General features: G+C 44.0%; 1 protein-coding gene across 1 annotated transcript; it reads left to right on the top strand.

The window, feature by feature from the left end:
• Positions 1–23980: 23980 nt before the first annotated feature.
• On the top strand, positions 23981–122378 carry CDH26 (cadherin 26). Its single transcript, XM_040435905.1, has 20 exons — positions 23981–24125; positions 75773–75828; positions 76550–76670; positions 83299–83457; positions 88122–88269; positions 88717–88883; positions 90069–90197; positions 91391–91576; positions 92202–92473; positions 93535–93677; positions 94583–94819; positions 95106–95327; positions 95979–96109; positions 99461–99511; positions 102092–102160; positions 102245–102289; positions 105344–105409; positions 106774–106815; positions 110161–110244; positions 120828–122378. The coding sequence occupies exons 1-20, from the start codon at positions 24084–24086 to the stop codon at positions 121014–121016; spliced, it is 2559 nt and encodes an 852-aa protein (XP_040291839.1). The 5' UTR covers positions 23981–24083; the 3' UTR covers positions 121017–122378.
• The last annotated feature ends 21801 nt before the right edge of the window (positions 122379–144179 follow it).

Below are 144179 nucleotides of genomic sequence, written 5' to 3'. Positions count from 1 at the left end.
GGCTGTACTCTTATACGTAGAGTGGTAATGTACCATTGTATGGCAGGCCAAATAAACTCATCCTGCGCATACCGAACAGGGGGAGTGCCAGCATTTTGTCTAGTGGTGCGTCTGAGAACCACTGGTATACTCTGGGGTGCTGTAGCCATAGGCTGAGAAGGACCAGCAGACTCAGCACCAGAGGGGGCACAGGCTGAGGGCACAGTAGTCACAGGTGGAACATCCTCAGGAGTAGGGATTGGCCAACAATCATCTTCATCATCGTAAGCCCATTCCACACCACCAGTCTCTGACTGTGGGAGCTTGTTGACATTATCAGTTCCATCACAATTTGCTTCTTCAGATTTACACAGGCGCAACATATTTCTGTGAAGTATGAAAATCAAAGATGGTGGCTCACTCCAAACGGAATATAGGAACAGGTGCTGCTAGCCTAGTTAGAGGGACACCCACCCTCTCAGAATAAAGAAATGCAAACTATAGTAGTAGGCGAGCACACTTCATTTGGCATATGAATAAAATTTAATTAAATCACTCAATAGTTATACACGTGTATATACAGGGAAGATAAAATAATGATAAAATATAATAAAATCGATAGAAGACCATATATAGGGTAAATATTTCAAAACTATAAAGTCCAGCAGAGTCCACAAAATATTGCAATGGCTAAGGATAGTTCACAATGTACACAGTGTTGAACTCCAATTATTGGTAGTGTATAATCCCTTAGGGATAAGTTCATAGATGTATATGTATGGGTTTGTATCCCAGATGATTTCTATGCTGTTATTTGAGGACTCAAGTATTCCCGAAGTGGTTTGGGAAGTCCGCTTTATGATTAGAATGTTCCAATAAAGAATCAAGGCTTCATATATCTGTAGCTTGTAATATCAGCTTAGACGTTCTTACCTTCCTCTGTGTATCTAGCGATGGTCCGGGACGCAGGTGTTTGCTGGCGTCTTACTTCCTGCCTCTCTAGCCGACTTACCCGAAATCTCACGGGAGTTTGGGCGAGACTTGCAGCTTGGTCCGTGCTTGTAGCTTTTCCGGCGTCGTACAGAGGAAGGGATCTTTTGTGTCCTTGGCTCTTTAGTGCCGATGTAAGTTCGACTGTCCTGGCAATTAGCGTGGCCACGCTTATGACTGCTGATCCGGCCGGATCAGACACTTGGGAACAGCACCTCCGCAGTCATAAGCGTGGCCACGCTAATTGCCAGGACAGTCGAACTTACATCGGCACTAAAGAGCCAAGGACACAAAAGATCCCTTCCTCTGTACGACGCCGGAAAAGCTACAAGCACGGACCAAGCTGCAAGTCTCGCCCAAACTCCCGTGAGATTTCGGGTAAGTCGGCTAGAGAGGCAGGAAGTAAGACGCCAGCAAACACCTGCGTCCCGGACCATCGCTAGATACACAGAGGAAGGTAAGAACGTCTAAGCTGATATTACAAGCTACAGATATATGAAGCCTTGATTCTTTATTGGAACATTCTAATCATAAAGCGGACTTCCCAAACCACTTCGGGAATACTTGAGTCCTCAAATAACAGCATAGAAATCATCTGGGATACAAACCCATACATATACATCTATGAACTTATCCCTAAGGGATTATACACTACCAATAATTGGAGTTCAACACTGTGTGCATTGTGAACTATCCTTAGCCATTGCAATATTTTGTGGACTCTGCTGGACTTTATAGTTTTGAAATATTTACCCTATATATGGTCTTCTATCGATTTTATTATATTTTAAATAGTTTATCATTATTTTATCTTCCCTGTATATACACGTGTATAACTATTGAGTGATTTAATTAAATTTTATTCATATGCCAAATGAAGTGTGCTCGCCTACTACTATAGTTTGTATTTCTGTGAAGTACTCGGACACAATCAGTTCCTTCCTTCTGGACTTCGTACACTGGCCCATTTGCATACTTGCAACTACACGATACGGCACAGCCTCCCACCTGCTTTCCAATTTTCCTTGAGGCTTGACACGTACCAGCACCAGGTCACCTGGCTGCAATGGTGACCTTTGCACCGGGGTCTTATCAGGATGAGAATTTTCTTGCAGATGCTGCCGCACCAATCAATGAACTGTCTCAAGTCTCTGCCGGTGTGCCTGCACCCAGGAGGCTGGATCTCTTGGAGGGAACCCATCCACATCATTTAACTGTAACTCTCCGACACTTCGCCCAGACCGTCCAAAGAGGAGAGTTCAAGGAGAATACCCTGTTGTAGAATCGACCTGATTGTTATAGGCCCACACCATCTCAGACAAGAACTGAGGCCACTGTAATTTCTTGTCCGCACCATCTGTAGCAGAGTTCTATTGAATCATTCGCAGGCTCCGTTTCCTTGGGGATGGTATGGAGTCATGTGCGACTTCTTTATCCCATAGATACTTTGAACCTCTTTCATTACATGTCCCTCAAAGCAAGCCCCTTGGTCAGAGTGGATGCGTTGTGGACACCCGTACACTCGGATGAAATCTTGGCATAGGGCTTGAGCTGCCGACTCAGCGGTCTGGTCCTTGGTGGCGGTCACCACCGCAAATTTGGTGAAGTGGTCCACCATTACGAGGCAGTACTGGTGCCCACTGTTGGATGGGCCCACCATTAGGTAGTCTATCATGACGATCTCGAAAGGTTCCTGGGTCACTATGGTTTACAGGGGAGCTCTTTGTTCTATCGCCTTATGGATCTCACAAGTTCGACATCTATGACATACTTCTTCGACCATTTGACGGAGGCCTGGGCAGTAAATCAGTCGCTGTAGCCAACGAAGGGTCTTCTCATGAGCCTCAAGAGCCAATGATTGAGCCAGTTCACTAGGCACTACGATTTGGTAACGAATGTCCATTTCAGAAGGTAGATATACCTTTCGGCATAACACTCCATTTTTCATCTCTAACTTTTCCAACTGGCTCAGGACTGATAGCATTTCACATGTCAGTCGTTCTCTTTCCTCTTTACAGGGCTTCTTGCCTTTCTCAACACACTTGATCATTTTCGCCAGCCCCTCATGGGCCTGCTGTATTTGCACCCATTCCTGTCGTGAGGGGACAAAGAAAGGAGCCGTTTCAGTCCCTTCCACCGCACACTGCATAGCAATGACCAAGGCTTGTGAAAATTTGCTGAAGTTAGGCACCTCCACATGCTCTAACTCATGATCCACGTCTCCGCTGGAGGTCTGGGTAGTTACCCTAGAAAGTCCATCGGCATTTTGGTTCTCTGTCTTGGACCGATACTTAATGCGGTAATTGAACTTAGACATTCGGCTATCCACCTCTGCTCCAAAGCCCCGAGCTTGGCATTTTCCAGATGAGCTAATGGGTTGTTGTCAGTCAGTACTAAGACTTCAGCTCCGGTCAAATACTCCGAGAATTTCTCAGTCATGGCCCATACCAGTGCCCATACCAGTGCCAACAGTTCTAAGTTAAATGAACTATAATTGTCAGGGTTTCTTTCAGAATCTCGCAAAGATCGGCTGGCATACGCTATGACACTCTCTTGGCCATCCTGGAACTGAGAGAGCACCGCTCTGAGACCATACAGGCTTGCATCCGTATATAGCTGGAAGGGCAAGTGGTAATCAGCATACGCCAGGATTGGGGTCGTTGTAAGAGCATCCTTCAATGCCTGGAAGGCATGTTCCTGTTCAGGGCCCCATTTCACGGACCGGTTCTTTGGACCCCCGGAGGTGCCTCGTAGGAGAGCATTAAGTGGTGCTGATACCCTAGCAAAGTCCTTAATAAGCCGTCGATAGTAGCCGGCTACTCCCAGGAACGCTCTCACCTCTCGCAGGGTAGTCGGTGTCAGACAATCTTGAACAGCCGCTATGTTGTCCCTCAACGGCCTTACCCCTTCTCCTGATACACAATGACCCAAGTAATCAATTTCAGATTGGAACAACCAACATTTACTGGGTTTCAGTTTGAGCCCATGTTCCTACAATCGTTGAAACACTTGTCCCAACTGGTGGAGATGGTCCTCAAAGGTTGCAGAGTACACTATAATGTCTGACTGGCACTCCCTCGCATGGAAATAGAGCAATAGTAATAGTGTTGTTACACAATATTTAATTGGCAAAATATATTAAAATACAACATTACAATACAATATTAAAATAACAATCGCTGCAGCGGAGACAATATCAGTCCCTAAAATTACCTAAAATCTAAAACATCAATAAAAACTCAAAAAAAGTCCAAAAAGAAGGGGACCATAAATCCTTAATGTGCAAAAATATCGCAAGCCAAAAGTGGGGTGTAATATCGCGAGAGGTGAACTTATACTTGTACTGACCAGTTTGAATGGCTGAAATTCCGGGTCTTTATCTTTGGAGCGCTCCAATTTCTTTGTGTATCTCCGGATATTAGTAGACGAACTTCCAGTGGGGGTCACTTGTTGGGGATGTCTTTGAAAAGGACCAAACGCGTTTCGGGGATCTCCTTTCCCCTTCCTCAGTGGTGACATCCCAACTTACTGTGATTCCTTTTATATCCCTTTTTAGATGCATGTAAGAACAGATCTGGAGTAAGGGATTTGCTCTGAAACACCAAAATCTGGTCTGGAACCAAAAAACGCATATGCGGTTTCCATGCGTTTTTTTGGGGGACGATGCGTTTTTTGCAGTATATTGTGCCCCATGGTCTAATTAGTCTAGTCTATAAAGGAAATAGTCCAGAAAGGTTGCTAAATGGTCAATTCATAACAAAATATATCAATATGCGGATATCCTGTAACGACAATCAATTCTAAGTGCTATACTGTGGATATTAATTTCTTAAATAACATGTCTGGCTGTCTTTCAGCACTGCAACCCCTCCTCTGTGATGGGCCTACCCACCATTTAACACTTGAACAGATGCACCGTCACTTTATCTATCAGGATAATATATGTAATATTATATTTATTTCACTTGTATGTTTCATATTTATGTAAAGTTATTTATGAAGTTAATATCCACAATATAGCACTTAGAATTGATTTTTGTTACAGGATATCTGCACATTGATATATTTTGTTATGGGGGGAATTGGGTCAGCACAACCTGTATGTGGTGCACATCACTATGGCAAAATACATATACAAACGAAAAATACAAATGTGATAGCACTCTACATCCAGCAATTTGCCTCCATGCTGGATGAGGCATTGGTGTACATTTTGGCCAAAGCGTAGTAAGCCACTCACCACGTCAAGGTCGCCTCTATTTGAGTGGTCCCTAACACTAGTTCCTACCTGTTTATGGGCCATGACAGCCACACAAAATCCAGGGAATGCAGGTCAGCGTGCACGCCAAGCACACTCTGCTTTTAACCCCGTCCGGTGCCATTACAGCTTTCATCGGATCCAGGGATGCAAGTACCAACATGCACGCTGAGCCCACCATATACTTCTTCTGGAGCCAAATGGCTACTGGTAGGTTCTATATAAGCAGACTCAGTTTTATACTGACTTTAAAACCAGCCTCCAGGACAGATTGACTGGTCAGGTGTGCAATGACTCCAAGGAGATCGCCACGCCTCCAATATATACTACAAAGAAAAAATGTGGGGAATTGGGTCAGCACAACCTGTATGTGGTGCACATCACTATGGCGAAATACATATACAAACGAAAAATCAATAATATATTTTGTTATGGATTGACCATTTAGCAACCTTTCTGGACTATTTCTTTCATAGACTAGATTAATTAGACCATGGGACACATTATACCATAAAAAACGCATTGTCCCCCAAAAAAACGCATGGAAACCGCATATGCGTTTTTTGGTTCCAGACCAGATTTTGGTGTTCTAGAGCAGATCCCTCACTCCAGATCTGGTATTACATGCATCTTATCCACCATTCAACACTTGAACAGATGCACGGTCACCTTATTTATTAGTATACTATATGTAATATTATATTTATTTCACTTGTATGCTTCACACCTATGTAATGTTATTTAAGAAATTAATATCCACAGTAGAGCACTTAGAATTGATTGTCGTTACAGGATATCCGCATATTGATATATTTTGTTATGAATTGACCATTTAGCAACCTTTCTGGACTATTTCCTTTATAGACTAGACTAATTAGACCATGGGGCACAATATACTGCAAAAAACGCATCGTCCCCCAAAAAAACGCATGGAAACCGCATATGCGTTTTTTGGTTCCAGACCAGATTTTGGTGTTCCAGAGCAAATCCCTTACTCCAGATCTGATCTTACATGCATCTTAAAAGGGATATAAAAGGAATCACAGTAAGTTGGGATGTCACCACTGAGGAAGGGGAAAGGAGATCCCTGAAACGCGTTTGGTGCTTTTCAAAGACATCCCCAACAAGTGACCCCCACTGGAAGTTCGTCTACTAATATCCGGAGATACACAAAGAAATTGGAGCGCTCCAAAGATAAAGACCCGGAATTTCAGCCATTCAAACTGGTCAGTACAAGTATAAGTTCACCTCTCGCGATATTACACCCTGATCGTATAACCAGATCTGAGATTTGTGGATAACGATCGAGAGAGACCAGAGACGAACGAACCAGGTGGTACGCTAATCACTGAGAACCACGTGAAGAAATACCGTGAGTAAAAATCAAAAGGATTGAATATTGGGACTGCAGGATAATCGACATTCACCTGTGAGTAACAACTTGGTGTCCGATTGGATACTTTATCGAATATTTATATCGGACAATTCCGAATATTTGAAAAGGTGCCTTGCATGGATTTTGCATGTTATATTGCATATAAGAAAGGAATGCCAATACTATTATAAGGAATAGACTGACACTTTTGGCTTGCGATATTTTTGCACATTCAGGACGTATGGTCCCCTTCTTTTTGGACTTTTTTTTAGTTTTTATTAAAGTTTTAGATTTTAGGTATTTTTAGGGACTGATATTGTCTCCGCTGCAGCGATTGTTATTTTAATATTGTATTGTAATGTTGTATTCTAATATATTTTGCCAATTAAATATTGTGTAACAACACTATTACTATTGCTCTATTTCCATGCGAGGGAGTTCCAGTCTCATATTACATAATTTATACTTTATTATGCCTTTGTTGATTTGAGTAAATCAATTTGAGACTAGAGCACCCAATCCAGAATTGTAAGGGGAGTGAGCGGCTTGTCTATACTATTTCTTACACTATAATGTCGTCCAAGTAGATGAGAGTGAACTCAAAGTTGAAGTCACCAAGACATTTCTCCATCAATCGTTGAAACGTTCCAGGTGCATTTTTCAACCCAAAGGGCATCCGGTTAAATTCGTATAGTCCCATGGGCAAGATAAAGGCTGTCTTTTCCTTATCTTTCTCGGCCATTGGCACCTGCCAATACCCACTGGCCAGATCTAGCGAGGAGAAGTACCGGGCTCTTCCTAGTGCCGAAAGGGACTCCTCAATCCGAGGTAAGGGGTAGGAATCTCGTACGGTGCAGGTGTTCAACTTTCGATAGTCTACGCAAAACCGAATGGACCCATCTTTCTTCCTTACTAGTACCACTGGAGCTGCCCATGGACTTTGGCTTTCTTGAATGATCCCACTCTGCAGCATCTGGGTCAACAGTTCTTTCACCTCCTGATACATCTGTGGAGAAATTTGTCGGTAGCGCTCTCTGATTGGAGGGGTGTCTCCTGTGGGAATCTCATGGTAGATCCCTGTTTTACATCCAAAATCTTCAGCATGACGTGCAAAGGTTGTGCGGTTTTCCCATAACAGTTCATCTACCTTCCGGATCTGTCTCTATCTTCATCTGTTCTCGAATTGCACCGCCATTCCATTTAGGGGTGGGGTTCTCGCCTTCCCCCATAGACACGGTTACGGTCTATTCACCTCGTTCAGCCGGCCTCAACTGTATCGGGGTCGCTTTCCTCACTTCCTCCGGAGTCACATAGAGGTTAGCCAGCAGCCTTCCTGGGGCTAGGTCTACACTCTGTTCCTGGGTGTTCACAGATGGGAGGGGTACTCTCCCATTGCGGACTACTGCCAAGGAACGGGTTACTAGCGGATCAACACTTCTTCCGGCTGTCGGCAGTGGTTCTATCAACACAGCTATGCCCTCTAGTTTCCTACAGGTGCCTACAGGCATGGACACTATCATCTCCCGTCTGGGTGGCAACGTAACTTTTGTATGCAGAGGGACCGAAATTCGAGCAAGAGGACACTGTGCATCTGAACTTTATTGTAAGCCACATGTTCAGACCAGCCACTGGAAGGCCGTTTGAGTATGCCGATGGCTAGTGATTTCTCTCCAATAACCATGACCTTTCTTTTCAAAGAGAATCTGATCCAATTCTTTTAACACATTCATCCCCAAGATGACAGGGACCTTTACTTCATGTGACTCCTGTACCACCACAATGCCTTTCTTGCCTAGATCTTGGCCACATAATCTGACATTCATCCAGGCCACTCCCACCACCGATACTGGTAACTGATTAGCTGCAACCACTCGTATGAATGTATGGGGATCATATTTCACATGTTGCTGAAAGTACCGTTCGTAACAGTCTCTACTCAGGGTCGTTACTTGGGAACCCGTGTCAATCATCCCGGTAACCGGAATACCTTCCAATTCCATCTGTATGATGGGACTTACAGCGATCAGGTCCTGTAACGGGGTTCCGAAGGTGCACTCGGTCCCCCATTAGCCGCAGACCTACTGCTTAGCTTCGGGAGCGAGGATCTGTGTTTGACCTCGTTCCCAGGGCGGCTTTACTAGCTGGGTGGCTCCCTGCTCCTAAGTCTGCCTTGAGCGCCGAGCTGATCACTCGGTGCTCGACTGGTTGGTCTGTCGGTCATGTGACGCCGGCCACGTCACATGACCCTCACTCCCCACTATAATACAGGCAGCCTGCTGGCCACAGGTTGCCTGTTAATTTAGGTTCCACCTAGGGTTGCCACCTTTTCTTCAAGCCAAACCCGAACAGAAGGGAGGGAGGGCCCCCTTCCAGGCCCCGCCTCCAGCCACGCCTATGTCCCGCCTCCAACCATGTCCGGTATCCACCCCTGGTCGCTGTCGCACCGCGATCGTTACGCCCCTGATCCCACGCCTGCGCTGTCCCTTTTAGTATTCGGCGCAGGCGCGGGATTTACGGGACGAAGAGGAGAACTCGGACGTCAATCAACTGGACATGGGCGTGCCACTGCCAAAGGGTGAATAGACGGAGCCTCTAGGTGCTGCAGGAACGCCCTCATAGCACCTCGAGGCTCATTAGCATATTATGTCTTTATTTTAAGAGAACGGCGGCAGCGGCAGGCAGGGAGTTATAAAACACACTGTTATGTACTCCTGACAGTAGCACATCGCTAGTGTCAGTCAGCTACATAACGTAAAGTTTTTTCTGATGATTGACAGATTCAGAAACCTGTTTAAAGGGCTTCTGTCCCCCCACTAAACTATACATAATGTTATTAGTCATTTTGGTTCAGTAGATAATGAATAAAACAGACTTTTATAATATGTAAATTACCTGTCTACCAGCAGGCAGGGCGGTTACTTGCTGGTAGCAGCCGCATCCTCCTATCATAATGACGCCCCCTCCTCATGTTGATTGACAGGGCCAGCGAACGCGATCGTTCTCTGGCTGGCCCTGTCTACTATCAAGATCTCGCGCCTGCGCCGTAACGGTCTTCAGTCGGCGCAGGTGCACTGAGAGGAGGACACTCGCTCGGCGCTCCTTCCTCAGTGCGCCTGCGCCGGGTGTAGATGTGACGTCATCGGTGTAGGCGCACTGAGGAAGGAGCGGCCGAGCGAGCGTCCTCCTCTCAGTGCACCTGCGCCGACTGAAGACCGTTACGGCGCAGGCGCGAGATCTTGATAGCAGACAGGGCCAGCCAGAGAACGATCGCGTTCGCTGGCCCTGTCAATCAACATGAGGAGGGGGCGTCATTATGATAGGAGGATGCGGCTGCTACCAGCAAGTAACCGCCCTGCCTGCTGGTAGAGAGGTAATTTACATATTATAAAAATCTGTTTTATTCATTATCTACTGAACCAAAATGACTAATAACATTATGTATTCATATATCACAGTATAGGGATTATAAGAAGGCAATATATAAGAGTTTAGTGGGGTGACAGAAGCCCACACTGTTACATACAATTACTAAATTCAAATGTTTTATATTTATACCTTTTTAGAAGTGAGTGACTATCTAGGACAGAGTCAGGTTGTCTGCGGGCAGGGCACAGTGGGCACTGGGCTGGGCACTACATGGGCAGGCTGCTGGAGCTGGACTGGAGAGGAGAAGAAGAATGATTTCTCCCACGGAGCTCCCTCTGCCGCTCTCTCTCTGATGTCATCACTTCCTTATCAGAGAGAGGGAGGGACTGGAGGCAGGGGAGGAGACTGAACAGTGAGTGAACACAGCGCTGCCTGGCATCACTGTACTGTAGTGTGTAGACTGGAGAAGGGAGGAGGGGGGAGGCTCGGGAGCGCTGCGCTCAGCTGATCACCCGGAGTGACAGCTTAAATATGCGATCGGAGTCTCGGTCGGACCACACTGCAGTTTGAATAAATAATCCTGTGCCCGGGTCTAAGAAAGGCTTGTACCCGGGCACAGGATTACAAACCCGGACTGTCCGGGTGAATCCCGGACGGGTGGCAACCCTAGTTCCACATGTGGTTTTGTCTTTCCTGGCGTACTTACTGTACCTCCTGCTGAATTCCTGACGATCCTCTGCCTGCTCCTTGTGTACTTTGCTGCTCTCCTGGTATTCTGGCCCCGGCCTCCTCCTGACGATCCTCTGCTGACTCCTTTGTTACTTCACGACTCTCCTGGTATTTATGACCCCGGCTTCTCCTGACAATTCTCTGCTTGCTCCATTTGTACTTTGTAGCTTTCCTGGTATTGACTCGGTCCGTTCACATTCTGTTGTTTGTCTGTCTGTCATCCCTGCACTTAGTCTAGTGCTTCTCAAATAGTGGGGCGCGCCCCCCAGGGGGGGCGCCAGGCTCCGTAAAGGGGGGCTCGTTCAGGGAGCCGGCCTTTGGGGTGTGCAAATTTCTTCTGTATAATGCCGGCAGGCAGCGCGTCCCTCAGTGATGTCACGTGCCTGCGCCGCCTGCTTTATGAATGAAGCAGGCGGCGCAGACAAGTGACGTCACTGAGGGACGCGCCGGCCGCCCGGCCCGCCTGCCGGCATTATACAGAAGAAATTCGGATATACGGTACTATTAGGAGTGAGGGGGGCATGTTTAATAACTTTAAACGGCGGCGGGCACACGGAATCTGTGGATGGCACAGTTAAGGGGTGGGGGTCTGTGGATGGCACTGTTATGGGCTGGGGGGGCACTGTGGATGGCACTGTTATGGGGTGGGGGGTCTGTGGATGGCACATATATAACAGTGCCAGCCACAGATCCCCCTGTAACAGTGCCAGCCACAGATCCCCCCCATAAGTGTCCGTCATCCACAGATCCCCCCATAAGTGTCCGTCATCCACAGATACCCCCATAAGTGTCCGTCATCCACAGATCCCCCCATAAGTGTCCGTCATCCACAGATACCCCCATAAGTGTCCGTCATCCACAGATCCCCCCATAAGTGTCCGTCATCCACAGATACCCCCATAAGTGTCCGTCATCCACAGATCCCCCCATAAGTGTCCGTCATCCACAGATACCCCCATAAGTGTCCGTCATCCACAGATCCCCCCATAAGTGTCCGTCATCCACAGATACCCCCATAAGTGTCCGTCATCCACAGATACCCCCATAAGTGTCCGTCATCCACAGATCCCCCCCATAAGTGTCCGTCATCCACAGATCCCCCATAAGTGTCCGTCATCCACAGATCCCCCCATAAGTGTCCGTCATCCACAGATCCCCCCATAAGTGTCCGTCATCCACAGATCCCCCCATAAGTGTCCGTCATCCACAGATCCCCCCATAAGTGTGTGTCCGATCCACATTTTCTTTCTTTTTTTATTCTCTTATACGTTAATAAGGATACAGTGTTATGCAGAGGGTACTTATAACAATTTTATAGACAAATGATACTATTTACAGTCGCGCGGGGGGCGCAAAATGTTTTCTTCTTCCTAGGGGGGGGGCATGACAGAAAATAATTGAGAAGCACTGACTTAGTCCAAGCTAGGGATTGCCGTCCAGTTGTCCCCTGTCATTAGGACTCGCGAGGCAAGTAGGCAAGGCCAGGGGTAAGGGTGGAGTGCAGTGGTCACTTCCCTCCCCCCTGTGTGTGTGTGTACGCGACCGTTACAGGTCCTCTTCAGGGCATTCTCCCCTCATAGTCTCCTTCTCAGTTTCACCTACTGCCCGCCCTACTGCAGCAGGGGATTTCAGTTTAACGGCGGTCTCTCATAAGCTTGTCGCTGCTCTGGACATCTAGCAGCAATGTGGCCCACGCGTCCACACTCCCAGCAGCGTATTTCCCGTCGCTCTGGCCATCGGTTTGGGGCCCCTTCGGTAAGCCCCATCGGTCTCTCCTGAGAGTTGAACTACATTATTGGGACCCCTTCGGTAGGTCCTATCCTCATCCCTCCATCGGGTTGTGGGTGATTCTAACCTTCTTGGTGTGAACGGCCCACCCCTTCGTCTCTAGTTTTCTGGAGGCCTGCAATTCTTATAGAATTCTCATTAAAACTGGTTTGTAGGTCTTCCATTTGCTCTTGCAATTTCTGCATTGCTGTAAGTATCTCTTTAACTGTCCCATTTTCCACTGTTTCTGGGCCAGAGCTAGCCCCCTGCGACAATGTAACTCCAACTAAGGCTTCTGAACCATACTATTGGCACGTGAGATGGCCTCTACCTGTACGTCATGAAATTTATCATCAGTCTCCCGTCGTATAAAGTCCTGCATAGCAACAGTCAAACTGCCATCACGGATCCCCAGAACAAACTGGTCACGTAGTGTCCGATCAGGGTTACAGAAGGCTGGTGAGCCCCCTCTTTCCTTCCCTTGAATATCTCGGAGCAGTTCTTGTAGGGCATTTGCATACTGAGGGAGACTTTCATTCTCCTTTTGTACCCTCTGGAAGAACCGTGCCTGCAGGCACCCCAGCAATGCGGTTTCTCCATAAATAGTTTCTAGAATCTGGACAACTTGCTCAAATGTCTGTCTTTGTTCAATTGGCCGCAATACCACTGTAGTCTTAGCATCTCCTTGTAACGTCAATATGGCTAGCTCTACTAGTACTTCTGGTGCGGTCTGGTACATGCGCTGTGCCATTCGTATCTGCTCTGCCCACACACTCACAGACCACAGACTCACCATCAAACTTTGCTAACTGACTCATTACAGCCCCTGCTGGCATTCTTCCTCCAGCACCATCCCTCCTAACGGGTGAATCGCCGTCCATTCTGGTAGGCGGATCCTGCCGACTACGCCAATTTGTGAACCGAGAGCAAGGCAGGTGGTTTGACTCCGCAACCAGAAAAGAGTGCGTACGCAGAAGTCAAGATTAAGAAAATTGCATTTACTATAAATTAATAAAAGCAGGTTAACAATGCAGTTACAGAGGTAAAGACAAGCAAAATATTCAAAACAGTATAAACAATACAAGTTAAATACTGCAACAATTTTCACCTTTGCTGTGTCCGTATTCGCAGTGCGGACACTAAGAAATAATAGTCCCAGAAACTATCCCTAACTGACCCTAACGTTCAAGCGGGTGCGCACCCCCCTTATCCCAGTGGTCCAAGTGGACCGCTTACAGTTTGTGGAAGTGCACGGTGGGGCCCGATGTCGTCCTTTTCCTTTAACCAACGCAGGATCCGCAACAAAGAAGTCCTCCTCAGCAGACCGGAAAACCAGTTGAATATAATCCAGAATTTTACAGTTACTGTCCGGTACCTCGACAGCACTGTGAGTCTCTTTACTGTTTGGGGCAATCCACTCAGCCCAATGTCGGCTCCACAGGTTAGTTGCTGCACACAGTCCTTTTTAACTTTACTTCACTAAATGCACGGTTTCTTTGTACTCCATTCGTCTCTAGATCGAAGTTCACACAGATTGGCTGTACAGGGAAGTCCTTTAGTATCTCCACACACGTCTTACACAACACAGAACTTGTTTTCTATCTTGCCAATATGGCGGCAGCTGCAGTTCCAGTCTCTCTTCCTGCTCACTCTGAGGCAGGCTGACATCATAAGGGGCGTGTCACTTCAACACTTAGCTGCTGCCTTAAAGAACCAGTATCACAGTAATACACTTTCTCTATGGTAAACTCCAATGCAAATTGGTCCTTTGCTGCCAAACAAATACTGCAGGCATTTTACATAAAATTTGAACACAGTTTACCAGGATAATGAAACTTAGAGACATTACATGACTGTTTCTTACAGCCCTACCTTTAGCATTCTGCCTGGACATACTCTAATAATGACCCCTAGTAATATGTACCCACCCAGAAAATTCTCTTTAGGGTATATGGCCAGTCCACCCCTGAGCAGGGGCATAGCTGCCGGGGATGCGGCTGCTTTGGAGCCCACCCATGAAGAGGATTAAAAAATATTTTATTGTCAGGGACCCCTCAACAGCATTAAACAATGACATAATATACAATGACAGTACATACAGTGACAAGACATACAGTATATACGTAAAGGAAACGGACTGAGTAGCCATCTGGCCTGGTCTGAGAGAGCCACCTGGACTAGCCGCAGGAACAGGGGTTGCACGGGAGGAGAGGGTTGCAAAGAAGTTGGGGGGGGCACCAATAAAAAAAATTGCTGTGGGGCCCAGTCATTTCTAGTTACGCCACTGCCCCTCAGATACTCAACCATGTTCAGAAGACTGTGAGTTTATACCATATTCCAGGTCTGTCATAAAGAAGGTTGACTCTGCATTGGGAACATTACAGTACAGATATGATCTACGTCAGAGATCAGCAACCTTTGGCACTCCAGCTGTTCTGGAACGACAACTCCCAGAATCCTCCTTTCACTTCTATGGTAGTTACATGTACAGCTGAGTAAGTATACATACTGGGAGTTGTAGTTTCACAACAGATGGAGTGCCGAAGGTTGCTGATCCCTGATCTACATATTTGTCATGGAGACTGGACTTCAAGGAAAATCAGCTTCAGAAGTGGTGCACCATTCAAAACTTGGTTCTGCACGACTACAACTCCTGTTCAGCCATGTCAAAGTTTTTGTGATCCTCACAAAGCGGACTGCTATTTGATAATATTTGTTTAAGATAGAAAACCATAGTATGGCAGTTGTGTAAATTTTCCGCCACTCACACATGAAAGCATATCTTATCATATCTCATCTTCTGGCGCCCAGTTTCAGGATGGGTTGAGAGGCAGACGCAAGCGAATGACAGCACTAGATGTGCCCGTCCACTCCATCATTTCTATGTCAGGCATTAGCGCGTTCTCAGACTACTGCTTGCCTTTATATATAGTGGTAGGGAAGCAGTAGTCTGTGTGGCCCAGAGGCATATGTCACCGTGACCACCATGGGGACTTCTGTAGTCATTAAAGAAAATACTTTCTACAGCTGTAGGGGGACTGGTTTTACTACAGACTCACAGCACCATGTACAGACAAAGTACGACTGCTGGGTACAGTTTCTGTTAATCTGCAGCACATGGGACTATAGAGGCAGTGCTACTGATCATATCTTAAGGGTCAGGCCAAAGGTCAAGCAAGTCAGTAATTACTGTCCTCCCCCGCCCTTCTCCTCCCTTTCTTACACTACTAGGAAAAGGGAGGATTAAACAAGCGAAAATCCACTCTGTATATCTCTCAGCTTTTATGAAATATGTTCACAGACTTCATCTATTGTAGAATTTAAGAAAATGTTGTAAGGATGTCCTTAAGTTGTTGATTGTGTTCCCTGTAACCAGCCTTTTAAAGGGAATGTTTCATCAGAAAATTACCTATTGTTTAAATCATATTTTTATTTTAAAAACATTTTTTTGAATCTTTCAGTTTTTTATTTTTTTATTTTTCCATGTCATGAAAAAAACTGTATATGATCCTGCAATTTTCACCCCGTTCACTAAGCTTAAAGGGGTTCTGCAGTTCTTTTTTACTGATCCAGAGGATAGATCAATAGTATCTGATCTGCGGGGGTCCGACACCCGTAACCCACGATGATCAGCTGTTTGAGAAGGCAGGAGCGCCGCAGACTTCTCTCTGTTTCCCTCAGGCCCAGTCACGTCACGGCCCATTATCATACCTGGGCGCGGCTAAGTCCCGTTCACTTAGGGCCCTTGCACACAACTGTAAGCCCTCCGAGACATACAGTCCATGAGCGGGCCATATGTCCCGGAGCGGCATTGATTGTGCGCACGGGAGCACACAGCATCATAGATTACAATGATGCCGTGCACTTCGGGCCTCCCGCGGTGCTATTGTCCTGCACTCATATGATTTTATGAGTGCAGGACAATAGCCCCACAGGCGGCCAGACGTGCACAGCATCATTGTAATCTATGAGGCTGTGTACTCCTGTGCGCACAATCAATGCCGCTCCTGTGTCCTGCACAGCATTGCTGACAGCAACATGGAAGTGAGTACTGGTATTTGTTATTTGTCACCTTGGGGCAGCACTATTGGGTCACTATGGAGGGTCATTATTATAACTGGTACAGCACTATAGGACCACTATAAGGGGGGAGGTGATTATGTAACTGGGGCAGCACTATTGAAGCTGTATGGGGGGGGGGATTATTATAACTGGGACAGCTCTATTAGGGTACTATAGGGGTGTTATTATTATTACTGGAGCTGCACTATTGGGGCTCTTTAGGGGGCCATTCTTATAATTGAGGCAACACTATTGGGGTACTGTGGTGGTGGTGGGTAAGTGGGTAATTATTTGAACTGGGGCACTGTGGGGGTGGTTATTATAACTGGGGCAGCTCTATTGGGCCACTATACGGAGGAGGGTTCAGTGTTATAACTGGGGCAGCACTATCTGAGCACTGTGGGGGGTAATTATTCTAACTGGGGCAACACCATTGGGGATAGGAGAAGGCGACATAGGAGAAGGTTTGGCAGGTAAGGCTACATGCACACGACAGTGAAAAAAAAGTCAGTCAAAAACTGACATTTTTAACAGACGTTTTTTTGACTGATGCCTTTCTAAGGCCTCCTGCACACGACCGTAGGTGTCCCGTTGCTGTATTGCGGACCGCATATGCATTCCGCATGAATAGGTACACAAATACGGAAATGCGGAACGGAAGCATGGAACCCTACTGAAGCACTACGTTCCGCAAAAAGATATAACTTGCTCTATCTTTTTGCGGAATGGGCGGATAACAGACCCACTCAAGTTGAATGGGTCTGGATCCGTCCCGGAGGCCGCACAAACGTTCTCCATGCATTGGGGACCGCAAATTGAGGTCCCCAATGCACAGAACGGAACACATATGTTCGTGTAAAGGAGGCCTAAGGCAGTCTGTCAGTGAAAAACGTCTGTTTTTCACTGACCATCAAAAAAACTGCCGTGTGAATAACCCCATAGACAACCATTGGTCTTAAAATGAACGTGTGATGGGCGCTAAAAAAAAACGTCGTGTGCATGTAAGCCTAAGGCCTTATCCGTTTCCGTTTTTGTTTCCGTGTGTCTTCCTTTATTTTTGGAGGACCACCAGACATAAAGGAAAGTAAAAAAAAGTCTGTCAAGTTTGCCATGCAAATGATAGGAAAAAAACGGACGCGGATGACAATCTTGTGTGCTTCCTGTAGCAGAGGTGCAGCTAGGCTTTCCAGCACCCAGGGCAACGATGCAACGATTCAACACAGCAGCGAACCAGCCAGAAAATGTGTGCTGTTCCTATGGCATTTCTTTATAGTAAAAAAAACGCCTTACAAATTTTTTTTTGTAGGGGACCAATGTGTAACATGTTAGGACTAGTGGAGTTTAAAGCTAACAAATTTGATTAATGGAAAGCTTCTCCAGCTTAAATGATGTGATGATCATTCTACAGCCAAGGAATTCTAACCAGTATGGGACAGGCTTCAGACTAGCAATTAGGGTCGATTCACACTTCCGTAAGTGTTCTGCGGATCTGCAAATTACAGATCCGCAAAACACGGACACTGGCAATGTGCATTCCGCAATTTGCGGACCGCACATTGCCGGCACTATAATAGAAAATGCCTAATCTTGTCCGCAATTGCAGACAAGAATAGGACATGTTCTAATTTTTTGCTGAAACGGAAGCACGGATGCGGAAGTGCGGATCCGCAAATGCAGATCCGCAAATGCGGATGCGGACAGCACATTCCGGCCCCATTGAAAATGAATGGGTCTGCACCCGTTACGCAAAATTGCGGAACGGATGCGGACCCATTTTGCGGATGTGTGAATGGACCCTTAATTTAATTAGGACCTGTAGCCTCTCCTGAAATATCTATTTTAGTAACTACTACACCCCTTAGGCCAGGTTCGCATTGGCATTATGGCATTCCATTATAGGTCCCGTTATAACAAATATAATGGAATTTTAAGACAGAAAGCAAAACAGAAGCCTTTAAAGGGGTTGTCCGGGTTCCAAGCCGTTTTCACCCAGGCAGGCACTCTGATAAGATCATCAGAGCATTTCATGCTCCAATGCTCTCCCTTGCCCTGTGCTGATTTGCACAGGGCAAAGGCTTTTTCTGGAGATCCTGTGACGTACTGGACTCTCCATGGGTAAGCCAGGCGTAGGCTTCCACCTAGCAGTGAGCCCAGTGACGTCACCGGCACTAATGGGCGGACTACTGCCCTAGCCTGTAAAACGACTAGGGCAGCGCTAAAGCCTGTCCATCAGTTCCAGTAACGTCCCCGGGAACACTGCTAGGCGGAAGCCTCTGCCTAGCAGTGTAAAAAACATAAGCAAACAGCCCTTGCCCTGCGAGATACAGCGTAGGGCAAAGGAGAGCATCGGAGCATGAAATGCTCTGATGCTCATATTAGAGGGCCTGTCTGGGTGACAACCATCTCTGAACCGGGACAACCCTTTTAAGAGGCATTCCATTTTGCTCCATCCCAATACGTGTTTATGGGGACACATAATGGTTTTGTGTGGTTCAGTTATACATGACGGAAAAAATTGTTCTGTCGACAGACTCTTTTTCCGTCACGTATAACGGAGCCAAACAGAACCATTATGTGTCCCTCATAGACATGTTTTAGGATGGAGCAGCCATCTGAACTTTCATTTCAAACTATTAGTAATTCATTCATAACTTCTAGCAGGAATAATACAGGAATGGCACAACACACAGTCATAAGAATAGATGCTCCAGAATTGTTATTATATTGGAATGCAAGTAGTTCGGCATCAAAGTGCCACTAGTACTGCACCCATACACTATAAGCCTCTATTGCATAATAATTAGTAATAACAAATATACTGTAGTAAAATCATGGTAATGTCAGACTTTCTATCTCAACTATGAAAATAATAAGGCCGCTTAGATAAACAAAACTGGTGGGAAAACAACTTCTAAACTAAAAACTTTCCTAAATTCCTGTGAGTAAATATGCAACACACTATGCATGTAAAAAAGGGGGTCTATAGGTAACTTTAAAAAATAAACCATACACACCGTTACTGATCCACCTCCTTTGCTGTACCGATACCAGTCCTGTCCTCACTGCTTTTCACTTCGGGATTTCAAGCTCCTAGTATTTTTCACGGCAAGAATAGTCCACAGCAGGGGCGGACTGGAAACTTAAAGTGACCCTGGGAAAAAAAAAACTAAAAGTGGCCCCATGTTGTAGGTGACTCCAAATGAACAGAAGGCAGGGCAACCCAAGTAGGCAGGGCCAACACAAGCCACAATAGGCAAGGACAACAGAAGTAGTTGGGTCCAGCAATACCGTAGCCAGGGCCGGTGCTACGATAAGCAGACCAAGCGGCTGCCTTAGGGTGCACCCTGCACAGAGAAGGGGAGGGCGGAAAAATTAACCTTCTTCTTTTTTTTTTTTTTATAACTTACTTGTGAGTTACGCCGCCGCCCGCCCGCCCCAGCATGCGTGCGCCGTGTGGCCCCGGCCTTCAGTCACAGAGCAGCACGGGCCCGGCAACACGGTCACGGGGTCAGGCCAGGGGGGTGTGACTGGCGAGTGGCGCTGTGGCAGCGAGCGGCAGCAGGGACTGGAGCTGACTGTGTCTGTGAGTCTGACTCACACACAGCCAGATTGCCGTAGCAGCAGGACAGGTGGGTAGGTGATCACTGATGAGCGCACTAGCGCCAGAGTGCACGGCATAAATGTGTTTTAAAAAAATGATTACACAAATAACAATCATAAATGGAAGGGGGGCGGATGGTGACCATGACATGATGGGAGGGGGGGACAATGTCTGTAGTCTGTGACATGGGGATGGGGCCAGGGCCGGCCGGGGGGGGGGGGGGGGGGGTAGTGTGCCATGGGGGGGGAGAAATGTGACACAATAGGGGGTAATCATGTGATCATGATGTGACACGAAGGGGGGGGATGTAAACTAAAAAGGAGGGGGTGATGTGACATGGTTTGGAGGGGGAGAAATGTGACATGGATGGAGGGGGGAGAAATGTGACATTGAGGGGGAGAAATCTGACATGGGGAGAAATGTGACATAGGGGTGATGTGACATAGGGGATTATGTAAAAAGGAGGGGGAGAAATGTGACATGGAGGGGGGGAAATGTGACATGGAGGGCTGATGTGACATAGGGGGTGATTTGACATGGAGGGGGAGAAATTGGACATGGGGGCTGATGGCTGACATGGGGGCATGATGGCTTACATGGGGGCATGATGGCTTACATGGGGGCATGATGGCTGACATGGGGGGCTGATCTGAGGCATTGGGGGTCTGATATGAGGTCTGATTAACTTTGGGGGTCTGATTGCTGGTCTGACCTGAGGTGTAATGGAAAATATATATTTCTTATTATCCTCTAAAACCTAGGTACGTCTTAGAGGGCGAAAAATACGGTCCTCAAACCAGCGATTGTCTGAAGCAGAGAGAAGATACCAGGACCACACAGAGGAGAAGCCAGCTGATGCAGATGGGACCAGGGCCAAGTTAGCTGCGAGCGAGGGGGGGGGGGGGGGCGCCAAAATGTAGCTTCGCTTGTGTTGGCAAAAATCCTTGCACCGGCCCTGACCGTAGTGCAGCACAAAATACCACCCCAGCAAAACCAAATACCACAGTGCAGCACAAAATACTGCTACCCTCACTGAGGATGGGATAAAATACCGCTCTAGCACCATAATGAGAACGGGATACAGCTGAGTTCAGGAGGGCACCTGAGGCTCCTGGCCAGATGTATAAGTACCTGATGCTCTTAGCATCAGTTCATTATGTAGCTAGACAGTGGCCGTGAGGGCTCAGGTGGCTCCCTGCACATTGCCCCACCAGGAAATTTCCCTGTGGGTTCTATGGCCAGTCCGCAGACTGTGCTGTTCTTACCGTCAAATATACTGGAAAACTTGATGGCGCTACCCAACACAAGTGTGAACAGAGCCTAACTTTCCTAGATACGGCCAGCCCACCGCTACTGAATATCAGTTTACTGGAAGGAAATGAGTCTTCATGCTTTAAAGGGAACCTGTCACAAGTTTTATGGTGTCCTAACTAAGGGCAACATAAATAAGTGACTGATTCTCTTAGCAAAATGCTGGGTCACTTTCTTTAATTGACCCAGTCAATCTGCCAACATCTCGTATTGAAAAGCTCCAGCTGATAATGATGAGTTAGAAAAGAATTGTGATGGCACACTCGCATTTGGATTAAATTAAGAGATATTTAATGTTATTTAAAATAAAATATTCGATTAAGGATGATATTTATTTAAATTACATAAAAATGATGAGATAAAAATATATATAATATATGTTAAGATAGAGTGACTACTCTTGGTGTTATTTGATATAAAGTCTATTGGACAAAGGTGTATATTCCAATGGGTAATGTTGGACGGGAACTAGGATTCCCTAGGATTGGAGCTGGTGTCCAAATGTTCAAAGAGTTCTTCAAAAAGGTCCTGGAATCAATAAGTATACAGTCCAAAAAGCCTAACAGTATATGTTGATTCCCTTCAGTGAAGTAGTGCTGTTCTTGAAAGGTGTGCAGTATATTCGCATAAAAAATCCAATAAATATAATATAAGACAAAGTGCCGTGCAAAGAAATTGGAAAAAGTGCTCAATTGAGTAAAATACGTTGTGCACAACAAAAATGTTGATTTTTTAGCATACGAGTGTTCTTAAAAATGTGTTCTTAAAAACGTGAATCATACACCATATAGATAGTCTTCATATATTGCAACGCTATAAAGTAGCTGCTGGTATGGATACAACAATATTAAAGGGTTTCTGTCACCCCGCAAAACTCATTTTTTTTTTTTGGATAGTTAGATTCCTTATAGCGCGATATAGGAGAATATAATGCTCTTACTTACTTTCATGCGGCCGATTCTTTATAAAACGAACTTTTATAATATGTAAATGAGGGCTCTACCAGCAAGTAGGGCGTCTACTTGCTGGTAGCTGCTGCAGAAATCCGCCCCCTCGCCGTGTTGATTGACAGGGCCAGCCGTGATCTCCTCCTCCGGCCGGCCCTGTAAGTAATTCAAAAATCACGCGCCTCGCGTCATTCGGCGCAGGCGCTCTGAGATGAGGAGGCTCGTCTCCTCAGCACTCCCTCAGTGCGCCTGCGCCGATGACGTCTTCTCTTTCGGTGATGTCATCGGCGCAGGCGCACTGAGGGAGTGCTGAGGATACGAGCCTCCTCATCTCAGAGCGCCTGCGCCGAATGACGCGAGGCGCGCGATTTTTGAATTACTGACAGGGCCGGCCGGAGGAGGAGATCACGGCTGGCCCTGTCAATCAACACGGCGAGGGGGCGGATTGCTGCTGCGGCTACCAGCAAGTAGACGCCCTACTTGCTGGTAGAGCCCTCATTTACATATTATAAAAATTCGTTTTATAAAGAATCGGCCGCATGAAAGTAAGTAAGACTATTATATTCTCCTATATCGCACTATGAGGAATCTAACTATCCAAAAAAAAAATATGAGTTTTGCGGGGTGACAGAAACCCTTTAAGTCCTGTGTTAGAGTGTCCGCCTTTTAAAGAGAGAGCGACTCTCCTGGCAGATTTCTAATTCACTTGAATTTAGATGTAAATTCTCCCGATATTTTTATTACATATAGCCGTTATTGTAGGCAAAGTACATATGTTGTATTACGGAGGAACAGTAAAAGGTGAAATTTACTTTACCCCTCTTCAATCTGTTACGGTGTCTTCCGTTCTGCAAGGACCTGCGTGGCGTCCCACGTGATCACTTGCCTTACCATGTGATGCTGCACGTGATGGTGATGCAGCCTGACGTCACGCGGTAGTTGGTTACTGATTGGCCAATCTTCTTAGCTGTGGGAAATTTAAAAGAATATCGCGGTGGCGAGTATTTTCATCCAATGATTTTCAGTTCAATATAGTTGATTTCCTTATGGTCCTCACTGCTTCCTCAGACCAGACGCGTTTCGGGACACTTTCCGGTCCCTTCCTCAGTGGTCAAGTTACTTGACCACTGAGGAAGGGACCGGAAAGTGTCCCGAAACGCGTCTGGTCTGAGGAAGCAGTGAGGACCATAAGGAAATCAACTATATTGAACTGAAAATCATCAGATGAAAATATTTTTAATGATTGTATATAATTAGTTAGATTATAATCAAATATCCACATGACAGGTTCCCTTTAAAGGTGAACAGCAGAGTAAAGAGCTGATTTCACAGTTTCTCTCGAAACTCCAGCCTTTGGCATGATCACCTACAGTAAGCAATTTTTAGAGCAAGTTTTCAAAAATAATTAAAGAAAGGAGTTGATTTGAGCAGCAAGTTTTGGCAAGGCGAGAGTTAAAAGGCCATTGTACTGCATGGAAGCTGTCCTCATACCAGCAGGGAAGGTGTGTCTGTCACTGAGGAGGAGGCTAAACACACAGCTTGAGGGGGGATTCTTTTGTAGCTGGCCAGAGCGAATTAGAGGGGTGGGACAAAAGGAGGATGCAGAATCTGGTCTGACTGGTCTCAATGAAGCACCCACTGATCAGCACTCCCGGCTACAAGAAACATTAGTATTTCTTTGCACGAAGGGAGATTAAGATGAGGAGTCTCTATCCGCTGGTTATCCTGTTGCTGGTGGTGGTGAGTCAATAAATGCCCCCTTTTACTGTTGCTCTGTTTATGTGAGGTGTACAATGTATGTGGGGAACTGGATGTGTTTGTGTCATCGCCCCCTTGGTATCCAACTTGCGGTTCTTCAGCTCTGTTGAAACATTTTCTCCCTGCATGGCTGCAAGGGTAGAGTTACCACAGCTAGAGGGACTCTAAGGTATCCCGTAGTACCGTATAGATCTTGTTAAGAGTCTGTACCTTCAGGAAACTGGACAAGTTTACATTGATAACAAAGGTCTTACACCGGGGCCATTGTCGGAATCAATTTATTCATTTTGTCGCTGCTTGTCCGTTTGTTGCAGCGGAAATTGCAAAGATCAGATATTATAATTTGATCTTCATGAAAAACCAGATCATGGAAGTGCCCCTGTTTTTTTTTTTTTTTAACACTTAAACACCATCGAAGCTGCTTACTTTTTTTCTATACTGCAGGCATTTTTTTTCAGTGGTGTTTTTATCAAAACACATGTGTAAATGGTGTTTTTTTCAGATGTTTTCTTTACCTATAGATAAAGATGAAAAGACACCTGGGAAAAACACTATTGCTTCAACATGCTGAATTTGATTAAAAAAAATGAAGCCAAAGAGACAAAGAATGCCACCAGTTAGAAGTAATATGCCCGTACAACAGCCAACACAAAAAGCAAAAGTGCTGAAAAATGTCACAAAAGACCAATGTGTGAATCCACTGCTGAAATCATACCGTACTAGTAGTTTTTTTTTGTTCTGCCATTTGACCCATTCATATAAATAAATCATCGACTGGACAACCAATATAAAGCGCTGCCTCTATCCTCCCCATGTTCTCTGGCCATGGCTCACCTGAGAGGACTTGTATGGTAGGTGTGAGAATGAACCATCCACCAGACTTGGTTCTGCTCCTCTTTAGACCTTCCTTATCATCCAGCTTCCAGTGTGCCTTTTGGCACTAGACTGCTTCCAGAAAATGTCCACTCACTGATTTATTATCTTTCCGTAAGAAAAGTGGATGTCCCAGGTGTTTTTTTTATTGCTCTTCCTGATCTTAGCACGGCATCTCTCTTATCATGTGCTGCTTCATCTATTGTATTTACTTTATTATCGGGCTATTTTTTTCTTATTTTCTATGTCAGACACTGCTTGCCACACTTGTTCTTCCCTTGCAGTATAATCATATTTATTTATTACGTACAAAAACCCAAATTTGTGGACAGTGGCACGCCATTCATTATAGTGACCGGCATTCGACATGTAGTGGGAAAGTGTATGGCCAAGCGTAGTAAAAGAAGCCGGCTTCTTTTCAAATGGAGTTGTCTTCATATTGGCCAAATCTGTGTGCTTAGGGCTGGGAATTAAGGGACTTTGTGTACCTTGAAACACAGATGGATGGGGTCTGTCTGCTGAGAAATACCATCAGCAGGTGTTAGGATATGTTCATATCTACATTCGAAATCCGGCTAGCTATTCTGGTAGAGGAACACCATATCCAACATAGCCAGAACTCCTAGATCTTCACTGACTATAATGGAATCCAGTGGTGATCCAGCTGCTTTCCGGCATAAGTGCTGGGTTTCAGCCAGACAAATATATTTATGCCAGAACAAGCTAAGGCTCCTTTCACATATCCGTTATAGGAGCAGAAGAACGAAAATGCAGGACTTTTGTCTCTGCTGCAAAAACCTTCTCCTCGATGGAAACCTAACGAATCTCATTATAGTCAATGGGGTCCGTAGGCTCCGTTCGCTTCCGGCAATTCTGTTATTTTCATTCTTCTGCTTCTATAACGGAGCAGAAGAATGAAAATGTAAAGCGCGGATGTGAAAGAAACCTTGCGCTAGTGTGAACCTGACGTTAGTCCTTGTGAGAAGTTCAGAATGGTCGCTCTCAATTGTGATGAAGGGAAGTTACAGGAAGCAACAAGTAAAGCCACCGTGTTATCCCATAGACATGTCATATAACATGCTGGTGGAAAAAACACTGTATTACGGCTCTGCACACACCTACTGTACCTCTGTTTTTATTTTGTTGCATTCCCTATGAAAATTGTGGCACCGTAGACGCATTGTTATTTTTCCGTAGACCTCCTAAATTCCATCCATGGACTTCTGCTATAAAGACAGGAAAGATTTTTCTCACATTATGCTGTCACGTAGTGGTCTGCAAGTTGTCTAGCCAGATGTTGCTTTCGGCTGTCAGGACATGCTGGGAGTTGCAGTTTTGCGACAGCTGAATAGACTAAGATTATAGGTCACCGTTGTCGTTAAAATACCATCACAGGAAAAGAGTTACAGAAACTCTATGAGGCCTCCTGCACACGACCGTTTTTTCCCCCCGTTTACTGGCCGTTTTTTGCATTCCATATACGGTCCGTATTTGGAACCATTCATTTCAATGGTTCCGCAAAAAACAACGGAATGTACTCCGTATGCATTCCGTTTCCGTATTTCCGTTTTTCCGTTCCGTTTAAAGATAGAACATGTCCTATTATTGCCCGCAAATTACGTTCCGTGGCTCCATTCAAGTCAATGGGTCCGCCAAAAAATGGGAACACATACGGAAATGCATCCGTATGTCTTCCGTTTCCGTTCTGTTTTTTTGCGGACCCAACCATTTATTGAAAATGTTATGCCCAGCCCAATTTTATCTATGTAATTACTGTATACTGTATATGCCATACGGAAAAACGGAACAGAAAAACGGAACAGAAACGGAAACCCAACGGAAACAAAAAACGGAACAACGGATCCGTGAAAAACGGACCGCAAAACACTGAAAAAGCCATACGGTCATGTGCAGGAGGCCTTAGAGAGTCATAATCACACAATGTGTACATATAAGGCCCCTTTGCTTGAGTTGAACGCATTGCACCCGCACTGAATCCTGACCCATTCATTTCTATGGGGCTGTGCACACGAGCAGTGATTTTCACGCATCACTTGTGCGTTGCGTGAAAATCGCAGCATGCTCCTCTTTGTGAGTTTTTCACGTAACGCAGGCCCCATAGAAATGAATGGGGTTGCGTGAAAATCGCAAGCATCTGCAAGCAAGTGCGGATGCGGTGCGATTTTCACACATGGTTGCTAGGTGACGATCGGGATGGGGACCCGATCATTATTATTTTCCCTTATAACATGGTTATAAGGGAAAATAATAGCATTCTTAATACAGAATGCATAGTACGATAGGGCTGGAGGGGTTAAAAAAAATAAAAATAAAATAAAACTCACCTTAATCCACTTGCTCGCGCAGCCCGGCTTCTCTTCTCTCTTCTTTTTTGCTGTGCGCAGGAAAAGGACCTGTGGTGACGTCACTCCGGTCATCATATGGTCCGTCACATGATCTTTTACCATGGTGATGGATCATGTGATGAACCATGTGATGACCGGAGTGACGTCGCCACAGGTCCTTTTCCTGCACACAGCAGGGCTGCGCGAGCAAGTGGATTAAGGTGAGTTTAATTATTTTTTTATTTTTTTTAACCCCTCCACCCCTATTGTACTATGCATTCTGTATTAAGAATGCTATTATTTTCCCTTATAACCATGTTATAAGGGAAAATAATACAATCTACAGAACACCGATCCCAAGCCCGAACTTCTGTGAAGAAGTTTGGGTTTGGGTACCAAACATGCACGATTTTTCTCACGCGAGTGCAAAACGCATTACAATGTTTTGCACTCGCGCGGAAAAATCGTGCATGTTCCCGCAACGCACCCGCACCTTTTCCCGCAACGCCCGTGTGAAAGAGGCCTTATATTGATTTATGATGCTATGTAACCCTTAGGGCTGTTTCACACGAGCGGATGCCGTGCGTGATATCCGCTCCGTGAATGACAGCCAAGACCCGATGCAGACTGCAGAAGCACGGAGCATTATCAATCATGTTAATGCTCCGTGCTTCTGCAGTCTGCACGGCATCCGCTCATGTGAAACAGCCCTTAGAGTTCTGGAATGTATTTTATAACACTGACAGAACTGTAAGAGTTACATACCATCATAAATCAGTATAATGCTTTGCAACCCATCAGAGCTGGGAGGTCAGGGCGGGTGCTCTCACTGACACATGCTGCAAGTCCAATGCATGGAACTCGCTGGTGTGAAAGAGGCCTAACCTCGCCTGGCATGTTTTAGCAAATCCTTGCATCTCCCTTGAAGTAACAATTCTGGAGTATCATTATGACTCTAGGATGGGCCATTCCTTTATTATTCCTGCAAGCAGTTTGCAATGGAGGTCCAGATGGGTGTTACCAGTTGGGGTGGTGTCTTTGCACAGTTTGACCCTGGCAGCACTGATTGGATAGTTTCAGACTGTGCAGGGACACCCCCTAACTGGTAACACCCATCTAGACCTTTATTGCAAACTGCTAGCATTTTAATTGTAACTACTAGCAGGTATAATAAAGGGATGGCACATACAAGAGCCACCAGAATAAATGCTGCATGAGATGTGGCAAAGGCTTTTGAAGTCACATGCAGGTCTCCATTTGGTCAAAACCCACTAGCTATATGTGGGAGTAATATGTTCTTAATTTTACTTCTCATAAAGTACAGTTGTATTATTGTTACATGCTATAATAGGGCTTTCATGGGGCTATACCTATACCTTTGCATACTCTATACGATCCTATAAGTATGGATGTCTTATCTGAACATATCCTGTACCACGGCATCCAGAGGCTGCATACATACTAGGCAGCACTACAGCCTGTGTGCACTGCCATTGACCCTAATGAGCCCCAATACGTCACAGGTTGTCAGTAGACAGGGCTTATACAGTATATGGACAACTTTACAAAAGTTTGCATGCAAGAATGTGCCTCTTACTGTACATTTGAAGACACACCTTAGCAGGATATACAAAGCAAGCAAAACCTTATGGCAAATAAAAAGCTTAAGACTTTAAGAAAGGGAAAGGGTAGACCAAGACACAGCATTTTAACATGGCTTATACTGTTTGTTAACCGTGGATATAGCCATGCAGATATTTTGGCTGACACTTGTGAGTCAACAGATTTCTACATGGCAATGCTTCTGAGCATGCTCACTTCAAGGGACCATTATGTCATATTATCACTCTACAGAAATGAATAGTTTAACATGTCTTCTGTCAAAGTGATAATACATTTGGGTTTTCTGGGTAACAACCAATGTGGCGGCCATTGCAGTTCTTATAAATCTGCCAAGTTATGCAGTGACTAATACATTTTACCAAATATCACTGCATACGCAGGCTAGATCAGCAGCTCTCTCGGAAAGCGGTATGACAACTACTATAGGAGCTGTACTGTCAGTCACAGTGGTTGTCACCCAGCTGTCTTCCCATCAGGAGCATTGTGCCTGTGTCGTTTGACTCCATAGAACATAATGAGAAGCTACTGAGCACACATCTGAGTCAAATTCTCATTTGTATAGTATGATGCTTTAAGGGGTTGTCCAAGATAATTACATTGCATACAGAAAAGTCTTTCTGTATGCAGATGGGAAAGAATTCCAAAAGGTTAGCCATCACTGCAGCACTCCGCCAATCTGGGCCGAATGAAGGCTCTGCTCAGCAAAAGATACATGAAAGCCCATTGTAATTGACTCTCAGACTGTGAGAAACAAGATTCTCTGGACTGATGAAACCAAGATTTAATCAAGAAATAAGCAAAGATTTTGAGCATTCTGTTTTTACTTTACAGGTGAAACTCGAAAAAATTAGAATATCGGGCAAAAGTCCATTTATTTCAGTAATGCAACTTAAAAGGAATTGCATTAATGCAGCTTAAAATTAGAATATTGTGAAAAGGTTCAATATTCTAGGCTCAAAGTGTCACACTCTAGTCCGCTAATTAATCCATACCCCCTGAGTAAAGGGTACCTCAAAATTGTGACTTTGGGGTTTCATAAGCTGTAAGCCGTAATCATCCAAATCATAACAAATAAAGGCTTGAAATATCTCGCTTTGCATGTAATGAGTCTCATATGTTAGTTTCACCTTTTAAGTTGCATTACTGAAATAAATGAACTTTGCACGATATTAAAATTTTTCGAGTTTCCCCTGTATATAGTGAAAAGAGGGATAGGTATGTATCTTCTATAGGGATTTAGAGTGCACAATGATGGGGAAAACAAGCAGCACCACAAACACTGAACCCATGCAGGGGTGATGTGCAGAATCCAGGGATACGGTGTTGGAGATGTGCACAGTTCCTGGATTAGTTGTCAGCCCATATGTCTTTAGTCCAACCATAATCTTACAGGTTGCAATGGCGTCTTTGTATTACCAATATAAGAAATGATCTGAATCCAGAAATAAGTGGTTGTCGGGAGAACACAAACTCCAGAAGTCAGAAGATAGCCTAGGTCAAATATCTACAGAGTCTACAAGGATATAAAGGTCATACAAAATCCAGGATAATCTGCTGCCATGGGCTACATTAATGATATACATCAAGAAGACTGTCTAGTAAAGCGGCCTCCACCACTCCCAGTTACCCAGGGTCAGTTGGTTACATATATGTGTCATATTCTCGAAATTCTTTCATGTCACTGAACTAGCTGCTTGTAAATTCTGTCATTGGTTATATGGGGATTATGCTGATTTGCAATGAATTTCATTTGAACTTGTGCTTATACTCAGCAGCCAATCTGAAAATACACAGCTGCAATGTAAAGCATGAGGAAGTGGTGGAGCAGCTTATGATAATTAGGAGTTGACATGCCAAGTATGCCACCCCAGGCTAAAAATGCAGAGCCACTGATCATAGCTGATACCTAATGGACTTACTCAGAAGATGCAAGACAGATAACGCTACTGACAACCAGGAACAAGATCTATATATAAGGCTAGTTTTACACCAGCGTTACAGGTCTCTGCCAGATGCTGGAGCTCTCTGGATCGGGCATAGCTGGAGGTTGCCACAATGCCAGCCAGCCCCATTGACTATAATGGTATCCGATGCAAAAATGCTGGGATTCGGCTGGACAAAAACCTCGGCATGCAACAGGCCTTGCGGTATCATCTGGCTATGCCTGCCGGAGACATGTAACATAGTTGTGAGAGAAGCCTAATGAGAATTTTTTATTGGTAACATGTTTTTCATGGACAAGGCTGCATAAGGCCTAGTTTTATGCAAGAGAAATTGCATTTTTGGTGCTGTTTGAGGGTACATACTGTATAAAATACTTTTTACCATTGACATTGCTTTATTATTATTATATTGTTTACACTGTGCATATTTTACACTGAATAACATGATAAATGAGTTGTTCAGATCATTTTGGTTGTGTGGATACGTAATGAGTATAGTTTTTTTTCCCTTTTACTCTGGATAGGTTATCAGTATCTGATTAGTGGTGGTCTGACAAACAAGACCCCTGCTGATCAGCTGTTTGGAGAAGGCACCAGCGCTCCTGTGGGTGCCATAGCGGCTGTGCTAGGTATCGCCCTCAGCCCCATTCACTTCAATGAGGCTAGGCTGCTCCTAGGCCACATGACACATGAACGCGTCTTCACTGGCTTAGAAAATGCTGTGAGAAGGATGTGTCAACAATTAGAAGGTCTCAGAAAACCCCTTTAAGGAATTCATTTTATACTTGTGTATTAGCATACTCCTGTATGGTAATACATTATGCTCTGTGTCTCTATAGCACAGGCTGTGCTGTGGTTAACAGCAGGATTACAGAATTTACAGTCTTGGGGTCCTTTCTAGGTCCTCAGTGCTGACTTTACTGGGCTTACTTTTCCTCTAATCAGATCATCGGGACCCAATCAGAGGGGGAAATCCTCTTTGATCATGCTGTGGTCATAGATTGTGTCAAACAGTTGGGATTGGACTACCTCTAATCCTGGCTGTAGAGAAGCAAGATTCCCTAAGAATTGGAGATGTTAAGTACATCCATTCAGGAGTGCTGAAACCACAAAAGGTGGTCCTTAAGGGGTTAAAAATAACCTGTCACCACATTATGTAGTACATGTTAAAGAGAGAGAGACTGCAAGTATACAAAAATTCTAGAAATCAGAAAAGCTACAGTGTTTACAGTCAGTAGAGTGACCAGCTGCAGGTGAAGGGCTACGACTCAGACACCCATCACATAGATTACATCCAGGCCAGAACAACTCATAGCCTGCATTCCACAGTAGATAACTAGAGCTACACGTGCCAGCTGTTAGCCAGAAGTTCAAGGTTTAAGAGACATCAGCAAGATAGCACATCAGAAGTGCCATTAACTGCCACTTTGCCAGTACCATACCTCATTCTCTGGGGAAGGAGATTGCACTGTACACAACGAATGCTCAAAGTACTACAACTCCTATTTTTAAGTAAAAAGAGACTTTTGTTCTTCTACTTCTGGCCTGATTCTTTATACCACCTTTTCATTGCACCGATCCCCAGGGAGCAACGGACTGAAGGTTATACCATCACACATCATCATCAGGACAACTATCACTCCCATCCTGCCCGCAGATTGCATTGCATTTCATGGTGATGCCCAGGAAAGTCTGTTTTCTTTCTACAAACAGCACCTCTCTTGCGCATGGGCTATGTCTGGTGTTGCAGCTCAGCCCTATTGACTTGAATAGTGCTAAATTACCAGACTCTGTGTACACAGTTCAGATTTATTCACACTATAAAGACTAAAGCTGGATTTACACTGCCAGATTGTCAGGCAGATTATCCATAATGAATGCTTGTATGAATGCTCATTCTCGATAATATGCCTGTGTAAAGGATGCCGTATGGACGAGCAAAACACTCGTCTGAAGAACACTCGCATCTGATGAAACAATCTTTCATGCGGGCACCTCAATCAATCTGTATGGTGACAAGCTAAGGCTCACATTCTTTGTACTATTCAAAGCTATGGCACCAGTCAACGCTCGTCCCCATACAAAAGAAGTGATTGCTGCGTGTGAATGCAGCTCTTTACCTCCACTAGTGAGAAGACAATTGTCACTAATTGTTTTTCTCAATTAGATATTACAAAATATACGCCACTTTTTGGCGTATATAAGGCACAGATTTTGTCGCAAAGGCGCATTGCGACGAAATCTGCAACTTTTTCACGCTCACGCCACTTTTCCGAGGTGGTGGAAAAAGTGGGTATGGCATGGGCGTGGAAGAGGGTGGGTCGGCTGGCCAGTTTCATTTACCATTTTCTACATCAGTTTATGGGAGCTGCCATAGTTTAAACCATGTTGCACGGCCAGCGGAACCAAAAGTCAAAGTTATGTAGAGGCCCCTGCGCCTCTCCATAACTTTGGCGCATCTGCCGCCAGCACAGGGGGATTAAGACCGGCGTATAAATTGCCGGTATTAATAAATGACCCCCTAAATGTTTTACCAAGGTAAGATCAGCCTCAGTTGATATTACAGTGTGTTCTAATGACCAGTAAACAGTTCTTAACCTCTTCAGGAGACATGACGTACCGGTACGGCAGGTTGTCCTGGTACTTAAGGACACATGACGTACCGGTACGTCATGTGTATTTCCGATCACCGCCGCCCGGCGGGCGGTGATCGGAACAAGGTGCCTGCTCAAATCATTGAGCAGGCACCTTGGCTAAATGCGCGGGGGGGGTCCCGTGTCGGCGATCGCCGCAAACCGCAGGTCAATTCAGACCTGCGGTTTGCGGCTTTTACTTGCGGTTGCAATGGTGGCGGGCGGTGCCCATGCGGCTGTAGGGGGGACCCGATGGCATGGAAGGCAGCGCGATGCCTAGGTAAGGCATCGCGCTGCCTTACGGTGACGAGCCTGTGAGATACAACCCCCTGGATCTCACAGGCAGGAAGCTGTATTACTCATACAGCCAATGCATTCCAATACAGATGTATTGGAATGCATTGTAAAGGGATTAGACCCACAAAAGTTCAAGTCCCAAAGTGGGACAAAAAATAAAGTGAAAAAAAAAGTTGAAAAAAGAAAGTTTTCCACCCAAAAAATTAAAAGTTTCAAGTAAAAATAAAAACGTCATTTTGCCCAAATAAAGTAAAAAAAAATTGGTAAAAAATAGGGGGAGAAAAAAAAGAATACATATTTGGTATCGCCGCGTCCGTATCGACCGTCTCTATAAACATATCACATGATCTAACCCCTCAAATGAACACCGTAAAAAATAAAAAATAAAAACTGTGCTAAATAAAAAAAAAATTGTCACCTTACATCACAAAAAGTACAACAGCAAGCGATAAAAAAAGCGTTTGCCCACCAAAATAGAACCAATCTAACCGTCACCTCATCCTGCAAAAAATGAGCCCCTACCTAAGATAATCGCCCAAAAAATAAAAAACTATGGCTCAGAATATGGAGACACTAAAACATAATTATTATTTAGTTGTTATACAATAGTTATTGTGTAAAACTTACATAAATAAAAATTTTTATACATATTAGGTATCACCGCGTCCGTATCGAGCGGCTCTATAAAAATATCACATTACCTAACCCCTCAGATGAATACCGTAAAAAATAAACAATAAAAACTGTTCTAAATAAACCATTTTTTGTCACCTTACATCACAAAAAGTGTAATAGCAAGCGATCAAAAATTCACACACACCCCAAAATAGTGCCAATAAAACCGTAATCTCATCCCGCAAAAATCATACCCTACGCAAGGTAATCGCCCAAAAACAGAAAAAATTATGGCTCTCAGACTATGGAAACACTAAAACATGATTTTTTTGGTTTAAAAAAAGAAATCATTGTGTAAAACTTACATAAATAAAAAAAGTATACATATTAGGTATCGCCGCGTCCATGACAACCTGGTCTATAAAAATACCACATGATCTAACCTGTCAGATGAATATTGTAAATAACAAAAAATAAAAAACTGTGCCAAAACAGCTATTTCTTGTTACCTTGCCTCACAAAAAGTGTAATATAGAGCAACCAAAAATCATATGTACCCTAAACTAGTACCAACAAAACTTCCACCCTATCCCGTAGTTTCTAAAATGGGGTCACTTTTTTGGAGTTTCTACTCTAGGGGTGCATTAGGGGGGCTTCACATGGGACATGGGGTCAAAAAAACCAGTCCAGCAAAATCTACCTTCCAAAAACCGTATGGCATTCCTTTCCTTCTGCGCCCTGCCGTGTGCCCGTATAGCAGTTTACGACCACATATGGGGTGTTTCTGTAATCTACAGAATCAGGGCCATAAATATTGAGTTTTGTTTGGCTGTTAACCCTTGCTTTGTTACTGGAAAAAATGGATTAAAATGGAAAATTTGCCAAAAAATTGAAATTCTGAAATTTCATCTCCATTTGCCAATAACTCTTGTGGAACACCTAAAGGGTTAACGAAATTTGTAAAATCAGTTTTGAATACCTTGAGGGGTGTAGTTTCTTTGATGGGGTCACTTTTATGGAGTTTCTACTCTAGGGGTGCATCAGGGGGGCTTCAAATGGTACATGGTGTAAAAAAAAACAGTCCAGCAAAATCTGCCTTCCAAAAACCGTATGGCATTCCTTTCCTTCTGCGCCCTGCCGTGTGCCCGTACAGTAGTTTAAGACCACATATGGGGTGTTTCTGTAAACGACAGAATCAGGGCCATAAATATTGAGTTTGGTTTGGCTGTTAACTCTTGCTTTGTAACTGGAAAACAATTATTAAAATGGAAAATCTGCCAAAAAAGTGAAATTTTTAAATTGTATCTCTATTTTCCATTAATTCTTGTGGAACACTTAAAGGGTTAACAAAGTTTGTAAAATCAGTTTTGAATACCTTGAGGGGTGTAGTTTCTAGAATGGGGTCATTTTTGGGTGGTTTCTATTATGTAAGCCTCGCAAAGTGACTTCAGACCTGAACTGGTCCCTAAAAATTGGGTTTTTGAAAATTTCTGAAAAATTTCAAGATTTGCTTCTAAACTTCTAAGCCTTGTAACATCCCCAAAAAATAAAATATAATTTCCAAAATGATCCAAACATGAAGTAGACATATGGGGAATGTAAAGTAATAACTATTTTTGGAGGTATTAGGTATTAGTAATAATTAAAAGGGTATTCCTATCTGGTACATTTATGGTATATTGCAGTGACGTAACTAGAAATGACTGGGCCCCTCAGCAAATTTTTGAACAGGCCCCCTCTCTCCCAGCAACTTCTTTGAAAATCCAGACTCCTGTGCAACCCCACTCCTGAGGCTAGTCAAGATCGCGCCTGACAGATGCTTTGTCCGTTTCCTATAGTGTCACTTTATACACTGCGTGCAGAATTATTAGGCAAATGAGTATTTTGACCACATCATCCTCTTTATGCATGTTGTCTTACTCCAAGCTGTATAGGCTCGAAAGCCTACTACCAATTAAGCATATTAGGTGATGTGCATCTCTGTAATGAGAAGGGGTGTTGTCTAATGACATCAACACCCTATATTAGGTGTGCATAATTATTAGGCAACTTCCTTTCCTTTGGCAAAATGGATCAAAAGAAGGACTTGACAGGCTCAGAAAAGTCAAAAATAGTGAGATATCTTGCAGAGGGATGCAGCACTCTTAAAATTGCAAAGCTTCTGAAGCGTGATCATCGAACAATCAAGCATTTCATTCAAAATAGTCAACAGGGTCGCAAGAAGCGTGTGGAAAAACCAAGGCGCAAAATAACTGCCCATGAACTGAGAAAAGTCAAGCGTGCAGCTGCCAAGATGCCACTTGCCACCAGTTTGGCCATATTTCAGAGCTGCAACATCACTGGAGTGCCCAAAAGCACAAGGTGTGCAATACTCAGAGACATGGCCAAGGTAAGAAAGGCTGAAAGACGACCACCACTGAACAAGACACACAAGCTGAAACGTCAAGACTGGGCCAAGAAATATCTCAAGACTGATTTTTCTAAGGTTTTATGGACTGATGAAATGAGAGTGAGTCTTGATGGGCCAGATGGATGGGCCCGTGGCTGGATTGGTAAAGGGCAGAGAGCTCCAGTCCGACTCAGACGCCAGCAAGGTGGAGGTGGAGTACTGGTTTGGGCTGGTATCATCAAAGATGAGCTTGTGGGGCCTTTTCGGGTTGAGGATGGAGTCAAGCTCAACTCCCAGTCCTACTGCCAGTTTCTGGAAGACACCTTCTTCAAGCAGTGGTACAGGAAGAAGTCTGCATCCTTCAAGAAAAACATGATTTTCATGCAGGACAATGCTCCATCACACGCGTCCAAGTACTCCACAGCGTGGCTGGCAAGAAAGGGTATAAAAGAAGAAAATCTAATGACATGGCCTCCTTGTTCACCTGATCTGAACCCCATTGAGAACCTGTGGTCCATCATCAAATGTGAGATTTACAAGGAGGGAAAACAGTACACCTCTCTGAACAGTGTCTGGGAGGCTGTGGTTGCTGCTGCACGCAATGTTGATGGTGAACAGATCAAAACACTGACAGAATCCATGGATGGCAGGCTTTTGAGTGTCCTTGCAAAGAAAGGTGGCTATATTGGTCACTGATTTGTTTTTGTTTTGTTTTTGAATGTCAGAAATGTATATTTGTGAATGTTGAGATGTTATATTGGTTTCACTGGTAAAAATAAATAATTGAAATGGGTATATATTTGTTTTTTGTTAAGTTGCCTAATAATTATGCACAGTAATAGTCACCTGCACACACAGATATCCCCCTAAAATAGCTAAAACTAAAAACAAACTAAAAACTACTTCCAAAAATATTCAGCTTTGATATTAATGAGTTTTTTGGGTTCATTGAGAACATGGTTGTTGTTCAATAATAAAATTAATCCTCAAAAATACAACTTGCCTAATAATTCTGCACTCCCTGTATAATGTCATTGTATAATCATTCATCCCAACCTGCAAAACCTCATTTCAGGGAGGTGTACTTCTCATTTCAGGGAGGTTTTCTTTTTTTTTCTTTCACAAACATTTTATTACATTTTTCAAACACACACTTTGCTCTATGGTGTGGAGGACTGGGCTCATTACCCTGCCCCAAATTATCATATTTATGTATATGATTAAAGGGATTCTGTCACCACCTATAAGCCCTGTGAGCTAAACATATGCTCATGTCCAGGGTAGCATTCTGATTTCTAAGGTGGCCTTATAAAAGCAATATGTGGCTTTCTTCTGCCGAAAAACTGGTTTTACTAACCTGTCAATCACTGAATTAAGGTGCCCAAGCAGGGGAGGTCTGTGGATGCATGGTGCCCGGCCGCACGCATCGCCGTTCGTGCCCAGCGCCGCCTTCTACTCCACAGTGCCACCTCTCCCTCCCGCTCCTCCCACTTTGAGATCCTGTGCGTGCGCACAGGCTCAGCCTGATGCGCCGTTGTGGACTGCTGGCATCGGCTTCTTCTTGCACTGTGCGCACGCGCCGAGAAGGGGACACTGCTACAGGTTGCCGAAAAAGTTTACTGCGAGTAAACTAGAGATGGGAAGTTCGGATCTTTCACATGAATCGGTTCATTTGAATCAGTTCATTCAAATGAACCGATTCATGAATCGAATCTTCGGTTCATTCGCTGAGCTGACAAGAAGCAAGTGAACCGAAGCTTAGGTTGCGCATGCGCAGATGCTTCCATTCACTTGCTGACTCGCTGACTCGGCTCTTGGTCTTGAGTCAGGAAGTTTATTCTTTAAAACCCTGTGTGTAATTATCTACCCCACTGTAGGAAAAAAATCAAGCATCCAGGGGGGGGGGGGGGGGGGGGTGAATTTAACACTGGGGTAAATAATATAATTAAAATGGAGGGTTAAATGTGTAAATGTATTTAAAAAAAAATACATCTCTCTCAATAGTTCTATAGCTACTGAATGAGACAGAAGAAGGGATGCCTTTAACATATATATCTCCTTGAGAAGCCAATTTGACCCTAAAGGGTTAATTCAACCTGTAATCTAAACTCTGTCCTGTCACTTCTCTTATCTCTTTGCTCTTCTATCAGTAAACCTTTCCGGGATATATTGTTTCACATGCGGGTGTCAGGGAGCCGCTATCTAATACCGGGAGACTCTCTGAACGTCCGGGAGACTTGAGATCCCTGTATAATAATGTTGAGGGGGCCCTGCCAGTAGAATCTTTTAGTCCTCCTCCTAGTTGGGCCCCTTCTGAGTTTGGGCCCCAAAGCAGCTGCTAACCCTGCTTCCCCTATATTACACCCCTGGCATAGTGGTAGGATATGCCATAAATGTCTGATAGGAGCAGGTCCTAGATAGGAGCAGGTTGAACCTATCTCCAGAACTGGACCTAAAGTGAACAGATCCTATTTACTTCTATGGGGGTTTTAAAAATAGCTGAGCTTTCTGTCAAGGGCTGTAAATGTCCAGCAAACTGCATAAAGAATGAACAGTGCGTGGTAAATCACCGTCTATAAAATCATTCAAAAATGATACTAGATATAACTAAGCCAAGTCTATAAAATTAGCTCATAATGTTAGATAAACATTATCTTTTCAGGTGAAGGGGGGGACGGGGGACGACTGCTTGGAATACCTGTTTTTTGCGCTTTGAGTGGTGTTCTGCCTGGCAGAATTATTTTAGCTTTATATAGGAGTAAACCTGAAAACTATATGGAATGGTTAAAATCTGGTCTTCTGTATTTTGTAACCTGTACTTTTTTTTTTTTTATGGTGAAATCATGGGAAATACTGAAATGTTATAAGGGAAAATAAAATTTTCTGTGAAGAAGTTCGGGTTTGGGTACTAAACATGCAGATTTTTCTCACGCGCATGCAAAACGCAATAAAAATTGTGCATTTTCCCGCGACGCACCCGCATCTTATCCGGCCCAAATCCATGACGGCCGTGTGAAAGAGGCCTTAATCAAAAGTATGTGATAACCTACTACTTTGTCTTGAAGATTTTCTGACTTACTATTGATGGCATTATTTAGGCACAACATGGAGGTACTACCATAGGGGTGCACAATGCCTAAATAATGCTGCCCCATTAGTTCACCCATAATATTGTCGTACAGCTGTGAAATAATACAAAATTAAGGCCATACAGCACCCAAATACTACCGCTGTTGGGCACTGTATGGAGTTAATAGTGACTTATTTGGAAACTGTATGGCATTATCATTGGGTCACTCTGTGGCAGCATCATTTGGGCATTCCGTATCAATAATTTTAAAGAATTGTATAGTAATATTAAATTAGGTTTTTATTATTGCATGGCTTGGCCCAGTGTCCCATATATTTTAAAACCTTAGGAAAATCCCCTGGTGGTCAGGTTTACACCAATGTCCCCAATAAAATAATTCTATGGCTTATGTTAGTCCATTTAGACTGTGTGGCAGTATGTGTTAATCTATCCAACATAGTAATGTTGAGACAGAAATAGCTGAACCGACTAGTCCCAATCACACAGGGCAGTAGTGCAGATCTTTTTTGAGCCCTCCAAACCGTATTTACGGACTTTTCTTCATATCACACTCGTCCGCTAGTTCTGACTAGGAGTTTACAAGCAACACGCTGTTTGTTCACCTTTATGTACCTGCTGCATTTATAGATAAGGTGTTAAACTTTATGCCTTCTAAATTAGAGATGATAAAATGTTTATGGGATGGTGAACGCGGCCTTTGCTGTTTCAGAATTTTGATAACAAGGCTGGAGTTTCTCCATCATTCATTTCTGTTCTACAAGTTTGTGCTGGAATCTGTTTGATCTTTGCCCATCCATATGCAAATATTGGCAGCGAAATCAGTTTATCCTAAGAAACAATTATTATGTTGCAGCGAGTTCGCTTCTCGCCTATTGACGTAGGCTACGTTCCAGTTACCGCTTTGGTTACTAAATTTAGACAATGAATCCAGTAGTCCATATGCAGTAACTTCTGCAACTTGTGGGGTGGTTTCACACTATTTTATTTTTATTTTTTTAAAGCATTTATCTTTTTGGAGCAAAAAAAACCTGCTGCAGATGTTATATTGTCATATTTGCCGATAGGAAATATATATTTTTTTCATTTGTTGTAATGATGTTTAAAGAGTAACTAAACTCTTAATTAAGTTTTTTGTAAAATGTCCAAAATGCCCTAATAATACTTTTTCTAATATACTTTATTAATGCATTTAGAATTTTTAATAGAGTTTTCCCTGCCTAAGGCTACTTTCACACTTGCGGCAGAGTAATCCGGCAAGCAGTTCCGTCGCCGGCAAAACGTATGCCAACTGATGGCATTTGTAAGACTGATCAGGATCCTGATCAGTCTTAAAAATGCCTGATCAGTCAGAAAAATGCATTGAAATGCCGGATCCGTCTTTCCGGTGTCATCCGGCAAAACGGATCCGGCATTTATTTTTTTAACCTTATTTTTGGTCTGCGCAGGACGGATTCGGCATTCCGGTATTTTGAATGCCGGATCCGGCACTAATACATTCCTATGGAAAAAAATGCCGGATCCGGCATTCAGGCAAGTTTTCTGTTTTTTTTGGCCGGAGATAAAACCGTAGCTTGCTGCAGTTTTATCTTTTGCCTGATCAGTCAAAATGACTGAACTGAAGACATCCTGATGCATCCAGAACGGAATGCTCTCCATTCAGAATGCATGGGGATAATCCTGATCAGTTCTTTTCCGGCATTGAGCCCTTTTGACGGAACTCAGTGCCGGAAAAGAAAAACGCAAGTGTGAAAGTACCTTACAGCGCACCTTTCCCTGTGCGCTTAAAATCCACTTTTTTCTCCACATCGCTGACTTCTTAGCGGTGTATGGAGTACGGAGTCTACAGTTTGTCAATGGGGCCGCACCGCATGGAGTATGGGCAGGAGCACACATTGCTGCTCCTGCCTGTGCCCCCTCCAGGTTTATTAAATCCTGGCATAGTACATGGGTACAATGTAACCATGTGCTATGCCATGATTAGCTGAGCGAGCTCCTGCCTGTGCATGCTTTGCTAAGCTAAAAGCTGACATGCAGGACTTTTAGCTTAGCAAAGCAGGCACAGGCAGGAGCACGCTCCGCTCAGCTAATCCTGGTATGGCACATGGTTACACGGTACCCATGTGCTATGCCAGCATTTAATCACTGCCCTGCTGCCCCATTGATAAAGTGCCGAGTCCGTACACCGCTGAGAAGTCAGCGATGTGGAGAAAAATGGATTTTAAGAACACAGGGAATGGTGCGCTTTAGGGAGGGAAAACTGTATTTAAAATTCAAAATTCATTAATAAAGTATATTACAAAAAGTATTTCTAGGGCATTTAGGACATTTACCAAAAAACATAATTAAAAGTTTAGTCACGGTACTTACTTTAAAAATAGTTTTTTGCTCCCTTGGTGTTTTTTTTAAAATCTTAGCATGCTGTGGGTGTGGTGTATTTTCACACAGACTTCTCTTTAGAAAAAGAAAAACATTTGCAAAATGTTTTGTGACTAAACAAGGACATGCCCAAAAACTTTTTCATGGAGTTTTTTAACAAGCGGTTTTTACAGTCCAAAAAAAAACTACGTAATGAAAATACGTAGATTGGCAGTAGCAATACATGACTATGGCTCCTGGGCCACACACCCCTTTCCCCGGTCTTCACTCTTTAACTCCTGGTCTGGCAGAATTTGTGTGATCCAGTAGTCAGTCCAAGGGTCAGGGCAGGCAGATCAGGGTTAGTACGGGGACTAGAGAGCAAGTCAGGCAGCAAAGAGTCAAATCCAGAAACAAGTAGAAGTTGGTACAGAGGCAGGCAAACAAGACTATTGCCTCATTCACACATCAGTGTTCGGTCAGTGATTTCCATCAGTGATATTGAGCCAAAACCAGGTGCGGCTCTAAAGACAGAACAGGTGCAGATCTTTCCCTTATAACTCATGTCTGTGGAGGCTCCAATCCAGGTTTTGGCTCACAATCACTGATGGAAATCACTGACTGAACACTGACAGTGTGAATGAGGCATATGGCACACGCTAGTTAACTAGAACCTACTACTCAGACACCTTTCCATAGACAAAGGTGCCTTAAATACCCTGAGGTGGCCAGACATAGGCTGGGAAAGATTAAGATGCACATGCACTGGCTCTTTAAAAGCCAGATGGAGCACGCATCTGCTCTACAAGCAGTGAGAGGCTGACCAGGTAAAAGACAGGCCTTATAGTGATTGGTGACTAGGCATTGGTAGCTTTTTATTAGGGCCCAGGCTAACCTTCTATGAGTTAAAGTAATGATCATGAGGCAGACTATTTTCTGAGGCTACTTTCACACCTGCGCTTTCCCTTTCCGCTATTGAGATCCGCCAATGCTTAAGTTTTGTCCCCATTCATTTTTAATGAAGATAAAACTGAACTGAACAAACAGAATGCATTCTGGTTCTGTTTGGTTGGGTCTGCAAGCAGTGTTTTTCTGTCCAGCATGGGATGCGGAGCAAGACACATAAGTCAAGTCAATGTTTTTCGGACACAAAAGAAAATGGATCTGTTTCCCACTGACTTACAATGGTTTTAGTGCCGGATCCGTCATGGCCATTTTAGAGATAATACAACCGGATCCATTTATAACGGATGCAGCCGGTTGTATTATCATGACGGAAGCTTTTTTTCTGATCCATGACGGATCCGGCAGAAATGCATGATCCAGCAGATGTGAAAGCAGCCTGAGATAGACTTTAGAGGTAAGGTCCTTTCAATCATGCTAGTATGGAAAGTTCTTGATAGTGTTTGTAATTGAAAGCTCTGTATATCTTTGCAACCATTTTAGCAATTAACTAAAATAAATTATTGGGACACGTCCATCACTTTTTTATCACTTAGTAACAGCCCAGATGTAAATATTATATGCAATTATTTATAAACCAAAAGGGTGGATGGTTCTCTAGATATAATTTCTTTTAAATCAACTCTGTGTATTCTACTTCCTGTCCTGACTCTTTAACTTCTTCTTTGTTTGCCCTTTTAGCACAGCAAATAAGTCTCTTTTATCTGTTTCAGTCAAACAATCACTGCAGTCGGTGAGCCCCCCCCCCCCTTCCTGCAATGCTTTTCTGTGGGCATCCTTATCTAAGCCTATCAAGAGAAAAATAGAACTGTCCTACTGTTATCCCAATTCTACACCTACTTTTGACATAAGGATTACTTTGCCGATAACTTCTTCTGAAAGCTGAAAATAATTTAACCGTTTATAAGGAGGTCTTTTAATGGTGCTGATTGGTACAAAAGAACAATATTTAGTATTTCATTTTTAATGGTATAGTAAAACAAAAACAGCCCTGTTTTGATAGAAATGTTCTTTTAATTATCTTTAGAAATAGTCTTGGTTAAAATGTCAACCCTTTGTGTATACAGCTCCTATAAATTTACTGGTGCCACTGCTGTCCCTTTGACCATGGCTACTGTTGTTCTACTATACCTATGGAATGACTATACATACTACCCTCCATCTAATTATATACCATTTGGATTCTACAGATATTGCATCCATACCCTGGCATCTCTACCTGGCAATCACTTACTCGTTGTCTGAATACTATAGTCGATGCTACAGTCATTTTCCCACTATCATTTTGCCATTGGCGTTTTGCTATTGTCATTTTACTATTGTAATTTTGCTACTGTCTTGTTGTATACTAGGCTGCCTATTACATATTAGACTGCCTATCCGTCTACGTACTATAAGCCCAGATCCATAATTGGATAACATGGATGTGTCTGGTTCGTTTGATATTCCCATTATGTACTCTCGTTCACGTCTGACGTCTCTCTCCCCCCATAGCAATGTCACAATACATTGTCTTTTTGAGAATATGCTATGTATGCAACTACTCTTTGCCTTATCACTATATATATTAATGTAAATATGTACTTGTTTATATAATAGGCCGTGAACAAGGTCTAAGATTAGACCGAAACGTTGGCCAGTGGCTATTACTTTTGGATGGATATACAAAAGAAAAATGTATATATAAGAAAGATATGAAATAAAATAATCAACTAAAACATTTACAGAGTGCCGTGGTCTTTTGATGAAATTTGTACAGCTCCTATACAGACCTGTTTGTCTGGTTGCTTACAGACAACAAACAAACCCTGCGTAGTCTGATCCTGCGGTTGTGTACTTCTGCATTATGTCACTACCTCCACCATGTCAAAATCGATAACTTCAGCCAAAGTCGTTAGTTCACAAAGATCTCTCTGTGAAAGAATGTTCTATAGCAGGGATCAGCAACCTTCGGCACTCCAGCTGCTGTGAAACTACAACTCCCAGCATGCAAACTTACTCGGCTGTTTTTGTAACTCCCAAAGAAGTGAAAGGAGGATTCTAGGAGTTGTAGTTTCAGAACAGCTGGAGTGCCAGAGGTTGCTGAAGCCTGTTTTATAGTGTTCTCAGAAAGATTGATTGTTCTGTGCTTGATATTATTGAACATGTATGGCCAGCCTTAACAACTGTAATGGCCAGTATGGACTAAAAGGCATATGGGTGAGTCTGTGTTATTGACCATCAACCGATCATTCGTTCAGCAATTGTTCAGCCACCAGCCTGCTTCTATCTAATGTGTATGGTCAACATAACACATGACTGCAGGATCCGACTACATGAAGGGCTTTTTGTAGTCTGTAACCATGGTGACACATAGGTCTGTAAAGGAGCTGTGCACATTTAACAGTGGTACACTATTTAGGTCTCGTTCACACAAAAAGTTTTTTGCTTTCCGTATACGGGCCATTTTTTGCGTTCCGTATACGGAACCATTCATTTCAATGATTCCGCAAAAAAACTGAATGTTTCCGTTTCCATATTTCCGTTTTTCCGTTCCGCTGATAGAACATGTCCTGTTATTGCCCGCAAATCACGTTCCATGGCTCCATTCAAGTCAATGGGTCCGCAAAAAAAACTGAACACATACGGAATGTACTCCATATGTCTGCCGTATCCGTTTTTGCAGAACCATCTATTGAAAATTTTATGCCCAGCCCAATTTTTTCTTTGTAATTACTGTATACTGTATATGCCATACGGAAAAATGTAACGGAACCGGAAACACTACTGAAAAAAAAAACGGAAGAACAGATCTGGGAAAAATGGCCCGCAAAACACTGAAAAAGACATATTGTCGTGTGAACGAGCCTTTGATCAAATATTTTTAGATACATTAGAGTCAAATTGCAAAAGTTGTAAAACTGTACATGCTCTTCAATGTTACTGCTATTTATTTTCTTCGCACATTTTCAGATCTCCTTTGTACCATGTGTACTGTATGTATGTTTCCTTAAGGCACCTCTTTTTTTGGTTCAATAGTTTTTTATTGAATGTTTCAGAATACAGTAAACATAAAGCCTCGGGCATTCCCGATTGGCAACAATAAAGAGTAACAATACAATTACAATTCCAATCAATGCCTGTTGTTAGCGAAAAATTTTTTGACTTGAAATATATGACTACCTAAGTTTGAGAGTTTTACACTAATGGCTCATTTATCTGAAGATTCAATAGAATCTATAAGTTCCATAAAATCTATAAGTTCTATAAAAGGTCCTCCCTTCCCATCCAGCAACGACGGTAAGCTCAACATATTTTCTAAGGCTATACCATATCCCACTTCCAGCTAATTTAATACCGGGTGCTATACGTAGAGTCTGACCATGGTTTCCAGTTTTGGAGGAATTTATCATACCCTACTCCTCCCATGGCTATAATTCTCTCATATGCATACGAAGTATTAAGTGCCGCTATTAATTCCGGGATATCTGGTAAATCTTGGGTTTTCCATCTACGCAGCAATAATAGTTTCGCTGTTACGTAGAAAATACAATGAATGGCCCTTAAGCGGACCGGTAGAGTGTCCAAACCTATCATTAACAGGACCGTTTGTGGTGACCAAACTACTCCACAGGGTACAATTTCGGCCATTAAATCCTTACACTGCGACCAGTATGTTTGTATCATAGGGCATTGCCACAGAATGTGGTACAGGGTACCCCTACTTCCGCATCCCCTCCAACATCTGTCTGAAGCTGAGTCATACATGATTGCTAGTTTATCTGGCGTATAGTACCATCTTAAAACTGTTTTAATCGCAGATTCTACATGAGATACGCATTTCAGATGTTTGTGTATCAATTTGAGGGCCTGCAGCCATTCCTTTTCAGAAATAGACAGATTCATGTCCTTCTCCCACGCTACCATCAAATATGAACGCCTAAAGGACCCCGGGTGGAGGATGGAGTTATAAAGGGACTTCAGGCCTTTCAGATTGCTTGTGATGTATAATTTTGCTAATCTGTCCATTTTTACTCCGGATGGCTGCAGGCCTTGCAATAAATGACGGAGCTGGAGATATTTGAAAAACTCCTGGTTAGGAATAGGGAATTTGTCTCTGATCCACTGAAATGTCTGTAATACCTCCTGTACCATCAAGTCACCCATACTTTTTATACCTGCCAACTCCCAGTTGGACAGATCCGTTTGGGGAAGCAATGTACAAATTGTTGAGAAGGGGAGAGAAGTGATTGTAAGAGGGTTGTCTGCGTCTGCTAAAACATGATATTTGGACCACGCTTTTAAGGATGCTGACACCGTCAGGCCTAAATGTGTGGGGGTGGGTATTTTCCAAAAGGGCAGGCTTAACAGACCCTCTAGGGAATATGGAGCGGCTTGGGAAGCTTCCAGCTGAACCCAAGGTAGCCTTTGGGAAGAGTTTGTCCAACCTTTAAGCATGGATACTAATGACGTGATATAGTACAATTTTAAATCTGGCAACCCTAAACCTCCCATGTTGCGTTCCCGTGTCATAATTTCTCTAGCTATCCTAGGATGTTTTTTGTCCCATACGTATTTAGATAAAATTGAGTGTGCTCTAGAGAAAAATCTGTCTGGAACGGGGATTGGCAGGGTGCGGTATAAGTATAAGAACTTGGGCAGGACGAACATTTTAAAAGTGGCAATCTTCCCCATCCATGAAGTGTCATGTTTGGCAAAATCTGAGAGTTCCTTCTCCGTGGATTGCAATAAAGCGTCATAATTTTGAGCATAAAGCAGGTTTTGGGAAGAAGATACATTTACTCCTAGATATTTTATGCTATCCTTTCTCCAGTCAAACTTCCACGTGTCGTGAAGAGACGCCACTTGGTGGGCCGGCATGTTAAAAGGTAGGGCCTGTGTTTTGGAGGCATTAAGATGATAGTATGAAAGGTCCCCATATTTGGAGATTTGGGCCATTACCACCTTCAAAGACTCTAAAGGGTTGGTTAGGGTTAAACATACGTCATCCGCATATAAAGATATGACATGGGAACACCCACCTATATTAACCCCCGCTATGTTGCTGTCACGTCTAATCACTTGGGCTAGTGGCTCCATGGCTATTATGAATATAAGGGGTGAAAGGGGGCACCCTTGTCGGGTCCCATTTGTAAGCTCAAAAACCTCTGATAGAGCTCCATTCACAAATGTCCTGGCCGTAGGGTTGCTATAGAGTGCTTTAATGGCTGTGAGCATGTGACCCGTTATCCCTACTGCTTCCAGTACCGAAAAAGCGAAGGCCCAACGTAGCCTATCAAAGGCCTTTTCCGCATCTAGAGCGAGGGCCAATGTAGGGATCTTATTCTTCTGAACATGATGTAAGATACCTAGAAGGCGTCTTGTGTTGTAATATGTCTGCCGGGTGGGGACGAAACCTGCTTGGTCTACATGTATGATTGAAGGGAGAATTTTAGCTAAACGGGTGGCCAATATTTTCGCATATATTTTTACATCCTGGTTTAGCAGGGATATCGGTCTAAAATTCTGAGGCCTGTCTGGCTCTTTGCCTGGTTTAGGTAAAGTTATTATTAGAGCTTGCAAATTTTCTGTTGGCAGGGAACCTTGGGTCATAGCTATCTGGCAGAAGTCTTTTAAAAAAGGGCTAATGATCTGTTTAAATTCCTTAAAATAGTGGCTTGCAAAGCCATCTGGACCAGGCGCCTTGTCTCTTGGAAGAGACATAATTACCTTTTCTACCTCCTCAATTTCTATCGCAGAATTAAGACCTATAAGCTGGGAGCTATCCAGTGTGGGCAGTTGCAGGGATTGAAGATATTGGTTAACTTGGACATTGAGCTCCTCTGGGGAAGGTTGGGCATTTTTTAAATTATACAGATCCGCATAGTATGCCTTAAATTCATTTGCTATGTCCACTGGGGAGTAGACCTTCTCCTGCGTGTGTGGGTGTAAAATGTGAGGTATTCTATTTTTTGTGCAGCGGGCTTTAAATCGTGAGGCTAGCAGTTTACCTGCCTTATTATCCTGCGAATAGTAAGACGCCTTTGACTTTCTATTCATTTTTTCAAATGCGGAAAGCATATACCCTCTCAACTCCTGTCTGAGGCATCTGATTTCCTCAGCCAAAAGTGGAGACGGATCCGCCTTGTTGCTTGTTTCTGCAAGTCTTAAACGAGCTAAGATGTCAGACATTTTGGCTTCTATATGTTTTTTTCTGATTGCCCCCTGTTGTATAAAGGATCCCCTAACGACTGCCTTGTGGGCATTCCACAGGATTACAGGATTTGTGTGTGGGGATTCATTTAATTGGAAGAACTCCTTCACATCAGTCTCTATTTTTGACCTATATTGGGGATCAGATAATAAGAATGGGCTACTTCTCCACATATATGTTTGGGGGGAACTAACCTTTTCTGAAATTGATAAAGTAATAGTAGCGTGATCCGACCATTTAATAGTTTCTACGGAAGAGGCTTGAGCGTATGGAAGAAGTGCTCTATCTATCAGAAACATGTCCAATCTGGAGTACACATTGTGAACTCCTGAATGAAATGTGTAATCTCTAGCGGATGCGTGGTGTATACGCCAAACATCATATAGTTCCTCTTTCCAGAAAGTATTTGCAAGGGAAGGGACAGTTCTTGTCGTGGACGGGGAGGTATCAACCGCAGGATCTGAGGTCAAGTTAAAATCTCCACAAACTACTAGTTTCCCCTGTTGTTGTTTCTTGACCAACTTTAACACTTTATGGAAGAAATGCAATTGACCCTTATTAGGTGCATATAAGGATACTATTGTGAATAGCACATTGTTCAGTGTACATATCAATATGACAAATCTCCCCATAGGGTCTGCATAGTCGGCAATATGTTTAAACGCTACTGTGTTTTTAACTGCTAACATGACCCCCCTGGATTTAGAATGAAAGTTTGACTGAAATATGTGGGGAAACAGTGGATGCTTCAATCTGAACGCATCCTGTTGGAGCAGATGTGTTTCCTGAATTCCCAAGATATCGCATTTCAACAATTTGGCTTCTTTCCACACATGGGACCTACGCATAGGACTGTTTAAGCCATTGGCATTCAAACTAGCAAAGGTTATTACCATTATATATCAGAATAAACAACAATTGCATAATAGTAGGTAATAAAAGAGATATCAGACACGGAACGACTCCCAGCGAGGACGTCCATGTCTTCCTAGCAAAGGTAGCACTATTAGTTACAGGCATATCAATAACACCGAATATCTGAAGCCCCCAAAAACATAGGAGGTGAGATATCAATAACAAATCAACATACAACATGGAGAGCCTGATAAGACTCCGTATCAAAATTAGGGCAAATGTCCTGTCTGCAACCTAGGACAACAAGAAATATGTTAGGGCGACAAAACCTGTACTGACGTACAGCACCTGCATGGCGAGATACACTCGCCCTGAATGAAGCTGTGATCAGCGAACTCTCGACCAGTCTTTCCGGACTTTAACAGGAGCCTGGCGTGTAGATTCCACGACCGTGCTGGCATTTATATTCCAACCTTGCAAAAGCGCCAGCCCTTCTTCTACAGCTTTGATGGCATGTATTTCTCCCCCATGGTGGATCAACAAGCGTACCGGGAAACCCCACCGATAAGGTATGTCCGCGTTTCTGAGGGCTGCGGTGATCGGCAAAAAGGCTCTTCTCATACGCAGGGTAGCTGCAGATAGATCAGCAAACAGGAGCACCTTGTGGTATGGCGCAGGAAGGCCTCCGTTTTTTCTCGCGGATGCTAGCATCTGTTCCTTGATTTTGAAGAAATGCACCCTGGCTAGGACATCCCGAGGTACCGATTCTTCCAGGTGGCACGGGCGCGGTATACGATGCGCTCTGTCTATTTCTAGATCTCTTTCGTGGCAATCCGGCAACACCGCTTTCAGGAGGGACCTCACGTACTCAGGAATATCCTTGCGGGACACCGACTCTGGAATCCCTCGCAGTTTTATATTATTGCGCCTGCTTCTGTCTTCAAGGTCGGCCATTTTGGCCTTAATGCTCTCCACCTCCGCCTCCAGGTCTGCATGTGCGTCAATTAACGCATTATGTGAAGTAGCAAAGTCTCCAAATTTGTTTTCTAAGTGGTCCGTCCGGGCCCCTAGATCTTCTATATCTGAGCGAAGGGGAGCTATAATGGACTTTATGTCCAGTAACATAGAGCGCCTTTGTAGGATCAGCATATCCCTCATAGCAGTGTCTGTAAGGGCGGTATTAGATACCGGTAACGCTTGCAGCGCCTCTTCCCCCTCTTTTTCGAGGGTTGTTTGGGCAAGCTTGGTGGCCTCCTGTAGAGGTATAGGAGTCGCCCCCCAGCTGGTCTTTGACCCGGGATTGTCCTGGTGGCCTGAGGCGGGATCCCGCCAAGTGCTGCTGGGTGTATGAACACTGCTCACCTGACCATGTAAGTCGTTCCGGCTTGCAGCTTTATCGGGTCCCCTGTTTGCTTCTATGCCCCTTTCTTCCAGCTCCAGCTGGGAGTGAAGCGCCGAGTCGGATAGTGATCTCCGCAAGTTTGTAGTGGGGGAGGTCAGCGGCACCTCTGCAGTCACCGCGCGTTTACCCGGAGGGGTTATGTCGCTTCCGGCGCCATCTTGGATTTCCCCGGCGTCTCTTGAGAAGTAAAACTTTGTCAGTTTAGGCTGTTTGGCCGCTTTTTTTCTTCGGCCCGTCATGGCTAGAGAGGGTTCTCCCTTATGCAGGTGCAGTGGAATACCTGTGCTGAACGCTGAGTTCGCTCAATGTCGCTTTATCCGGCGCTGGTACGGGAGCTCAGGTTCTATGCACCCATCCGCCTAGGCAGCCAGACCACGCCCCCCTTAAGGCACCTCTTAAAGGAAGTGTGTCATCAAAAAATTTCCTATTGTTTAAATCAAGTTTTTATGTGAAAAATTTTTTTTTTTCATTTTTGGTGGTTATTTTAATAATTCCATATATATTTCCATCCATATTTAAAAGAAAGTCCTAAAATCCTTGACTTTTCGCATTGGTCACTAAGCCTAATAATAGGTGCCACTTCTTGGTCTGTACGGATCACTTTTCTGCAGTGATCTTATTACAGGCAGGATTAGAAGGACAGATATCACCTACTGTATATACACTCCTCAACATTGAAATTGAAACACCAAGAAGGAAAAGTTGTGGAATTCTAAAAATCACAGGATCAATAGACATATTAATGAAATGCAAATGATAAAACATGGAAACAAAATATTTAAAACATCTTGATTTATTGAGTATGAGTGCCACATGCTGAAATACATGCACCTTCACACCTTGACATGCTATCAATGAGGTTATTATTGGTTGTCTGAGGAATGTTCTGCAATGCTGAATGCACTTGGGCACGCAAATCAGCAAGATCTGTTGCTGGCAGCTCCCTTCGTATTGCCAACCAATGATGTGCCAAATGTGTTAGATGGGACACAGGTCTGGAGGCACTGCAGGCCATGGTAGCATGTTTAGGCCACACTAGCAGGCGCAACATGCAACCTGGCGTTGTCCTGTTGAATTAAGGCTCCTTGGAAACTTGAAGAGCTTGAGAAATGGGCATACCACTGGTTCCACAACCGAATCAATGTAAAGTTGAGCAGTTAGTGTACCTGAAATGAAGACTAAAGCGATTCGGCTACTGTACATTATGTCACCCCATACCATAATCCCAGGAGCAGGACCTGTGTTCACTTGTGAAGTCCTTTTCATGATGTTGCCCATGTCGTCTCCAGACCATTGCATCCAAGGCAAAAGTGGGACTCATTGCTGAAGATGATAAAGCTCCACATTCTAGCCTCCACTGCCGTGTGGCTGTGCGCCATGATAGTTTTTAATAGCAGTGGTGTGAGGTCAACCGTCAATGGAACATTTATAGCTGATGTCTAGCTCTTAGCCCAATGTGGTGCAGAAACTTCTGATGGTTTGGGTAGACACTGTTGCTGCCCTAGGCTTGGGATGTGCCATCTAATTTCACATGCAGTACAGAATGGATAACTACACACCATTTTTTTTATCTTGACGATGGAGAGGGTTGTCTCTGTGCTCCGCTTGCTGTCATTCCAGTTCATCATTGTTCTCGCAAACACCGGGGCATGCAACATTGAACAGTACTGACATCTAGGCCTAGGTGCATAGAGATCTGCCAGAGTGATAAACCAAGGACTTTCAGTTCAAGGATTCTGTCCTTCTAAAATTGCGACAACTGAGAGGGACAATTTTGCGATAACTGGTACATTGAAGAACAAGAGGCATTACACAGTATTCCCACACGACTTGATCCAATTTTTGAGGCTTAAAAAAAACTGGCTAAAAAACCCTTGCTTTCAATCTCTCTTTTATGCCCTTCCCATGTGCCATAGATTGGAGCTAGGCAGTGTAGACACTAAAATTTGATCATTTGAAGATACCTATTACTTCCTGTTACAGTCCCTCTTGGTGTTGCAATTTCAGTGTTGAGGTGTGTAAATAGATAACACAGGATCTACCTTTCACAATTGGTGATATCAAACCTTATCTACTCCCTCTTGACATCTGCACATGTCCCCGAGTCAGGTCCTGTCCATTCTGTCTGTGGACCATGATGACTGAAAACCATATCTCTAAAAGTTGTTAACAACTGCTCAGGCAAAATGGCCACATTCATAAGAATCTATGAACAGAAAATAAAAAACAGATTAAGGCTAGTTTCCCACTAGCGTTAGATATCTCTGAGATGTCTGGATCTGGCACTGATGGACACCCACCAGCCCCATTGACTATAATGGGGACTGGTGGAGCTCTGGACGCAACCCGGCCAACATGCCAATTCTCAGACGGACGAAAACCACTGCGTGCAGTGGTTTCCGTCCGTCCGATTCTCTGCATATTAGCCGGGTTGTGGACGGATCTCCGCTGGTCCCCATTATAGTGAATGGGGCCAGACAGCTATGCGGTAACTTAAAGCAATACAGAGAGATCCAGCCTGCCGGATCTAGAAGCGCTAGTGTGAAACTAGCCTAAAAAGAAAGGGCTATGTCTCACTATGTGGTTTTAACTGGCAGGAAGAATTATAGGTGACACATTTCCTTTAAATGGAAAACTAGGCGTGCATGTGGAAGTGATCTGACACAATGGTACAGTGAATGTCTCATGCATCTGACTTTATTATCATTCATGAAGATGCAGGTTGTGACCGGTCTGAATTTCCATCCTACCCCTTTCCATTCATAAACATGTCTTTCCAGAGAAGTCCACCATTGTCATACGGTTGACCCAATTAGTGTGATTCCAGGGGAAGGGTGTGTCCTGTTTTGGGATTATACCCAATTATGTGTATTTATGTTTAAGTTTGACTTCTCCTTGCACCCCATCCATTATCAGATGTTGCATATAATGGACCATCCTTTAAACTGGAAAGTGAATTGGGTCGATCTTTATGACATATGATTAAAAGGCTGAGAATAAGTTTTCAAGTGAGGCGAATATAACTATCAGTCTATATTGACGTTTAGCACGGGTACCCATCAGTACGGTTAATCCTGTAATGACGAGACATTGAAAAATTTCCCTCATGTTCATAAGAACAGTGTAAAAATATTTTCATAGTTCTTAAATGACAGTGAAGAACTGAAGAAGGCATCATCCCCAGCCATAATTATAGGTTTGCTTCCTATTAACCATGATTTATAAACCGGAGTGGGTCTTACTTCCATCGACATGACAGGGTGTCAGGGCCCCATGGACCCCTTATACATGCCTTCACCTTGAGCTTTGGACTGTATGGTTTGCCTGAGCAGACATCCCAACCTGCAAAAACTCATTTCAGGGAGGTGCACTTCTCATTTCAGGGAGGTTTTCTTTTTTTTTCTTTCACAAACTTTTTATTACATTTTCCAAACATATGCAGTATCTGCACACTTTGCTCTATGGTGTGGAGGACTGGGCTCATTACCCTGCCCCAAATTATCATATTTATGTATATGATTAAAGGGATTCTGTCACCACCTATAAGCCCTGTGAGCTAAACATATGCTCATGTCCAGGGTAGCATTCTGATTTCTAATGTGGCCTTATAAAAGCTATTTGTGGCTTTATTCTGCGGAAAAACAGTTTTTACTAACCTGTCAATCATTGAATTAAGGTGCCCAAGCAGGGGAGGTCTGTGGATGCATGGTGCCCGGCCGCACGCATCGCCGTTCGTGCCCAGCGCCGCCTTCTACTCCTCAGTGCCGCCTCTCCCTCCCTCCCCCTCCTCCCGCTTTGAGATCCCACGCGTGCGCACAGGATCAGCCTGATGCGCCGTTGCGGACTGCTGGCATCGGCTTCTTCTTGCACTGTGCGCACGCGCCGAGAACGGGACACTGCTACAGGTTGCCGGAAAGGTTTACTGCGAGTAAACTAGAGATGGGAAGTTCGGATCTTTCACATGAATCGGTTCATTTGAATCAGTTCATTCAAATGAACCGATTCATAATTCGAATCTTCGGTTCATTCGCTGAGCTGACAAGAAGCAAGTGAACCGAAGTTTAGGTTGCGCAATGCGCATGCGCGGATACTTCGATTCACTTGCTGACTCGCTGAGTCGGCTCTTGGTCTGAGTCAGGAAGTTTATTCTTTAAAACCCTGTGTGTAATTATCTACCCCACTGTAGGAAAAAAATCAAGCATCCAGGGGGTGTGAATTCAACACTGGGGTAAATAATATAATTAAAATGGAGGGTTAAATGTGTAAATGATGTATTAAAAAAAAATACATCTCTCTTAATAGTTATATAGCTACTGAATGAGACAGAAGAAGGGATGCCTTTAACATACACTGCTCAAAAAAATAAAGGGAACACTTAAACAACACAATGTAACTCCAAGTCAATCACACTTCTGTGAAATCAAACTGTCCACTTAGGAAGCAACACTGAGTGACAATCAATTTCACATGCTGTTGTGCAAATGGGATAGACAACAGGTGGAAATTATAGGCAATTAGCAAGACACCCCCAATAAAGGAGTGGTTCTGCAGGTGGTGACCACAGACCACTTCTCAGTTCCTATGCTTCCTGGCTGATGTTTTGGTCACTTTTGAATGCTGGCGGTGCTTTCACTCTAGTGGTAGCATGAGACGGAGTCTACAACCCACACAAGTGGCTCAGGTAGTGCAGCTTATCCAGGATGGCACATCAATGCGAGCTGTGGCAAGAAGGTTTGCTGTGTCTGTCAGCGTAGTGTCCAGAGCATGGAGGCGCTACCAGGAGACAGGCCAGTACATCAGGAGACGCGGAGGAGGCCGTAGGAGGGCGACAACCCAGCAGCAGGACCGCTACCTCCGCCTTTGTGCAAGGAGGAACAGGAGGAGCACTGCCAGAGCCCTGCAAAATGACCTCCAGCAGGCCACAAATGTGCATGTGTCTGCTCAAACGGTCAGAAACAGACTCCATGAGGGTGATATGAGGGCCCAACGTCCACAGGTGGGGGTTGTGCTTACAGCCCAACACCGTGCATGACGTTTGGCATTTGCCAGAGAACACCAAGATTGGCAAATTCGCCACTGGCGCCATGTGCTCCTTACAGATGAAAGCAGGTTTACACTGAGCACATGTGACAGACGTGACAGAGTCTGGAGACGCCGTGGAGAACGTTCTGCTGCCTGCAACATCCTCCAGCATGACCGGTTTGGCATTGGGTCAGTAATGGTGTGGGGTGGCATTTCTTTGGAGGGCCACACAGCCCTCCATGTGCTCGCCAGAGGTAGCCTGACTGCCATTAGGTACCGAGATGAGATCCTCAGACCCCTTGTGAGACCATATGCTGGTGCGGTTGGCCCTGGGTTCCTCCTAATGCAAGACAATGCTAGACCTCATGTGGCTGGAGTGTATCAGCAGTTCCTGCAAGACGAAGGCATTGATGCTATGGACTGGCCCGTCCGTTCCCCAGACCTGAATCCAATTGAGCACATCTGGGACATCATGTCTCGCTCTATCCACCAACGTCACGTTGCACCACAGACTGTCCAGGAGTTGGCAGATGCTTTAGTCCAGGTCTGGAGGAGATCCCTCAGGAGACCGTCCGCCACCTCATCAGGAGCATGCACAGGCGTTGTAGGGAGGTCATACAAGCACGTGGAGGCCACACACACTACTGAGCCTAATTTTGACTTGTTTTAAGGACATTACATCAAAGTTGGATCAGCCTGTAGTGTGTTTTTCCACTTTAATTTTGAGTGTGACTCCAAATGCAGACCTCCATGGGTTGGAAAATTTGATTTCCATTTTTTAATTTTTGTGTGATTTTGTTGTCAGCACATTAAACTATGTAAAGAACAAAGTATTTCAGAAGAATATTTAATTAATTCAGATCTAGGATGTGTTATTTTTGTGTTCCCTTTATTTTTTTGAGCAGTGTATATATCTCCTTGAGAAGCCAATTTGACCCTAAAGGGTTAATTCAACCTGTAATCTAAACTCTGTCCTGTCACTTCTCCCATCTCTCTGCTCTGCTATCAGTAAACCTTTTGGGATATAGGATACATTGTTTCACATGCAGGAGCCGCTATCTAATAGCGGGAGACTCCCTGAACGTCCGGGAGACTTGAGATCCCTGCCTGAGCCACCCAACAAGTGACTGAGGGTCATGTACTGACATTCTATGCCAATTTCTCGTATAAAAAAGTCCCTAATTCCTCTGTCGTAGTCGCCACTTTACAAAAAAGTGAATGAGGTTTGGGTGCGCAGTCCACAGCCCGACTCATTTAAAGAGGACCTTTCACTTGTATAAACTATGTGAACTGAGTATGCTGCCATATAGAGCGACGCCCGGGGATCTCACTGCACTTACTATTATCCCCGGGCGCCGCTCCGTTCTCCCGTTATAGGCTCCGGTACCTTTGCTCCTTAAGTTATAGTATGCGGGTCTTCCCTTGTCCTGTGGGCGTCTCCTTCTCCTAGGCTGCAGCGCTGGCCAATCGCAGCGCACAGCTCACAGCTCACAGCTCACAGCCTGGGAGAAAAAAACCTCCCAGGCTGTGAGCTGTGCGCTGCGATTGGCCAGTGCTGCAGCCTAGGAGAAGGAGACGCCCACAGGACAAGGGAAGACCCGCCTACTATAACTTAAGGAGCAGAGGTACCGGAGCCTATAACGGGAGAACGGAGCGGCGCCCGGGGATAATAGTAAGTGCAGTGAGATCCCCGGGCGCCGCTCTATATGGCAGCATACTCAGTTCACATAGTTTATACAAGTGAAAGGTCCTCTTTAAAGTGAATGCGTCATCAGAAGATGGCCTATTGTTTAATTTACATTTTTTGTTGTTTAACATATACTTCCCATCTGGGCCATTTGCCCCCTTCCTGACCAGGCCTAATTTTGCAAAACTGACATATCTCACTTTTTGTGGTAATAACTTTGGAACGCCTTTACTTATCCAAGTCATTCAGAGATTGTTTTCTCGTGACACATTGTACTTCATGATAGTCATAAATTTGAATCAATATATTTCACCTTTATTTATGAAAAAATCCCAAATTTACCCAAAATTTTGAATAATTTTCAATTTTCTAAATTTCAATTTCTCTGCTTTTAAAACAGAAAGTGATACCTCATAAAATATTTATTACTTAACATTCCCCATATGTCTACTTTATGTTGGCATCTTTTTGGAAATGTCATTTTATTTTTTTAGGACGTTAGAAGGCTTAGAAGTTTAGAAGCAATTCTTCAAATTTTTAAGAAAATTGCCAAAACCGATTTTTTAAGGACCAGTTCAGGTCTGAAGTCACTTTGTGGGGCCTACATAGTGGATACCCCCATAAATGACCCCATTGTGGAAACTACACCCCTCAAGTTACTTAAAACCGATTTTACAAACTTTGTTAACCCTTTAGGCGTTCCACAAGAATTAAAGGAAAATGGAGATAAAAATTAAAAATTTAACTTTTTTGGCAGATTTTCCATTTTTATCCAAATTTTTCTTAAACACATCGATGGTTAACAGCCAAACAAAACTCAATTTTTATTACCCAGATTCTGCGGTTTACAGAAACACCCCATATGTGGTCATAAACTGCTGTATGGGCACACGGCAGGGCGCAGAAGAAAAGGAACTCCACATGGTTTTTAGATGCCATGTCCCATTTGAAGCCCCCCTGATGCACCCTTACAGTAGAAACTCCCAAGAAGTGATCCCATTTTAAAAACTAGGGGATAAGGTGCCAGTTTTATTGGTACTATTTTTGGCTACATATGATTTTTTGATCATTCATTATAACACTTTATGGGGCAAGGTGACCAAAAAATTGGTTGTTTTAGCACAGTTTTTATTTATTTATTTTTACAGCGTTCACCTGAGGGGTTTAGTCAAGTGACATTTTTATAGAGCAGATTGTTACGGATGTGGCGATACCTAATATGTATACTTTTTCTTATTTATTAAAGTTTTACACAATAATAGCATTTTTGAAACAAAAAAATTATGTTTTAATGTGTCCATGTTCTAGGGGCTCATTTTTTGCGGGATAAGGTGGACGGTTTTATTGGTACAATTTTGTGGGACATACGCCTTTTTGATCACTTGGTGTTGCACTTTTTGCGATGTACGGTGACAAAAATTGCTTGTTTTGACTCTGTTTTTTTTTTTTACAGTGTTCACCCAAGGGGTTAGGTCATGTGATATTTTTATAGAGCTGGTTTTTACGGACGCGGCAATACCTAATATGTATACTTTTTTTAATTTATTTTACTTTAACACAATAATAGCATTTTTGAAACCAAAAAAATGATGTTTTAGTGTCTCCATGTTCTAAGAGCCATAGTTTTTTTATTTTTTGAGAGATTTTCTTATGTAGGAGCTCATTTTTTGCGGGATGAGGTGACGGTTTTATTGGTACCATTTTGTGGGACATACGCCTTTTTGATCACTTGGTGTTGCACTTTTTGTGATGTAAGGTGACAAAAATGGCTTTTTTGGACGGTTATTATTATTTTTTTCATGGTGTTTATTGGACTGGGTCGATTATGTGATATATTTATAGAGCCGACTGTCACGGACGCGGCAATACCAAATATGTCTATTTTATTTTATTTTTTCTATTTTTAACATTTTTATTTTATTCCTTACTTGGGGAATTATTTTTTTTACATGTGAAACCTTTTTTTTATTTTATTTTTTTAACACTTTATTTTTTTATTTTTTATTTTACACTTTTCGTCCCCCATAAGGTCATACAAGACCTCTGGGGGACATTTACTTCACTTTTTCTTTTTTTTTTTCACTGTTGATTTCTCCTGTAACTGGGGCTGACATAGTAGCCCCAGTTACAGGAGAAATGCACCCCCCAGAGAGGCTGTACAGCGCAATACAGTGCTGTACAGCCTCAGTGCAGGGCTGATCGAGGTCTCTGAAAGACCTCACACAGCTCCTGCACTCTCCGGTCCCGGCGGTCACATGACCGCCGGGCCGGAACAGGAAGCGCATATCGGTGAGCGCTGTGTATGCAGCGATCCAGAAGGCAGTGACACCTGAGCACTGTCCCTGCCTTCTCTCTGGGCTGCCCTGCTGTCACTGTCAGTTTCTGAACGGACGTTCTGGAACGTCCATTCAGAACCACCTCCCGGACGTTTATAGTCTATGGGCGGACAGGAGGTGGTTAAGTTTGAAGATGTTATTTTAAATTTTCCATGCCAATATCTATATTTAAACAAAAACCATAAAATGTAGCATCACTGGTCACTAAGCCTAATAATGGGCGCCACTTCTTGGTCTGTACAGATCACTTTACTGCAGTTACCTGCTTATCTGTCATTGTAATCCTGCCTGCAATGATATCACCTCTGTGTATAGATAAGACAGGATCCACCATTCACAATAGGTGATCAAATCGTATCTATTCTTTCCATGTACAATGACCTCTGCACAGATCACACCTAGAAAACTCTCCCATAGAAGTCAATAGGGTCATCACTAGTCCATTGTGTCTGTGGCGCATGGTGACTGCTGTAAAGCATCTCTCTAAGGGTGGGTTCACATCACGTTTTTGTCATGCGTGTAAAAAAATCTTATATGTTAACGGTTGCCTCAGACTGATACCATACAGTGGCGGACTCTGCAGGATACAAAACTTTTGTATTTTAATATTTTTTTTGCAACAAATCCGTTAAACCAGGCATGCTCAACCTGCGGCCCTCCAGCTGTTGCAAAACTACAACTCCCATCATTCCCGGACAGCCTACAGCTATCAGCCTACAGAAGGGCATAGTGGAAGTTGTAGTTTTACAACAGCTGGAGGGCCGCACGTTGAGAATTTCTGCGTTAAACGGATAACAAACACTTGATGTGAACCCACCCTAAATGATGTTAAGAACAGCTCAGACAAGATGGCCGCCCCCAGAATCATGTCCAGAATATAGAGTAAAAAATATCTGCAATCAGAAAATAAAAACAGGTTAGAAAAGAGATGTCACTAACTGGTTTTAACTGGCAGGTAATATTTTTGCTGACACATTTCCTTTAACGACGTGCACCAGAAAACTAGCGCACCTTACACCAGAGAACTCCTCCAGCTCCCGACTGCCGTAGACTTCTGTTCTGGGTGTGGGGTGTATATACAATAAAGGGAGATCATGAAGCCATTATGGGGCCCCAGGAGAGAATGGCCCAGAACATGTTGGCTGCATGCCTTATTTTAATGGGTGGTAAGAACCTGTCATGGGATGCCTTCCATAGGCCTTATATTAGCCATCACGGGTGTAGGCCATTAACATAGAAGATGGAGACAAACAAGCCCCAGGGTGATTAGTTACAGGGGAGTAGCTAAAGGCGCATGGGCCCTGGTGTAAGAGTTCAGCTTGGCCCCCCTCCCCTTAGTGCTTTGTGGCTAAGTGTAGGAGAGCACATAACCTTCCTGCTGCTTGAGGCAAAAATTGAAACGGCACCACTCCCCCCAATGCTAAATTCTTGACCTAACCCCTTCCCCCCAGCCAGAGATGTAACTTGACCAGCGTGCACTTTCTATAATACTAATGTCTTCTTATGCCGCACATGGGCCTTTGGGCCCCTCAGGCTCCTGGGCCCAGTAACGACTGCTACCTCTGCACCCCCTAGATCAAGCGTGTCTACAAACAGACGTCCCTCATAATTGGCCAAATGATTGGTTTGCATAAAAAGACCATTAGGCTGAGTTCACACGGGCGTTGCGGGAAAAGGTGCGGGTGCGTTTAGGGAACATGCGCGATTTTTCAGCGTGAGTGCAAAACATTGTAATGCGTTTTGCACTCGCGCATGTTTGGTACCCAAACCCAAACTTCTTCACAGAAGTTCAGGCTTGGGTTTGGTGTTCTGTAGATAGCATTCTGAATACAGAATGCTTAGTAAAATAGCACTGGAGGGGTTAAAAAAAATAAAAAATAATTTAACTCACCTTAATCCACTTGCTCGCGCAGCCCGGCTTCTCTTCTGTCTTCATCTTAGCTGTGTGCAGGAAAAGGACCTGTGGTGACGTCACTCCTGTCATCACATGGTCCGTCACATGATCTTACCATGGTGATGGATCATGTGATGACCGGAGTGACGTCACCACAGGTCCTTTTCCTGCACACAGCTAAGATGAAGACAGAAGAGAAGCTGCGCGAGCAAGTGGATTAGGGTGAGTTAAATTTTTATTTTATTTTTTAACCCCTCCAGCGCTATTGTACTATGCATTCTGTATTCAGAATGCTATTATTTTCCCTTATAACCATGTTATAAGGGGAAATAATAATAATAATCGGGTCTCCATCCCGATCGTCTCCTAGCAGGGCCGTAGATAATATTTTTTCCTGGGGGGGGTTCAGCTTTCTCAAATTATAAGAGTCATCATCCACATCCACAGATATCTCCCCCCCCCCCCCATAACAGTGTCCCTGACAGTGTCCCTATTGTAAGATGGACCCGCCGTTCCTTATGTAAGTGACTGTGCTACTTGTGCAAAGTATATGTACTATTACTATCTAATAATCTATCACTAACTTACTGGGACTGGGACTGTCAGGACTCCAGATAGGCTCCAGGCTGGCTCCCGCTCTTCAAACACTAAAACTAGGCGGCCGGCGGCAGCGTAACATGACGTCACTCACTACGTCACGCCGCAGGCGCATGCTCCTCCCACTTTATTAATGAAGGCGGAGCAGGCGCGTGACGTCGGAGTGAGTGACGTTACGTGGCCGGCCCCCGGGAGACGGAGTCACGGAGGCGGAGCACAGGAGCAGTGGGGGTGGACTGAATACACTGTCTGTATGTGTCTTTGTGTCATAGTTACCATCTGTGCGGTCGCCGGTTGGACACTAGTGCGGGGCTGGCAGGCGGCAGTGCAGTAGGCGGAGCACAGGGGTGTGATTAGGGTGTGCCCAGGCACACCCGGCACACCCCGTGCGCAAGCCTATGCTGCCCGCCTATGCTGCCCGCCTATGCTGCCCACCCTGCAGCCTCCATCACCTCTCTGTGTGCCGCACTGCCCGCGCCGCTATTGCAGGCAGCGGCACGCTCGGGCCGTTCTCTGGTAGGTTAGGAGGACAGACACTCTGGGGGGGGTTTGAACCCCCCTACCCCCCCCCCCCCCCTTATCTACGCCTCTGTCTCCTAGCAACCGTGCGTGAAAATCGCACCGCATCCGCACTTGCTTGCGGATGCTTGCGATTTTCACAGAGCCCCATTCACTTCTATGGGGCCTGTGTTGCGTGGAAAACGCAGAATATAGAGAATGCTGCGATTTTCACGCAACGCACAAGTGATGCGTGAAAATCACAGCTCATGTGCACAGCCCCAAAGAAATGAATGGGTCCAGATTCAGTGCGGGTGCAATGCGTTCACCTCCCGCGTTGCACCCGCGCGGAATACTCGCCCGTGTGAACTCAGCCTTACTCCCTCCTCCCTATTCAGTAGGAGACCATTTATGTGTATGAGGGGGGTCGATCTGAAATATCTATTGACCAATGTCTGAATGAAGTCTATTGCCATTCCCCAGTGTTTTGCCTGTGAAGCAGTAGAGGCAAATACTGTATTAGACTATCGTGTATGGCCTATTCATTTTTTAGGAAGACATAAAATACCACACTTAAAGGGGTATTCTGGTTGGTTTAAGTTTCCCCTATCCATAGGATAGGGGATAACTATTAAATCAGTGGGGGTCCTACTGCAAGGACCCCTACCATTCGCGAGAATGGGGGCCCTGTACGCACTGCAGCCCCCCTGAAAAGAACGGAGCAGCCGGTCACACATGGATTTTTATGGAGCCGAGTACAGCCCTCCACCATCTCTGGAATTCCCATAAAAAAGAATGGAGCAGCTGCACGTATGCCGCATCAGTATGTCCGTTCCGTAGCCCCGCAAAAAAAAATAAAACATGTCCGATTCTTGTCTCTTTTTAAGCATTCTTACAATGGATAAGCAAAAAAAAAACAAAAACGGATGGCATACGGATGTCATCCATTTTTTTCTTGCGGACCGCAAAACACATGCGGCCGTGTGCATGTAGCCTAACACTGTTTTGGGGCAGTATCTCATGCTGTGAGAACACGATCTGCTGCCCAGAAGCAATGAATCTGCATGAAGATGAACCATGGCGGTAGAGGTGATCTCTGCATGTAAATGCAGCTTTTACTTCCACTGACGAGCGGGCAATTATCAAGAAGAAACTGCGCCTTCCCGATAATTTCCTGCTCAGTCAGCGCATGTAAATACACCTTTACACACTCCTTAGATGTCCCAAGTGTCTGGATTTCAGAGGGACAGTGTTCACAGAAGTTCAGGCTTGGGTTTGGTGTTCTGTAGATAGCATTCTGAATACAGAATGCTTAGTAAAATAGCACTGGAGGGGTTAAAAAAAATAAAAAATAATTTAACTCACCTTAATCCACTTGCTCGCGCAGCCCGGCTTCTCTTCTGTCTTCATCTTAGCTGTGTGCAGGAAAAGGACCTGTGGTGACGTCACTCCTGTCATCACATGGTCCGTCACATGATCTTACCATGGTGATGGATCATGTGATGACCGGAGTGACGTCACCACAGGTCCTTTTCCTGCACACAGCTAAGATGAAGACAGAAGAGAAGCTGCGCGAGCAAGTGGATTAGGGTGAGTTAAATTTTTATTTTATTTTTTAACCCCTCCAGCGCTATTGTACTATGCATTCTGTATTCAGAATGCTATTATTTTCCCTTATAACCATGTTATAAGGGGAAATAATAATAATAATCGGGTCTCCATCCCGATCGTCTCCTAGCAGGGCCGTAGATAATATTTTTTCCTGGGGGGGGTTCAGCTTTCTCAAATTATAAGAGTCATCATCCACATCCACAGATATCTCCCCCCCCCCCCCCATAACAGTGTCCCTGACAGTGTCCCTATTGTAAGATGGACCCGCCGTTCCTTATGTAAGTGACTGTGCTACTTGTGCAAAGTATATGTACTATTACTATCTAATAATCTATCACTAACTTACTGGGACTGGGACTGTCAGGACTCCAGATAGGCTCCAGGCTGGCTCCCGCTCTTCAAACACTAAAACTAGGCGGCCGGCGGCAGCGTAACATGACGTCACTCACTACGTCACGCCGCAGGCGCATGCTCCTCCCACTTTATTAATGAAGGCGGAGCAGGCGCGTGACGTCGGAGTGAGTGACGTTACGTGGCCGGCCCCCGGGAGACGGAGTCACGGAGGCGGAGCACAGGAGCAGTGGGGGTGGACTGAATACACTGTCTGTATGTGTCTTTGTGTCATAGTTACCATCTGTGCGGTCGCCGGTTGGACACTAGTGCGGGGCTGGCAGGCGGCAGTGCAGTAGGCGGAGCACAGGGGTGTGATTAGGGTGTGCCCAGGCACACCCGGCACACCCCGTGCGCAAGCCTATGCTGCCCGCCTATGCTGCCCACCCTGCAGCCTCCATCACCTCTCTGTGTGCCGCACTGCCCGCGCCGCTATTGCAGGCAGCGGCACGCTCGGGCCGTTCTCTGGTAGGTTAGGAGGACAGACACTCTGGGGGGGGTTTGAACCCCCCTACCCCCCCCCCCCCCTTATCTACGCCTCTGTCTCCTAGCAACCGTGCGTGAAAATCGCACCGCATCCGCACTTGCTTGCGGATGCTTGCGATTTTCACAGAGCCCCATTCACTTCTATGGGGCCTGTGTTGCGTGGAAAACGCAGAATATAGAGAATGCTGCGATTTTCACGCAACGCACAAGTGATGCGTGAAAATCACAGCTCATGTGCACAGCCCCAAAGAAATGAATGGGTCCAGATTCAGTGCGGGTGCAATGCGTTCACCTCCCGCGTTGCACCCGCGCGGAATACTCGCCCGTGTGAACTCAGCCTTACTCCCTCCTCCCTATTCAGTAGGAGACCATTTATGTGTATGAGGGGGGTCGATCTGAAATATCTATTGACCAATGTCTGAATGAAGTCTATTGCCATTCCCCAGTGTTTTGCCTGTGAAGCAGTAGAGGCAAATACTGTATTAGACTATCGTGTATGGCCTATTCATTTTTTAGGAAGACATAAAATACCACACTTAAAGGGGTATTCTGGTTGGTTTAAGTTTCCCCTATCCATAGGATAGGGGATAACTATTAAATCAGTGGGGGTCCTACTGCAAGGACCCCTACCATTCGCGAGAATGGGGGCCCTGTACGCACTGCAGCCCCCCTGAAAAGAACGGAGCAGCCGGTCACACATGGATTTTTATGGAGCCGAGTACAGCCCTCCACCATCTCTGGAATTCCCATAAAAAAGAATGGAGCAGCTGCACGTATGCCGCATCAGTATGTCCGTTCCGTAGCCCCGCAAAAAAAAATAAAACATGTCCGATTCTTGTCTCTTTTTAAGCATTCTTACAATGGATAAGCAAAAAAAAACAAAAACGGATGGCATACGGATGTCATCCATTTTTTTTCTTGCGGACCGCAAAACACATGCGGCCGTGTGCATGTAGCCTAACACTGTTTTGGGGCAGTATCTCATGCTGTGAGAACACGATCTGCTGCCCAGAAGCAATGAATCTGCATGAAGATGAACCATGGCGGTAGAGGTGATCTCTGCATGTAAATGCAGCTTTTACTTCCACTGACGAGCGGGCAATTATCAAGAAGAAACTGCGCCTTCCCGATAATTTCCTGCTCAGTCAGCGCATGTAAATACACCTTTACACACTCCTTAGATGTCCCAAGTGTCTGGATTTCAGAGGGACAGTGTTCACAGAAGTTCAGGCTTGGGTTTGGTGTTCTGTAGATAGCATTCTGAATACAGAATGCTTAGTAAAATAGCACTGGAGGGGTTAAAAAAAAATAAAAAATAATTTAACTCACCTTAATCCACTTGCTCGCGCAGCCCGGCTTCTCTTCTGTCTTCATCTTAGCTGTGTGCAGGAAAAGGACCTGTGGTGACGTCACTCCTGTCATCACATGGTCCGTCACATGATCTTACCATGGTGATGGATCATGTGATGACCGGAGTGACGTCACCACAGGTCCTTTTCCTGCACACAGCTAAGATGAAGACAGAAGAGAAGCTGCGCGAGCAAGTGGATTAGGGTGAGTTAAATTTTTATTTTATTTTTTAACCCCTCCAGCGCTATTGTACTATGCATTCTGTATTCAGAATGCTATTATTTTCCCTTATAACCATGTTATAAGGGGAAATAATAATAATAATCGGGTCTCCATCCCGATCGTCTCCTAGCAGGGCCGTAGATAATATTTTTTCCTGGGGGGGGGTTCAGCTTTCTCAAATTATAAGAGTCATCATCCACATCCACAGATATCTCCCCCCCCCCCCCCCATAACAGTGTCCCTGACAGTGTCCCTATTGTAAGATGGACCCGCCGTTCCTTATGTAAGTGACTGTGCTACTTGTGCAAAGTATATGTACTATTACTATCTAATAATCTATCACTAACTTACTGGGACTGGGACTGTCAGGACTCCAGATAGGCTCCAGGCTGGCTCCCGCTCTTCAAACACTAAAACTAGGCGGCCGGCGGCAGCGTAACATGACGTCACTCACTACGTCACGCCGCAGGCGCATGCTCCTCCCACTTTATTAATGAAGGCGGAGCAGGCGCGTGACGTCGGAGTGAGTGACGTTACGTGGCCGGCCCCCGGGAGACGGAGTCACGGAGGCGGAGCACAGGAGCAGTGGGGGTGGACTGAATACACTGTCTGTATGTGTCTTTGTGTCATAGTTACCATCTGTGCGGTCGCCGGTTGGACACTAGTGCGGGGCTGGCAGGCGGCAGTGCAGTAGGCGGAGCACAGGGGTGTGATTAGGGTGTGCCCAGGCACACCCGGCACACCCCGTGCGCAAGCCTATGCTGCCCGCCTATGCTGCCCACCCTGCAGCCTCCATCACCTCTCTGTGTGCCGCACTGCCCGCGCCGCTATTGCAGGCAGCGGCACGCTCGGGCCGTTCTCTGGTAGGTTAGGAGGACAGACACTCTGGGGGGGGTTTGAACCCCCCTCCCCCCCCCCCCCCTTATCTACGCCTCTGTCTCCTAGCAACCGTGCGTGAAAATCGCACCGCATCCGCACTTGCTTGCGGATGCTTGCGATTTTCACAGAGCCCCATTCACTTCTATGGGGCCTGTGTTGCGTGGAAAACGCAGAATATAGAGAATGCTGCGATTTTCACGCAACGCACAAGTGATGCGTGAAAATCACAGCTCATGTGCACAGCCCCAAAGAAATGAATGGGTCCAGATTCAGTGCGGGTGCAATGCGTTCACCTCCCGCGTTGCACCCGCGCGGAATACTCGCCCGTGTGAACTCAGCCTTACTCCCTCCTCCCTATTCAGTAGGAGACCATTTATGTGTATGAGGGGGGTCGATCTGAAATATCTATTGACCAATGTCTGAATGAAGTCTATTGCCATTCCCCAGTGTTTTGCCTGTGAAGCAGTAGAGGCAAATACTGTATTAGACTATCGTGTATGGCCTATTCATTTTTTAGGAAGACATAAAATACCACACTTAAAGGGGTATTCTGGTTGGTTTAAGTTTCCCCTATCCATAGGATAGGGGATAACTATTAAATCAGTGGGGGTCCTACTGCAAGGACCCCTACCATTCACGAGAATGGGGGCCCTGTACGCACTGCAGCCCCCCTGAAAAGAACGGAGCAGCCGGTCACACATGGATTTTTATGGAGCCGAGTACAGCCCTCCACCATCTCTGGAATTCCCATAGAAACGAATGGAGCAGCTGCACGTATGCCGCATCAGTATGTCCGTTCCGTAGCCCCGCAAAAAAAAATAAAACATGTCCGATTCTTGTCTCTTTTTAAGCATTCTTACAATGGATAAGCAAAAAAAAACAAAAACGGATGGCATACGGATGTCATCCATTTTTTTTCTTGCGGACCGCAAAACACATGCGGCCGTGTGCATGTAGCCTAACACTGTTTTGGGGCAGTATCTTATGCTGTGGGAACACGATCTGCTGCCCAGAAGCAATGAATCTGCATGAAGATGAACCATGGCGGTAGAGGTGATCTCTGCATGTAAATGCAGCTTTTACTTCCACTGACGAGCGGGCAATTATCAAGAAGAAACTGCGCCTTCCCGATAATTTCCTGCTCAGTCAGCGCATGTAAATACACCTTTACACACTCCTTAGATGTCCCAAGTGTCTGGATTTCAGAGGGACAGTGTTCCTATTGTAATTGTGGACTGACCTTGTGTTATCGTCTCCTGTGGGACTCCCACTGTGAGAATCCACATTGTTACAGCAGGCAGTGACCCGGGGAGGGAATGTCTTTGTTGCTAATGTTATTGTAGCTTTTTTGTGAACATAAACTGAGGACAATAAAGCCTCGGGAGAGAGTTGTGAAGAGAAAAGGTGCATTCCCACTGCAGACATGTACGTTTGCTGGGAAAGCTCCTGCAGTATACATCACAACTATACAGTCATGGCCAAAAGTTTTGAGAATGACACAAATATTAGTTTTCACAAAGTTTGCTGCTAAACTGCTTTTAGGTCTTTGTTTCAGTTGTTTCTGTGATGTAGTGAAATATAATTACACGCACTTCATATGTTTCAAAGGCTTTTATCGACAATTACATCTATTTATGCAAAGAGTCAGTATTTGCAGTGTTGGCCCTTCTTTTCAGGACCTCTGCAATTCGACTGGGCATGCTCTCAATCAACTTCTGGGCCAATTCCTGACTGATAGCAACCCATTCTTTCATAATCATTTCTTGGAGTTTGTCAGAATTAGTGGGTTTTTGTTTGTCCACCCGCCTCTTGAGGATTGACCACAAGTTCTCAATGGGATTAAGATCTGGGGAGTTTCCAGGCCATGGACCCAAAATGTCAACGTTTTGGTCCCCGAGCCACTTAGTTATCACTTTTGCCTTATGGCACGGTGCTCCATCGTGCTGGAAAATGCATTGTTCTTCACCAAACTGTTGTTGGATTGTTGGAAGAAGTTGCTGTTGGAGGGTGTTTTGGTACCATTCTTTATTCATGGCTGTGTTTTTGGGCAAAATTGTGAGTGAGCCCACTCCCTTGGATGAGAAGCAACCCCACACATGAATGGTCTAAGGATGCTTTACTGTTGGCATGACACAGGACTGATGGTAGCGCTCACCTTTTCTTCTCCGGACAAGCCTTTTTCCAGATGCCCCAAACAATCGGAAAGAGGCTTCATCGGAGAATATGACTTTGCCCCAGTCCTCAGCAGTCCATTCACCATACTTTCTGCAGAAGATCAATCTGTCCCTGATGTTTTTTTTGGAGCGAAGTGGCTTCTTTGCTGCCCTTCTTGACACCAGGCCATCTTCCAAAAGTCTTCGCCTCACTGTGCGTGCAGATGCGCTCACACCTGCCTGCTGCCATTCCTGAGCAAGCTTTGCACTGGTGGCACTCCGATCCTGCAGCTGAATCCTCTTTAGGAGACGATCCTGGCGCTTGCTGGACTTTCTTGGACGCCCTGAAGCCTTCTTAACAAGAATTGAACTTCTTTCCTTGAAGTTCTTGATGATCCTATAAATTGTTGATTGAGGTGCAATCTTAGTAGCCACAATATCCTTGCCTGTGAAGCCATTTTTATGCAACGCAATGATGGCTGCACGCGTTTCTTTCCAGGTCACCATGGTTAACAATGGAAGAACAATGATTTCAAGCATCACCCTCCTTTTAACATGTCAAGTCTGCCATTTTAACCCAATCAGCCTGACATAATGATCTCCAGCCTTGTGCTCGTCAACATTCTCACCTGAGTTAACAAGACGATTACTGAAATGATCTCAGCAGGTCCTTTAATGACAGCAATGAAATGCAGTGGAAAGGTTTTTTTGGGATTAAGTTAATTTTCATGGCAAAGAGGGACTATGCAATTCATCTGATCACTCTTCATAACATTCTGGAGTATATGCAAATTGCTATTATAAAAACTTAAGCAGCAACTTTTCCAATTTCCAATATTTATGTAATTCTCAAAACTTTTGGCCACGACTGTACAGAGGACTTGGAATGGCCTTTTTGGCCTCCAGCTGATTTTTTGTGCAAAACAGAATAGCAGAGTTAACTATTCTTCTATACAGAGGCTTCCAGTAAAGTGCACATACCCTGTACTGTGCAGTATACTAAGGACCCTTCCTTCCCCTAACCTCTGCTGTTCAGGGAGAGTCTGGGGGCTCCCATTCAGATTCGATGGTCAGCTTGTTCGGCCAACATGTGTATTGTATGTGGTATGTTCCAATTCCTGACATGTCTGTTTTAGTAAATACGCATATTCCGCCTAAAATAATAATTCTGGAGCATCTTTTCTTATAACTCTAAGGCCCCTTTCACACGGGCGAGTATTCCGTGCGGATGCGATGCGTGAGTTGAACGCATTGCACCCGCACTGAATACCGACCCATTCATTTCTATGGGGCTGTTCACATGAGCGGTGATTTTCACGCATCACTTGTGCGTTGCGTGAAAATCTCAGCATGCTCCTCTTTGTGCGTTTTTCACGCAACGCAGGCCCCATAGAAGTGAATGGGGTTGCGTGAAAATCGCAATCATCCGCAAGCAAGTGCGGATGCGGTGCGATTTTCACGCGCGGTTGCTAGGAGACGATCTGGATGGAGACCCGATCATTATTATTTCCCCTTATAACATGGTTATAAGGGAAAATAATAGCATTCTGAATACAGAATGCATAGTAAAATAGCGCTGGAGGGGTTAAAAAAAATAAAAAATAATTTAACTCACCTTAGTCCACTTGTTTGGGTACCAAACATGCGCGATTTTTCTCACGCGAGTGCAAAACGCATTACAATGTTTTGCACTCGCGCGGAAAAATCGCGGGTGTTCCCGCAACACACCCGCACATTTTCCTGCAACGCCCGTGTGAAAGAGGCCTCAGAGTGAGCATTGATACACACCTGCCTGGCAACACCCAGTTGTCAATTTATTCATACATTTCTAGGAACAATAACAGAGGAACTGCACAGCATAGAGTACTTAGGCTACTTTTACATACTGTATATGCGATTTACTTTCCGGTTTTGAGGTCCGGCAGAGGATTTCAAAACTGGAGGAAAATGCTTCAGTTTTGTTCCCACTCGTTGTCAATGGGGACAGAACTAAACAAACCGGAATGGAGTGCACCAGATTGCAATCCGTTCCGGTTTGTTGCATTCTGTGACCGGACACAAAAACCACTGCAAACTGCGGTTTTGTGCCCGGTTTGTGAAACTGAAGATGCCAGATCTGGCACTAAAAACAATAGTCAATGGTGCCGGATCCTGTTTTTTCGGACAGGACACCAGACTGATTTGTTTGTTTTTTATTTAATACAACGAATGTAGAACAAATGTAGCCGGTTGTATTAAATCAAACTGAAGTGTTTTCCTCCAGTCCAGATCCCCTGCCGGATCTCAAAACCAGAAAGAAAATCGCACATGTGAAAGTATGACGCAAAATTATTGTATCATGGGGAATACAGTTATGTACTAAACAGACAGGAGAGGTGACAGGTCCCCTTTAGGGCTCATGCACACAACTGTATCCATTTTGTGGTCCGCAAATTGTGGATCTGAAAAACACGGATTCTGGCTGTGTGCATGGCACGATTTTTTAAAATACTGTAGAAATGTCCTAACTTTGTCTGCAAAAAGGACAAGAATAGGACATGTTCTATCTTTTTGGCAGGGCAACGCAGCGGATATACAGATGCGTACAGCGCAAGCGTGCTGTCCGCATCTTTTGCAGCCCCCATTAAAATGAATAGGTCCACATCCAATCCGCATACGGTCGTGTGCATGAGCCCTTAAAGTGCGATATCATCCACTCGCCTTTAAACCTTGTCATTTTGGACATTTCTAATTATAGCCAAGTTCACATTTTGCTGGAGAGAAAACTAAAATCTTGATGGCCCTCTTTGTTTGGATGTTCTTTTTTTCTTTTTTCGACTACGTATAAAGAAATGTATAGAGATGTATCCAAATGTAAACACACAGCCCATAAGGACATGTCTGAGAAAATACTTGTCCTGAAGGGCAATTGACTGCTCGTCAGTGGTGGAGAAAGCTGCCTTTACATGGAGCAATCACCTCCACAGTATGAGGAGGAGTGATCACTAATGCCATCGCTCGTCCCCATACAGACTCATTATTTGCCAGCATAGAAGCGCGATCTGCTGCCGGCAAACTACGATTTATGTGTCCACACCAACGATCTATTACCAGATGAACGAGCGTTTAGTCCGAGTGCTCGTTAGCGATAATCTGCCGGAATATGGGGCGATGTAAGGGCTCATGTGCTGGCCGGGCCCGTGATGCGGACCGCAAATTGCACGGGCACCGACTGTGGGGCAGCCGCATGCGGATCGCGGACCCATTCACTTGACTGGGGTCCCCGATCCGCATCCGACGGTCTGCACAGCAAAAAAGTAGTGCATGCACTATTTTTTTGCCGTGCGGAGGCACGACTCCGTAGTGCTTTCGTGGGGTGCCGATCCGTGCTTTCGCACCGCATCTCCGGGTTTGCGGACCCATTCAAGTCAATGGGTCCGCATCCGTATTGCGGGGTGCACACGGCCGGTGCCCCGTGTATTGCAGACCCGTCGTCTGCTTGCAACGGCCGTGTGCATGAGCTCCAAAGGAGATTTTAGCCCGATTGAACAGAGACAATCTATTGTATGTGCTTACCTAATGCAAATCCATGGGAGATATTTTAGGGTTAGCTTCAAATTTCTTGCACCTAGTGTATTCTGAATAGGGTTTTTTCACAAGACTAAGCAGGCGTGTGAACGTCCCCTGAAGGCTCTTACTCCTATTCTCAGTCACCTCTCTTCTGACAATGGTAGAGAAGTGATCCTCTTGTTCAGGAGATTAATGAAGTAAACAGCTGCCAGAGATACTTCGATGTCATATCTTTTTGTGGCTGTTTTTTTATGTTTTTTTAATTATTTTTTGAGCCAAAGCCAGAAATGAGTTGGAAGGGAATGAGAGGCTAGGGCTAAATATGTCGCACGACATTTATAGTACTGAAATGCTGCGACTGCGGCACAACAGTCGCAATAATCCAAGCTGGATTTTTGTGCGACTGTCGCTGTGGTTTTGTGCGACACCAGGGACTATCATTACAATAAATGTTGTGTGACATATGTCGCAATGTGGTTGTAACCCCTAAAGCAGGGACGGCCAGCCTGCCGCTCCCCAGCTGTTGTAAAACTACAACTCCCACCATGCCCTGCTGATAGCTGTAGGTAGCATGGGCATGCTGGGAGTTGAAGTTTTGCAACAACTGGAGACCCTCAGGTTGGCAATCCCTGCCCTAAAGGAAGAACATATAGTTCTCCACTTCTGGCTTCCTCAAAAACTACCTCAAAAAGTTGCGTGTGACACCAGCCTTAAAATGTTTTGTCCAGGATAAGAAGAATATGCCTGCTTTCTTCAGGAAACAGTGCCACCCCTGTCTTTAGGTTGTGTCTGGTATTGCAGCTCAGATGCTTAGTGAATGGGACTAATCGGAAATACCACAGACAACCAATGGACAAGTGTGGTGCTGTTTTGATAGAAAGCAGCCATGTTGTAGAACCCAATTCCACCCTACATTAAACATACACCTTGCATTAATATCAGTGCAGTATTATTGCCCCTAGAGCTGCAACATTTCCTCCCACCTAGATATACTGGAAGTCCTTGAGTGATCCCTCCTAGAACAAGGATATTCAGTTGTTTCTTTGCTATATATGTGTCTGGGAAAGCTGGGGGACGACCAGTATGGCTTCATCATGGCACCTGTAGAGTCGTCATATGGAATTTTTATAGAGAAGTGTATCCATCACTATAAGGGGCCATTCCGGAATCTTGGAAAGTTGTGTGACAAACTCTGTGGAGTCTGAAGATCTCAAATGTCTCATAGTAAGCGGTAACCCCTCCTCCACTATTTGTAAGATATATGATATGCTCCTAAATATAAGGCGCATGTAATGAGAAGACTGGACATAACTTGAATATTGTGTTATTCTAGAGCTGACTTTGTAATTGACTTCTGCTCCAATTTTCTGTTTATTAGCAGGTAGTCGCTGCCCTGAGAGAGCGGCCAAAGAGAGCGGCTCAGAGACACACAGAGCGGGTATGTAGCTACATGGTAAATAAGTAACGTACATTACTGGGTGGGATTTAGAGGCTAATGACAGACACAACCGCACCTAGATTAACCATTACATGGATTCTATCTGTCCGTCTATCTATCTATCTATCTATCTATCTATCTATCTATCTATCTATCTATCTATCTATCATCTTTCTCAGATCTGTCTATCTATCTCCATCTAATGATAATTTGTACAATCTGCAGTCTGAGTAGAAAACCCAACAGTCCTCTGTTTACACTACAGCTATTGCATCCAATTTTACAGGAGCCATAAGGAATTTGATAGATCTCCTTGACTTAGGATATATTCCTACATGGCTGATTTGTTGCAGAAATTTCTTTGTATGTCAAATCCATATGAATCCTTGTGCATGTTGAAAAAAAAAAACGAATTCACATGAATTCGTACAAATCTGTTTTACTTGAATACACCCTTATAATAGGTCTGACAGGTTTCCAAGAATGACTATTAACGCCACATGTACCATGTTTAGCACCTAACTGTATTCATTAGAAGTTGCCATCCAATAGTCTCTGCCTACAGACAATAACATTATCTGATGATGTTCAGTACCCTGGACGTCTGCAGCAAATGATCAGAGAGCTGCAAGGAAGAGCGCCACCTAGTGTTTACTTCATAGCAATAGCTTAAAGGATTCCTGTCCTGCAAAACTAATGAGTTGTTATTCATTGTATCCAGCATGTAGATACACTAGACAGCCTCCGTCCACTCCGACGTTCCAAGAGAAGATGGGTCCTGACGACCATAGTCCTGGAAGAGAACGACCATGGACCCTTTCCAAAATATGCTGGAGATGTAAGAATCAGACTGATTTGAGCTCATGTAACTTTGATATACACCACTACCCACAAAAAGTTAGTGATATTTGGCTTGTGGGTGAAATTTCAGGATGATCCTAGAATGCATTGTAACCTTTAGAGGTGGACTTAATGTGACCTTCTCTAAACTTTTTAATGCACATGTCCAACTGTTCAATGTTTCAGTACTTTTTGCACAACTTGCTGTTCTCTAACAAGGAGCTTAACGGCAAAATTCACAACAGGTATTTGATCCATGAATCACCAAATAAATTTCCTGGTTCAATTAGAATTGGCATTTAAACAGTCCTCCTCATCATGCTGTTCACATTTTGACATCATGAGATCAAGACGACACCTAATAATTGGTCTTTAGCCACATCCCACACTGATCACCACTTCATTGTGAACAATGCCCTGCTGAACCAGATAATTGCCACACAACTCCAGGCACATTTAACCACCTCAGCTCCCCTAGCTTAAACCCCCTTAATGACCAAACCACTTTTTACAATTCTGCACTACACTACTTTCACGGTTTATTGCTCGGTCATAAACTTACCACCCAAATGAATTTTACCTCCTTTTCTTCTCATTAATAGAGCTTTCATTTGGTGGTATTTCATTGCTGCTGCCATTTTTACTTTTTTTTATATTAATCGAAATTGACCGAAATTCTGGCAAAAAAATGACATTTTTCACTTTCTGTTGTAAAATTTTTCAAATATAACTACATTTCTATATAAATTTTTCTCTAAATTTATTGTTCTACATGTCTTTGATAAAAAAAAATGCAATAAGTGTATATTTATTGGTTTGGGTAAAAGTTATAGCGTTTACAAACTATGGTGCAAAAATGTTAATTTACGCACTTTGACTTTCTGAGCACCTATCATGTTTCCTGAGGTTCTACAATGCCCAGACAGTAGAAACACCCCACAAATGACCCATTTCGGAAAGCAGACACCCTAAGGTATTCACTGATGGGCATAGTGAGTTCATGGAATTTTTTATTTTTTGTCACAAGTTAGCGGAAAATGATATATATTTATTTTTTTCTTACAAAGTCTCATATTCCACTAACTTGTGACAAAAAATAAAATTTTACATGAACTCACCATACACCTCATGGAATACCTTGGGGTGTCTTCTTTCTAAAATGGAGTTACTTGTGGGTTATTTAGGGCCTCTAAAATGCAAGGGCAGTATAAAGCGTGAGAAGTAGTTTGGAGTCCAAATGTGTAAAAAATGCCCTGTGAAATCGTAAAGATTCTCATTGAAATTTGGGCCCCTTTACGCATCTAGGCTGCAAAAAAGTGTCACACATGTGGTATCGCCGTACTCAGGAGAAGTAGGGCAATGTGTTTTGTGGTGTATTTTTACATATACCCATACTGTGTGAGATAAATATATCTGTAAAAGACAACTTTTCCAATTTTTTTTTATACAAAGTTGTCATTTTACAGAGATATTTCTCTCACCCAGCATGGGTATATGTAAAAATACACCCCAAAACACATTGCCCTACTTCTCCTGAGTACGGCGATACCACATGAGTGACACTTTTTTGCAGCCTAGGTGCGCAAAGGGTCCCAAATTCCAATGAGTACCTTTTAGGAGAGCATTTTTAGGCATTTGGATTCCAGGCTTCTCACCCTTTAGGGCCCCTAAAATGCCAGGGCAGTATAAATACCCCACATGTGACCCCATTTTGGAAAGAAGACACCCCAAGGTATTCCGTAAGGGGCATGGCGAGTTCATAGAAGTTTTTTTTTTTGGCACAAGTTAGCGGAAATAGATTTTTTTTTGTTTTTTCTCACAAAGTCTTCCTTTCCGCTAACTTGTGACAAAAAGTTCAATCTTTCATGGACTCAATATGCCCTTCAGCGAATACCTTGGGGTGTCTACTTTCCGAAATGGGGTCCTTTGTGGGGTGTGTTTACTGTTCTGGCATTTTGGGCGGGGCTAAATTGTGAGCAACCCTGTAAAGCCTAAAAGTACTCGTTGGACTTTCGGCCCCTTTACGCACCTAGGCTGCAAAAAAGTGTCACACATGTGGTATCGCTGTACTCAGGAGAAGTAGGGCAATGTGTTTTGGGGTGTCTTTTTACATATACCCATGCTGGGTGAGAGAAACCATTTACAGAGATATTTCTCACACACAGTATGGGTATATGTAAAAATACACCCCAAAACACATTGCCCTACTTCTCCTGAGTACGGCGATACCACATGTGTGACACTTTTTTGCAGCCTAGGTGCGCAAAGGGGCCCAAATTCCAATGAGAATCTTTACGATTTCACAGGGCATTTTTTATGCATTTGGACTCCAAACTACTTCTCACGCTTTCGGGCCCCTAAAATGCCATGGCAGTATAAATACCCCACAAGTGACCCCATTTTGGAAAGAAGACACCCCAAGGTATTCCGTGAGGGGCATGGCGAGTTCCTAGAATATATATTTTTTGGCACAAGTTAGCGGAAAATGATTTTTTTTTTCTCTTACAAAGTCTCAAATTCCACTAACTTGTGAGAAAAAATAAAATTTTACATGAACTCGCCATGCCCCTCACGAAATACCTTGGGGTGTCTTCTTTCCAAAATGGGGTCACATGTGGGGTATTTATACTGCCCTGGCATTTTAGGGGACCTAAGGCGTGAGAAGAAGTCTGGAATATAAATGTCTAAAAAAATGTACGCATTTGGATTCCGTGAGGGGTATGGTGAGTTCATGTGAGATTTTATTTTTTGTCACAAGTTAGTGAAATATAAGACTTTGTAAAAAAAATTAAAAAATTACATTTCCGCTAACTTGTGGCAAAAAAAAATAATCTTCTATGAACTCGCCATGCCCCTCAAAAGTGATCTTTATAGCGCCGCTGCGATTTTACAGTGTTTTTGCAGTGATCAGAAAAAAAAATATTCTGTCACTGCGGTGGGGCGGACTGAACGCAAGTGTGCGCACAAGATCAGGCCTGATCGGGCGAACACTGCGTTTTTTGCAATTGCGGACAAGAAAAGGCATTTTCTATATAGTTCTGGCAATGTGCAGATCCGCAAAATGCGGAAAGCACATTGCCGGTGTCCGTGTTTTGCAGATCCGCGGTGTCCGTGTTTTGCGGATCCGCGGATCAGCAAAACACATACGGACGTCTGAATGGAGCCTTACAGGGGGGTGATCAGGGAGTCTATATGGGGTGATCAGGGGTTAATAAGGGGTTAATAAGTGACAGGGAAGGGGGTGTAGTGTAGTGTGGTGATTGGTGCTACTTTACAGAGCAGCCTGTGTCCTCTGGTGGTCGATCCAAGCAAAAGGGACAACCCGAGGACCAGGTAGCAGGTATATCAGACGCTGTTAACAAAACAGCGTCTGATATACCTTTAAGGGGTTAAAAAAATCGGATCTACAGCCTGCCAGCGAATGATCGCCGCTGGCAGGCTGTAGATCAGCTAATTTATCTTCCGATCCTGTGAACGCGCGCTCCTGTGTGCCCGCGTTCACAGGAAATCTCGCGTCTCGCGAGATGATGCGCCGATGCGTCCAAGAAGAACAAACCGACCGCCCGCAGGACGCATCCCTGCGTTAGGCGGTCGGGAGGAGGTTAAGGATGGTGAGAGGGACCCAAGTGTCCGATCTCACCATTCGAAACCATTTACATCCGTGTGGTCTGCGTGCTAGATGACCTGCAAAGGTACCTGACCACATGAGTCATTGTCTTGCATGGGCCAGGGAGCATCTACGCTGGACGAGAGACCAGTGGGCCTCAGTGCTGTTCACTGATGAAAGTCAATTCACGCTGAGCAGAAATGATGGCCGCCAACGATGTTTGAGACGTCGAGGAGAGACCTGTGCATCAGCCACAGATGAGCCTTTAGTGGTGGTCATATTAGAGTGTAGGCAGGGATGACTAGTTAATACAAAACTGCCCTACACTTTGTGAATGGTACAGCGACAAGCCCATACTACTTAAATAACATCATTAATCCAGTCATTGTGCCTCTGCATGAACAACACAGGCCTAATTTCATCTTCATGGATGACAATGCGCCAGCTCATCGAGGTCGCATTATTAGGGAATGGCTGCTGTAGACTGGGGTACCTCAAATGGAGTGGCCTGTACTTTCTCCAGACCTGAATCGCATTGAAAACCTATGGGATCAGCTAAGTCGCCATGTAGAGGCTCGTACCCCAGAACCTCAATGACCTGAGGGCCGCCCTTCAAGAAGAGCTGGATGCCATGCCTCAGCAGACAATAAGTCGATTTGTGAACAGCATAAGACGCAGTTCTCAAGCTGTAATTGATGCTCAAGACCATATGACAAGTTTTTGAGACATTGACATTTTTTGTGGGGTATACCCGCTACTGTTGTTGGCTTTTGTTTCAATAAATTGTTTGCAATAAGGAAATCACAATTGCATGCTTCTACTTAAATTCCCGACTTTCATGATATATTACTGTAGCTTGAACTTTTTACGTTTTCCATAAATTTCACCCGAAATCCAAATATCCCTACGTTTTTGTGAGTAGAATATGAATATATATATATATATATATATATATATATGTATATATATATACAGTACAGACCAAAAGTTTGGACACACCTTCTCATTCAAAGAGTTTTCTTTATTTTCATGACTATGAAGGCATCAAAACTATGAATTAACACATGTGGAATTATATACATAACAAACAAGTGTGAAACAACTGAAAATATGTCATATTCTAGGTTCTTCAAAGTAGCCACCTTTTGCTTTGATTACTGCTTAGCACACTCTTGGTATTCTCTTGATGAGCTTCAAGAGGTAGTCCCCTGAAATGGTCTTCCAACAGTCTTGAAGGAGTTCCCAGAGATGCTTAGCACTTGTTGGCCCTTTTGCCTTCACTCTGCGGTCCAGCTCACCCCGAACCATCTCGATTGGTTTCAGGTCCGGTGACTGTGGAGGCCAGGTCATCTGGCGCAGCACCCCATCACTCTCCTTCATGGTCAAATAGCCCTTACTTTCAAAGTTTTCCCAATTTTTCGGCTGACTAACTGACCTTCATTTCTTAAAGTAATGATGGCCACTCGTTTTTCTTTACTTAGCTGCTTTTTTCTTGCCATAATACAAATTCTAACAGTCTATTCATTAGGACTATTAGCTGTGTATCCACCTGACTTCTCCTCAACGCCACTGATGGTCCCAACCCCATTTATAAGGCAAGAAATCCCACTTATTAAACCTGACAGGGCACACCTGTGAAGTGAAAACCATTTCAGGGGACTACCTCTTGAAGCTCATCAAGAGAATGCCAAGAGTGTGCAAAGCAGTAATCAAAGCTACAGGTGGCTACTTTGAAGAACCTAGAATATGACATATTTTCAGTTGTTTCCCACTTGTTTGTTATGTATATAATTCCACATGTGTTAATTCATAGTTTTCATGCCTTCAGTGTGAATCTACAATTTTCATAGTCATGAAAATAAAGAAAACTCTTTGAATGAGAAGGTGTGTCCAAACTTTTGGTCTGTACTGTATATATCTCCTGTGATGCTGTAAAGTGTGTGTATTCATGCTTAAAGTGGACCTGTCTACTCTCCTGACATGCCTGTTTTAGTAACTACGGTACTTACATTCCCCATGTAATACAATTCTGGAGCATCTATTCTTATGACTCTGTGTTATGCCATTCCTCTGTTACTTCTACTAGTTTATGAATAAATTACCAGCAGCTTGCAGTAAAGGTACAGATGGGTGTTACCAGTTGTGGGTGGTGTCCCTGCACTGTGACACCAGCAGTACTGATTGGGCAGAGACAGACATGCCGTCTATTGGAAACACCCAGCAGTACCTTTACTGCAGTAGGCTTGCAATTTATGTGTAAACATCTAGCAGTATTGATACAGGAATGGCAAAACTTAGAGTCATAAGAATAGATGCTCCAGAATTGTTGTTACATGGGAAATACACATAGTTACTTAAATTGACATGTCAGGAGAGGCGACCGCTCCTCTTTAAGGCCAACTTGCCAACTCTCTTGAAATGACCGGGAAGCCGCCGGAAAAAAAGGGAGAACTCTCTGACACCTGGAAGAGCTAGCAACTTTCTTACGTGCCACATGGAGGGCAGAATCTGTGCCCAAACATGCATTGAGGAGGCAGTGTGCATTCTGGCCATGACAAAAGGGGGCATGGTCTGAGAAAAGGCACGTGTCAGTGCCCAACACCTCCCGTATCCCACCAAAGTTGGCAGATATGGCTCATTCAGTTGGGTGTACCTTTTTTAACTCTCTGTATTCTGGATGTCACACCACTGAATAGAATTTACACATTCTGAATATAATTGTACATAGGGAACAATTCTGAAGCATCAGAGGCTGTTGCCATCCCTATGTTATTCCTCCTGGAACTACATAACTACATTGACAACTGGGTGGTATCATCCATTTGTTAATTCTGTATTCCTACATACTCTCAAAGCGTCCAGTTTAACTGCTAAATTTCATATGGAAAAATGTTTGTCTTATCATGGTCAAGCCATTGTGGCTTTGGCCACCTACCCACGGTAGATCCGCAGTGTCACTAGTTCGACATTTTTATCATTATTTCTTTATAATGGGAATTTCAATCACTTATGTTTGCAGCTCTTCAATGACAGATCCGAAAACTACTCCATCCGGTATCTTATCAGCGGGCCTGGAGTGGATGAACCTCCAGAAATTGGTCTGTTCCATATGAATGATCAAAACGGTCAGGTCTTTGTGAACCGTCCTATTGACAGAGAGAAGACACCCCTGTTTGTTGTAAGTATGAGAAACCCTGTCTCTCATATGTCACACAATATAGTGGCCCTAGGCCTTGTGCCGTGGTGTAGCGTCATGTCACAGAGCAGACAATGGAGCATTCTCTCCCAGCACAGGTGTGTTTTGTGTGTAATGGTGGAATAGTCAGCTCACATTGTTTATTGTAGTCACACACCGGAATCATACACATATATTCATTAGCCAAGCATACAAGCATTGCAGCTTTTCCCATAGGTCCAGTGACGTGCTGGCGTTATCCACAGCAACTTAAAGGGCACCTATCAAGTTAGTTTTTTAACTTAATCTGCGCTAAAGTGCATGAATGCTTATTCAGATTGGTGCCAGATACCTTTGGATTGGAAACTTGTCTTGTGCTGTTTGTTAATGAGGTCTTAGGAGTCCGCTGGGCATTCCTGCTTTTGGAGAAGTCTGGTGTATTCATGAGACCTCTTGCTACCAGTAGAGATGAGCGAAGTTCTTAAAAATTTGATTCGGCTGCTTTGCCGAATTATACCAAAAAATTTGCTTAGTGATGTGATTACTTTGTCACAAAGCACATTTCTTTGTAAGTAGCGGGCACAATGATGGGGATCGGCGATTGCGCTGTCCCCTGTCATTGAACCCCTCAGATGCCACATTCATCACTGATTGCGGCATCTGAGATGAATATTAAGGCCTTTCAGGGGTTGATAAAAAAAAATTAAGTTGTACTTACCTTATCCATTTGAGTGCGAAGAGGCCATCTTGCTTGAAGATCCAGCACAAAATCTCATACGGCGTGTGATGATGTCATCAGGCTGGCCGGCATGGTGAGGTCATACGTCACTGCGCACGAGAGCTCACAAAGGATCTTCAAGCAAGATGACCACAGCACCCTATTCATGCTCAAATGCATGAGGTGAGTATGATTTTTTACTTTTACCGCCAGTTCAGGGAAAATTGATTTGCACAAGGAAATTCAGCTTCGTGGCGAATCAAATTTTCCCTGAAATTCGGATGGAAGTCCACTTTGGAAACTTGGATTCGCTCAACTTTACCAGTCCACCAAACATCTGGTGCATAATATTGTGTGAAATTTAATAGACTGCCAACAAAAACTTCTAGTTTGGTTGTAAGACGGCTCACTCCCTATAACCACGGCTAGGTGCCTGTGTCTGATATGAATCACCCTTTCAAAAATGGTCAAAATATATACTACAATATAGTAGTTTGCCACGAACTTTATGGAATATGAACTGAACGTACCATTACAATAGGAAGCTGTTACCTTCTTTCGTCTGGTGCCATGAATGACTTCAATCCACAGTGAGTCTCGCTCGTGTTATCGCGGAATGAGAGGTTACTTTGTATGAGCTAATACCTTAGCGCCACTACGATCTTTAATAGATATTATTTCAAAAGTGCATGGCCATGCTTAATGTACTGGACTCTTTATGAGTAAACCATCAGTCCCAGACGCGTTTCGAGGTTGACCCCTACTTCTTTCTTAGTGGATCCACTGAGGAAGAAGTAGGGATTTACTTTGAAACGCATCTGGAACTGATGGTTTACTTATAAAGAGTCCGGTACAATCAGCATGCCCATGCACTTTTGAAAGACTATCTATTAAAGTGTAGTGGCGCTAAGGTATTGATTAGCTCAAACAAGGTAACCTCTCATTCTGCGATAACACGAGCGAGACTCAATGTAGATTGAAGTCATTCACGGCACCAGACGAAAGAAGGTAACAGCTTATCTCGCGAGAATAGATACAAGTTATCGGCACTCCGATCTATCCTACCAGCGAGACACTGTACCCTGCCGTATGCATCTGATCCATCTTACACCTAGGTAAGCGCTTCTACACGTGGGACGCCACAAGTATACGCACTACCAAACAGTGAGTACCAATGAGCTATACATTGTCATACATTGCCACAAACCTTATGGAATATGAACTGAACTTACCATTACAATAGGATGTTTTTTTCCACATCTATAATTGTCTTTTCTGTGGATTTTATATATAGGATTGCATACCTAGGATTTTATATATACCATTTTCGTTTTAGATTGATATATTTTAATGTTGTATTGCATTGTATTTTATTTTGGATCCAGCTATTAAATTGTATTTTATTATACATTTCCTGAGTCTCTTACGTGACCCCCTATTTTTGAGTGCTGGTCTATACTGTAGTATATATGCCAACAAAAACTTGCCTGTCAATCAAGAGGGATAGAGGCAGGGATGCCAAAGAAAACACGTACAGGAAAAGCTAATTTGAATGCAGCGTCCGCATACTTCCGATAATAATTATTCAGATATGGGGCAAGTACGGTAATTACTGTGATGGGCTAGCCTAGATTCGGCAGCATGGTGAGTGCCAGGGTTTTGCAGGGAAAACGAGTTTGTTCTGTTCCAGTATCTTGCATTGTGTATTGGTATGCTCCTCTCTCCCCCACCTTCCTGTTTTCAGGTTTCTAGTTAGTTTAACCTAGCCACTCCCTGTTTTCCCAGTGATGCCTTGCTCATAGTGTGCTCCGCTTCTGAGTAGCAGCATCCATTTTCTGAGCTAGGAGTTTATTGTTGGCATAATTATTTTACCATCTGGATTACCCTGCAACATCTTGTCAGGGCCGTCTTTACCAAGGGGCAAAAGGGGCAGCTGCCCCGTGCCCAGTTGCTCCTGGGGGGCCCAAGGCAGCTGCCTCTTGAGCCCTGCTAGCCACTGCCCCGGGTGTCAGACTGTCAGCTACACAGGGGGTGGGTGCTGCCATGCCTGCCGGCACTGAGTCCAGCCAGCGTACTGTGAGCTGTGATCTAGGACCTTAGATGACATCATCACCATGTGACCAGTAACCTAGCAATATTACTGGTCACATGGCTGTATACTGTGGGGGGGGGGGCTGTATACTGTGTGGGGCTGTATACTGTGGGGGGGCTGTATACTGTGGGGGGCCTGTATACTGTGGGGGCCCTGTATACTGTGGGGGGCCTATATACTGTGGGGGGCCTATATACTGTGGGGGGGCTGTATACTGTGTGGGGCCTGTATACTGTGGGGGGCCTGTATACTGTGGGTGGCCTGTATACTGTGGGGGGCTGTATACTGTGGGAGGCTGCATACTGTGTGGGGCCTGTATACTGTGGGGGGCCTGTATACTGTGGGTGGCCTGTATACTGTGGGGGGCTGTATACTGTGGGAGGCTGCATACTGTGTGGGGCCTGTATACTGTGTGGGGCCTGTATACTGTGGGGGTCCTGTATACTGTGGGGGGCCTGTATACTGTGGGGGGCTGCATACTGTGTGGGGATGTATACTGTGGGGGGCCTGTATACTGTTGGGGGCCTGTATACTGTGGGGGGGGGGCTGTATACTGTGGGGGGCCTGTATACTGTGGGGGGCCTGTATACTGTGGGGGGCTGCATACTGTGTGGGGCTGTATACTGTGGGGGGCCTGTATACTGTGGGGGGCCTGTATACTGTGGGGGGGGGGCTGTATACTGTGTGGGGGACTGTATACAGTGTGTGGGGGGCTGTATACAGTGTGTGTGGGGGGCTGTATACAGTGTGGGGGGCCTGTATAGTGTGGGGGGCTGTATACAGTGTGGGGGGCCTGTATAGTGTGGGGGGCCGGTATAGTGTGGGGGGCCGGTATAGTGTGGGGGCTGTATACTGTGGGGGGCCTGTATAGTGTGGGGGGCTGTATACTGTGGGCTGCTATACTGCTCTGCAATATACTGTGGGGTACTGTATAGTGTGGGGTGCTATACTGCATACTGTGTGGTGCTGTATACTATAGGGTGCTATACTGCATACTGTGTGGTGCTGTATACTATAGGGTGCTATACTGCATACTGTGGGTTGCTGTATACTATAGGGTGCTATACTGCATACTGTGGGTTGCTGTATACTATAGGGTGCTATACTGCATACTGTGGGGTGCTGGGGTGCACTGTAACACTAGGGTGAGCCGAGCCCTGGTCTCCTTCCTGCAGAGCGGTGCCCACTTCCAGCCTGAGCCCAGCTGCCCAGAGCACTGATCCTGAGCCGTTGGAGTCTTCAGAACTGGAAGTATTTACAGTCATTCAATGTACTCTACCAGGAGTGTGGATTTTTTTTGTGTGTGTTGTGGTGGAGGGCGTGATTGCCTGCTAAGGTGTGGGAAGGCGGGATCCAGGGGGCCCAAGTACATTTTTGCCCAGGGTCCAATCAATATTAAAGACGGCCCTGCATCTTGTAATACAATCTCCGGATTAAAAGGCTACTTGATCAACGCCTGGGCGTCTGATGCGTCAGCTGTAAGTGGAGAAAGTCAAATTCAACAAGTCACTCCCGTGCGCATAGAGGTTGCTCTACACAGTGCATGATTGTATATAGCTGACTTTCGAAACGTTACAAAGTTACTTTTAAAGGGATAGCTCTTCAGGATTTCCACTTTTCACAGGTTAGGCACCAAATGATGATCAGGAAACGGGTTTCCTTTGTTGAGAATCTAGCAAACAGTACAGGGAAGTGAGTGCCAACCATTTAGTTCCCCGACAGATGTAGTGAAGCATAACATGGCGCACATATATCAAACCTTTACCCACGCCCATAGATTATAAACTATGCATTATAACCAGGCTGGCCAGGATCACCCATTTTAAAATACGCTGCGTTTTTATATTTCACATATAGATTCGCTTTGATGCTGCAGAGAGAGCAACTGGGACCATTGTGGACAAGTCACTTATCTTTAATGTGGAAATAAAGGATCTAAATGACAATGCTCCGGTATTTGATAAAAAAATGTATGAAGTTACGGTAAAAGAAACTGCAAATCTGGGTAAGTTCTAGAAATAGCGTCTTTCTCTCTGTACACTTACCTTCAAAGTTGCAGCTAGATTGATTTCTATAGAAGCCAGTTATGGAGATGTTAACTACCCTCATGGATATAATCATTCCTGTACACATCCCAGAATTCCTTGTTCCTTCTCCTTTTCAGTAACACATTGTGTGCTCTAATTCATTGTCATCGTCTCATACATTCCTTATAGAGAAACACTGCAAACATAGTGAGAGAGATTTGGGGGGAGAGCAGTCTCTCTCTTATTGACTGCTAGAGTGAACCAGGGGAAGGATGAGAGAGGTGGAGGAATCTGACCCTCTGGGGGACAAGAGTTCACGTATCTGACTTCACACAGTTACTGCTATAGTGTTCATTTGTGGCTGGAGGTATTCAAGTAGGATTTGGGCTATAAAACCAATACAGTATTCTTACAATTTATTGCAGATAATCCCATCTTTCAAGTCACGGCAATGGATTACGACAAGGAAAACACCGTAAATTCTAAAGTTACCTATTATATGGTTAATCAGATACCTGACATTCCTAATGTGAAATTTAGTATCGATCCAGACAACGGATTAATTCGTGCAAAAGGCTGCTTGAATTTTCAGGTTTGTGCTATTCATTTTTACTTGGGTTTCACTATAATTATGGGTCCATTGTCTACAGTCCTTATTACGTTATATAGGTGGGTTCTCTTCTTAAAAAGGTTTCCCTACAAACACAATTCATCACATAGCCACAGGATAGGTGGGGGCCTTATGGATCACTAGAATGGGGGTCCATTCCCTATTCCGTAGGAGATTAAATGGAGTGGTGGTCACAGACATGCACCACCAATTCATTCAGTGCCTACAGGACTGATGGAGATGGCTGTAATCCAAAATATCCATCAGTCTCATAGATGCCAAGTGCATGGTCAAATCTCTCAGTCAAAGGGCCCCAGGAACCCTGTTCTAAGTGATTGGTAGGGCCCCAGCAGTTATTTATTTATCACCTATTCTGTGGATCGATGCTAAGTGTTGTTTTTGGAAAATCCCTTTAATGGGATATTCCCATCACAGAGAGTGATAGGAACAACCTAGGATATGCTGTCACGTCTTAATAAGGCCTCATACACATGACCGTATGTATTTTGCGGTCTGCAAAAAACGGATCCGCAAAAAATACGGATGACGTCCATGTGCATTCCGTATTTTGCTGAACGGAACAGCTGGCCCCTAATAGAACAGTACTATCCATGTCTGTAATGTGGACAATAATAGGACATGTTCTATTTTTTTGCCGAACGGAAATACGGACCTACGGAATCGGAATGCACACAGAGTACCTTCCGTTTTTTTTGCAGACCCATTGAAATGAATGGTTCCGCATACGGTCTGCAAAAAAAACAGAATGGACTTGGAAAGAAAATGCGTTTGTGTGCATGGACAATAGACTGCTGGGACCCTCAGCAATATTCAGAATAAGGGGTAGCTGAACTAGCACGATGACCCCTTGAAAGGCTTTACCTGGATCGCTCCCAACCACCAGCTGCAAAGGGACGTGCAGTATGGCCCTATTCCAGGGCTGGCCAACCTGCGTCTCTCCAGCTGTTGTAAAACTACAATTCCCACCAGGCCCTGCTGTAGGTTGATACCTGTAAGCAGTCTGGGCATGCTGGGAGTTGTAGTTTTGCAACAGCTGGAGAGCCACAGGTTGGCCATCCCTGCCCTATTCGCTTTCTTCAAAAGTACCCTGAATAGTGTACTACTGAGTTTCAGTACCAAGTACATTTTCTGATGTTTGTCATTCAGAGTGCAAGCGTCATGAGGCTCATTGTAGGTGCTCGTGACAATGCAGCTGAACCCCTGGCAAGCACATCTACCATTATCATCCGTTTGGAAGATGGGAATAATAATATGCCTGAGTTCAAAACTGACAAGGTGAGTGTTATTAAAAACTGAATTCTCATATATACTGTTTGGCAGGTAAAGTGCGCCTATTGTTTCCTTTTAGGTCAAAAATTTGGCGCAAATGAATTCCCTAGCTCCAAAACCCCTTCCTGTCACACAGAATTTTTGCTCCAGAATTCTGTAGGAACCAAATTCCATATTTTGGTGCACACTGTTTTTGCCTAAAAAAATTTGGTTTCCAAGATTTAGGGGGGTATTTATCAACAACATTTTACCTAAATCTGGAAAGGGGATGGGGTGGGGACATTGATCCCAGTACATTGATCATCATTTATACTAGTTTTCTGATGATGATTGAAATCTATGCTAGCTATGGGCTGGTGTAGATTTCATAAATAAGTGCATGCTCAGGAGACGCAGGGGCTTATCAAGACCAGCTTGCAAACACTGATCTTCATAAGTGACCCCTATAGTTTTAGAAATCCTCAAAATGGCGTACATCGGCGTCTGCTTCTAGCAGGCATATATTTGATTTTATGACAGTTAAAGGGGTTGTGCAATCGCTTTATATCGATGACCTTTCTTTAGGATTGGTCTCAATATCGGATCAGGGAGGCTCCAACTCCCGGCACCCCCGCTGATCAGCTGTTTGAAGGGGTCATGGAGCTTGTGCAGGCACTGCTTTTTCTTTTCCTTTGTAGCAACTCATCCCATTCACTTGAATGAGACAGAACGGTTGTAATTACACTGCGCCATTACTACAAGGTGATGACATGCAGGTCATTTTGAAGTGGAAGCAGCACTTGCACATCAATACCCGTTTGCTGTAGTCGGACTGTCAGCGATCTGATATTGATGATCTATCCTGAGGATAGGTCATCCATATTAAGAAGCTACACAACCCCTTTAAACTATTTGAAATGTGCCAACATTTTAGAGGTTTGTGTGTTTTTTTTTTTTTTTTTTTTAGAAAATATGGAGCAAATCACTGTAAGTATCTCCTTTACATTGACTGGTGTAAGATACACCAGTCTTAGTAAATTAAAACATTACTATCTGAAGAAAATAAGCTAAAATGAATTCTAGGCCTCTGTAAGTAAGTTGTATACAAACATAACACATTACAGGCCTCTTTAAGTGTCTTGGCAGACTGGATGGGCCAAATGGTTCTTATCTGCCGACACATTCTATGACACATTCTATGTTTCTGATGATTTTTTCAGTTGGAGCTCTCAGTTCATGAGGGAGAAGTCAAAAATAATGTGCTGCGGTTAAAAGTAGAAGACAAGGATACAAGAAATACACCGGCTTGGAGAGCCAAGTACAAGATATTATCTGGAAATGAGAGCGGAAATTACAACCTGACGACAGATCCGGAAACAAATGAAGGAATTCTTGATATCATAAAGGTAAGGATCCTCAGGGTTCCTATCTCCATGGTCTAAGAACGGTAGACTCAAACACTGAGCCGAAGTTTTGTATATGTCTGTGTAAATTTACATGGATATTGGCTAAATGATTGTGGGCCGGGAAGTACGGTAGCTATAGATGGTGCAGAAGGAACAGTTATTCATGAATTCTGATGCCTAAAAGAGACCAAAGGTCCCTCTCCTGTAGAAGACACCAGTAAAATGGAGGCACTGTTACAGATTTTGCAGTGGAGTCTAGGAGCTTCTGCCTTGGCCATAGACATTATGTGAGTTCTGGATGACTGATCAGCGGGGAAGGGCAATCAGCTTGGTTGGATTTTTCATTTCTAGTAAAATAAACTGGAAGCCTGTGCTATATGGCTGTGGCCCCCTTAGGTATATTCAAAATTGTCCAAATTATCTGAATTGGGCTTTCAGAAATCCATATGCTTGCTGCAGAAGCAAACCAATTCACAGGAATGGAAAACATTTTTAGTCACAGAAATGTTTGGCAGCCAGTCTGCGGCATCTGAACATACCCCCATAGTGTGAATGTCCAGTGCAAATAAACTTTTATTAGATTATTACTACCTGAACTTTAACTATTTGCCTTCATTTTTTTCAGCCTCTGGATTTTGAAGGAACTCCCACAAAAACAGTTGTCATATCGGTTGAGAATGAAGAACCATTATTCTCATGTCAAAATAACCAACTCAGGATGGACAGGACAAACGATTGGAGCAAAGTAACCATCAGCATTACTGTCATAGACTCAAATGATGCTCCAGTTTTCTATCCTCAAACGAAAACAATCAGAGAAAGAGAAGGTGTGAAGCCAGGCACGGTCCTGGGAACGGTTAATGCAAGTGATCCTGATAGGGTGCCAAATAAAATCAGGTACAGTCAAAAATATTCACAGTCTGCCAATGGCGTTTCTTCCAAGGAGGTAGACCACCCGACTGCTGTGGGGCCTGAGAGAGAGGGGAGTCTGCACTGAACTCATTTTTCTGTTCCAGATGTTAAAAGCAATGCATTTTCACTAGAGGGAGCTCAGTGCAAAAGAGATTTTACAACTTCAATTGCAGTCAATGGTAAACTGTATAAATTCCTATGAAGTGAGCCCTCCATAGTGGTGGCTGCCAATTATACTGTATAATATACTATGTGAAGGGAAGCAGGAGAGTTATCAGTGTATGTATGCAGTTCAGTAGTGTAAATACATTCAGAAGTGGGATGGTCAGAATGAGCTCCATATTTTTACGAAGCAACTGTTCCACTTTTTTCGTTGGCTAAAGTAGATGAGGTGGTGGAGGGCAACTTTTTTTTCTTCATTTCAATTTTCTTCTCTTATTAAAAACCAACAAAAACTTTTAAAGTACACAAAATGCTTAAGAAGCTTTAATTGCTAGGCAACAACTCCAAAAACCACAGCACATGCCCCTGCTAAGGCAAAATCAACATGTGAATCAAAAAACTGATTAACAAAGTGCTCAGTGCGAGATGTAATAAGACTGTGACATCATGTCGCAAAATGGGGCTTTTGGGACTTTTTGGGCTCACTTTTGCAAAACATTTGTGACTTTTTGCATTCTTACGCCACTCACTTCAGTTTGGAAATATCAGTTGAAAAGTGGGTGTAGTTATTAAGGATAACACCAATTTATCAAACAACATAAGGCATTTGGTAAATGTGGCATAAAGTACGCCAACGCAGACTCAAGAAAAACTGAATTGAAATATTCCCCTCATGATAAATCCACCCCTCTAGAATATGCCACGTCCAATGTAAAGACCTGTAACATAAAAGCATGAAATCTAAATAAATCATACCTTGATGCAAGTACAAGCAAAGTAAAAAGCAGCCTCACATGAAAAGTGCTGCTATCGCAGCGTCATCAGGGGTCTTACTAGGTGACTTCTATGAATCAGTAAATGCAGTGATCTGTTTTTATTGATAGGTATAAAATAGTTGCAGACCCTGCTGGTTGGTTTACTGTGGATGAAAATACAGGAGTCCTGAAAACAGTTGAAGAGCTGGACAGAGAATCTCCTTATGTTAACCAGACTGAATATAAAGTGGTTCTTCATGCTATAGATGATGGTAAGTACATACCACTCGGTAGGATCTGTACAAATTTGTATTTTTTGTTGTTGTTTCGCATGAAGAGCATCATGTTCAACCCTTTCTGGACTTCTGCCAGCAGAAGAACAGTCTTTTAAAAAGGCACCCGCTTTTAAACAGCAGACACCTAGGTCTAATGCTATCAGCAATAATACTGATTGCAGACATTAAATCCCTCAGATGCTGTGGTCAGTTGATACCACGGCATCTGAAATTGCTTTCCCTGGGAGCACTATGCACCTGGAACATCAACAGCTCCCCCATGTGGAGATCGGGGAAGCTGTTGCTTTTATATAAAAGTTTTGGTCTCTCTGAAGAAACCAAGGCTTTCTATGGAGCTCTGCAGATGTCAGAATATCAAATCTGCAATGCATTGTAATGGTAATCGGAGTATGGTGATTAGGGATTAGCGAATCGTCTTCGTATATTTCATCCGAAGTCGATTCGCATAAAACTTAGTTTTAATACTGTACGAAGCAGGTGCTCAGTGCAGTATTAGAATGTATTGGCTCAGATGAGCCGAAGTAATTACTTTGCGAAGTCTCGCGAGACCTCGTGTAATAACTTCAGAAATTAATTTCTACTGTAAAAAAAAACCTTCCCCAGCCCACTTCACGCCCCCTTTTTTAGGCCTGGCGTGAGTAGGGAAGAAATCACACATTTTGATGCAACATGGCGTGTGACAGAATCTGCGCCAGATATACGCCACAAAAAGTGGCGTATATCCGTTCATAAAATGACCCCCATAATGTCTACATGACATATTGTCTAATATAAAGGAGGTTATATGGGATTAGAAAAAAAGCTAGACCCAGCCCAGAATACCTTTTTTTTTTTACCAATGTTTTTATCCTTTCATCAATTAATTTTCATTTATGTTATAGGTAACCCTCCAGCAACTGGTACTGGCACTGTTCTCATCCACCTGTCAGATGTCAATGACAACACTCCTCAGTTGGTCAGGTCGTACTTGCAGAGATGTGAACAGCAAAACACAATGCCATTCATTGTTGAGGCTGAAGACAAAGATCTGGATCCATATGCTGGACCATTTAAATTTGAATTTCCAGCAGAGCATTCCAGAAGCTTGAAGGAAACCTGGGATGTCAAACAGAAGTCTGGTAAGTCTAGTCCATTACTTGTGTCACTAAAGAGTTGGATTTAAACAGTTTTTCCCTCTTGACGTGCAATATAGCTAAACTCTGGAAGGAGAAGAACTGTTTTAAGTACAATACAAATGTATGACATTACATCTCCCATCAATGTGCCACGTACACAGTTTTCTTAATAATCCCAGCAGTCAGATTATAACCATTTAGTTTGTAATATTGGGACTGTAATTATTAAACTACACATATTTCAAGATACTATGGTTCTGGTTTTTGATTCAATTCTTTTTATTTGTAGACAGATCTGCTGAAATTTCAACAGGGCAAAGCCTCGCTAGGGGGAACTACACCATACCCCTGCAAATTTATGACAGACAAGGATCTTACAGCCAACAAGTCCTCAGTTTAACGGTGTGCAACTGTGCAGATGGAGAGAATTGTGAAAGGTTGGACCCAGCCTCACACCACTTGGGCGGTGGGGCTGTTGGGGCCATAATTGGGACTCTGCTCTTTTTCCTATGTAAGTATGTGATGAGGTCAATGATATACTTATTTTATTTCCTGTTGTTCGTATAGCACCAACATATTCCGCAGTACCCACTATCTAGTTTACAGTTTTTCAGCCGCACACATGCGCACAAGGGTCAATTTCAAAGGAGTCCAGTTAAAGCGGTTCTCCAGGCTTTTAATATTGGTGTCCTCAGGATAGGTTATCAATTTTAAATTGGCGGGGGTCCGACACCCAGCACCCCCACAGATTATCTGTATAAGGAGACGGTGCTCAGTGTGCACATGGTGTCTCGCTTCTCTCTTCCTGCTCGCTGCTGCTTTGCCATAGACATAGCAGCAGCAGGAAGAGAGACGGGAGATGACACGTGTGCACTGCGCGCACCCTCCTCATGCAGCTGATCTGCGGGGGTGCTGGGTGTCGGACCCCCGCCGATCTGATATTGATAACCTATCCTGGGCATAGGTCATCAATATTAAAAGCCCAGAGAACCCCTTTAACCTGTCACTAAGTTTATGGGGTGTGGGAAGAAACCAGAGAACCAGGAGGGGAGAACATACAAACGTCAAACAAATGTTACCATTTAGGACTCTGATTCTACATTTTTCTCCTTTGTGCTATGTGTTTCTCCAGTGCTAACACTGTTCTGTTTTTTTGTAACAGTGGCATTATGTTTACTTATGTTATTTATCTGTGGCTCCGGTGGAAAGAAACTTCACAATATCGCTGGAAATGAGGACGGCAATCAAACCTTGATCCAGTATAATGAGGAGGGGGGAAGCGCTCTATCTCAGGTAAGTGTTACTAGCTATGTGCACCCACTCCACAAGCATTACACCCGGCTCTACAAGGAAACGGAGAAGACACAATGGGGCACATTTATCGTGCTCCCCTGTTTTTAAGCTTTCAATTAGACAGGCGTATTTTCTACACCTGTCTTTTTTTTGCCAACTATTTATCAACCACTTCATAAATTAGACTAAGCGTATTGTTATTAGTCTGACCTCTAGTGGTTCTTTTTCAGTATGACAGCTTCATATTCACAAAGACTTATTTAAGTAGTATTCACATCAAATTGTGGCACAGAAGAGCTGAAATTAGGCGCACATCTCCATGAAAGTAGGCAAAATGTGGCGTAATTCACCACTCCAAACAGACACAAAAAGTATGCCAGCCCTGAAGTTGAGTGTAAATTACACTGTTTTTATGACTAACCATTACAAAAAAGAGTAATTGAGCCAAAACCATGTACCCATAAAAAAGAATCTTTATTTAGTAGTTAACAATAAAATATACCAGTGTAACCCCAATTGATATGGAAACAGGATACCAGACAAAGGGTCAGGCCGATGACGCCATACATTAGGATGTAATTCTCAATGTAAACATTTCTACTATAGGCACTACAGCATTTCCCATATTAAATTGTTACCAATACAATGGCCCTAACATGAAAAACCACAAACTAATATTGCTATCACTACATGAGCCATATGGTATATGGTGTGAATAGATGAAAATGAGGAAAAGCAAATAGTGGTTAAACTAAGGGTCCATTCACACGTCCGTAAGTGTTCTGCAGATCCGCAAATTGCGGATCCGCAAAACACGGACACTGGCAATATGCATTCCGCAATTTGCGGACCGCACATCGCCGGCACTATAATAGAAAATGCCTAATCTTGTCCGCAATTGGGGATAAGAATAAGACATGTTCTATTTTTTTGCGGAAACGGAAGCACGGATGCGGAAGTGCGGATCCACAAATGCGGATCCGCAAATGCAGATGCGGACAGCACATTCCGGCCCCATTGAAAATGAATGGGTCTGCACCCGTTCCACAAAATTGCGGAACGGATGCGGACCCATTTTGCAGACGTGTGAATGGACCCTAACTCACCCCGTGTATGAGGACCAGACCCGTAACTCGATGCGCATTTCATGGGCCCTTGTGACCACGTGACCCGCCATGCGCTCTGAGGTTCAAGTGTACACTGCTGTTATTGGCAAAACCAAGTTGTATTTAAACCTAATACCTGTCTACTCCTACTAAAAATATAACTACTACCGGTATATGGGATATTATATATTAAAATACCATCGGGCACTTATATTAAAATATATAGGGGCTAAATCACTACATTTACTAAAGTACTTGTGCTGCTTTCTCTTTCTCACTCGGGAGATCGGGAGAGTGGTCACATGACTGCGCCCCTCTGTTGAGACTGTATTTCCTCTGACATCACGCCCAGACCTCCCATGATCTGCTCCAATGGTGGTGATGTCAGACCTACATGATCTTGGAATGGGCTGCTGCTCTCAATCCACCAGCAGGGTCGGTGGAGTCCACTACTTGTCATATTGAAGCTGTTTGGGAAGAAACATTAGGAGGAGTCAGCAAGGGGGTGATGGATGGTGTGGTGGATGAGTTTTTGGCCCAGGGAAGAGTGCTGGATGATCATGCAGCACACAGCACTATGTGAAGTGTTGTGGCTGCATCTCATCTACACCCACAACCTGGAAGTTCTGGTTGTAAATGCAACGGGCGCCTCTCCCCAGAGCCCTTCCTATCACGTGTGTCCCAGGTGTAGGAAATGCCGAGTGGTATGTAGCGGCCTAAAATGTCTCTTATTGTGTCACGGTGCTCCTACCTGGATACGGCTGGACCCCAGGCTTTGGCTCCGAAACAATAAATAGTGGGAATTGAGGCATTTGAAAAAATAACTTGAGTCCAGACCTTGAGATGAAGTTCAATGGCAGCTTTACATGAATAAACGTTTCTCCAAAACGGTTTACAGGCTTTATCTTGGTTCCAGCATTCTTTAGCATGAAACTGGCAGGCAAACTTCACTCTGCTTTATCTGTTTCTCTCTGACTCTGCTGTACCGACAGGCTGGCTGTATAACTCAGCTTCTTCTGTATGCTGCACTTCTCTCTGTAGTCTGACTCTAGGTTATGCCAGGGAATTTTTCTCCTGGCTCCTGAGGCTTCAAGCTTTGGCCTCCATGGCCAGCAGAGCTTAAAGGGAACCTGTCACCAGGATTTTGTGTATAGAGCTGAGGACATGGGTTGATAGATGGCCGCTAGCACATCCGCAATACCCAGTCCCCATAGCTCTGGGTGCTTTTATTGTGTCAAAAAAAACGATTTGATACATATGCAAATTAACCTGAGATGTGTCCTGTCCCTGACTCATCTCACATACAGGACTCATCTCAGGTTAATTTGCATATGTATCAAATAATTTTTTTACACAATAAAATAACACAGAGCTATGGGGACTGGGTATTGCGGATGTGCTAGCGGCCATCTAGCAACTCATGTCCTCAGCCCTATGCACAAAATCCTGGTGACAAGTTCCCTTTAAGGTGCTCTGGCTGGCGTGGCCACGTCCAGCAGAGACGTGCCCCTGCACACCCTTCCAGGGGGTAAGCTAGACTGAAGCTAACTGGTCCCCACCCTTCCTACAAGAAGTACGGCTCGTCCATAGGGGGGGTTAAAATGGAATGGTAAATTCCATTCTATATAATTACAGCTCTGCAGGGTTTGCTGCCACCTGCTGGTGAACCAGGCACATTACATGTTAACATAACAGTTGCATAACAAAATAGGAATGCACATTGTGGAGGACCTGGAATAAATACACAAGATGACATGAGGTTAGACCAGTAAAGAAAGTAGCAGGGTGCAGAAGTGGTAACACCACTATGGGGTGTTACATAACCGATGGAGCTCAGTGGGAGTGTGGAGATTGAAGTGAAAACTCAGGAAAAGTTGACAGGTACACTATTGTACTGTGCAGGAGACTAGACGAGGGTCAAACAAATTTATTAAATGGTAATAAAAATGTACCGTATATGATATAAAATCGCTACTGTCCCTTTGTCCTTAAATCAGAAGAGTCTTACAATTGATTTTCAATGTTTGAATTTCTGTATTATAAGCAATTTATTGTGTATAATACAAGTGTAATCTCGTTTCAAATCAAGAACTTCCTTGATTTATTATCTACAGCCACTAAATGTTTTGTGCGCTCCAGTATCTCAGCCCCATTAGAATTCTTCTATACGTGTAATAATTCCTGGGCATCATTTGTAGAGATGTAAACCTGCCATATCATTACCCTATTCATTCTCTTCCACTAGGGTACCCCGGCTGTTCTCATGGCTAATGGAAATGGACATGTTGAGACAAAGGTAACATAGCACGTGCGTGGTAATATATTCAGCTTCATATACAGGCAGTATGGCAACTGTATGGCAGGTCCCGTACCATGCTCCACCTTATACCTTCATACATACCGCATCTCATGGAACATAACATGACTTTTCTGTGATCTGTGACAGAAAAAAAACGTTTAGGCCCCTTTCACACGGGCGAGTATTCCGCGCGGATGCGATGCGTGAGTTGAACGCATTGCACCAGCACTGAATCCCGACCCATTCATTTCTATAGGGCTGTTCACACGAACGGTGATTTTCACGCATCACTTGTGCGTTGCGTGAAGATCGCAGCATGCTCTATATTCTGCGTTTTTAACGCAACGCAGGCCCCATAGAAGTGAATGGGGTTGCGTGAAAATCGCAAGCATCCGCAAGCAAGTGCGGATGCGGTGCGATTATCACGCATGGTTGCTAGGAGACGATCGGGATGGAGACCCGATCATTATTATTTTCCCTTATAACATGGTTATAAGGGAAAATAATAGCATCCTGAACCATCACATGATCCATCGCCATGGTAAAAGATCATGTGATGGACCATGTGATGACCGGAGTGACGTCACCACAGGTCCTGTTCCTGCACACAGCTAAGATGAAGACAGAAGCGATGCCGGCTGCGCGATCAAGTGGATTAAGGTGAGTTAATTATATATATATTTTTTTTTAACCCCTCCAGCACTATTTTACTATGCATTCTGTATTCAGAATGCTATTATTTTCCCTTATAACTATGTTATAAGGGAAAATAATACAATCTACAGAACACCGATCCCAAGCCCGAACTTCTGTGAAGAAGTTCGGGTTTGGGTACCAAACATGGCGATTTTTCTCACGCGAGTACAAAACGCATTACAATGTTTTGCACTCGCGCCGAAAAATCGCGCATGTTCCCGCAACGCACCCGCACATTTTCCCGCAACGCCCGTGTGAAAGAGACCTTAGTGTTTGGTAGTATTTTTTATCACTATTTCTAAGCCCAAAACCAGGAGTTTGTCCAAAACACAGAAAAGGGGCATATCTGTGGCTTGCAAATACTGAAGGTGGCCTTACTACGTACGATATCAGAGGCATGCAGAGGTGCAGAAATTTCTCATACACTTCTATGGCAGTCCTCTTATGGATTTACAGAGCTGTGCTATGGCAGTGTACATGAGGCCTTATGATGACATGCTGCAGTACAGTCAGCGTTTTGTTGGAATCACCACCTTTTGTACTGACTATATTTTGGTAATAGGCTACATATGGTCTACAGACCTATGCTATAAGTGCTTCTGATTAAAGTAGAAAGCTAGAGTAGAAGCACCACATTAGCAGACTACAACGAGTGCTTGGATGTCATTAGGTGGGGTTTCACACAATATAGACCATACTATGGAAACACGTCAGTCCTAAATCCAGAGTTCCTGCTAAGTGTGTGATTAGTGTTGAGCGCAAATATTCGAATCGCGAATTTTAATCGCGAATATCGCCACTTCGAGTATTCGCGAATAGTGTTGGATATTCTATTCGCAAATTTATCGCAAATATATTACATTGCCGATTTTTCGCAATCAAGTAAACAATGACGAGATCGCGAATTTTCGAATTTATGGCGAATATTCAGCCCAAAATTAGTGAAATATCGCAAATTCGAATATTGCCTATGCCGCTCATTACTCAGTGTGAAGAGTTTTTGCTTATATGAAGCATCCAATGTGAAAAAGAAAAGCTTCAGTGTAAAGCATGGCTGAGGGACAGAGCAGCAGATTGAGCTTCATAGGAGGCAGGAGGTGGTTGTTCCCTAATAGAGTACGTATAAGGGTACTTTCATACTAGCGGTTTTCTTTTCCGGCATTGAGTTCCGTCCTAGGGGCTCAATACTGGAAAAAAACTGATCAGTTTTATCCTAATGCATTCTGAATGGAGAGCAATCCGTTCAGGATGCATCAGTTCAGTCCCTCTTACGTTTTTTGGCCGGAGAAAATACTGCAGCATGCTGCAGTTTTCTCTCCGGCCAAAATACCTGAACACTTGGCGTAATGTTGGATCCGGCATTAATTTCCATTGAAATGTATTAGTGCCGGATCCGCATTAAAATTGTCGCATTGACGGATTTGTTCTTCCGGTCCGCGCATGCGCAGACCTTTAAATCTGTGAAAGAAAATAAATACCAGATCCTTTTTTCCGGATGACATCGGAGAGATGGATCCGGTATTTCAATGCATTTGTCAGACGGATACAGATCCATCTGACAAATGCCATCCGTTTGCATCCGGATTGCCGGATCCGGCAGGCAGTTCCGGCGACGGGACTGCCTGCCGGAATCCTCTGCCGCAAGTGTAAATGTACCCTAAACGGAACATGCAAAAAACGACTGGTGTAGGAAGGTTGACGTAGCAGCATTAATATCTCATCCTGATTGTCTTGGGAGTTTTATTGGTGACATGTCACTTCACAAAATGCCGTCAAATACTATCTATCATACCGCACTGTATGTACTCCTTTATTATGTCAGCCTCAAATAATTATTTGTAAATTCCTGAACATGTGCCCTAATATATGACTTAATTGCAGGATAAAGAAGCAGTTGGACAATCCCACTCAAGTGTATTCACAAGGCCTCAGTATCCGTCTTGGGATGCAGTAAGTATTTAGCCTATTGGTATTATTGTTACTTCACAAGTCGTAGACCACAGTTATAACCAATGTCCTTCCTTTTTGTATCAGGATGCAGTTGGGCGAACCCCCACAACACGGACAAAGTTCTCTACAGTGAGTGTAAACTGGTATTAGTGAATGACTTGTGGACCATGCTGAAAAATAGAACGTACATGTGCCCCTAAATGTTTCTGCCCTCTTATTTATTAGAGCAGCAGTTTATGCTCCAGAGCTGCTGTTCCTGTTATTATTGGGGTCTGGAAGTTGCAGCATAGTCAACCATTGAGGAGAACTATCTTCAGTCATTCAGCCACATAAGCTGCATAGAAGTTTATACAGTCCTGATCAAAAGTTTAAGACCACTTGAAAAATGGCAAAAAAATCACATTTTACATTGTTGGATCTTAACAAGGTTCCAAGTAGAGCTTCAACATACAACAAGAAGAAATGAGAGTGAGACAAAACATTTTTTGAGCATTCAATTTAATGAAAACAACGAATAAACTGAAACAGGCTGTTTTTCAGCTGATCCAAAGTTTAGGACCACATGCCTTTAAAAGGCCAAATCTGTACAAAGATGTGGATTCATTGTCATTTTCTGTCAGGTAGTCACACGTTGTGATGGCAAAGGCAAAAAAACTCTCCCTTTTTGAACGTGGTCGGGTTGTTGAACTGCATAAGCAGGGTCTCTCACAGCACGCCATCGCTGCTGAGGTGGGACGCAGTAAGACAGTCATTTGGAATTTCTTAAATGATCCCGAGGGTTATGGAACAAAAAAATCAAGTGGAAGACCCAAAAAAATTTCACCAGCACTGAGCCGGAGGATCCAATTGGCTGTCCGTCAAGACACTGGACGATCCTCGACCCAAATTAAGGCCCTTACTGGTGCTGACTGCAGCCCCATAACCATCAGACGGCATCTGAGATTGAAGGGCTTCAAAAACAAAAAACGTCTTCAAAGACCTCGTCTCCTTGAACGCCACAGAACTGCTTATTTGGACTTTGCAAGAGAGCACCAAACATGGGACATTCAAAGGTGGAAGAAAGTTTTATTCTCTGATAAGAAAAAATGTAACCTTGATGGTCCTGATGGTTTCCAACGTTACTGGCATGACAAGCAGATCTCACCTCAGATGTTTTCTACGCACCACAGTGGAGGGGGCGCCATAATGGTCTGGGGTGCTTTTTCCTTCAGTGGAACAATGGAGCTTCAGGAAGTGCAGGGGCGTCAAATGGCCGCTGGCTATGTCCAGATGTTGCAGAGAGCATTCCTCATGACTGAGGGCCCTCGTCTGTGTGGTAACGACTGGGTTTTTCAACAGGACAACGCTACAGTACACAATGCCCGCAGGACAAGAGACTTCTTCCAGGAGAATAACATCACTCTTTTGGCCCATCCTGCGTGTTCCCCTGATCTAAATCCAATTAAGAACCTTTGGGGATGGATGGCAAGGGAAGTTTACAAAAATGTACAACAGTTCCAGACAGTAGATGGCCTTCGTGCGGCCCTCTTCACCACTTGGAGAAATGTTCCCACTCACCTCATGGAAACGCTTGCATCAAGCATGCCGAAATGAATTTTGGAAGTGATAAACAATAACGGCAGAGCTACTCATTACTGAGTTCATGTTTCGAAGTTGGATTTCTGTTTTGGGGGGTTTAGTTTTTTTTTGGAGGTGTGGTCCTAAACTTTTGATCAGCTGAAAAACAGCCTGTTTCAGTTTATTCGTTGATTTCATTAAATTGAATGCTCAAAAAATGTTTTGTCTCACTCCCATTCCTTCTTGTTGCACGTTGAAGCTGTACTTGGAACCTTGTTAAGATCCAGCCATGCTAAATATGATTTTTTGCCATTTTTCAAGTGGTCTTAAACTTTTGATCAGGACTGTATTTCCTGCCCTAGTCTCGCCTTTGTCTTCTCTCTGATTTAATATAAATCCAGTAAAGGAGGATTCTCCATGCACACAAGTATTTTACTGTATAGATGTAAATCTTTACTACCGGTAAGTATCTACCCTACTGCGAACGCTGGTTCCCGATAATAGCCACATGTAAATGTGCTGCTGATGAACTAGCAATATGCTCGATCATTAAGGTGAAATGATCTTTCATGCATCTCATCAAATCATTTCTGGGCAGCGGATTGTGCAGTGTGAACAGTGATCTGCTGCGCATAAACAGTGAATCTGTATAGGTGAGAGTAATTGCAGCGGCCATTGCTTGTCCCAATACAGTGGAGGAGATCGCTTTATGTAAAATCAGCTCTTTCCTCCACTGGTTAGCAGACAATTATCAGGAAGGTACGATCCCATCCTGATAATTGCCTGCTCCATCGGTGCATGTAAATGCACCTTAAAGCCTCATGCAGACGTCAGTGTTTCACGTACGTGTGCTGTACATGTTCTCCACGGACAGCACACGTCCCCCTTCATTTTAATGTGTGTATTCACACATCAGTGTTTCAGCACGGTCCGTAGGTCCGTTTTTTTTACCACGGATGCATGCTCTATTTTGTCCGTGTTTACGGATCCATCACGCCCATTGTAGTCTATGGGTCTGTGAAAACCACGGATGCCATCCGTGTTGCATCCGTGTTTCATGGATCATTAACAAGAGATTCTTTGAAAATTATTTTTCAGCTGTTGAGTGTTAGTGAAACACGGATGCAACACGGACAGCAAAAAACGGACCCAACACGGATCTGTCACTGGAGAAAACACGGATTGAACACGGTCCGGGTTACCACTGATCCAAAACTGACACGGACGTCTGCATGAGGCATTAGGCTTCATGTACACAACTGTATTTTCATCTGTGTGCTATCCTAATTTTTTTGCGGATAGCCCACTCACAAATTCATTTCTATGGGTCCATGCACACATCCGTATTTTTTGTAGATCTGTAGTTCAGGTCTGCATTGGGGACGAGAACAACCATTTCTATAGTTAGGAGCGAGAAAAAAGCGGAATGCACATGGAGGATATCCGTATTCTGCTGATCCTTGATTGGAAGACTGAAATCCGGATACAGTTGTGTGCATGAAGCCTACATCTGTAAATGTGGAGCCCAGAGCTGTGTTCAGTTTTCTGCTTGTTGCTATTAGAAGCATTCGACTCGCTAAGTAAATCAGATGAATTATACATTGGAAAACATGTTTGTCTTACCAGAATGGCGCAGGACTTGTAGGATCATCTGCCTCTAGGCACACAGGACAAAATCAGACCTGGGTACAGGTAAGTCGTCTTTCAAGGACTGGCTGATATTAATGGCTGATCAGATACTAATGATGTATCCAGAGGATAGGTCATCAGTAAAAAATATCTTGGAAAACCCAAAGCGCACTGAGGGCGAGCCCAAGCCAGTCAGTGCACCGTCGCTCCTCGTGCTTCCTCTGCCATTCCTTCCCTCTCTGATTGGCAGGGCTAGACGAGATGACTAGGCAGTAACCAGGCCCTGTCAATCAAGAAGAAGAAGCGAAGGACTGGCAGAGGAAGCAGGAGAAGCAAGGGTGCACATAGTGGCTTGGGCCCGTCCTTGGTGCACTAAACTGCTCATTTGAATATGGATTAAAAGTCCTTTTTCTCCAGAATGAAACAACGGATCACTATCATTACATTCAGCTGAGCTACAAAGCATTGTTTAATAGTGAATTTCCTGGTGACAGGCTCCTTTTAAAGGGAATGTGTCATCAGAGAATGACCTGCTGTTTAAATCACTTTTTTATGTTTAACATATTTTTTACGATTTTTTGATTATGTTGTTTTTTATTTTTCATGTGTTCCATATATTTAAACAAAAAAGATAAAAAATACTGCAGTTTTTGCAAATGGCCACTATGTCTAATTGGAGCCACTTCTTGGCTTATGCAGATAACTCATTATAATCCTGCCTGTAATGGTATCACCTCTGTGTATAGATAAGGCAGGATCACCATTCACAATAGGTAATAGTCAAATCTTATCTATTCTTTCTTTGTACAATGACCTCTGCACAGATCACAGAGCATGCCTAGAAAACCCTCCCATAGAAGTCAATGAGGTCCCCTCCTGACCACTGAGTCTATGGCCCATGGGGTTGCCATAGAGCAATTTTTTCTTAATGCTTTCTAAATGCTGTTAAATGTGTTGGCCCATCATAGACAATGGGGACATATCGCTAGTATATGCCCCCATTGTCTGATAGGTGAGGGTCAAGAATGGAGTGGGGAGAGCTGTGACTGGAGGACCCCAGGTTCCAGCCACCACCAAGCACTCTCCCCATACAAGTGAATGGGAGTGCACTGCGCTTCTGCGGCCCTTGCTCACATTCATTTCTATGGGACTGACGGAAATAGCCGAGCCAGTGCTCGGCTATTTTCGGCGACCTCATAGAAATGAATGGAGGGCGGCTGCACATGCAAAGTGCACCCTCCACCACCTTTCCCCACTCCGTTCTCGGTGTAGGTGTCGATCCCAGAGATGGGACCCGCACCTATCAGACAATGGGGGCATATCCTAGCGATTTATTCATTTCACTTCATTTATTCATAATCTAGTCTGATACAACACATATATGTTGGCTGCATTACACCATGTTTAACGATTACCATCTATTTTAGGGAAACCAGGCCATACAGAGTCAGACTGGCACATGGCATCAGGTAAGGTCATTTCATGCCTTCGGACCATACATTTTTTTTTTGTAGAGACGAAATGCAAATACATCAAGGACTGATTTATAGTAGTAAAGACAGTGCCTCCTAGATGCATAATGTCTGTAAAATGTCTTGACATATTGCATTTTTCTCATGTTGGAGGAATACAATATTTCCATTGTCTTTGCACCTGGCTGGATGCTGCCACTTACTTCTCTTACTATGTGTGAGCTGCAGCCACATAAAGTCCAGATCTAGCACCACCTGGATACATCATTTCTTTGAAATGCCTAAATGTCCGTAGATGCAAATACCTTGAATAAATGCACTTCTAACAAACTATCAGTCAACATATTTGAGGATTAAGGTTTTAAATAAGTACAAATGTAAGCGAGTAATATTGTGCATAGCAAAGAATTAAATACTATATTTTCCTGCATATAAGACTACTTTTTAACACATGAAAATCTTCTCAAAAGTTGGGTGTCGTCTTATATGCCGGGTGTCGTCTTATATACCGGTATACGGCGTGCTGAAACTTACTTCCTAGCTGGACTGGAGAAGCTGTCCTTCTCCAGCTTCAGGGACAGGCGCCCTCTAGCTGAGCCACCGTGCGCTGCATCCCGGCCAGCCGCTCCTGAAGCAGCCCCCTCTCCCTGCTCTCAGTGGTTTTCTCATGCCGGCAGTATCACATTGCGTACTACCGCTCAGATCGTCTTGAAGATAGGGAGGGCTGGGCAGGCAGGGAGAGCTGACCCACCCAATCCAACAGTGTGCACAGAAAATACCGGTACATCGCTTGCCGTGATTGGCTGGTTGTTGTATACTGGGTTGGATTGGCGATTCTGAGGGAAGGCAGGGGGAAGCAGGAGCAACTACACTTCAGCCAATTCTAATGTTGGAACGGCGGATCTCTAATGAAGTTTGGTGTGCATCTTATCTGAGGTGAAAAAACAGAGTCTATCTGGGGAGCAGATATGCAGCCAGCCAGAACCGCAGGGGCAATAACGTGAGGTGCACGGTGGGCCGATGAGGGGCCAAATAACAACACAGTTCATCAGTTTACTCACGGTTAGCAGAAAGCCTCCCTGGGCTGGCAGCACAGTTGTGAGGAAGACAGCACAAAATCCTCCGGGGCACACTCTGTGGTAGGGAAGCATCAGCCAAGATGGAGGTTGAGGTGCCCTTGATGTCAGGGGTGCTTAGGGTGCTTGTTGCGGCTGAGTCCCTTGATGGTATTTGTCGTGACGCCAGTACCATTAATGGTGGTACAACCAGTGGTAAGAATGAAGTAGACAGTGTTAGGATACAACTCACAACTTTTACTGATGTTGGTTCCAGTTGCAGCATTTACATCCAGACAGAATACAGACTTTTGCAATTTAGAGGAATTCTGTTGATCCACTGTTAATAGGTTTGACTGGGTTTAGCTTAGCTTGAAGGTTCTGTAGAAGTAGTTCTGGTAGGTGACTCTGCTTCAGGTCCCTAGTAAACCAGAGTTTTTGGTGAGGTTGCCTGTAATGCTTATTTGGTATGCTTAGTCCTTCTCGTTTCTGTGACTTCCAAGCCCTTGAACAGGTAGCTAATCTGTATTCTTCAAAGTATGGTGAGGCTGCCTGTAGCTAGATTGTCCTCCACCATGTGCAGAGGTGCCCATTAAGCCTTTAGTAATGGCTGTTATCACCGATGTCTCTCTTTAGCTTGGTTAACTTCTTCCAGGGACGAAAACGCTATCCTCTGGTTGTAGGTTCTGGGATCTAAGAAGTTCACAGGAGGAAAACGCTCTCCTGCGCCTCATACCTTGGCTCTACCTCATTTCTGCATTTGGCTTCACCCACTAATCTGTGGTATGTAGCCCCAGAGTAACCACTGACTCTGCTACTCTCTAACCTAATCTTCCAGACTCTTCCAACTACAACCACACACTAGGCCTGACCTAAGTATATATATATATATATATATATATATATATATATAAAACCTAAGTACTATCCCCATCTAGTGGTGGGATGTATAAATTGCATCAGACCAGCCTATGAACAGGGATACAACAGGTGGTGTAGTACAAAATAACATGCAATATGATAATGCAGTTTTAAAGCTATTTCGCAGTTCCCACGTGTCCTGAGTGGGATGCTGCAGATACATGTGGTGAATACAGTACAGCACCAGTATCTGTACAGTACAGCACCAGTATCTGTACCGATTCATACAGTACAGCACCAGTACATACATAGATTCTTGGAAAGGCATAATATGGTACTGAGGCAAATGACGAAAATTGTACAACAATTACCTGCAGATCTTGATGCCAAAGTAAATAGCGTTGGAGGGGTAGTCTTATACGGCGAGTATAGCCCAAATCCTATATTCTAACTGGAAAAGTTGGGGGTCGTCTTATACACCCAGTCGTCTTATACGCCGGAAAATAAGGTAATTGCTCCTATTTTCCAAACTGCTCTTGCCAGGGGCTAACTGGAGACTTGAAGTGGCCCTGGAATTTTTTTTTCTAAAAGTGTAGGGGGGTCCAAAATCACAGAAGGTGGGGAAACACAAGTAGATAGGGTCAGCAGTACCATAGCACAAAATACTGTTCCGTCAGAACCATATGGCACAGAGCAGCACAATATACTGGCCCAAAAGCTGTCCATCTGTGGTAGCCATCAATAGTTGCCATTTGCTGTCCTCCTCCTCTAGTTGTCTCTGATTAAGAAATGGGGCAGGGGGCTTAACAGGTGAGATTTGAGCCACAGACGTAGAATTCTGGGTATGTGCGGTCGCTGGCCGGGTACATGAGTACCTGATTCTCACAGAGTTAATTACCACTGAGATCTCAATATGTACCCGGCCAGCGGCATAGAGGGGGGCTTGGGTGGCCTCATGGGCATTGGCACAATGGGAAATTTCCCTGTTAGGTCTATGGCCAATCTGCCCCTGGCTCTTGAACAGTTATATACAAAGGCAGGATATTCATTTTTTAGACATGTACACTATTTTTTGGCTTAAAAAAAGAGCATCACAAAATGCACCAAAACCGCAATCTGTCAACCTGGTCGAATAAACTAGCAGTTTACCATACAAAGGAGTGAAAAAGGATGAATTCCATAGCCTTGCCCACTATCATTACAAACAATGCTATACTTTACAGCTTCCTATGTATATATCTGCATGCATTTCCCTATTTCACCACTAGGTGTCCTCAGAGTAAAAAAAATGAACATTAGCAATATAGAAACCAGCCGACCGACCTAAGTGTATTATAATAAGACAATAATTGTTTTCTAAGCAGGTTGACCATAATAACCTCCTATATCTAACGCCCATGTGCTGCCTATGTTATTGTCATTACAGAATAGCAAACACATGAAGAATGGCTTCTTTAAGAACAGACAGGAAAACACATTTGTAGAAAAAATTGGAGAAATGCTCAGTCGGGTAAGTAATAAAAAATCTTGCTTATATAGCATCCATGATGTGGGTGACCATGTTATACATGACTATAGTGGGTCCACTAGAGGAACAGATGTTCCCTGTAGTAAATGTTTGCACTGGCTAAAAAGGGGGAATCCCAAGTGGAGTATGGAAAGGGTTATTACATGGCATGTTATGGCATATTGGTAAGGTATTGCTGAGGATCCAACTTCTGGGATCCAAAGAACAAAGGGACTAAGATCACCTTCTTGTAGTCCAACCCTTCAAGGTCACTGTGCAGGGAGGCACTGAGAAGTAGCAGCATCAATGGTGGGTTCAGTTTACAGTCTAATGTGCGTGAGAAGTTCCCGACTCATATGTTGGAGGAAGAAGGATGGGTCGAAGTGAATATTTTCTCTTTTCTGGATGATAAGCCACTTCCAGAAGTGTCTGGCAGAGGCTTTCTCTCCTCTCCATTAAATATGTGTATGGGGGAGCCTAGGAGAGATAGTTATCAGCCAAATGACCAGGCCAACAGCTATTGAATGTGTATTGCCAACTTAAGGCTCTTTTACATCTGGATCCCCTCATACACATGCATTATTAGTTCTCACTCAGTAGGAAGAGGGGAACACTTCTGGCAGTGGTTTATCTCCCCAACTGTCCGATCCTTATCTTACCCAAAATATGCCATCTGGTGGTTGTCATACATATTAGATGGTAAGCCTGTTCTTTCACAATACAGCATGCCATCACTTTCTATGGTGGAAGAAGCCTTCGAACCAGTGTTGGGTTCCCCTCACCATATTTTTTAAAGACGCACATTAGCAAGCAGTCATAGTAAGCACACCACTCTATGGATCTAATATCGGTGGACTGCTATGCAATGTTTTTTGTCTGCAGAGGTGCTGCAATAAGCTATGAGCAGAGGACAAATATTGCCCAAAAAGTGACTTGCCCTTTAAAGGGGTTATGCTATGATTCATGTAAAAATGAAAATCGGAGATCATGTAGTACATGTCAATCTCTTTCTAACAAAGCTAGAACCAGCCCTATACCTCACATGGATCCAGAGATCTCCCCATTAATTGCTCTGCTAGATTTACCATATTTTTAGCATTTTTTAGGTTTTTAGGTCTGCTAGATTTACCAATTTTTAGGTTTTAGAGGAGAACAATAAGATTTTTTTTTTCATTAGACCTCAGATCAGACCTCAGCTCAGACCCCAATGTGAGTGATCCCCAATCGGACCTCAGATAAGAGTCCCAATATAAATAAGGCCCCCCATTCAGACCTCAGATCATACCGCCATACTCACCCTCCCTGGTCTTCTTTGATAGGGCCCGCTCTGCACTGTCCTGACCCCGTACAGCGTCAGGACGTAGTGCGCGCACTATGACCTGACGCTGCACGCTGTCAGGTGACAGTGCAGCGGGGGGCGCGACACCGGACCCGGAGATGAAAAGGAGCTGCGGCGCAGGAGAGGAGTTTTTTTATTTTACCCATCTGAGGTCTGATAGGGGTTAAATAAAGTCTTATCTGAGGTCTGATAGGGGTTAAAGACTGATCTCAGGTCTGATAGGGGTTAAATAAAGTCTGATCTGAGGTCTGATAGGGGTTAATTAAAGTCTGATCTTAGGATTAATAGGGGTTAATAAAGCCAGTGAGAAGGAGGGGATGGTGTGGAAATTGGCATTTGGCACTAGTACTGTATTTTTCGCCCCATAAGACGCACTCCCCCCCCCCCCCCAAAAGTGGGAGAAAAGTGCCCCTGCGTCTTATGGGGCGAATGCTGGCAATTTACATCGCAGTCTGCGATGCTACAGCATCGCAGACTGCGATGTATTAGTGAGGAGGGAGGAGGGACTGTAGTAGGCGGGGAGAGGGGGCAGGGCCATTCAGGCACTGTACTCTGGCCCCGCAGCTCAGTATGTACTGTATTATACGTAGTGTTAATCATCAGATATAAACTGAATAATGATGCGCTCCCCCTGCTCCCCATGTGTACCGTACTTACCGGTACACATGTCATGCTCCTGTAGTAAGCACTAGCAGCTAGCAGGCCGGGCGGCCGTAACTCACGGAGGTCACGTGCCTGCTCCGCCTACTTTATGAATGAAGTAGGCGGAGCAGGCACATGACCTCAGTGAGTTACGGCCGCCCGGCCTGCTAGCTGCTAGTGCTTACTACAGGAGCATGACATGTGTACCGGTAAGTACGGTACACATGGGGAGCAGGGGGAGCGCATCAATATTCAGTTTAGATCTGATGATTAACACTACGTATAATACAGTACATACTGAGCTGCGGGGCCATAGTACAGTGCCTGCATGGCCGCGCCGCTCTCCCCGCCTACTACAGTCCCTCCCTAGGAATCTGTGAATGGGATAATGATGGGGGGGGGGGGGGGGGTCTGTGGATGGCATTATGATGGGGGTATCTGTGGATGTGACTGTTATGGGGGGATCTGTGGATGACACATATAGCAGTGTCATCCACAGATCCACCACCCCATAACAGTGCCATCCACAGATCCCCACCATTATAATGCCATCCACAGATCCCCCCACCATCATAATGCCATCCACAGATCCCCCCCACCATCATAATGCCATCCTCAGATCCCCCCCATCATAATGCCATCCAGAGATCCCCCCATCATAATGCCATCCACAGCTCCCCCACATAACAGTGCCATCCATAGATCCCCCCATAACAGTGCCATCCACAGATCCCCCCCATAACAGTCCCATACACAAATCCCCCACCCCATAACAGTGCATCATCCACAGATCCCCCATAATAGTGTCATGCACAGACCGCCATTAGTTCAAACCCACCAAAAGCACACCTTTTGGTTAAAAATATTTTTTTTCTTATTTTCCTCCTCAAAAACCTAGGTGCGTCTTATGGGCCGGTGCGTCTTATAGGGCAAAAAATACTGTATATTATAAATGTAAATTATAAATTGACTACCAACTAAGGGCTTTATTAATTTATAATTTACCGTACCATTTATAATATACTAGTGCCAAATGCAAATTTCCACCACCTCAGTGACTACCAACTAATATAATATATATTATAATATATAAAATATCGGTATAAATCATCGGCTATTGGCCTGAAAGTTCACAGATTATCGGTATCGGCTTTAAAAAATCAATATCTGTCAATCCCTACCACAGAGCAGCGCCCCATGCTTCAGAGCAGCCCCCATGCTTCAGAGCAGCCCCCCATGCCTCAAAGCACCTCCCAGCCTCAGATCACATTAAATAAATAAAAAATCAACTTACCTCTCCTGCTCTGGATGCCACTGCTCCCCACCTCCAGCACTCTCTCTTCTTCTTCCTGCTTTCGGCTGTGGTGTGACCCAACACAGCCACAGCACAGCCGACAGCACAGGACCAGGAAGCAGTGAGTACAGAGCCCGGGGAGTGCTGCATTCACTGCTTCCCAGTCCTCCAGTACTAATGAGCACTTCCATAATGGAAGCGCTCATTAGTATTTGCCCCCATAAGACGCAGTGACATTTTTTCTTCCCCTACTTTGGGGGACAAAAAGTATGTCTTATGGGGCGAAAAAGACGGTGTAAAGATGGCCGCTCAAGGAGAGTGTCTTTTCTGCTGCAGCTGAGGAGGTGTGTCCATACTCTCCCAATAACAACTCAGGAGGCAGTTGAAGGATGAAACTGAGCATGTGCAGCCATCTTTATTGAATTACTCAGTGGCTGTAGTGAATTTTTATTAAGTTAAGTTTAAGTTAAGTTTATTAGTTCTAATGTCCAAAATGCCCTTTTCAAACCATCACCCTAAGGCCTCATGCACACGACCGTTGTTGTGTTTCGTTCCGCAAAATAGGGTTCCGTTGTTCCATGATCCGTTTCCGTTTTCGTGTGTCTTCCTTTATTTTTGGAGGACCACCAGACATAAAGGAAGGTTAAAAAAAGTCTAAGACAGGTTTGCCATGCAAATGATAGGAATAAAATGGACGCGGACGCGGATGACAATCTTGTGTGCCTCCGCGTTTTTTAGCGGTCCGCGAACCGTTTTCCGCGGAAATAATAGGACAGGTTATATTTTTTGGACGGACTGGAACCACGGATCACGGACGCGGATGGCAAACGGTGCACTATCCGCATTTTCAACGGCTCCATAGAAATGAATGGGTCCACACCTGAAACGCTAAAATCGGCGGAACGGACGCGGAAGCAAACAACGGTCGTGTGCATGAGGCCTAAGGAATAGGATGTGACTTGTTGCAGACATCACTCAGCTGTGCTCCTTGCCAGGCTGTCACACTATGCAGGACATTGGTGCTCATCATCAGGTGGAGGTATATGGATCGGAAAGACTGCAAGTTGTGTAAAGTTAATCTACTATAATAAGCAGTTTAGTGCGTCTCTGAATATTACAGCAGCAGGAACAGGATTTGATGGATCCTGACAGTAATGTTCTCTGGTACGCTGCATTTTTTTTCTAGCTCAGCACATAATTATACCTTCCACAGCCCATAGATTATTCATTGGAGTCAGAGCCAAGTTACTTTACACCCAGCTTATATAAACCTAAGAACCTTCCAACAATTACTTTGATTATATCATCGCACCCCCCTCCCTCTTCACGGTAACAATGTTCAAACCTAATAACATGACAAATCAGACACCTTAAGTACAACTGTAATGAGTCAGGGCTACTGGATCACGTCCAATTTCGAGGAATGCACACCTTGCACAGTTGGTGAGTGTAATAAACCCATCAAAGCTACTGTCATGCCATTGTAACAGTACGCACGCAAGCCTTTAAGAGCAAGGGACACACGTGTCACAGTGTGCAGCGATCCACCGTCACTTGTCATTTCCAGTCCAGGTGCACAGTCACCGAGGTCAACTCTGCAACGCCATTCTGGGTAGAAAGAGAAAGTGAAATGTCATGATGTTCAGTGTTTATCGACTCCTTAGTAACTTGAAACAATTGGATTATTTAACCTATTTGGTTTCGGATTGAGAATTGAGCCATATATCTGGAAATAGACGTTGCAATCTGAGTCGGTAATATGAACATGTGTGTGTGTGTGATGGAGCCAATAACACTGATATTTGTGGAACCTGTTGACCCTCAGAGTTATAGGTGTAGCCAGACACAGATGTAATGATACTTATTACCCAGGTTGCCCACAATTAGATAAACATAGCTGATATCTACCCGAAACAGTACCATGCTGTCCACAGGTTGTGTGAGGTATTGTAGATCAATCTCATGCACTTTAAGGGTCCATTCCCACGTCCGTATGTGTTTTGCGGATCCGCAAAACACGGACACCGGCAATGTGCGTTAGGACATGTTCTATTTTTTTGCGGAACGGAAGTGCGGATCCGCAAATGCGAATGCAGACAGCACATTCCGGCCCCATTGAAAATGAATGGGTCCGCACCTGTTCCGCAAAATTGCGGAACGAAAGCGGACGCATTTTGAGGATGTGTGAATGGACCCTTATAGAACTGAGTTGCAATACTGGACATGACCCATGGACAGATATAGAAGAAAGCAGAAGAAGCGTCAATGAACTTTCAAAACACTTTTAATATGTCATAGAGATATATCAAAGGTTTTGATTGTTGGGGGTCTGAGTGCTGACATGCCCACCGATTGCTAGAACGGGGAGAGAGAAGCACTCACATAATTTGCTTACTCTCTCCCTCGCTGCAGGAGACGGAATCAAGATGGGCCCATAGACTTTTTATTGAATCTTTCTGGAGAGAGAATTTGCTGTGTGAGCACTGCTCTCTCCTTGTGAGCTTTATATGTGAGCACTGCTCTCTCCTTGTGAGCTAACTATATTAGCACTGCTCTCTCCTTGTGAGCTTGCTATGTGATCACTGCTCTCTCCTTGTGAGCTTGATATGTGAGCACTGCTCTCTCCTTGTGAGCTTACTATGTGAGCACTGCTCTCTCCTTGTGAGCTTACTATGTGAGCACTGCTCTCTCCTTGTGAGCTTGATATGTGAGCACTGCTCTCTCCTTGTGAGCTTACTATGTGAGCACTGCTCTCTCCTTGTGAGCTTACTATGTGAGCACTGCTATTTCCTTGTGAGCTTTCTATGTGAGCACTGCTCTCTCCTTGTGAGCTTGCTATGTGAGCACTGCTCTCTCCTTGTTAACTTGATATGTGAGCACTGCTCTCTACTTGTGAGCTTACTATGTGAGCACTGCTCTCTCCTTGGGAGCTTACTATGTGAGCACTGCTATTTCCTTGTGAGCTTGCTATGTGAGCACTTCTCTCTGCTTGTGAGCTTGCTATGTGAGCACTGCTCTCTCCTTGTGAGATTGCTATGTGAGCACTGCTCTCTCCTTGTGAGCTTGATATGTGAGCACTGCTTTCTCCTTGTGAGCTTACTATGTGAGCACTGCTCTCTCCTTGTGAGCTTACTATGTGAGCACTGCTATTTCCTTGTGAGCTTGCTATGTGAGCACTGCTGTCTCCTCGTGAGCTTTGTTGGGGGGGGGGGGGGTAATAATTCAATTAAGAATTATTAATTATGATCATAAAAATAATTAACCATAAAATTTTTTTTTTATAAAATTTGTCATAAATTCTTAAAATCATGACCTGGTAAATTGTAGACAACCTAATTAAATAATTCACATCTGAGCCCGACTATTTCCTCAGATAAATAAGTTATTTTTGACGTGAGATGACGTTAATGATAAACATGTAGTTCTGCATTATACAATAATACACAGGTATTATAAAAATATGCAGATTTATTGGTTACAAGGTTATATACATATATGAGTAAATAAACACAATGATACATGCAAATGAATATATATAACGCTAATATAAAGCATTACAAGCTTAACAATACATGTGAGTGGAAATAACTTGTCACATTATAACCAAGCTATTATTAGGTTAGGATATCAAAGTATGAACATAAGTTATATATATCACTTCTGTTCAGAGAAAACCTCATGATATCAAGATGGGCATGTCTAATCCTAGACATCATTATAGAATGCTAAATACATTCTGCCCCCCCCTAACCAACTACACATCACATGACTTCAAGATGGGCAAATCCATTTAAGGATATAACTTAGAAGAGACAACTATATCTTTCCGCCCCATCCTGGATTATTTTCACATATATAACTTTGGTAAGACTATTAAGACAAATAACAGGGATCTAGGATCTTAAATAGGAAGGACTTGAAATTAATCTTTCCTGTGGGAATCCATCACTTAGCTTGGCGAAGAATGTTCTATCAATATATATATATATATATATATATATATATATATATATATATATATATATAAAAGCAATCATTTAATGCTTTTCTAGATTATGAGTCTAGATTCTTCTGCAGGTAGAATAAAGTCTCACAATATCCTAAGACTACATCTCAATATGGAGATGATCAATTAATTTAATCATTTATTTATTCGCCAATCTAGATGGTATAATTTCACCCACACTATCAAATTAGTCTTAATAAAATGAAATATCATTTTCTGTGTCTCTTACCAAGTGCTAGTAGGAATCTCACTTCTGCTCCTAGGAAAGCTGGGTGGTCCATCATAGCACATCTCACCATGGCTTTCATCTTGATAGACCCCTCTAGAGAGCTCCACTTCCTCTCTTTCCCTTTTTCTCCTTCCCTTCTACCTTCTGTGTATGGTTTATGATCACAAACTTATCAGTTAGACACACCTTCCTAGTTTGGAACTTTCCAATCATTGTCGGATGGGCGTGACCATTGATAAAAAAAGTGACATCATAACCTTACCCAGAATGCACTTTTGCTACTGTTGTAATGTCACCTACTGATACCTAGGTGGCACTGCTGTGTAAGCTATTTGCATCATAGTATAAAGGGTTAACTTATGTAAGTCTGAATAAAACGTATTATATACATTTGACCTTAAAAGCTTTAATTCAAAGCCATAGGGATTAATTCTGACACTTGTAGCAATTAGAGACAAACCTCTAGGCGTCTCTCTGAATATTTCTCACACTGTTGATTTATGGATCATAAATAGTATGAATGGCCTTGTTTTCTCACAGAGATATCAGTACCTCCTCCGTCATACCAAAGATGTGATTAATGATTACAAAATACACATCTTTACAGACACTCTTTTAGAGACAAATATTCTCCTAATGAGAAATATATATAATATGTTGTCTTCGTAACATATAACAATATAATATAAACAAATATATATATATATGTCCTACTTATTGTCTTATGCTAAGAACTAACTAAGGCTCATTAAATGAATACATGAATATTATATATTTTGCTTCATTAATAAATGCCTAATTGTATAGGTAATTATAACCAGCTGCATAGAGCTTATCTTTATCTCCCGTCATAAATTTAAAAGTAGACAAGGAGGATTCTTCTCAGACTGGTACATTCATGAGAAGAATAACACTAAAGGTTATGAATCTTTGTACGACCTTACTTTGGCCTACTCAAGACATACAAAATTGTAAATATAGTCGAGCATGGCTCTTAAAGGAAATGAACATCCATCTTGACTAGAATGAATTGGATATCAATACATTTACCTATGAAAGGGCACAACAGCTTGCTATGTGAGCACAGCTGTCTCCTCGTTCTTGTGATCGGTGGTGGTCTCAGCACTTAGACTCGCACCCTTCAAAACCTTTTATATGTCGCTATGACTTATCAAAACTTTTTTGAAAGTTCAGTGACACCTTGAAGGGGCTGTCCACAAATAATATTCTACAGTTTTCAAACCAGCAGCCGGATCTGAATACTTTTGGAATTGCATGTAATTAAAAATATGTCATAACCACTGAGTTATTCAATAAAATATATCTGTATAGAGCCTCCTGCTTTTTTCTTATTTCATTGTCCTGCTCACTTTCATGCTTCAACTGCCTCCCGAGTTCTGATGGGGAGAGAACTGCAGCAGAATGGACACGCCCCCTGAGGTGAGGCAGGAAAGACACTCTCCTTGAGCTGTCAGCTTGATATAAATCGAGCAGAGACATGAATCAGGGTACAGGGCTGGTTCTAGCTTTGTTAGAAAGAGGTTGTCATCTACTACATGATGTCTAATTTTAACTTTTTACATTAGTCATGGGATAACCCCTTTAAGGATATGTACGGTTTTGCAACCTACTTCTTCATTTTATCTAAAACAAAAACCATTGAAACAGTTTTGCAAATTGTCTTGAATAAAAAATCCCCAACTGTCTTATGTATACCGCTCTTGTAAATGCCTATCCATCTCCATGGTTAGGGACGACAGATGAGCCCTGTGTGTAGTCTAATCTTGCTGTCATGTGTTACTCCACTCCCTCTGCCTGTTGTTCTACTGTCTGCTGATGGTGGAAAGACCACTTAGACACAATGATTTTTCAAACCAAAGATCATAGGTTTGAAAAATTATTATGCGGTTTAAAAAAAAATAAAAAATTATAAAAAAATTGTATAAAATAAAAGAAAACCCTTACTCGTATTCTAAATGTCCTGCTTCATCGTTGCTGCTCCAGCCCTTGTCGTTGGTGCCAGTGGAATATTTGGAACCTCGTTAGGCGTTTTCCAGAAGACATTAATTGCAGGATCTGACATTTTTAGAATAGGCATTGGAAAGTTATTGGGGTTTCTCTATGATTAAGTAGTCAGCACTGACTTAAAGGGGTTGTGCGAAATAATTTACAATCTTGGACAACTCCTACAATAGCTTAAACAATTCATACCCACCTGTTTCTGCAGTGTCGTCTGCAGTGCTGGTCCGGTATTCCCGCCAGTATTTGTTTACAAACAGCAGCCGTGACGCGCCTGGATATGGCATGTGACCCCCTGCTGCTAATCGCTGTCCTCAGCGGCCTGCAGCTATAGACAGTGATTGGCTAGTGACTTGCCAAATCCACCCACGACACTATCCACGCCACTGACATTGTGATGTGCCTGGATTCGGCATGTCACTGCTGCAGCCAGTCAGTGTCTTTAGCCTTACACTGCTGAGGAAAGTGATTGACTGCAGCAGTCACCTGCTGTATCCAGGCATGTCGCCTCCGCTCTTTGTAAAAGAACAGCCCCAGGAGTACTGAACCAGCACTAGGATCTATCGTGTTTTTTTATTTTATTTTAGGCTTCGTTAGGTGCTGTCTGAAGTTTTTATATATCTCTGAGAATTCTTTTAATGAAGTTTTGTTGGTTGGCTTAGTCGACTGTATCTACTTTTATTGCTCCTTAAAGAGGTTTTCTGCTCAGGGCAATCCCTACTTCTTAGAAGGGTTTGTGATAAGTTGATCATATATTGTCCCCCTTCTGGGTCCTCCGGCGGGCAGTAAGTGTTCAGTGTTTCTGCAATGTCACCACAGGTAAGTGTTACAAAATTTCTATTCATATCTATGGGTTGTCTGGGTAATGCAGGACAGGACAGCTCCTCCAGAGCGAGAGACGCTCTTTGTAACCACTCTCCATTCTGGCTAATAGATGAAAATCCTGAACAGAAGACCCCCCCCCCCCCTCTATTAGCCAATAATTCTATGAAAGTGTATAAGTAGCTACTAAATACTGGACAACCCCTTTAATTATTTTACCTCTTCTGTTTCCCAGAGACTTCAGGGCATCAATGAAGATGACGAAATAATCACATACAAGCCTCGCACATACGCCTACGAAGGAGAACTAGAGCGCATTGACTCAATGGAATCCATTATCTTCTCTGACTACAACTTGGACTTCAGCTTCCTGGATGATTTCGACCCAAAGTTTTCCAGACTGGAAGAGATCTGCAAGCAGTAAGACTGTGCGGACTATGGACTCTTTCCACTCTGCCGGCTATTGCACTGAGAAATTCTGGGGAATTTATCTGAAAAAAATCGCACAAAGGCTTATTAAGTGGGAGGCTGAGGGGCATTATGCTTTGCTGCAGACGCTTTATTATACGTGTATTGTACTATTTCTTTTTAGCACAAAAATGATGAGGGGGATGAATGGGGAGATGAGACAGTCCCTGGTCACTAAGTGGTAGACTGCTGAGGTTGACTGCTGAGAATATCTCTGGACAGGCTGCTGGGATGATTGCACAGGCAGGAGCTATGGAAATACAATGCCACGGCTCATTTCTAGACAAGGTAGACTGATTACTTACATAGTGTAGATGACTGGAAGATGGCTGATGAGGAGTCCCTGCAATGAACATTCAGACTGACCACCGCTGATCTTCCCTACTGAAATACCTTGCATATCCTTCAAGAATTGGCAACAGGGACAAGCAGGACTGTGCTTAACTCAGGAAGCCATGCAAAGAGGCCAGCCGTGTATGAAATCTACGGTAATGGGGCTCTTCATCTGGACTCTATGCATGGTGCAAACACAAGCTGAATGTGTATGAGATATGTAGTATGAATGTATAAATTAATACCGATATAAGACCAACGTTGACTCCCATGCCCAAAACTACAATGAGTCAATACAACACATGTTGCGGCAATATAAAGGGGGTCAACTGTTAGAAAGTACAGAAAAGTACCAGCTCCCTTAACAAAACAACGACCTACAAGAAGCGAAGCCAAGAGGTACAAATGTAAAAAAAGTGTATATACTTTATTAAATAACATGATTACATACATACAAGACGTTATGTTACAAAGAAATAGCAGCAGGAAAAAACCACCATCCCGGTGGTACACTACATTAAAAATAATGACATATGAATAGCAATAATGAATCTCTATAATATGTGGCAGAGTCTCCTATATAAATATGTTCAATATCCCTATGTAGGACAAGAGAGTCACTACCAGAGACAGTAATAACAGTCCGACCTGCAAATGTAGCTGAACCATATGGAATCCAAGGGGAACCATGGCGCCTAGCAGAGTACTGACCAAGAAACAGGTGAGGAACATGTATAGGGGAGACTCACCAAACAAGGTAGTGTATCCAAACCGGGATGGCGTTACCCCAACGCACGTTTCGGCGTGCCTTCGTCAGGGGGTAGCCAAGGCACGCCGAAACGTGCGTTGGGGTAACGCCATCCCGGTTTGGATACACTGCCTTGTTTGGTGAGTCTCCCCTATACATGTTCAGGGTTATTACTGTCTCTGGTAGTGACTCTCTTGTCCTACATAGGGATATTGAACATATTTATATAGGAGACTCTGCCACATATTATAGAGATTCATTATTGCTATTCATATGTCATTACTTTTAATGTAGTGTACCACCGGGATGGTGGTTTTTTCCTGCTGCTATTTCTTTGTAACATAACGTCTTGTATGTATGTAATCATGTTATTTAATAAAGTATATACACATTTTTGCATTTGTACCTTTTGGCTTCGCTTCTTGTAGGTCGTAGTATGAATGTAGTATATTTCACCTGAAGAGGGCTGGTGGGCTCCCCAGACATGTCTGTGTCAGTAATATTTTTTTTTCTTATGAAATCGCAATTGTACATCATCTTTTCTCAGAACTCTGTATTGTGCAGTTCATCTAATATTCCTCCAGGAAATATAAATTAATTGGCTACTGGAGGTTACCACTCCCCTTGCCCATCAGGTGTGTCCATACGCAGTCTTTCACTGTCAGCACTGATTGGACAGTGTAAGAGTGTGTGTGGAGATGCCCTATTGACAAGGAAAATGGTAACCCCCAATTATCAATTAAAGGGACTCTGTCACCACTTTCTAACCCCCCCTTTTAAAAGTATTGTTATCTCCATGGCGCCCCTGTGATTACAAAGGTGTTGTTAGAAGATAAATTCGCCGTCTCCTTTTGATAAAAAGAGCTTTTATCTAACCTGTCAATCTTCTTGATAAGGTGCCCAGGGCGTTTCTGTTGGTCTCAAGCTGCCGCCCGCCGCCGCCGCCGTTGGTGCCCAGCTCCTCCCCTGATGCTTTCAGCGCCGCCTGAATGTAATGAAATACGCCTCCGGCTCTCGCTCAGTGCCCCCTCCTCCTTTTCAAAGATCCCGCGCGTGCGCACAGGCCTGTGCCTGATGCGCCCGTGCGGACATTTACAATCAGCCTCATTGAGCGAAGTGCGCATGCGCGCACTTCGCTCAACCTCCTCATCAGACGAGCACTGCAGCCGGCTGGCTGCAGTGCTCGTCTGATGAGGAGGTTGAGCGAAGTGCGCGCATGCGCACTTCGCTCAATGAGGCTGATTGTAAATGTCCGCACGGGCGCATCAGGCACAGGCCTGTGCGCACGCGCGGGATCTTTGAAAAGGAGGAGGGGGCACTGAGCGAGAGCCGGAGGCGTATTTCATTACATTCAGGCGGCGCTGAAAGCATCAGGGGAGGAGCTGGGCACCAACGGCGGCGGCGGCGGGCGGCAGCTTGAGACCAACAGAAACGCCCTGGGCACCTTATCAAGAAGATTGACAGGTTAGATAAAAGCTCTTTTTATCAAAAGGAGACGGCGAATTTATCTTCTAACAACACCTTTGTAATCACAGGGGCGCCATGGAGATAACAATACTTTTAAAAGGGGGGGTTAGAAAGTGGTGACAGAGTCCCTTTAAGGAATACATTTCCTGAAGGAATAGCAGAGGAACGACACAATGTTAAGTTCTAAGAAAATAATCTCAAGAATTAGTTTATGGGGAATGTAAGTATTTACTAGCACAGACATGTCAAGAGAGCTGATGGTTAAGGTCATAAGAGCAGGGGAGTATCTCAGAATGGCTGGCACGGCATTGGCCATGGGTACTGAGTGCCAAAGGAGTTGCAGTTTCTCAACAGCTAATGAATCACAGGTTGGAGACCACTGCTCTAAGCCATTCCTTGAAGATGTCTCCTTGAACAGTTCTAAGTTAGGGCACATTCACACGACCATAAGGGCTCAGTGCCCATATTGTGGACCGCAAATGGCGGGCCCGCAATATACAGACACTGGCCCTGTGCACTCTGTGCTGTGGATGTGGACCCTTTGACTTGAATGGGTCCATGATCCGCAAAATATGGCAAAAGATAAGACATGTCCCATCTTTTGCGGAGTGGAGTTATGGATCGGAAGCCCGCGGAAACACTACGAAGCGCTTCTGTAGGATTTTGGGTCTGTGCTTCCGCACTTCAAAAGAAAAGACATGTCCTATCTTTTGCTGTATTTTGCGGATTGCAGACCCATTCAAGTCAATGGGTCCGCACTGCAATACGGGATTCACACAGGACCGCTATTTGCGGTCCGCAACACAGGCACAGCGCCGTTACAATCGTCTGAATGAGCCCTAAGGCTACTTTCACACCTGCGTTTAGGTTCGGATCCGTCTGGTATCTGCACAGACGGATCCGCACCTATAATGCAAACGCTTGTATCCGTTCAAAACGGATCCGTTTGCATTACCATGAACAAAAAATAAATAACCTTGCAGTTTAAACTACACATAATTGGGAATTGTACAGGAGGATTTGGATAGACAGGGATGGCCTTCTCTGAACTTTCCTCCTGCTCCCACAACTGCAGATTTTAAATGGTTTTGCTGTATATTCTATAATTCTGTGATGAAGAGGACGGACAGAAAATTCCAATATAAGAATTGTTGGCTTAAAGTGTAACTGTCATTATTATTATTTTTCTACTGTGTAGGGGCAGTGATACTGACCGTTTTTGTAATATACTTTATTTACTGAAATCATATATTTATATTAGAAAAATAGCCCTAAAGTGGCCCATTTGTGCCTTAGCAGTGCTCCCCGTCTTCTATTTATTTAACTGTGGAGACGTGCTCCACACTGACTGCTGCTGCCCTCACTGCCTCTCTCCACATATATAGATATAGATATAGATATAGATAGAGAGAGAGGCAGAGAGGGCAGCAGCAGTCAGTGTGGAGCGCATCTCCACAGTTAAGTAAATAGAAGACGGGGAGAGCTGCTAAGGCACAAATGGGCCACTTTAGGGCTATTTTTCTAATAGAAATGTACAATTTCAATAATTAAAGTATTTTTACAAAAATTGTCAATATCACTGCCCCTACAAATTACAAAAAAATGACAGCTACAATTTCAGTATAACAGTATCTACCTCCTCATCAAACCCTGGAGCTGGTGTAATAAATGATATGTCTTGTCCGCTAAGATCCATAGTTGCTACCAAAAGCATTAAAGGGGTTTTCTGGTTTCTATCACCATCCTTTAAAATAATAATTTGTAAAAGTGGCTGTGATTTTGTAATATGTGCCGATTTTGTATGGGGACTGGCGATGGCATTAGTGATCACCCCTCCCTGTACTGTGGAGGAGATCTTTGCATGTAAATACTGCTTTCTCCTCCACTGAGGAGCATGTGATTGTCAAGAGGGAACGCTTCCTTCCCAACCATCGTTAGCTCCATTGGGCCATGTAGAGGGGCCTTTAGGATTGTTTGATATGTTGGTGCAGGGGTTCTGTATTAGGACAATGTAACTTCAGTCGCTGTAAAGATACATTAAAGGCTATGTACACATTCAGAGGCAATTTTTGTTTATGATTGCCTTTTACTCATTTTTGGCTAGAAATAATTTTTTCAATTGGCCTTTATTAAAATATTGAGCCGTTCTGTCACAAAAAGCTATTTTTTTCTAGCTGTGTGACTGATACTTTGGGTCATCTAATAACCCTTATCTGTAAATTTCTAATAGGTCATAAACACTTATTTAGGCCACATTCTTATCAATAAGATAAGAACTGAGCTATAGTGAGTGTTTATAATGTCAGAGAGCAGAGAGAAGGAGCCCATAAGTTCCCCAACTGACGGAAAAGAGAGCATCTCAGCTATGTACACAAAAAAGGATTCCATATTTTTTTTAATAAAGACCAATTGAAAAAAAGATTTTTAACTAAAAATGAGTACAATGCAATAATAAAAAAAATGCCACCAAGGGTGTACATAGCCTTTAAGTAGTGAATAAGTACAGGATATTGGACCTATTTATATTAGGACTATATTCACACAGCCAAAAAATGAAGCTGAATATCAGTGGCAGATCCGCCCACAAGAGTAGCAAATTTTCTGTGACTACCACTAAATACACTCTAGATATGCTTCCTACTAATAAATGTACTTTGCCCCTTTTCTATTGACATCATTGGGGAATACATGTCAATGTCAACTAGGGCATGTAGTTCCTACTGAAATCAATGCAAAGCTGTTGATGGTGTTTTTTAAATTGGCTGTTTTATATGGTGGATTATGCAAATTGTTAAGCATGTGAGCGTAGCCCTGACAAGAAAATGCCTTGAAGTGATTTCCATTTATTTTGGAAATAAAACTTAATGGCTATGGACACCTTTGGGTACATTTTTTATCTTTGCATTTCACTGATTTTGGTAAAAAAATTATATATTTTTTCAGTTGGTCTTTATTAAAAAAAGTTTTAAAATTTTTGTTATACAGCCTCACTTTCAGTTTGATAAGAATTTATCTATAATGAGTGTTTATGAGCTGTCAGCAGAACAGAGTTAAGGGCTACACATCGAGCGCCATAGCATTCCTGATGGATTCAATGTAAAGCAGAAAGAAATCATCTGTAGATACACGGAACGTGAAGGCTGTAGGACAAAAACTCTTTTCAGATTTTAAACACCTATTGAAAAAATAGATTTTTTAGCCCAAAATAAGTCAAATGAAACAATAATAAAAAAATTGTCCCCAAAGGTGTTCATAGCCTGTACAATTAGTGTAATGTAAAGTGCTGCAAATTTCTGGTCTACTTTCTGTTCCAATTCCAAACCATTTTTAAAATCTCTGCATTCTTATATACATAAGTTTTCAGCCTCTGGATGTACACAAAGAATATTTCATTTCACAGCAAGCAGAGATTTTGAAGATGGTGAAGAATGGAAAAACAAAGTTTATTGGAAAGTTGCAGAACTTTTCATAATAAAGCGATTTAGCTTTATGTAAGTACATATAACCATGAAGCCCCCTTTATAGGGGTTCTCAAGCTCTACAAAATGAATGACCTTGTTAAGTGCTGTTTACATGTGGCAATCATCGTTTGTATCGGGCAAATAATTATTAATACGACCATTCATCCCTATACAGCTTTCATTTGTCAGCAGCACATCCCCTGTTAACATAGGGCGATCTGCTGCTGACAAATGATTTTTGTTTGCTTGTTCATCAGGTGATCGCTGGCACATTTACACAGGGCAATTATTGGGAACGAGAGTTTAAATGCTTATCCCCAGTAATTAACCCAGTGATCAGCCTGTGTAAATGGACCATTAGGGTATGGCCCATTTAATCTGCATGCACTGGTGTAAGGAGTCTGAATCCCACTAATCTGATATTAAAGGCCTTTCCTAAAACCATCAATTTTGTAGGCATTAAGAACTTTAATACTAGGGCTACATTATAAATGCAAATGTAGTTCCGGAACCCTAAACATTTTTTAGCTTTAATACATAAGATAAAGGGAAGATTGGTAACACTGACTGTATATTTTTTAATATTCTATATTTTTTACAGCTTTGTACAAATAAAATTTGATATTTTACTTTGTTTAAACATTTTGTGTGGTTTCATATTTTGGTTCTTGCTTTTTTATTAAAAAAGATAAAACTTTGATACAATTTGAGGTTCATCAACTCTATCTGATTGTGTGAGAACTTGTGGGTATAGACAAAAAAAATAGAAGACTCCTTGCAAAAAAAGTGAGAGAAATCTAGTATAGCTAATCCAATATCTGTCCTTCATACTCAGAGTACCAGGAAGCTGAGATATGGGGGGCTGCCTGCTGGGGCTCCTTGCTCTGCAAAGTGAGTATGCTACTGTAATAAGAAAGTTTGCTGCAGTGTTCTCTTCATGTCACAGGCAAAGACAACTAAGCTGTTGTACAGTTGAGGACCCCCAAATAACTCCCCATAGCTCAACTTTCTAAACTTTACTGTTATAGGCAGCGGGTGTGGAACCATTGTACCAACTAATTGGTTTGACTTAGGGCCAACTCTAAGGGCATTATCCTGGCAGTCCCCTGGTATTCACCCTTTAACCTCTATACAGGGATCTGGACTTATAACTTGAGATGGCTAGCGGTTGAACCATGGGGGTCAAAGACACCGGTGCAAATCACTGAGGGGTCAAGCAATATGTATTGTCTGGAAATGGACCTAGGTCAGGGCAGGCAGCATACAAACCTATCTGTGAGACAAGTCAGGGCAATCCAAGAAACAGGCTAAGGTCAGGGTAGGTGGCTAGAAGTCAGAGGTTGTAGTCAGGCTGGAGTATGGCACACAGGTAGTCAGACAGAGAATACACCTTTGCTGCTTACTAGAGACTAAGAAACCTGAAGTTCAGGCACCCTCCCACTGGAAAAAGTCCCTTAAATAGATGGAGATGACCAGCTATTGACTGGGGGCAACTGGGGTGCACACACGCTGGCCCTTTAAGAGCTGGGGAGTGTGTATGTGCCAGGCCTGGATGCCTTCCTAATACAGCGGAGGATGCGGCCTAAGAGAAGCGGGGTTGAGTACCATAGCGCTCATGCCTGGGGCACCATTATAACAATAGCCTTCTTACACCCTCCCTTCTTTGGTCTGGATTTTTTTCATGAATTGTGTAGATGTTTTCCAAGGGCTCCCAGGATCTCTCATTCAGGGCCAAAGCCATTCCATCAAGAAAAACATTTTGCCTCTGATCTTCTTACCGAAAATATCATTCACCTCATGCATATTTTCAGCAGTGACTGGAGAAAGGAGAGGAACCTCTGGAATAGCGATTGAAGATCACAGGTTTGAAGTGTGAGACATGGAAAGAATTAGTAGGTATTAACATAGAAACAGGGAGGAGCAACATGTAGCAGACTGAATTAAACTTCCTAATGGCTTGAAATGGACCAAGAAAAAAAAGGGCCAGTTTGTAAGATGATACCTTGAGACTGATGTTTTTAACGGACAGCTATACCTTGTCAACAGGAGAGAATTGAGGTGGAGGACTCCATTTTTATCTGCAATTTTTTTCATATGAGCATTGGTTTTTACAAGAGCGGCGTTGGAGTCATGTCAGATCTGAGAGCGATTTTCAACTGAAGAAATAGCTGCCGACACCCGCGAGGTAACAGAAATAGGAGGAAGAACTTCGATCCGAATTTATTCGTGGCGAATCGTGTTAAAAAATGTCTATTTCCTGGCTGCAGAGAGCCTTTATAGTTGTGTAGAACACTGTGCCTTCCAATAACACGCATAGGGAGTCTGCTGTGGTAGTGAAACAATACTGTGAGTCACTATGACATGTTGATGACAGGCGTCGCTCTTAGAATCACTGCACACTTCACTTATTTGGGCAGTTACGGGTCAAAACTGACCAAATAACTCGTGTGAACTCAGCCTTACAGGTCAATTTTAGCGCCAGGCATAAAGAACCGTGCAGAGGCCCAAGATCCTACTGTAGCGTGAAAGAGCACACACCTTTTACACCAATTCACTGATTCCACACAGATTTCTACAGAACCTGTTCTATTAAATGCTTATACAAGTAGAGCCCCCCGACAGAGTGGAGTGGGTGTTAGAAGTAATTTTGTGTTGACGTCACTCATTATTTTGCCCTTCCTCACAGAGTGGCCCTATGACATAGTGGTGACGTGGAAGCAGCATGAGGAGACCACAGAGTGGCCCAATGACAGAGTCTGAAGGTGGCAGCAGCATCAGGAGGAGGCAACATTGTGGCACAATGACAGTGTGGAGGTGGCAGCAGCATCAGGAGGAGGCCACAGAGTGGCACAATGACAATGTGGAGGTGACAGCAGCAGAATCAGGAGGCCACATAGTGGCACAATGACAGAGTGTGGAGGTGGCAGCAGTATCAAGAGGAGGCCACAGGGTGGCACAATGACAGACTGGAGGTGGCAGCAGCATCAGGAGGCCACAGAGGGGCACAATGACTGTGTGGAGGTGGCAGCAGCAGTATCAGGAGAAGGCCACAGGGTGGCACAATGACAGAGTGTGGAGGAGGCAGCAGCAGTATCAGGAGAAGGCCACAGGGTGGCACAATGACAGAGTGTGGAGGTGGCAGCAGCAGTATCAGGAGGAGGCATTTCTTTTGATTGGACCGCGCTGCCTCAGAAGTCACAGAAAATCCACAATCGAAGCCAGCAAGATAATCACGGACATGGGGAAGCAAACAGGCCGACCCGGGTTTCGCTCAGTCGAGCTTCGTCACCCCTGACGAAGCTCGACTGAGCGAAACCCAAGTCGGGTGATTGATCCATTGATCCATTGTATACTGCCTGTATATACTTGTACATTAAGCCTGGAAAGGAGAGGAGGAGAGGCTTTGACTGGCCTGTTTGCTTCCCCATGTCCGTGATTATCTTGCTGGCTTAGATTGTGGATTTTCTGTGACTTCTGAGGCACCGCGGTCCAATCAAAAGAAACTCTTTCACCTGTGTGAACTGTACCCACTTCACCATTGGGACCTGCGACGCCACTAAGCAATGTACCTTTTTGAGGCTTATTTATTATTTATAAAGTATCAGGAGGAGGCCAGAGGGTGGCACAATGGCAGAGTGTGGAGGTGGCAGCAGCAGCATCAGGAGACCACAGAGTGGCAATGTGACATAATGTGGAGGTGGCAGCAGCATCAGGACACCACAGAGTGACCCGGTGACAGAGTGGGGAGGTGGGTGGCAATACCAGTACCAGCTGAAGATGGTGGGTGAAAGAAGGAGCACTTGGCATCAGATGGGTGGCAGCATCAGAATAGTAGCTGAGGCGGGTAGCCAGAAGAAACCGGTTTCTTTTGTCAAAGTGTTGATGTGGTACCATGGATGATCTAGTCTGATGCATCAGGCATTGGTGGGTGAAAATCCTGGCTGATCCACGCCTGATTTATCTTGACAAATGTCAGTCTCTCCACATTTTTGGTGGACAGATGGGTTCTTCTTGGCGTAACTATGGCCCCCGCCGCACTAAACACCCACTCTGATGCCACACTACTGGCCGGGCAGGACAGCTTTCCCAGGGCAAACTCTGCCAGTTGTGGCCACAAATCCAGTTTGGCTGCCCAGTAGTCCAGTGGATCTTCAATGTGGGGTGGCATGGTGTTGTCCAAGTATGCCACAACATGCTAGTTCAGGTCCTGGTCTAGCTGCTGCTGCTGCTGGTGAGTAGTTTCTTGACTAGACGGGTGAAGAAAGCTGCTCATCAGCGACTCTAGACTCAAGTTGCTGCTGATGGAGCTGAAACTGCTCCTACCCCCCCACCACAGCAGCCATGGCAGAGGAACGTGAGCACAGAGGGCAGATCTGGGAGAGGCTGGACGATGGCACAGATAGGCAATGGCCAACTGACTACATAGAATGTCACAATAGTAGTTCAGTTTGTACTCCCTCTCAGCGGATGTAAAAAAGGCCCCCATTTTGGACCGGTAGCAAGGGTCCAACAAGATGGAGAGCCAGAAGTCATCCCTCTGCCGAATGGTGACAATTTGACTGTCACTATGCAAGCAAGTGAGCATGCATCGGGCCATTTGTGCAAGTGACTCGGAGGGACTCCCTGCCTCCATCTCCACTGCATACTGCCACGATGTGTCTGAGACCTCTGCCTCGTCTTCCTCATCGACCTGTAGCTCCTCTGGCTGCTCCTCCTCTCCTGTTAACTGTGTAGAAAAACCACCCATTTTGCTACATATTGCTTGGGCTCTAATGTCCTCCTCCTCCAGTTCAGCCCCCACAGGACTCATGTGGTCATGAGATCTAGGCACCACGTCTCCAGTCCCCTGACCAGCCAGATTTACCAGCATCTGTCCTAGGACATGAAGCAGTGGACGTTGTTCTTCCCGTAGTCCTGGCGACTGACAAATAACGTGGCCTCCTCAAAGTGCCTGAGCAAACGGCAGGTGTCACGCATGAGCTGCCACTGACCGACATCGAAGTTACACAGGGGAGTACTCCTGTCCGCGTGGATCATAAAGAAATAGTTTATGGCCTTTCTCTGTTCGTATAGTCGGTCCAACATATGGAGGGTGGAATTTCAACGAGTGGAAACGTCGCATATCAGCTATATATGCTGGGGGATGCCGTTCTGCCGCTGCAGCTCAAGGAGGGTGTGCTTTGCGGTGTATGAGTGGCTGAAGTGCATGCAAAGTTTCCTGGCCATTTTTAGGATGTCTTGCAGATGGGTGGAAGACTTCAGGAACCGCTTCACAACCAGATTGAACACGTGTGCCATGCAGGGTGCATTGTTCAGCCTTCCTTGACGCAGCGCCAACACCATGTTCTTCCCGTTGTCGGTCACCATGGTTCCGATTTTGCGTTGTCACAGAAAGCCAGGATTCGATTTATTGAGCAGTTCCTCCCCTGTGTGACTCCATTCGCCCAGGCAAACGGGGTGCAGAGCAGTATGACACCGCCATGCCCTGCACATGTGGTATGCTGGAGGGGCACTGTGAATTGTCCCTGCAGTGGAGGCTGAGGACACGGTGGAGTGGTGGCAGAGGCAGACATTGTCGCAGGACTAACGGCTTGAGAACCTGGAGTCGGAAGCGGCTTCACTTGGCCAAGTTGCTGGTGTTGCTGTGCAGGAACCACATTCACCCAGTGGGCCGTAAAGGACATGTATTGTCCCTGACCATAGTTACAGCTCCACACGTCGGCGCTGCCGTGTACTTTGGCAGACACCGACAGGCTCAAGGACTGGCCCACCTTCTTTTCTACATACGTGTGCAGGGCTAGTACTGCCTTTTTGGCAAAGAAATGATGGCTTGGGACTCTCCACCTCGGCTCGGCACAAGCCATCAGTTCTCTGAAAGGTCCAGAGTCCACTACTTTGACAAGGGAGGGACTACAGCACCAGCAGGTTGGCGAGGAGCACATTCAGCTTCTGCGCCGTTGGATGAGTGCACGCATACTGTTGTCTCTTGGCAATCGCCTCGGTGATTGATTGCTGGCGGAATGACTGACGAGGAGTAGGAGGAGGAGCAGGAGGAGCAGGAGCATCAGGACCTGCAGATGATGGGAAGGCCAGACAGCTCCCTTTGGCTGAGGTGGTGGAGCCTTGACTGCCTGAAATCGGGTGTGTGACACTGGGTGATCCAGCTGGACCACCACATCGGAGCCACAGGTCTTCCAGGCCACTTTATGGTGACGCTGCATATGTTGATGCAGGGCCGTGCTGCCAACATTGGCACCCTGGCCACTCTTCACCTTCGGCCCACAGATTCTACAAATGGCCATGTTCACCTCCTCCGGCGGCTTAACAAAAAACTGCCACACCGCCGAGTAGGTGATTTTAACCCTAACACTCTGCACTGACTGACTGCTACCGCCGCTGTTTCCGTGAACCCCTGCACCACTACTTTCCTGCGAAGGGGGTGGTCTACCCCGGGCACGTTTGGCTTCTGACCTCCCACTCCTGCCACCCTGCTGACTCTCGGCCACGCTAGCGACTTGCTGGCTCACGGGCAAGCTGCCACCCTCTTCTCCCGATGAAGATGAAGCCCCTAATTCACCTGGCTCCCAAGTGTGATCAGCTACATTATCATCATCGATAATGTAGTTCTGCACGTCACTGATGTCCTCCTCAACGGTCTCTGGGTCAGGAGCCTGACCGCTCGCAACACCAGTTCCCACGCCACTCTCCTCATCACTACTTGCCCGCCTAGCGGAGGAAGCAAGGTATGTCTCCTCCACATCTTGGCTGGCCAGTAGCTGCTGACTGTGCTCTAGTAGCTCATCCTCGCTGTATAGTGGAGCTGAGCCCACAGCATATAATACTTCTCTGGCTGAGGGAACAGAAAAGGACAGAGGCAGGTTGAGGACAGGTGAGGGCACAGGGCCTGCTCCTGGGCCATGCCAACTAAGGGTTGTGTCTGACGAACCCACCAACTCTTGGCTGGGGGTGTCTGATGTCACTTGGAATGAAGTGGATGACCAAGTCAACCATTCAAGAACTGCTGGGTTGCTGGTCAAGACACGCCTGCTAGATGACACTGGGAGCTCAGGCCTCTCGCTGCGACTCCTGCTGCCGCACCTCCTTACTCTGCTGCAACATGTGCCTGCGCCAGAAACATTTAGGCCTCTGCCACTCCTCTGTGCAGGGCCTGGCGCTTCTCTCTTTGACATACTGTTAGATCAAATAAATACCGTATTTTTAGCTTTATAAGACGCACTTTTTTCTCTCCAAAATGGAGGGAAGAAGTCAGTGCGTCTGAAAAACGCAAGGTGACCCCAATTGTGCTGGCTGCGGTAGCTCAGGAGCTCTCACTAACGGCTCCTGACCTGCCATGAAACTGTGGGTGGGCGACAGTTAGTGCAGTCTGACAGCAGAGCCTTCAGTGAAGCCTCCAGCCCGCGCATACATCGCTGCACTAAGCAGCACCTTGCGCGGGATGGTGGCTCCACTAAATGATGCCAGCAGCCCGCGCTTCCATTCATGACATTTAGTATCGTTGGGCGGGCTGGTGGCTTCTCTGTATGCTCTGTACTGCCGCCAGCCCGCACGTCCTTCACTCACCACAGCCAGAGAAGCAGGAGGATCGCCTTCTCCTCTGTGCTGCCTGGCCATTAATCCTTAACTAGTGGATCTGGTTTGTTAAACTAGCGTAATCTTCTGTAATAGTACCCACCATCAAAGCGGCGGGCAGGCCGGCAGTTTAACCTCACTCATTCATACTCCTCCTGCTACATTCATGAAGTGGGAGAAGCATGAATGAGTGAGTGAGGTTACGTTGCCGGCCTGCCCGCCGCTTTGATAGTGAGTACTACTACAGAAGATCACGCTAGTTTAACAAACCAAAGCCACTGGTTATGGATTGAATAAACACACTTTACATGTAAAGACTGCTGTGAGCGGGGCCCAGTGTAATGGGGTTACTATAAGATGCTATGTGTCATCCACAGATCCCCCCCATAACAGTGTCATTCACAGATCCCCTCATAACAGTGTCACCCACAGATCCCCCATAATAGTGTCCTCCACAGATGCCCCATAACAGTGTTATCCACAGCTCCCCCCATATCAGTGTGTCATCCACAAATCCCCCATAAGTGTGTCATCCACAGATTCCCCATAACAGTGTCATCCACAGAGCTCCCATAACAGTGCATCATCCACAGATGCTCCCATAGCAGTGTGTCATCCACAGATCCCCTCCATAGAACAATATAACTGCACCGCTGAAAGGCAAATATATATATTTTTGCCACTAATACACGCCAAAAAGGGCTTTAGAACATATAACTGCACCGCTGAACGGCAAATATATATATTTTTGTTACTAATACACGCCAAAAAGGGCTGTAATTTTCTCACTTCACTACACAACGGCAAATCCTTTTTTCGTGCCACTAATACACACAAAAAAGGGCTTTAGATCACATAACTGCACCACTGAACGGCAAATATATATTTTTTGCCACTAATATATGCCAAAAATGGCTGTAATTTTCTCACTTCACCACACAATGGCAAATACTTTTTTTTGTGCCACTAATAGACGCAAAAAGGGCTTTAGAACATATAACTGCACCACTGAACTGCAAATATATATTTTTTTGCCACTAATACACACCAAAAAGGGTTGTAATTTTCTCACTTCACCACACAACGGCAAATACTTTTTTTGTGCCACTAATACATGCCAAAAAGGGCATTAGAACATATAACTGCACCACTGAATGGCAAATATGCCCTTACTTTTTTCCACTTATACACTCCACAAAAGGCTTTAGAACATATAACTGTACCGCTGAACGGAAAATAATATATATTTTTTTTGCCACTAATACCCGTCAGAAATGGCTTTAGAACATATAACTGCACCGCTGAACGGCAAATAGGCGCTTATTTTTTTCCACTTATACACTCCACAAAAGGCTTTAGAACATATAACTGCACCGCTGAACGGCAAATAATATATATTTTTGTGCCACTAATACACGCTAAAAAGGGCTTTAGAACATATAACTGCGCTGCTGAACGGCAAATAATATATATATTTTGTGCCACTAATACACGCCAAAAAGGGCTTTAGAACATATAACTGCACCGCTGAATTGCAAATAATATATATTTTTTTGCCACTAATACACGCTAAAAGAATGCTTTAGAACATATAACTGTACCGCAAAGGGCATATAAGACGTAGACATATTTCCTTGTAATAAACCCTGTTAATGGCTGTATCAAACAGCACTTGCACCCCAATAACAAGAACGGTTTGCTGGAATTACAGAGCTGTATAATGGCAATTTGAATCCCCAGTCAGTTCAGCAAGGTGTAATAGGATTGCTCCTATTACCCAGGCTGTAACCTCCCCTACTGAAACTTGTTCTGCTTCAATACTGTGGAATGATTCCTCCCTATCCTTTCCCTGAACTTCTATACAGCAAGATAAAAGTTTTAAAGTCTTTTCTACCACTGGCCCTAGTGCCTGCTGACATCGCTCCCTGCACTAAGTACACTGGAAAATGGCTGAATCCAAGATGGCTGATTCTGTTTATAGGGCTGTGACATCACAGGGCTGGCTGCTGTTTGGCTGCATGCATGGCATTGTGGGTGATTCCTCGTTCCCAGAGTTCCTTTCTCAATGTCCTAACACGTGCAGCAGCCATTTTAAGAAAAAAATGCGATTCATTGCCATGAAGTGTGAGGAAATTCGGATTCGGTGCGAATTGAATTCTTCCTGAAATTTGGATCAAATTCCACTTCATCAACTTTGATTCACTCATCTCTATTGATGACCATACACCACATAAAAGGAGACTTACCCATAGACTCACTAGAATGATTATTGTTGGAGAAATCCATGGAAGAAGAGCTCTGTAGTGCTTCCATGGGCTTCCAATATGTGCCTCCATTCTGCACCGCACCGTAATCTTCCGGATTGCGGACCCATTCAAGTGAATGAGTCTGCATCCATGATATGGCGCGCGCACACGGCTGGTGCCTGTATATTGCACATTGTCGTGTGCATGAGGCCTTAAGTGGTGAAATTTCACCTTTGGCTGTATAGCTATAGCAAAACTACAACTCCAAGCATGCTGCTTGAAAGTTTAGTTACAGTTGCAAGAAAAAGTATGTGAACCCTTTGGAATGATATGGATTTCTGCACAAATTGGTCATAAAATGTGATCTGATCTTCATCTAAGTCACAACAATAGACAATCACAGTCTGCTTAGACTAATAACACACAAAGAATTAAATGTTACCATGTTTTTATTGAACACACCATGTAAACATTCACAGTGTAGGTGGAAAAAGTATGTGAACCACTAGACTAATGACATCTCCAAGAGCTAATTGGAGTGAGGTGTCAGCCAACTGGAGTCCAATCAATGAGATGAGATTGGAGGTGTTGGTTACAGATGCCCTGCCCTATAAAAAACACACACTAGTTCTGGGTTTGCTTTTCACAAGAAGCATTGCCTGATGTGAATGATGCCTCGCACAAAAGAGCTCTCAGAAGACCTACGATTAAGAATTGTTGACTTGCATAAAGCTGGAAAGGGTTATAAAAGTATCTCTAAAAGCCTTGCTGTTCATCAGTCCACGGTAAGACAAATTGTCTATAAATGGAGAAAGTTCAGCACTGCTGCTACTCTCCCTAGGAGTGGCCGTCCTGTAAAGATGACTGCAAGAGCACAGCGCAGACTGATCAATGAGGTGAAGAAGAATCCTAGAGTGTCAGCTAAAGACTTACAAAAGTCTCTGGCATATGCTAACATCCCTGTTAGCGAATCTACGATACGTAAAACACTAAACAAGAATGGATTTTATGGGAGGATACCACAAAGGAAGCCACTGCTGTCCAAAAAAAACATTGCTGCCCGTTTACAGTTTGCACAAGAGCTCCTGGATGTTCCACAGCAGTACTGGCAAAATATTCTGTGGACAGATGAAACCAAAGTTGAGTTGTTTGGAAGAAACACACAGCACTATGTGTGGAGAAAAAGAGGCACAGCACACCAACATCAAAACCTCATCCCAACTGTGAAGTATGGTGGTGGGGGCATCATGGTTTGGGGCTGCTTTGCTGTGTCAGGACCTGGATGGATTGCTATCATCGAAGGAAAAATGATATCCCAAGTTTATCAAGACATTTTGCAGGAGAACTTAAGGCATCTGTCCACCAGCTTAAGCTCAACAGAAGATGGGTGTTGCAACAGGACGACTCAAAGCATAGAAGTAAATCAACAATAGAATGGCTTAAACAGAAGAAAATACGCCTTCTGGAGTGGCTCAGTCAGAGTCCTGACCTCAACCCGATTGAGATGCTGTGGCATGACCTCAAGAAAGCGATTCACACCAGACATCCCAAGAATATTGCTGAACTGAAACAGTTCTGTAAAGAGGAATGGTCAAGAATTACTCCTGACTGTTGTGCACGTCTGATCTGCAACTACAGGAAACGTTTGGTTGAAGTTTTTGCTGCCAAAGGAGGTTCAACCAGTTATTAAATCCAAGGGTTCACATACTTTTTTCACCTGCACTGTGAACGTTTACATGGTGTGTTCAATAAAAACATGGTAACATTTAATTCTTTGTGTGTTATTACAATAACAATTTAACTAGGGGCATACAGGGCACATTAGGGTGAGCCGTCGATTGAGTGGGGTCGCCCTAGGGATATTTAGGGTTATATCTTCCCAGACGTCCACTCAGCTGGCTTCAACTATAACACCTCCGCATCATTTTAGTTGTCACCGGCATCAAGGTGAAAAGGAATTTCCAATCATCGACTACTAACATCCTTTCATCTGTGATCACCACTATATCATACCTGGGTACCGTGAGTAACTAGCACATGGCTGCTAACAGTTATATCAATTCTGTTATGTATTTTTAGCCGTTCTGTTGCTAAAGGTTATTAACCCCTATTATACGGTATCTGTTTATTATGTAATTGGTGCCCTGCATCCTCCTACTTATCCACATTTACCTCTATGTAACTGTTTATCAATGTTAGAGGTATTTTGGATTGATCACTAAATCACGCCTATTCAGGCGGATTTTTCTTTATATCTGTGTATATATATACATCACTTTTTTGAGGGAATATCTATTTTATTATCGTATTTAATAAAAGTTATATTTTATGGGTAATTTACGTCTGTGACCATTCTTTGTGTGTTATTAGTTTAAGCAGACTGTGATTGTCTATTGTTGTGACTTAGATGAAAATCAGATCACTTTTATTGACCAATTTGTGCAGAAATCCATATAATTCCAAAGGGTTCACATACTTTTTCTTGCAACTGTATGTCGAGAGTTGGAGCTTTGCAAAATGTTGAAGATTACTGATCTCAAGAGATTCCCTTTAAAGTCAGGTTCACAGATAACATCTGTGATTTCCTATTAGATGAGTTGTACACTATGGGTTATTGAGCTACTACACACTAACTGTAGGTGATATATTAGAAAATACCCAGCAGAGGGCAATAGATGTCCATATAATACATATTTATATGAAAAATTCTTAATATACTGATCTATGTTACAGTGATGTTACAGTGATACAAGCAGAATTACAATAAAGCATCATCTATGTAGCATAATAAGCTTATGTCTATGATCATTTTCAATTTTTTTTTTGTATAGCGCTAACATATTCTGCAGCACAGTACTTACAATATAATTACTAGCATCAGGAGGGCTACATAGAGACATTCACCATGGAAGGGCATGAAATATTGCTGTGACATTCGCATCCTACTTGGAGTGGCAGGTTTGTAGAACTATGGAGACTTTTTTTTAAATGCACATTTGTAAAGGTTGTATGGATGCACTGACCTGGAGACTGCTGCAAATCAGAGGGTTATGTCTTCTCATGTATGGCTAGGTATAAGACTATAACTCAAGACCCTAGCAACCATCACTCGGCAGGGACGGGTCCAAACCTTGGGCTTGGCTCCTTCTTGTGAATTAGCAATTCATCAGAATGAGAGTTTGTAGAGGTAAGCAGCCTGTGAGCACCTACAGCCAAAAGTTGGGCCCCAAAGAGAGAAAAACTGTGGAGATTTATCAGACTGAGTGCAGTATTGGACTAATATACAGAAGGTTATGAAGCCATATTGGATGGTGTAAGCAGTAATTACAATAGGGACGTTCGGGTCAGAAGCCCCGGGCCCAGCACCGCTGGGGGGCCCAACGCCGACCCGAATGCCCACATACTGTGGCGGGGCACGGGAGCACATAGCTCCCTGTCCCATCGCCTATCACCGCCATAGCCTTCAGGCCTAGTAGGCCTGAGGCCTATGCGGTAGTGAAATCCCAGCGCAGGCGGGCGTGATGACGTCATCGCGCGCCTGTGCCGGGACGCAGCGCTGAGACATGTGCACGCCTGCCTCATCCCCCCTTCCTCTGCGAGCAAGCTCCTGGCCCTGGACATAGGTGAGTATTTAGCTTTTATTTATTTAATTTTTTTATTTCATGTGCCTACTTTGGGGGACATGTGGGGGGGACACACACAGGAGGACATATTAGTGAAGAGACATTGAGTACATCGGGGGGGGGGGGGAATGTGGGGGCTGTGTGGGGCCAAATTATTATGGGAGGGACTACTATGTGGGGGAAAATTACTATATGGGGCAGTGTGGGGGCAAATTACTATGTGGGGGCAGTGTGGGGGAAAATTGCTATATGGGGGCAGGGTGGGGGAAACTATTGTGTGGGGGCAGGGTGGGGGAAATTACTATGTGGGGCAGTGTGGGGAAAACTATTGTGTGGGGGCAGTGTGGGGGAAATTGCTATGTGGGGGCAAATTTCTATATGGGGAAGTGTGGGAGAAATTACTATATGGGGCAGTGTGGTGGAAATTACTATGTAGGGGCAGTGTGGGGCAAATTACTATGTAGGGGAAATTACTGTGTGGAGGCAAATTACTATGGGGGATTACTATGTGGGGGAAGTGTGGTGGAAATTACTATATGGGGGTGTTGCTATTGGGGAGGCACTGTAGGGGCAATTCTATTATTTCTGGGGACACTATACAGGGATTATTACCTGGAGCACAATATAAGGTGTTATTATTACTGGGGGCACTCTAGGGAACATTATAGCTGCTGTGGACACTATAGGAACATTTGGGGTACTTTATCAAACTGGTGTAAAGCAGAACTGGCTTAGTTGCCAATAGCAGCCAATCAGGTTCCACCATTCATTTTTGACAGCTCTTTTGGAAATCCAGTTCTACTTTACACCAGTTTGATAAACGACTCCAATTATGTCTATTAGGGTCACTATTTTTTCAGCAGTATAGTACCTGGGGCATTGGGGAGCACAATGGGCACAGTATTGGGATTGGCAGCAGGATGACACTGTGGGGACACCAGGATGGGGAGATTGATAGAAAAATTAACAAATCTAACGTGTCTGTGTTACAAACTGTCTCTTCATACAAAAAAAAAAACTAAACTAAAATGGAGAGGGGCCCAAGTTGGGTAGACAGCCCCGAGCCTATCATGCACTTATTCCGCCCCTGGGTGTGAGTAACAGATTGTGGAGGTAACGCTCATGTTTTGGCTAATCCACAGCTCTTTGGCTGGGGTTAAACAGTAGTGTTGAACGCGAATATTTCGAATATAGTGCTATAAATTCGCTATTTCGAATATTCATTTTTTTTTTTTTTTTTTATTGTTATATTTTTTCTTTCCCACTTCCCAAAAGTAGTTCTTACCTGTCCTTAGGATTCCTGGCTTCCTGGCTGCTCCAGTCAGTGCCCGTTGCCGCTTCTGCCGACTTCCGTGCTCATGGAGTGTCCCCATCACCATGGGAACGTCTCCATACTAGAATGTACTGTCGGATTTGAGAATTATGTTGAAATCGCAATGCGATTAATATAACTTGAAGTAATCGCATTGCGATTTCAACTTAGCACTGCTATATTCCATATTCGTTAATTCTAGCCTAATATGGAATATAGCAGTGCTAAGTTGTAATCGCAATGCGATTAATATAACTTGAATTAATCGCATTGCGATTTCAACTTAGACCTGGTTTACTATGGCTGGCTTGGTAGAATTAGCGAAGATGATGAACATGACGAATGTATTCATCATATTCCTCAAAACGAAGTTAACTAAATATTCTCCATCTTCGTTTTAGCTCCATATCAGTCAACTTCGCTAATTCTAGCAATCAAATAGGAAAGTTGACTAGTAGAGACAGCTGTGTTTTTAATTCGCTATGCGATAATATTACTTTGCTTTTTTTTAAAATAAATAGAATAGTTATAATACTTGATTATTATAATGATTCTATATATTTAAAATAAAAAGCAAAGTAATATAATCGCATAGCGAATTAAACACAGCTGTCTCTATAGTTAACCTTCCTTTGTTTTGAGGAATATGACGAATACATTCGTCATCTTCGCTAATTCTACCAAGCCAACCATAGTAAACCAGGTCTAAGTTGAAATCGCAATGCGATTACTTCAAGTTATATTAATCGCATTGCGATTTCAACTTGAGGCTGCGGCTGGGTCTTTAATGGAATGGTTCACAGGAAAAATGGAATGGGTCAGCTTTCTAGAATTAACGAACTTAACTAATATTGAATCTAGCAGTGCTAATTTTTAATCACAATGCGATAATATTTGCTATTATTATTAACCACATTGCGAATCCAACTTTTATAATGCACTATTCTGACATACAGTACTATATTTGTTTTATTAGGTAATTCTACCAATACCACCTATAGCAAAATGTCCAAAGCTGGAATTGCAATGCAATAAAATATTAGTTGCATTTCGAATCCAACACTATTGCTAAAAGATTCGTATTGCTTGTATTGTTATAGTTAACAAGTGACCACTACATCTTATGGGTTAAATGTCCACCATCGGTATTACTGACGGTCACGGACATTAGCCGTGGTTGTATGCAGCCACACAAAGCAGGTGGCCACGGCGCCTGCATAAGGATTGATCCATGTTTAATTATTCTGCTGGATGAAGTATAGCTACGTCATTGGGTGTGAAGCGGTAAATGATTATGGCACAAATTAAAGTGGTTACATCACACTACAATGTCTGTAACATGTATGTATGGATAGCAGACAAATATCTCTCATATGCACATAACACCTCTATTTACGTGCTACACACTGTATATCCCATGCTATAAAACCCACACCAACCCCCCCCTTCCCCCTTAAACCCTCCACCACCTTAACCACCTCAGCCCCCAGTGCTTAAACACCCTGAAAGACCAGGCCACTTTTTACACTTCTGACCTACACTACTTTCACCGTTTATTGCTCGGTCATGCAACTTACCACCCAAATGAATTTTACCTCCTTTTCTTCTCACTAATAGAGCTTTCATTTGGTGGTATTTCATTGCTGCTAACATTTTTACTTTTTTTTGTTATTAATCGAAATTTAACGATTTTTTTGCAAAAAAATGACATTTTTCACTTTCAGTTGTAAAATTTTGCAAAAAAAACGACATCCATATATAAATTTTGCTTTAAATTTATTGTTCTACATGTCTTTGATAAAAAAAAAATGTTTGGGTAAAAAAAAATGGTTTGGGTAAAAGTTATAGCGTTTACAAACTATGGTACAAAAATGTGAATTTCCGCTTTTTGAAGCAGCTCTGACTTTCTGAGCACCTGTCATGTTTCCTGAGGTTCTACAATGGCCAGACAGTACAAACACCCCACAAATGACCCCATTTCGGAAAGTACACACCCTAAGGTATTCGCTGATGGGCATAGTGAGTTCATAGAACGTTTTATTTTTTGTCACAAGTTAGCGGAAAATTATGATTTTTTTTTTTTTTTTCTTACAAAGTCTCATATTCCACTAACTTGTGACAAAAAATAAAAACTTCTATGAACTCACTATGCCCATCACATATGGGGTGTCTTTTTACATATACCCATGCTGGGTGAGATAAATATCTTGGTCAAATGCCAACTTTATATAAAAAAATGGGAAAAGTTGTCTTTTGCCAAGATATTTCTCTCACCCAGCATGGGTATATATAAAATGACACCCCAAAACACATTCCCCACCTTCTCCTGAGTACGGAGA

The sequence above is a fragment of the Bufo bufo genome, chromosome 6 (genome assembly GCF_905171765.1).
Source record: "Bufo bufo chromosome 6, aBufBuf1.1, whole genome shotgun sequence".
NCBI classification, from domain to species: Eukaryota; Metazoa; Chordata; class Amphibia; order Anura; family Bufonidae; genus Bufo; species Bufo bufo.
Note: the sequence above shows the minus strand (reverse complement) of the source record. Positions and strands in the feature narration are given on the sequence as shown.

Excerpts from the sequence above, each read along its gene's own strand:
- CDH26 (XM_040435905.1), top strand. The coding sequence starts at position 24,084 with ATGAGGAGTCTCTATCCGCTGGTTATCCTGTTGCTGGTGGTG. Across the intron at positions 75,829-76,549 it reads GCGGCTCAGAGACACACAGA|CCAGCATGTAGATACACTAG; the intron begins GCGGGTATGTAG and ends TATTCATTGTAT. Across the intron at positions 95,328-95,978 it reads GACTCTGCTCTTTTTCCTAT|TGGCATTATGTTTACTTATG; the intron begins GTAAGTATGTGA and ends TTTTTGTAACAG.